Here is a 138015-nt window from a genome sequence, read left to right as displayed (position 1 = left end):
GGTGCACACAACTGATAATTTCTGAGATGCTGCTAACCAGGAAACGATCCAAACCTTCCATGCTATGGGAGGCTGTTCCCTTTGGGCCATGAGCAAGACAGGCTAAGGAATGCCTGCAAAACCAGAGAAAGCAAGAGCAATTCATCAGGCTGCAGTCAAAACCTGTGATGCATTTGTGTTCTTGGGAGATCTCACATCCCGCCTTCCAAGCTGCCAACTGTCTCAAGGCGGCCTACAAATTAATGAGATTAAACCGGAGCTGTGATTAAAATAGAAAAAGATCAATGTTACCATTATTGATTTATAGACATCCTGCCCTCTAAAGACATGATGTTCTACCAAGGATGACAGGACAGATCTCTGCCTTGAGGGGCTTACAATCTAGAAAATGACAAGAGAGAAGCAGCGGGGGTGGGAGATTAAGGGCAGAGGGAGGGTGCATATTTGCCATTTAAGAGGACATGTGTTATCAGTCACTCTTGCAACACCAATCCAGTAAGGAAGGCTAGTGTGATTATCCCCTTATTGTGGGTGTGTATGGGGGGGGAGGCCGACACTGAGCAAGTAACAGCAGGCCTGAGCCCACCCAGTGCGTTTATAGCATGACAAAGCCACTGAAACGTTGCAGCATCGCTGGCCAAGGCCCTTGTGGGAAAACAGCGCCAAGAAGGATGGAGGCGAGATGAGGAGGGCGATCTGTCAATGAAGCATTAAAAACATTAAATTCTAATGATTTTCTTGGTGTTCCTTCTGGATGTTTCCATTTCTGTGGCCTGAGTGATGTAGAATAAAGCAGGTGGGTTCTCTCCCCCCCCCCCCCGAACTCCATGTACTGAAAATAATTTGTGAGTCAACCTTACTCACAGAAGGCAGAAAACTACTTAGCAGTGGCTCTCAAAGAAACGACTGAAGCTTGTCCAAAGACATAAAACTATTAGGTGGGAAATATGAAATGGGGGTATAAATGGCCTCTCTTCGCATTAGGATGCAGCAGGCCTGGCTGTGTGCGCTTCTGCTAAAGTGCGGCCAGTCACGTGAGTCGGCCAATGGTCCGAGGAGACACACCAGGCATCTCGCTCAGCCCTCCCCCGAATGGTGCCAATTTGCAAAGCGCATTAGCTGTGACTCTGTAATGGAGGGGGCAAAACCAGCTTGCTGATTAGGGGTGAGAATTAGACAGGGGCCAAAGATACTGCCTGGCCGAAAAGGGACAGAATATAATTGGCAAAGGGGGGGGGGGAGAAGAGGAGCATCTCAGCCATCAACCACCATGCAGAGAATAAAAGCAATGGAATTAATTGAGGATCACAGACTCAGAACTGGAAGTCGGGGGGGGGGGAGCCATGCATGTTATCAGTGCGCATGACATGCAGTAATGCGACCATTCAGCTGTGTTCCTTATAGAAAGCATCATCTTAGAAGACTCTGGGGAAATGCTGGTGGGCCAAGGAGATGCTCATGCTGGGGGGGGGGAGCGCTTGGCTCCTGGAAATCAAGAGTCTGGCTGCAGCCTTCAGATAGCTTCATCAGATGGATTCAGTAATTCAAAGCCCTTTTAATCAATTAAAAGGCCCCCTTGATTAATCAGCTAATACTTCTTTTAAAAATGTTAATTGTAAAACATAAGACCCTATTAAAGCTGATTTTAGAAATGGGCTATGTCAGAATGCCAGGATGCAGGTCTCTTGTTGTCTGGTGTGCTCCCTGGGCATTTGGTGTGCCACTGTGAGATACAGGAAGCTGGACTAGATAGGCCTATGGCCTGATCCAGTGGAGCTGTTCTTATGACTTCTCCTGCTCATGGAGACTTCATCCATAACTGTCAAGATGACTGCAAGACTCTTCCAGCACAGCTGCTCCTCCAGATGTGATTTATGCCCCTTTCCAAATTAATTGTTTAAAACAGTGGTTCCCAAAATTTTTAGCATGGGACCCACATTTTAAAATATTTAATTGGAACCCACCTAGGTTTACAAGACTTTAAAAAAATCTAGAAAGAAACAATATTTTTATTTATTTACACATAATAACCACCTCCACCCACCCCCCCAAAAAAAAACAAACAGATCCTCCAACATTTATCTCCCTATATTTACACAAGCTTGCAAACCCCAGAAGTTCTTTGCAGGGCAGTTAGCAGATATCTAATTTCTGAAAAACTTCAGGGCTTGAGGCAGTCATCCAATTCATCCATCATCACCTGTGTTTTCATCGGTGGCTCTGCTCAGCTGCTATGTAACCCACCAAAAAGTTGTTGGAGGAAATTAAAAATAGTTTCCTCTTTGGGGGGGAAGCAGTGTAGCTTAAGCAGCAGACCCCCCTTTTGGGTATCACCCCAGGGAACCTCCCTCACCTGGCTGACTGCTATTCAGTGAAAAAAGACAAAGAGGCAATGGCTTGTTAAAGTTGCAAAAAGAAGTTATTTACTTACAGTTCCACTGAACGTATATTTACAGCATCTGATTAGAATCAGAGGTTCAGCTAACACTTAGCGATAGCAAGGCCCTGGAGTTGCCTTGCCCTGCAAGCCTTGTGCTCAAGATGGCCCGGGCATCAGAGCCCTGGTGTGCGCATCTCAGCAGGCTGGTAGTCAGAGGACAAGAGGAAGTGCTCAGAGGAGAAGGGAAGGATAAAGGGTTAGGGCCACACCCCACAAGGATCACAGAGAGAACAGGTAGAAAGGTCAGAGCCACTGGGCCATAGCTTCTGGACAGCATCCTGCCCCCTCTGGACAGCAGACGGAGTTGCACCAACTCCAACAAAAGTGACCCAGCAGTGGGTCCTGGCCCACAATTTGGGAACCACTGGTTTAAAAGTTACACATAAGGCCGCTTAGGAAGCAGAATTTGCACAATTGGTCTCCATCTCAGCTCCTGTTAAAATGTTAATTGTAGGTTGCTGAGAAGAGAGCTGTTCAGGAGTGCCCCTACAGCACCCCAGACCAATGACCTAGCTAGAGGGGGTGCAAAGCGCTGAGTCTTGCAGGGAGCCACACTGCAGCGTGCAAGGGGCCCCTCGCATTCAGAGCCATTCCAGGCAGTATGCCTCTGTATTGCTCCTGCTGCCCGGAATGGCTCCAAGGGGAGGACCATGCACACTGTTGTGTGGCAACCTGTAAGCCTGTAGAAGTGCTGTAAGACTTAGCACTTTGCACCCCTCCCCTCTATCTATGCTACTACCTCAGACATGAACCCCTCACAGTTGACCTATTCCTGCCCTCCCCACAGGCGTACGCATTGAGTCCTTGTTGCGTATACGCAACGCTCGGCAGAAATAGCCTTAGATCCACACGATCAATGCAAGAGCTCTTTGGGACGTAAGTATTCCGCTGCTGCAGACCACCAAGCCACAACCCTACCAACAACTCGTCTGTCTTTTGCAACAAAAAGATCAGTCTCCGTAGAGACTGTCAAAAATTGCCAATGCCGACTATATTTCAAGTCGTCACGGCGGGGTATTGGGAAAAGTTTTCAATTAGCAATAATCGCGCCTCGGATTAACCTCATTGGCTACGATACTGCCACTGCGCAAAGCTGGTGTTCGTCCCTCCCCGCGCTCTGGCTCTCCCGTTGGTGCGCCTTTCAGAATACGGTGAACGAATCCTGGCCCGGAGCAAAGACTACCCACAGTTTTACTGCGCTTTTCCTAAGGCTTCTGCCCTTCTCTCCCCGAGGAGCTCCCCAGAGAGGATCTCCTCTCTCCGTCTCCGTTTTAGGTTGTCGCAAAGGCTTCTGGGTGCGATGTATGCAAATATAACTGGCCTTCTGTAAACCCGGCAGGGCGGGGGGCGGAGCCAAAGCTGCAGGGAATGAATGAATGTATGACGTCACAAAGAGGTGGGCGGGGGACTGAGGAGGAGCGAGAAAAGGACAGGAGGAAAATGAACCAATGAGAAAAGGACAGGAGGAAAATGAACCAATCACGACGAAGGATTCGAAAGGGGAGTTCTAAAGCCGCGCCCCCTTTGGGAACGTGGAAGGCATCAATGGAACGGAATGCCTCCTTGCTGGGACTTATTTTTTGCAATGGGGAGGGGAGCTTTAGTTTAGTTTAGACACCCCAGAAAAGTGTAGAACATCCAAGACAACACTCAAAAAACACTCATGTAAATTGATTTCATGGGGTTGATTAAAACACTATCTTACTTATAATTAAATTAAAACAATATTACATGTAATTTATTGCAACTTATCAATTGCAAGAAGGCTGTGTGCTGCCTGCAGGGGCCGCTCACAGGGAAAGGAGGGCATTTGAGTTCTTTTCCAGGGCTAAAAAAAGAGGACACATCCTGGAAAAAGAGAACACCTGTTCACCTTGAATGTGGCCAGCCTTTCCAGTGGGCAGAAGCGGGGTGGAGACCTTTGTCCAGATGCCCCTTTGGATGAGAAGCAGTTGTGTGTAGGGGGGGGGGAGCTCGGCAACAATTTGCCTGGAGAGGGACTAGCTGCCCCCAAAAGGCTGGCAGCCCTTTGGCCAAGCAAAGCTGCAGGGGTTGGGGGCGCAAAGGACAGTGGGAGGTGAACTGGCAATGTCAGTGTTCCAGTCTGTTTCTTGAGGCAAAATGTGGGGAGGAACCAGGGCTGCCACTCCTGCAGGCAAGATGGGTGACCTTGAAGGGGGCTCCTGGGGGTTGGGTTTTTGCCAGGAGAGGTTTTTGCCTCCCAGTGAGAAATCCACAGCTGCTGGCCCAACCGGTCAAGGTCTTGAGACAGGTGCCAGGTGCAGGGAAAGCTGAGGCACGGATGGGGCTGTTCCCCCCTCCGGGGATTGGAGATGGGGCCGTGCTGTCTCCTATGACCCTTCAGAAGGAGGACACTACCCTGGTTGTGTCTCTAGCCAGGCCAGAGTTGCAAGAGGGGGACCCTGAGACTGCAGCCTTACAGGGCCTGGAAGGTACAAGAACCCACAGGGAGCCTGACTTCCACCTCTCTTACTAGAGGGCTCTGGGGCCTTCTTGGCAGCTAGAACCACCTGTCCTTAGATCCTGTTGTCCAAAGGGCAATGGAGCCTAGCAGTTGGAGAGAGACTGCCTCCAGCTTTGATATCCCGGTAGCGGAACAGTCAGGACACCTGGGGTCCTCACTCCAGCAGCCAGGGGTTGAGAAAGAGCTACCGATTTGAGCAGGAGAGCAAGGGATGCTGGTGAGGAAGAAAGTGCCAGGCCTGTTAAACTCACAATGTGACTCTTGCCATCAATCCAAGAGATCGGTTCTTTGCCTGGGGAAGTTATCAGCCTGCAACGCGTGTGCAGGCGTCTGTGGTGGGAGCACTAATGGATCAGGCAGATTGTGTTTCTCCACACACAGCTTGCCTTTTTCCCACAGTTATCTTTCACCCAGTCCTTGGGAGCTGCCCCATTTCTTCAGCAGTCAGCCTTGGCTGTGGCCCTCCCAACTCTATATAAGGCACACTCCTCTCTAGAGTCCTGAAGCCTCTCCTCCTTCCACTGCAGACAAGATGAAGGCCTCCGCCGGCATCCTCCTCCTCCCTCTGCTCTTTGCCATGGCCTGGGGCCAGTGCCCTGCTGCAGCCGATCTGAAGAACGCTGATGGCACCAAGGTCTGCGCCCAGCTCTACACGGACAACAGCCCCTACTACGACCAGTGCTGCGCAGGGAGCGTCCTGGTGGTGCAGCCGGGCGAGGACCAACCCTACGTCCCTACGGCTTTCAACGACAAGATCTCCTCACTGGTGGTGGCCACGCGCTGTGAGCTCACTGTCTGGTCCAAGAAGGCCAAGGGCGGGAATACCCGCAAGTTCAAGCCCGGGGCCTTCCCGCGGCTCCAGGAGTACGGGAGGGGCCTTTTTGGCAATTGGAATGATGCTATCTCAGCCTACTACTGCAAGTGCACTTGAGGTGCCCACGCTGGGGATGAGGGGCCCTGCCGCCACCCACAGCAGCAGCCCCTGCCACTGTGACCCTCCCCACACCCCCTAGCTTCTCTCTGTGCTCCATTCCACAATGCCTTGCAGCCACCCTGGGGCCACGGAGCACTCTGGGTGGTGCCTGCCCAGACTCCTCTCTTCTGCCCCACTGCCCTGACCACAGCAGACTCAGGTCAGCTGTAGGATGTAGAGCTCAAACCCAGAATGCTGGCATCCATCTTGCAATGGCAAGGAATTTGTCCCAATTTGCCACAGGCCAGAGAGCAACAAGACCACTGAGAAGCAAAAGAGAAGATAAAACACATGAATTTATTCTGCCCCAACAAGGATAGCAAACGAATACACTGAAGCACAAGAAGGCTGTTTCCGTCACTCTGCAGCCCACCCCGTTCTTCACCCCACTGAAGGTTTTCTCCCTTGGCTGCCCTGAGAGCTTCTCTGCCCCTCCTCAGTGTTTTCCAGACAGGCCTTCCATCTTCATGGACTGCCTCCCTTCATGGCTTCCTTGAGATCCGCTGCACAGCGAAGACTCCCTCTGTCTATTTGCCGCCATAAACGTAATTAAAGCGCAAAGTTTTGTGGCTTTCCAAATGTGTCAGGGCTTTGTGGAGGGTGGGGGGGTGGGAGGAGATAGAAGCTCAAGGTCAGCAGATGATGGGTAGCTTTTATTTGTGCCTCTTGTAAACATTAATTGGAAAGAGCTTTCAGGAGCCCAAGAGCAGAATACAATAGTCCCTGCCATGCAGCTAGTTTTCAATTTTCTCCCTTCCTTAGAGGCTTCTCCAAACTTGGCACGGCTTTTTTTTTTTTGGGGGGGGGGGGAGAACAGTTATTGAGGCAGGATTTAGAGTCTCTTCTGAGCACCTGTAATCAGCTGTGAAGGAGCTAGTAGAAAGGGCACCTCTGAGCATCTGCAGAGTTCCCATTCCTGCACTGTTTTATCATCCTTGACCAGCTCCTAGATATTTGGGGTATTGCACATAAAGATCAATCAGGAGGACTGCAGCGTCTCCAGCAGTATAATACTCTCCCTCCCACCAAGCGTCTTCTCTCCCCAGCCCTAAAGGACCAAAAGAAGTGTCCTAAAATAGTTTCCCCAGAAAACCCACCATGAATTAGGACAGCACCACTGCCACTGTGCAGATGTGGGGATGGGGTGGGACTGAAACTGCAATCCTAACCCACTTACTAGGGAGAAAGCCCCTTTGAAGGCAGAGTGATCTCCTTCTGAATGTCCACACAGGCATGTGTGCTGCAAGACCCAGAAAGGGAAGCCCTCCATTTAAGGAGCTTTACTGCTGACCAGGGGTGCTGGATCTGTTGGGAAGACAGACAGAGGAACCCTGAGACTACTGGTGGTGCCCGGCCTGCACAGGGCGTCATGCTAAAGCCAAGAGTGCCTTCAGCATGAACAGAATGTCTTTCCTTGCTAACACGGTTAACTCCTTCATACCCACTTGCAATCAGTCTACAAGGAGCTTGCATGCATGGAGGATTGGACTGCCGCCGCCGCCTCCTCCAGGATCAGGGTGGTTGAAGAGCAGGTGGGTCTGAAGTGAGTCATTGGGTCCTGCCCCCCCAACTCTAGGCGCCCACCCAGACCCAAGCACCATCAGTCCCACAACTGCACAGAGACACTGCTGTCTGTTGCCCTCGTCCGGCGGTATCCGGCAGGTGTCTCAACATCCTTGGTCTTCTGCAGAAAGTGGACAAAGCGCACTCCTGGACCATAGTGCTTGAAGACATGAGAAACCTTGAAAAAGATTCAGAACATAAGAGGGGGCTCAGTCCCTGGGGCAGAACCACAGAGTTGCTGCAGTGGGCACTCCAGAGAACTTCCGACCCGGTCCCCTTTCTAGCCAAGGCACATTAATTTTCTCCCAACAACCTGAGAATGGCTCAGTCAACAACCTTAGATTGGATGTGGGTTCGTTCCACTGCTTTGGTTTCTCCACCAGACACAGCTGGCCTTGGATTTGCTAGTGGTAACTGCTAGAAAAATAATTGGCAGAGCTCATCGTAATGACTGCCATTTGCTTCAGCTCCATTTCAATAAAAAGATGAATCCAAACCCCTTCCTTATAACCAGGGCTCCGTTCCTGGACATAGCCTTTTCCTGATATCAGAACTCACCTGTTTACCACAGAGAGTAACAAAAATAAGTTTAAAGGCAAGAGTTCCTCTGGGCATGCACTGTGTTTTTCATCCTCACTGAGCTGCCACAGCCAGACCCCAGGGTACTGGGAGTTAGAGACGAGGTAGGCAGGCTCCGGGATCAGGGGGTGTGGCTCCCCTGCAGACTTCTTGTTTAAGAACTCTCTGCCTGCACCGACACCCCTTGCTCAGCCCAGTCCTTACTTGGCACCAGTTCCGCTTCTCTCCATCTTCTTCGCTTTCACCTGATACATATTGAAATTCAGCGATGATCAGGGCCCTGTCGGTTCCCAGGAGCTGGACGTGAAGTTCATAAACAGAACTGGCCAGTTTGCTGTTCTCGTACCTGAGGGACAGCAGGACCCCAGTTACCACCACTAAGTGGCCCATCAGGTCTCAGCGGGCATCCCAGAACTTCAGTGCTATCTGGCCCACTAGGGATGCCCGTCTCTGGTTTTCTGCTCTGTAGAATACATAGAGAGCGCACAAGACTCTTGCACTGGACAACTGCTGCCCTCTGGTGGTGCACAAGAGGAGTTCATCTTAATAGTTGCTTCTCTGTCGGAATGTTGGGGGGGGCATCTGTTCACCCAATGCCAGCACATCCAGGGTCCTCCATTTATGGGAAAGGACTATTCAAGTTTCTAAATCTTTGGTGTTTGTTTGCAAACAGAGCTCGTTTCTAAAGCTCGTTTCTAAAGCTTAGCAAACTGTAGGAGGAGGCTGGGTGCACTTCCAGAGGTCATGAGATGAGAATTCCACAGCAGGTTTCCTACACACACACACACACCCCTTAATTTTGGCCCAGCTCAGCCAGAGACAATCCTGCAGGGCTCCAGGGCAAATCACATGCACCGCATGAAGCAGCCTTCAGGCCACTGGGCCTCTGAGACTGGAGGGCTGGGCTTGCAGGCCTGAAGGTGTGCCAGGCTCCCTGCTGTCAGGGAGCTTCAGTGTCTCTTTTATCAGACAGGAAGTGAAAGTGTTGTTTCATTCCCAGCATGTTGCATCCAGTTCAGCCAAGGAAGAACAGGAGCCCACCACCTGGGACTGGCTAATCTCCTCCACCCAGTCCTCCCTTTCACATTTACCAGTCCATGACGGTGATGCGTGGTTGGTAGGAATCCAACAGCTCCTCCCACAGTCCTTCAGCCAGGAGGTCTATGAGCTGTTCCCGGACACACCACCTGGGGAGGGCAAGAGTTTAGCAGGCAAGCTAGCCCAGAAGGGGGGTTGGTCCCCAGCTCGGGTGGTGCTGCCTGTTCAGAAGCCCACCTCTCTGAGATAGGTTATAGGCACTATATAGGCCACTCACCTATAGTGTGGGGAGACCAGGCCCAGGGGAACTTTTTCACCATCCGTAGGGAGGGGCTCAATTCTAGTTTGCCAGTCACTGAAGATACCTGTGAGACAAAGAAAGTTACCCCAAAGGAAGAGGAAAAGCTTAATCAGGAAGACTGCCCATTGTTATGTTTCCAAACCCTGGCATCTTGAGTTGAGTAGCTTCAGGCATGTACGGAGTGCTTCACTTCTAAGGATAATTTTTGAAGCACACCAGGGCAAAGCACTTCTGAGCATGTGCCATTTGCCTTGTTTCTGAAAGAAGCACAGCACATTTTTAAAACCAGGGCCTCAGTTCCCTTTCGGAAAAGAAAACAGCACCAGGCACAGGCTGATAAAATTGCCCTCAGGTTCTTCTTTAAAAGCATGGAAGAAGAGACACTCTGCACATGCTCTGAGACACTCCCCTTGGATATTTTGGGTTTCTTTCCCAGTGTTGCTCCCCACAGAGTTCTTTGGACATGTTCAGAGACAACTCACTGCTGGGAAGGCAGCGTTCTTGGAAAACCGAACCCGCAGGCTCCTGCCAGAGGTTCCCCAGGAGAGCAGCACTTCCTGCCCCCCCGCCCCCCCTCACCTTGGGTGTCCGGAGACATCCGGGGTGCGTCCTGCGGGGCAGGTTCCGAGATGTTCACACCTGCAGAAGGAGGGGAGCAGTTCGTGACCTGTGGGTCCAGCTCAGCCACAGCCCCCCATCTGCCCACACATTCCTGAGACTGCCCCCCCCCCCGCACAGGTCTCCAGGCTGTAGGAGCCGAGGGTGGCAGCTGGTTGACCCCATAACCAGAGGCTGCTCCTGCCACGAGGCGAGGAAGGTGCAGCAGACTTGGGGCAAAGGGAGGTCACAAGACGAGCGCCGCTCCAGGGCAAGACCCCCCCCCCCAGTCCCAGCAGCAGGGCCGAGCCTGGGCACACGGTGGGCAGCCGCGCCAACCCGCGTGGGGAGGCTCGCCCACTCAGCCCGCTGATCGCCCCCCTGCCCGCGCCTCGCGCTGACCCCCTCCCGACGGGTCTTGCTGGGCTCCAGGGTCCGCCCAGCCCCGCAGCCCCCCCAGAGGACGGGGCGCCGGGGGGGCGCCGCGGCGGCACCTTCAGGGTTGGGGCTCCGCAGCAGGTTCCTCTGGAAGGGGAGCGGGAGCCCGCTCCGGGCCGGCCCCCCGGAGGGGCGCGGGGGCTCCTGCCGCGGGCTCTGGGACGTCATGCCGGGCTCCTTCGGGGCGGCAGGGACGGTGCCCGGGGAGCGGACCTGCTGCTGCTCCGAGCCCGGCGGAGGCGGCGCCGCTTTTCAAGGCAGGGCGGGGCCCAGGAGGGAGGAAGCCTTCCGAAGCCCCGAGGGCTCCCTGGCCCGGCGCGGCTCAGCCTCCTGGGACAGAAACGGGCTTCTGATAGCGCTGCCGCCAGAACAGACACAAGGGCACTCTGTGCATGCTCGGGGCACCTAGTCCGTAGTAGTGCTCCAGCTCTGGCTTCAGGCGCTCTCACCCCACCCCAGTTCCGGCTTGATGCGTGTCCTGACACGGGGGCAGCAGAGCACTTGCCAGCCCGCCAGCAACCAGGCTATACTCCATTCATTCCCCTTTCACAGATGGGCAGACTGAGGCTCTGCACAAGAAAACGACTGGAGCTCGCCCACAGAGTGAGACTGTAGAGCCAGAAAAAACCTAGAGGTTAACTAGTCTACCCTCTCCCCCCATCTGAAAAAGATCCAGCACTGCCCTCCAAGAGCCCCTGGACCCGGCGCAGCCAAGACCTTCCCTCTGAGGGGCTGCTTGGGAACTCAGTTGCCCTGACTGCTGCAAACACTCCGTTTGTGTGATGCTGCTTGAAATGTGTTCCTGTAGGTCTGGCTGCGCCTGGCTTTGTTTTTTCTTATTTAAACTGCAAGAGGCTTTGACTGTTTTTTAAAGATAAACATTTCTTCCCTGCTTTAAAATAAATAAGCCCAGCCCACAGCAAGCCACACATTAGACTGCCAGGGGCTCTCAAAGCAAACAGCTTGACATGATTCACACAGGAGGCACACACACTCAGAGCCAGCTTTGCCCTGCATCTGGTGTTGGAGCAGCTGGGTGCAGGGGAAAAAGTTCACCCTCATGGCCGAGAACATGGCCTACAGAACTCACTGCTACAAGGTACAACGACAACCAGTGACTTGGCTTGAACCCATTTCTTCCCAGGCCACAGGTGCATGCGTTTGATCCCTGTTGTGTATATGCAACACTGGGCAGAAAGTTTAAAAAGGGATTAAAGACCAATTCAGGGAGGTGTATGAAGGGATTAGTGGCAAACAACAGCCAGCTGGAACCTCCATTGACAGAGACAATCTATCACTGTATCTTGGGAACAAGTCCTGACAACAGGCCCATGCCCTCATCTTGGTCATGCATTCTGGCAAGAAGTCTGCTGAGCTAGATGGACCTCCTTGGGTTCCAGCCAGCAAGGCTGCTCTTATATTCCCAGGATGGAGAGCAGGCTCTTGCGCCAGTCGTGGGAGAACAGTCAGGAGGTGTAGTAAGGAGCAGAAGGTGCCATATACAGAAGGAGAAAATCCCCCCTTTAGTCAACTCCTAAAGATTCAGACCCCTCAGTGCTCTTAAGGCCCAATTTATTGAAGACCAATTTGGTCTTCAGCCCAATTTCATGCCACAACCCCAATAAATATGGCATGAGCCTGGGGACACACTGCTGATCCCGCCCTGCAGCAACACCCCTCCCTGGACCAAATCCACCCAGTTTGGACAGGTAGTACCATGACTGGACTGGATCCAAGCCTTCTCATGCACAGGCTTTGGGGGCGTGACAGGTTGAAGAGCACTGCTGCAGCCATACTAGGGAAGGGCTGACCACACACCTCTTTTCCTCCCCCCCCCTTAACAGCTCTATTTTTTACATTCCAGGGGAAGCTGCCAGAAGGAGGCCACTGGCAAACAGGTTCTGCAGGCAGCAACAGGATCTGGCCACCTCAGAAGAAAGACAAGCCCACCCAGCTACACAAGGAAGCCACAGCTGGAACAAAGGGAGCCAGAGCAGGGCAGGTGTGCCCACACCCTCTGAACAAAAGGAGAGGTTTCTCCAGGGCTTGCAACCAACCACACCTTGCTCAAGGCTCCATTTTCTCACTCCACACCCTTTCAAGAGTGACAATCTGTCCTTGCAGAGGTGGGAGGGAAAGGTCCTCAACTCCACTTCAGAGACCATGGTCAGGGCAGACACCTCTCTGCCAGACCATGAAGGCAAGAGGAGCCTTGCTTAACATGAAGGCAAGAGGAGCTTTGCTGGATCTGCCCAATCTATTCCAGTATCCTGCAGCACCCACATTAGCCAGCCAGGAAGCTCAAGCAGGGCATGGCATGTTAAACCTTCAGCAAGTGGCAGTCAGGTACACTGCACCTTCTCCTGGAAGTTCCATTATGGTGGCTAACAGCTTCCAATAGACCTCTCCTTCAATGAATTTGCCGAATTCCCCTTTAAAGGTTCGGAGCTACTGACCATTGCCATAACATGGGGAAGTGAGTTTCATAAGTTTATCATACACTGTGTGAAATACTTAGAGGTGGGGAAAGGGAGAAAAATACTATCAAGAGAACCAGCTGTTTAGAAACAGTTTTAATAAGTATATCAGGTGGGTATCCAGCCCCAAACTCACTTTGGAGTCCACTCACTCCTTTTACTTACAGTTACAAATGTTACAAATGTTACAAATGTCTGCCTGTACCTGCATTTTGCTTTGTAGGGAAAAAAAAATCATTTTGTCATTTGAAGAAGGCATCAAATACAGACTTTAACACATTGAAAATTCCAATTAAAAATAACTTTAAAAGGAATTGGGAGAGAGTCCCATTTTCTTTTAAAACAGAAAAGTGAGGTAGTTTAACTATTGCACAGAACAGCACCAGTCATGTGGGGCTTGGCCGTTCCCATTGGTGCATTAATACTCTTACCCCCCTTTCCCACCAATGGTGGTGCAGCATGGTGTCCAAAGTGTGGAGCTTCTGCTCAAGGTGGCACCTGCCCCTACAGTAGTCTTGAGTGCCTCCTGATGGCACCTGAAGCTCTTAAAACCCAATGGATACAGAGAAATCCATCTTTCCAGGAGCCTGGCTCTATAGAAGCAACATCAGGGTCCGTCCTCCAGTTCAGGTAGAGGGAACGAGTCTTGGGCTGTTCCTTGCCTGGGCTGCTGTCCCCCTGGGCGACTCTCTACTGCCATTGCCAAGGCTTCTTGGTACGAAGGGGGTGGGCTGTCTGGAGTCTCCCCAGCAGCAGAGTGGGACTCGGGCTGGGTCAAGACTCTGTCAGAGAAGACCAGGGGCCTTGGACCGCAGACACTAGGCTGTAAGGGGTCTCCCACGTGACTGCAGACTGCCTCTTCGTAGGAGGGGAGGGGGGCCACACTTCTGTCTGACTGGTATGCGGCATCTGACTCCCCCACATGCTCCATCACGTCTGAATTCTCAAAGATCTCGTATTGGCCACTGCCGGATAAAGAAACATCATAGAAACACCAAATCAGAGAGGAAGTTATATCTGAAGTGCAAATCGAGCTGAATAAGCAAGGTGTCTCCCCCTTCCCCCCCCCCCCCCCAAAAAAAAAAATTGCAGTCACTCAGTGAAACTGATAGACTTCCAAGACAGGCAAGAGAAAAGTTTCACAACATACATGATTGGGAAATGTGGTGATGGCCACCAACACAGTTACCTTGCAAGGGAATCAGGAATATCCCTGGAGGAAGTGGCAATTCAATGGCCATTTCTCTGGTTGGCTGTGTAGACTCCATGTTCAGCATCAGTCTACCACTGAACATCAGTTCCCAAGGAGAGTTTTACACCCAAGAGCAGAGACTCTGGTGCAGTGGACTCCAACCCCGGCAGCTTGGTCCAAATGTCTGAGTTCTGGGACCCACAGGCTGCCTTTGTCCCATTTGCCAGCTTTTCCACAGGCCTCTGACCCACAGCATTCAATGGAGGTCACCTGGTGGGCACAAGGGCCATGCCTCTCTGAGGAGCTCCAGGTTGGATTTTTTGGAGCTACCATGATCCACTGACAAGTCCCAGGAACTCACCTGTGGCAACGGCACACCAAAGGCCTTGACTTCAGTCTCAGCAGGGCACACAACTGAACTATCACCAGGAAGGCCAAGAGGGTCAGTGCAGCACCTGCTATGATGGGGATGGAGGCGGCAGTGAGGAGGCCGTCCTGGGGAGGAGCCACGGAGGCTGGGGGGAGGGGTAAAGAAAAGAGATCCGAGAGTCAGAGAGAACAAATGGGGCTGTAGTGTCTGGTCCACAGGGTGCCAAGGCTCCAGACTAGCAGGGTGATGGGGACCAGATAGGAGGTCTTTTGTGTGTGTGTGTGTGGGGGGGGGGGGAAGCCAGGTTGAAGAGTTGCTATGGGATTCTCCACCAGGCAGGAGATCTTGTGGGTTCTACTCCAGCATCCTATCTGACAGTGGCCAACAAGATGCCTACAGAAAGCCCTGAAGCTGGTCCTGGGGGCCGTTCCCTCTGCAGCTGTTTGCTTCCCCAGCAATTGGTGTGCAAAGACTCAGTGCAGGGAGACTCAGACACAGGCAGAATCGAGAAAAATCCACTCCCACCCCTTCCAACATCAACCTGTGTTGGCCCGAGACAGCTCCAACCCCAAGCACACTCACTCTGCAGCAAGTCTGCCCTGAAAACCAGTTGGAATTGCTTGTGAGTAAGTGCAGCTCCAAGGTGTGCCTGCCGGAGGGTTGATTGCTAGTCAAAAACCTTCCCCAAGGGGTTCATTTGCTTCTCTTGTTTGGCATGAAAAGGGCCAACAGCTCAACTGAGATGTCTCCCAAAGGGGCAGCTGCTGTTTCCTCTTCCCTGCTTTGGGAACTGCACAAGGAGGTTCAATTTCCCCCCACTTTTCTCCCAAAGGAACCCAATGGAGCTCACAACAATATTAAAAACAATCAATTAAAATAAAATTATTAAATGCAAAATAAAAATTAACACATAAACATTAAAAACACAAAAACATTAACAGAGCCAGCATTAGACAGAGCACAAAAAGGTTGCCTGCCATCTTCCCCTTAGCACCTCTGCCTACCTCTTGAGGAACAGGAAACTTCGGATTCCCCAAAGTGAAGGTTTAAAGGGAGCCAAGGCATGAGAGGGAGAGTCACATGCCCTCAGGGGAGAGAGATTGTCACAGCAGCACAGCCCCCCCCCTCCCCATGCAGCAGAAATGTATGGATAAATCAGAAGTTAGCAGGCCTCCAGAGATTCCAAGTCAGAGGGCAGGTGCTTCCGGAAACATGGGTACGGCTCCCCCCCATCTCAAACCACTCCACAATCGGTTGAGCACTTGCACTGCTGTTCCACAAGGTGGCACACTCCTCAGTACCAAACTCACTCTGCTCTGCATCAATTCTGCCCAGGGCTTCCCAAGACACCTCCCACCACACTCTGCTGCACAAGCCAGGATGAGGTGGTGGTTCTGGTGTTAGACTTAAGACTTGTTCAGATCCTGGCCATGGAGGTTCCTGGGTGCCATTGGGCCAGTCACTGTGTCTCAGCCTCACCTACCTCACAGGGTAAGCAGACTGAAGGAAGAAGAAGCAGCCATGTACAGCAACCTGAGCTCCTCGGAGGAAGGGCAGAACAGAAGCACCTTTTCCAAGGTGCTCATTATAATTTTCATTATACAAACCACAGGTATGGATCTTTGCTGGTTTTGCACAATTTATTCTGCCGCTGTGGGCACAAGGAAGGGCAAGCATTGGGGAGACCATGGCACTTACTTCCTTGGGGCTTGCAGACAACATCTCGTACCCAGCTCCACTGTCCTCCTTGGCAGATGGAGAGGGCAGGCTGGCTGGCTAGGATGTAACCAGGCTGGCAGAAGAATTCCAAGACTGTGCCGGAACCAAACAGGTCATGATCCAGAGACTCCTGGCACAGAGGAGGCTGGCACTGGTAGATGCTGTGGGCAGGAAGGTCTGGCACACTGCATGCTGCAGAGCAAAGAGGCAAGCAGGGGATTAAAAAGGGAGGTGGACATGCAAGGTACGCAGGGGTCAGCAAGAACACATCCCCCCCCCCAAACGCATAACCAGGGCAGTGGGTGCCCATTGAGGCCAGGACTCTAGTAGCAACCAGCATAGCATGTATCTCCCAGAGGCTCACAAGTAAGGCATGAGGACCCCTCCCCTGTAATCTTGTCCAGAATCTAGTAATCAGAAGCAATGGCTTCAAAGCAGTTCCTTATTTTCTATCTCTATGATAGAACAGAAAGCAAGCAAAATGTGTGCTTAAAGTGCATGGGAGCGGACCAAATGGACCTAAGCACACTTCAATATCAAATTGCCTACACATAAGTAAGCCTACAAGTAAACAAACAAAATGCTTAGATTACCTTTGAAAAGCAAATAGTTACAAAACCACTTGTTTTAGTGACTGGGAAATGATTTAGTAAAAGTATTGATTTTATTTTTACCCTTGTGTGGGGCCCCCCAATTGTGAGCAATTGGCTCTGCCAGCACCTGCCTACCTTTTTTCTTGAGCAAAGGCTTGGCATCACCCAGCAGCACAAGAACCAGAGGCACAAAGACACGGTACACAGATCCATTTTGCCCACGAAAGGGAACCATCTTGTCCACCAGCTCCAGCAAGGCAAGAATAATGTCTTCAGGGGTAGGGGCAAAAGTCACACAGAGGGCCTGTGGCAGAGAAGGAGAATTAATCCAATATTTACACATCTTAACACAGCATTAATGTACGCACATGGGGAAACACCCCCAGTACATATGCTTGACATGTAAATTCTGGGTAGGACGATGCGGTTGATTGGAAGCATGATCATGGAAGCATGATCTTCCATGCTGTAGGCTTCCTCATGAGGAAGCTGCTTGAACCATTCACTAAAGAGGCTATGCCGTGTCTCCAAAACTAGATGTGATAGGGCAAAATGGATGCCATTTTTGGAATTGGCACCCCAAATATACCCAGGAATTGGTGTAACATTTAAGGAAGCAAAATGTGTGTTGGCCTGTGTAATTAGACAGTGGTACCACTAATGCCAGCAAACAGCATTATAAGGCTCCTGCCCAATGTTTGCATAATACTTCCTGAGTGTACAAAGTAGTCAAGTCCCCATATCGCAGATGGAAAGACTGAGGCCGAGTGGGAGTGGCTTACCCCAGGAGTGCCTGGTAAGTTAATGGCGAGATTCAAACTGGGAAAGTCAAGATTCACAGCTCAGTTTCTTAGCAGTTATGCTACACTTGCTCTTGCCTGGCTTATTTATACGAACAGCACACTCAATTATTCAGTTGTGGGTTCAGCCTCAGTCTCCCCACACTGCATTTGGGCATACTCAATTACTGTACTGCAAGGAGTCCAAGTGTCCAGCACCAGTGCCTGGGGTCAAGAGGAGCCACAAGGCCAGTAAGGCTGCCACAATGTTCAGCTGGTTGGTTCATGCAAGCTGGTTAAATATTCCCTGAATAACTGGGAAGATTTCAAAAGCATCATCTTGCCAGAGCTGTTTCTTCCTGTTTCAAGAAATCTTGGCCTTTAAGACAACATTTTCTGCTGCAATAGGTGCATAATCTAAAAATTAAGTGTGTTCCCTTCCAACTACTCTTTAATTCATATTCAGTTTTTTGCAGGTTTACTCTGCTAAAATTCATGTGATTTAATTTTTGTTATTTTTTTTATTTTTAAATATAAGGGACAGCCCTACTCCCAGGACCGAAAGAAGACTTGAGGATCAGCCCTTTAGGGGGTAACCCACCACTTAAGTATTGCGAACTAGAATCTTGACTGGAAGTTGAACAGTTATCATGCAGTCAGCAATCTCGAAGTAAAGCTGCTTGGCACCAGGGAGCAAGCATAGCTACCGTCAACAGTTAATCTGCAATCACTCTGTTAACAGTCTTGATTTTTAAAAGGGTGCATTCTCATCAACCAAGTTTGCAAGCCCATAAAATAGTGACTTTTTAACCACTGCCCAGCTTGTAAATGAATGACAAAGCCCATCACCTGATAAGCTGCAATGATGATTAGATCAGGAGAGGAGCCTGCCTGAGGTCTTTGAGCGACATTCACCCCCCTGGTGCCCAGATAAGGTGAAGGGCCTGCAGAGGCAGACAGTGACTTAAGACAGAATTAGCACCTGGGAGGCTTTGAGGAAGATGTTCGGCAAGTCAGGCAGGGCTGGAGCCCCCAGGTAGCTGAGGAGGTCTCAGTGCCTGCTGGGAAAATCTGAGGCCACCCTAATGGAGAGTCTGGATTCAACTGTTAAAATACCACGTGGGACCAGCACTGGCTGAAGTCACAACCTCTGCCCTGGACACAAACTGTTGCCTGCTCCATTCATGCCCTGCATTTCAGAGCCACACATACAAAAGCCTGCTCCCTGCCCCAGGAAGACTACACTGCAGATGGAGACTAAAGGCAGTGAGACCAGGGCAACCAAGGAAGAGGCACCAATGCTCCAGCTCAAGAGCAGCATTTGGAAGGAGCCAGAACTAGAGGGCCAAGCCAAGAGGCATGTTTCGCTGGTGTGAAATTCCAGATCCAGGTGGTCTTGGCCTTGCATGAGAAATGATCAAGGGGGCCTCTGAGCATGCACAGTGTACTTTCTCCTCTTGACATTCTCCTGGCTTAAAAGCAATCACTGGTTTCACTCCACTTTCCCTGGTTGGAGTCCAAGGTGAAGGTGGGATGTATTCGTCTCATCCATAATGCCTTGCGGTCAAGCGGCAACCCAGCTGCACTGCACACCTCCCCTGTGCACAGTCCGCTGAAAGGGAGCCCTTCAGCCTCTTCCCCCATGCAGGCTGGTCATCTCAAACACCCATTCAAAGACTGAGCACCAGTAGCAGGCCTGCCACCCTCAGCACACGCTGTCTGCTCTTCAGGTGAGCAGCCAGCAGCAGAAGGGGCAGAAGGCTTTGGTGCTGCTGCAGTTTGGTCCAGTTGTAGTTGGCCACAACTCTGGGCAACTCAGCCATGCGCCAGAAAGCAGGATGCTGGCACTCCAAGCAGCACCAGGCTGGAGCCCCAGGAGAGCCTTTGGCCAGGACACTTCTTTCTGTCTGTTGGGCAGCCACAGCCCACTCCCCTGCAGCTGGCATGCTTTGAATTCCTACCCTACTTCTTACCCCAGCAGTTCTCCAGGCGGGCAGCCAGGCAGTGTGCTACGCAAGCTGAAGTCTGCGGGATCCAACAGGCCAAGACGAGGCCCCACTCTGGACCACCACGCTGCCCTTCCCACCTGAAGGTCTCCCAAAGAGAAGCTCCGGATGGGAGGAGCTATTGGGGAGGGGGAGGATCGAGGCCCTATGCTGCTGTTGCTTCCAGGCGTTGGCCCCAGCAGGTTGCCCTCTGCAGATCCGGCTCCTGCAAGCCTGTGGCTACTGGCAAGGGGGGCAAGTACTCTGTGCATGCTCAGAGGCACTGCTGGGGGAAGCGGCCTTTGTGCCCTGAGCAGCCACGCCCGGGCAGGGACGCGCGGTGGGAGGTGAGGCAGAGCCTCCCCGCGGAATCTTGCCAGTAGCGCCGCGCCTCCTTGTGCGACCCCGCGCAAAGCTGGAGAGTGCGCAGCACGCGGGTTGCGGTGCCCGCACACCTCACGAGGAGCGCAGGACTCCGCGGGGAGGCTCTGCCTGGCCTGCCTCCCCCAGCCGCGCGTCCCGCACCCTGAGCCAGAAGCCCGGTCGAGAAAGAGAAGCGCCGGCCGGCGGTGGGAAGCGCCCAGCGGAGCCTCGCGCAAGAGGTCCTTCCAGCCGCCACCAGCCCCAGAAGCCCGTCCCCGTGCACTGACCCGCTCGCAGAGAGGCGCGCAGACCCGGCAGGCAGCAGCCAAGACCGAGGACGGCCGTCGGGGCCCCCTAAACCTCCAGGCCGCTCCTCCCCCGGCGGGCCGCCCCGCCCCGCCCCATCCGTCCCGCCCAGAGGTGGCTTCGCCCCGCGGGGAGTCCGGGGTGGTTACCCCGCGGAGCAGCTCCGTGAGCCTGGAGACCCCCGCCGGCTTCCTCGGGACGGAGCTCGGGCCCTCGACGGCGCTTCCGCGCCTGCCCGGCCGCGCGGCCAGGCGGGGCTTCCCTGCCCGCAGCTTTCGCCGCTCCGGCGGTCGCGATCCGAGCGGGGGGCTAATCGGGACCGGCTGTGGACGGGACGGGGCAGCGGCGGGCCTCCTTCCGAGCAAGCAGGCGGGCGAGCACCAAGAGCGCCCCGGGCAGCGGCGGCAGGAGGGCTCCGAGGAGCGAAGCCGGAGCCTGCGGGGCGGAGGAAGCACCGGGCTCGGTGGGCAAGCGGCGACCGCAGAGCTCCCGGGGCCCGCCGGCCTCCAACCTGCTCAGAGCTCCGGAGAGCGGCCGCTGCGTGAAGGAGGCCGGAGGGGGCAAGGCGAGCGCAGCCCTGCCCTGGGAACCGGGCAGCAGGCGGAGCGCCAGGCGCAGCCCTGCACGCTGGGGGCCTTCTCGCAAGAGCTCCGCTGGATCGGGCAGGCCAGCTCGCTGCAGCTCACAGCCGCCCCCAGAGGCCTCCTGCCGCCACTCGCTGCCTCTGGCAGCAGGAGGTGGCCCCCTTCTAGAAGCAGGAGGTTGCACAGCCCCAGCGTGGCCTGTAACCTGTGGCGGGCTTTTCCACCAGAAATCTGCCCGTTCCCTTTCAAGGCAGCTAGGCCAGGCACCATCACCACATCCCGTGGCAAGGAGTTCCACAGCCTCAAGAGACGCTGGCTAAGGAAATATTTCCCCACACTCAATCTCAGTGGATGGCCCCAGCTGCTGCTGTTGGACAAGAGGGCAAATCACTTCCCTTTATCTACTCTTTCCCCTGCTGTCTTAAATAAAAGCAAGGCTGTGAACTTTGGCTGGTGAGCCAGTTCCACTCATTGCACGAGGCGCCTGATGAACATCGAGGAAGCCAACATGGGCAGAATGGCCCAAGAAGTTTCTGCTAGAGCAGGGGTGTCCAAAGTTTTTGGCAGGAGGGCCACATCATCTCTCTGACATTGTGTCGGGGGCGGGGAAAAAAAGAATTAATTTACATTTAAAATTTGAATAAATTTACATAAATTAATATATTAAAGATGAACTTGTATGAATGAATGAAGGTCTTGCAATAGCTCAAGGCCTATAAAAGGCCTTGCACAAAGCAAGGCTGGCCTTTCCTTTGCTCCGCTACAGCATCACAGACGTGAAACAGCAAGCAGTGGAGGAAGCCCTCATCCCACAGCTCACGCGAGAGGTCAGACAGTCGCCCTCATGCTGAAAGCAGTTGCATCGGGCCAGTGAGGGCTCCAGCAAGTCTCTGGAGGGCCAGAGGCTCATTGGAGACTGGGGGCTCCCTGAGGGCCGCATTGGGAGTCCTCAAGGGCCGCAAGTGGCCCCAGGGCCCGGGTTTGGGCACCCAGTGTGCTTAGGCCTTCACCTGAAAAGGGCCTGTATTCAAGCAGCATAAGCCCTCCTCCCACTCCAGGCAGCTGCACACTCATTCAGAAACTGGCCTGAAAAGCCCCAAACTTCTTGGTGCAAGCAGCTGGGCTAGTCAAGGTGGCCACAAGCAAGCAGGGGGGATTCCAAGACTAGCAGAAAAGGGGGCTTTTTGCTCAGCCAGTTTAGTGCCAATCATAGCAGGTTTCTGTGGCTTTCAAGTTTCAATCAAAAACCAAGAAGGAACACTCAGTGCTGCTGGCTGGGTGCCACATTTCCTAGCAAGAAAGCTGAGGGAGGGGACGTTGGCCCACCCTTGGGGCTGACTTAGATGGCAATCTGCTGCCACAGTCCACTCCCCCTTCCACTGCCTGGAGTGGGAGAGGGAGAAGTGTGGGGATGGAGCACTTCTCCGCAAGCCCATTTCAGGCTTTGGTTTTCGTGTGAAAGAAAAGGCTCTGTTGAGCTTTTTCCCTCCTGAAATAGTTTTTTTATACACAGGGTCCAGATTTTTAGACATATGAGTAGCCTTCAGATATGAAATCAGCAACCTGCAATCCAAAGTGGTTTGAGTCCAGCAAGAGCTGTGCCTTGCAATTCTGCTCTTCACACTCACACAACCTCCAAACACACAAGGAAAGAAAGCACACCTCTGTAATTGGAAAACTAGAACTTTTTGACTATTTTTCAAACTTTCACCCCAGTTATAACACCACATCCAAAGAACACACAAAGAAACCTACAACCAAATCGCATCACATGAAATTCAGGTTATTTTTTTATACAATACAATTCATGGCTGAACTGTCACTAATATTTGTCACAGCAGTCTGTCAGAAACAAAAGATCAAAACAAAAAATCATCCCAACATAAAATACTGTTGTGTTATGAAAAAAATACAATATAAATAACGTCTCCGCTTAAAAAAGTAACAAAATCCCACAAAATGAATCAGTAGTTGTTCTTGTAAGGGCAGGTGGGTGGGAGGGAACCCCCTTCACTCCAAGCCTCCAGTTATACAAAAGTTGTCAAGCTACAAGGAGACCCAGCTGAGCAGGGGCAACTTTGAAACCCTGGTGGTTTTTCCAGTCTTTTCTCAGGGAGTTGGGGGGGGGGAGAGAAGTAGTGTTGGGGTAGTGAGTTTGTGTGGATTCTGGAAAAGAGGAATCAGAATTGGAAATGAACCCTGCCTTTCCCATTACAGACAGCTCAGAAGTCCAAGGGATTGGACAACTGTGGCCCTGCAAACAGCCTCTTAGTGTGTGTGAGTTTGCATTCTTGAGTGTTAGTGTAGCAAAGAGAGCTTGGTTGTGTGTGTGTGAAAAAGCCCTATTCCTGAAGTAAAGGCAGCAGCTGGCTGTCAGCAAGAGGTGGGGAAGGGCAGCCAGCTTTCCAGATGCCAGACCTTGCACCAGCAAGTGGCCGGGAGATGAAACCAACAAGACAATGGCTCAGATTCACAGGTGCAGTACAGTCAGAAACTCTTGCCAGGGGTGGCATAACCTGACTTTGCAGGAAAGGGCTGGTGGGTTGTCCTTGGCTACAGTGCGAAGTCAGGAGTGTTAGCAAGAGTGGGACGCCCAGCGCAGGAGGATCTTGTCGCTAGGGCCCTGAAGGCTATTCTGTGCTGGTTCACCTTCACTGTGAAGCAGGTAGACAGACCTGCTTGAACAGGGTCTGTTCAATTTATGCTCAAGGGTACACCTGCTGCAGACACAGCAGGGGTGTGGGGAGGAAAAAAGTGGGTCAGAGCATGTTTGAGGCTGGCATGAAGCAAGCAACAGGGCATTCAAGTGAAACACAATTCAGTCAGGGAGAGGAAAAGAGCAAGTGGAGAACCAGCATGCAAGAAGACAGTCACTGGTGCACCTCTGCCAGAGGGCAGAATTCTGCCAGTCAGGGTCTCTTGTGGGAAAAGGGCCTGCCCCGCTCTGGAGTGACACAGCAGCAACACTGAAGCCTTTGGAAGAGCATGTGCTGCCGAATTTACTGCTAAGAGCACCAGGGGCAGGGTGGGGCAAGTATGGATCAGACTTGCGCTGCATGGACCAGGTAGCCCCTCCCCCACTTTCAAACACACCAGGCAGCACCTGACTCGAAACCATGAGAGACAAAGGGCCCCTGGGGGCATTCCATAAACCAGAACTGCACCTCTGAAAGGGAAACAAACTATTGCCAAGAAGCTGCAGAAGGAGAATCCTGCAATCCCAGGACAGCTGCAGCAGCGAAATCCTAGTGTTATGTGGGGCAGGACAAGGAGATGCACCTGCAGGAGTGAGAGGGTGAGAGCAATGCGCCCTCACACCCTCAGATATCTAAAACTAGGCAACAAGTTCCTCGAACCTGGCCTGGACAAAAATAATCCCTGCTCCCTGTAACTGAGCATGCAGAAAAGCCACACTGTGCGGCATGCACTGTGTGGCACGCAGGGGACACTGTGGCAAGGACAACACGGCGGCCTGGGGGGGCAACTCTCTCTTTCCAACACCTGCTCCTCCCCCCCAGCTCCTGAGGCCTCTGGTCTCCCAAGGAGCTGCCTCCCAAGGCTCCAAACTCCACCTGTCCCATCCTGAAGCTGCTTTAGGGCCGAGGTCTTCCATGACCCAGAAGCCACCGTCGAGCAGGAGGTCAGCCACATTCCCGAGTCAGGCCAGAGCTGGCGAGCCAAGCACCTTTCTCTCCCTGAAGGCTCCTGGGCCTCCAACTCCAAGGGTGCTCTGGACACATGCTGGAGACGTGGTGATCTCCAGTCTTTGGGAGGCTGCTCTGGCTGCCCCCTCCCTGGGGCACAGCACTGGAGAAGAGCTGTCCAGGCCCTCAAGGAAGATGCCACTTCACAAGCTCCTAACTGCGCCAAAAAGTAGGGCAGAGGAGCCATAACCTCTTCTTCCCCCCCCCCCCCATAAAAAAGCGGCAAGAAGCACAGACAAGAGCCTGCATGCCTTTATTCTGCTCCACTGGCCAGAGCAGACCTGCTTGGTCTTGGTCTTCAGCTCAGGGGAACGGCCAATGGGCTCATCTCTCCCTCCCTTTCCTGACACTCATTTCCCACTGGGACGTCATCACTTGATGCTCAAGGTATAGAGGGGATTGGGCCACCAACTGGGGGGCACCTATACCCTTGCCACTGCCCCAGAGCCAGGCAGCTCCAGTTCTGTTCTAATATTGGAACTAAGGCCAATTCTCTGACCCTCTTGCCAACTACAAGACAAAAAGGGACACTCAGGTGGCCCACAGCAGCACCCCTCCTACTTATGCGGAGGTGGTCACCAGGCCACAATGGGGCAGCCACCAACCAAGCAGGCCTGCACCCTCGAGAGAAAGTCATGAGCCACATTTTGGGGGGGCAGGCAGGGAAGAGCCAAGCAAGCAAGCAGGCCAGATCCCTGCAAGTGAGGGTAGCGAGGGATCCTGGTCACAATGCAGAGTGGAAAGAGACAGAGCAGGAGACAGCGAGTGAGGAGGCGATGGCCCACCCAGCTCATCCTGGGGAGGGCTGAGCAGGGTGCGAGGGGGGGGAGAGAGAGAGAGAGAGGCAGCCAACAAGCCCGCTCAGCTTCCCCCAGAGATGAAGCAAACAGAGAAGAGTTCATGATGCAGAGCAGGCTGGCTGGGCCACAGCTCCTGCCCAAGCAGGCAGGGGAGGCAGGGTGGGTGCCTGTGCCTGCCTCAGGCCCAGCTGCGTGCAGTGCCGCTCGGTCACCGGTTGCCAGGCACGCTGTGTGGGAGCTCGGAAGCAAGAGGCACACTGCAAGGCCCCCTTCCCCACCCCAATATATAAAAAGGCCCCCACTCCCCCACCCTGAGGTTGGCTTCCATTGCAGCAGTGAGGACGCCCCCCCCCCCCAGCAATAGCAGAATGGCTGCTGGTTTGAATCCTCACCCGTCACGGAGCCCCAGGCAGCATACTGAAAGGGGGCAGTTTAAAAAACGAGGGAGACGATTGGCAGGGGACCCCTCCGTCTGCACCCAAACAGCACCCGGCAGTTAAGAAGCAGTGGGGACAGGAAAGGCATTTTGTCAAAGGGAGGGCTCTGCAGAGCTGCCAGTCCCTCCTCTCCAAGATGGGGGCTGCTGAGAAGCCACCTGTTCTGTTCCCTTCCTGTAGTAGGGAAGCATCTCCCCCCCCCCCCCAAAGGCCTGTCAAACTCTGTGCAATCCTGTCCCCAGAACTGAATGCAACTCCGTGAGGGGGCACCTGAAACCGGCTATGGCTCTGCTCCCCCCTACAGAAGGTCTCTACAAATTCAAGCAGCTGTTAGGTGCCCCAGCCTCAGAATCAGGGAGAAGGAAAATGCATTTCTGGCAGGGGAGGACAGCTTCCCAGGAGCCCCGAAACTGGAGATGAGCAGCTTTCTCGCTCCCCCTCCAGAACACCACTCTCCAAGGTTTGTGGTACAAAATGACAAACGGTCGTGGAAAATGTTCCAGTCTCCTTTTAAACCCCTCCCCCAGCCTAGACCCCACTCAGACTCAGTAGTACAGACGGGGCTGCAGAGCGCACTGCCTGCAGGAGGGAACGCCAGTCACAGCCCTGCTGCTCCAGGGTCATCAGTACGCAAAGGGGAGTTTGGGAGAGGCTGGTCCTTGCAGGAGGGGGGGGCAGGTCTGTGAAGCTCTCCTCACTAGGCTGCTCTTGCCTGCACTGTCCAGAGGACACCAGGCCACAAGGTGCTGCAGAGCCCCCCTTGCCAGCAGCCTCGGGAGAACCGGCGAGGGACCACGGAGGCCCCTTTTCTCTTGCTCTCTCTCTTTGGTAAGGTGTCCGGTTTGTTTGCCTCTTTCATCTCATCCGGTTCTGTCTCATCAGGGGCACGATGCAGGAGGGGGGCCCGGCTTTCCCCAGGAACGGGTGCTTCAAGAGTTCATTTGCCGTGGCTCTCTGAGCAGGGTCTCGGACCAGCAAGCGGTCAAGGAAGCCCTTCAGGGAAGGGGAGACCTACAGAGAAAGAGAAAACACAGCCTGAGTCACCAAGGATGGGGTAGGGCAGGAGGGAGAAAAACATTCTTCGGTGTCTCTGAGCCACATCAGGGTGAAGGGGACGAGGTGTATGGAAGCACAGAGCTCCCAAGGACCCCATACAGCTCTGGCTCAGGAGAAAGAACAGCCAAGGGGGGCTTGTCTGGACTCTCTCAATGCCTTCCTCCAGCCCCTCCCCAGACCGCATCTGTCTGTTCCACTCATGTCAAGTGCCATGTACAGGGGGGACAATCTGCAAGCAACATTCCCCCTAGCCTCAGTTGCCTCCCTATAGCCAAGCCCAAGGACCTCCCTCAAAATAAAAGCAGATACTGCCCCTTGCCTTCCCACCTCCACCTCCTGCTTCCTTACTTTGCAACCTCCATGCATCTGGGCAGGAGGTCTGGTCTAGAGGGTAGAGCCTCCATTAGCCCAAAGATAACATCAGAAGGTCGCCAGTTCGAGGACACCAGCTGCTCCCTGAATGGCTAAGAATGGCGAGACCTTGAAGCAGCTGACAAGCCCAGCTGAGTGATTCCACCTGCTCTTGGTGTGAACAAGAAGCGTCTTGGCTGCCCTCCATGCAAGAGATGGAGCTGCTTGCCAGCCTGCGTGGGAGAACTGGAGGCCAGAAGTGAGACCAAAGCAGGAAGATCCATTCTGAAATGTGGTTGGTTCTTGAAAGAGAGAACCTCCATGATTGTAAAAATCCTCTTGAGGGATTTAGAAATGCCTGCCTATGTAAACCGCCTTGAATAAAGTCAGAGGAGTAATCTGATGACCAGAAAGGCAGTATATAAATACTGAGTTGTTGTTGTTGTTGATAATAACAATATCATTATTATCATTATTATTAACAACAACAACATCATCATCCCACTGGAGCAAGGACCCCTCTTCAAATTCTCGGTAAAGCACCAGTGACACTGATGGCCCCAAAGTCTATCTATTCTCCCTTGAGGAGCTCATATTCTCCTTACAGGGAGTTTTTTCACTGTGTCAAAATGGCACTTGCCTGCTTGCAACCTGAAAGCAGGAGGCCCACCTCAGGATTCAACTGTGTGGCATGTGCAAGGCCAGGACTGAGATTTCTTTAGTCAGGGAAGGTTACTCAGGAACAGAAGTACCTAACTGGTCTCAGAGGCCAAGCAGCTTGGAGCTTGTGGAGGGAGCCCTCAACCCAGATCTTTCTGAGAGGAGCTGCCTGCCTGGATGTTCACATCTGTCCTTGGAGCCCAACTGCCGAGTATTCCAGGCACAGATCCAACCCGCCTGGGTAGGGAAGCCAGGCAAGGGCAGCCGAGATGCTGAAGACCCTGTGAGGCCCCCTACCTTGTGCACATTTTTCAGCTTAGGAGGCAAGTTGTCCCGAATCATCTTCATCGCCTTGAGAGGGGGTTCATTGAAATAAGGGGGCTCCCCGTCCACCATCTCTATCACCATCACACCCAGAGACCAGATGTCCACCTGCAACAAAAGGACACCGAGTTGAACCACTGGCAACAAGGGGCTCCCAGCCCTCTCCCTTCCGGATTCCCCTGCACCTGCTCCCTCCCCTCTGCCTGGCGGCTGCTCTTCCTTCTTTGCCATTTTGCCCCACCTGAAGGCTCCAGAGAGGCCACAGTCTTGGTGCCGGGGAGCTCTTCGTTTTTTTCTGCACTGCCTGCTGGTTTCATGTGCTGCTCTCTGCAACTTCTGCATTCTGACATTTCCACTTTTAAGGGCACTGGTGCGCCGAGGATACATATAGATTAAGTGAACACCGCAGCAGAGATGAGCGAGAGCATGAGCTTCACCAAATGTTTCCTGGACCCAGTCAAGGGGGCCCTGCAATGTTGCTGAGTTTGATTGCCTCTCATCGCAATCTGGTTTCAAGCCACAGGTCTGCAGACCCCCCCCCCCCCCCGGTCACACAAACCTTTCAGAACTCTTATGTCCCGCACTCAGGTGTCTTGCTTAGCTACTTGCTGCATCAGGCAGGTGGCGACTGGGGAGAGGGCCTTCTTGGCTGGGGCACCCAGCACCAACTCTGCGGTCTTTCTGGCACCAGGCAGAGACTTTTCCACAGGTAGCTTCTGTCCATTTAATCAGCCTGGCTGCAGACCTAAGAATCTTGTCTAGTGCTGCACTTCTGCACCTGCATCACTGTGCTTATGGCTTGCCTTGTGCTCCACCTCTAGGTGGTGCTAGATCTTGCACTGAAGCGTAGCACAGGAATTTCAACAGGTATCTACACCATTTCTCCAGGATTTCTGACAAAGATTTTTCTGAGTCCTGGCAGGGACTGAATCTAGACCCATCTGTTTGCACATTTGTTTAACCCCAACACATGCTCAAGACACATATGCTCAACTCCAAACTCTGGTTCCTCCTCTGTGTCACAGCCCAGAATGCCCCTGGAAAGGGGACTCAGCAGGCTGGGCATTTCCTACCAAATTGGTCCTCAAGGGGAAACATTAACCCTCTTACTCACAACTACAGTACCTGGTCCCTGTCCAGCAGGGCACATACTGGAGCCCCACACATCTACCTGTCCTCCAGCCTCTTACCTCTGGTCCATACGGTAACCGAGAAATGAGCTCTGGGGCCATCCAGTACGGAGTTCCAACCAGGGATTTGCGCCGTGGCACCTCTTTGTTCACTTGTGCACAGAACCCAAAGTCAGAGAGTTTGACCTGCAAAGCAGAATAGAGATGGAAATGCTGACAGCGGCACACACTGAAAGGGCGCTGCTGCTCTGGAGAGTTTTGCTCTTGGGACCTCGGCTGCAAAACACATCCTTCTGAAGAATGAAGTTGCTGATCTCTTGACTAAAATACGCAACTTGTCCCTCAAAACGGCCACGGTGCCAGAAGATTGGAGGATAGCAAATGTCACGCCTATCTTTAAAAAGGGAAAGAGGGGGGACCCGGGAAACTATAGGCCGGTCAGCCTAACATCCATACCGGGTAAGAAGGTGGAATGCCTCATCAAAGACAGAATCTCAAAACACATAGACGAACAGGCCTTGCTGAGGGAGAATCAGCTTGGCTTCTGTAAGGGTAAGTCTTGCCTCACGAACCTTATAGAATTCTTTGAAAAGGTCAACAGGCATGTGGATGCGGGAGAACCCGTGGACATTATATATCTGGACTTTCAGAAGGCGTTCGACACGGTCCCTCACCAAAGGCTACTGAAAAAACTCCACAGTCAGGGAAATAGAGGACAGGTCCTCTCATGGATTGAGAACTGGTTGAAGGCCAGGAAGCAGAGAGTGGGTGTCAATGGGCAATTTTCACAATGGAGAGAGGTGAAAAGCAGTGTGCCCCAAGGATCCGTCCTGGGACCGGTGCTTTTCAACCTCTTCATAAATGACCTGGAAACAGGGTTGAGCAGTGAAGTGGCTAAGTTTGCAGACGACACCAAACTTTTCCGAGTGGTGAAGACCAGAAGTGATTGTGAGGAGCTCCAGAAGGATCTCTTCAGACTGGCAGAATGGGCTGCAAAATGGCAGATGCGCTTCAATGTCAGTAAGTGTAAAGCGATGCACATTGGGGCAAAAAATCAAAACTTTAGATATAGGCTGATGGGTTCTGAGCTGTCTGTGACAGATCAGGAGAGAGATCTTGGAGTGGTGGTGGACAGGTCGATTAAAGGGTCGACCCAATGTGCGGCGGCAGTGAAGAAGGCCAATTCTATGCTTGGGATCATTAGAAAAGGTATTGAGAACAAAACAGCTAATATAATGCCGTTGTACAAATCGATGGTAAGGCCACACCTGGAGCATTGTGTCCAGTTCTAGTCGCCACATCTCAAAAAGAATATAATGGAAATGGAAAAGGTGCAAAAGAGAGCGACTAAGATGATTACTGGGCTGGGGCACCTTCCTTATGAGGAAAGGCTATGGCGTTTGGGCCTCTTCAGCCTAGAAAAGAGACGCCTGAGGGTGGACATGATTGAGACATACAAAATTATGCGGGGGATGGACAGAGTGGATAGGGAGATGCTCTTTACACTCTCACATAACACCAGAACCAGGGGACATCCACTCAAATTGAGTGTTGGGAGAGTTAGGCAGACAAAAGAAAATATTTCATTACTCAGCGTGTGGTTGGTCTGCGGAACTCCTTGCTGCAAGATGTGGTGACGGCATCTGGCCTGGATGCCTTTAAAAGGGGATTGGACAAGTTTCTGGAGGAAAAATTCATTATGGGTTACAAACCATGATGTGTATGTGCAACCTCCTGATTTTACAAATGGGCTCTGTCAGATGCAAGGGAGGGCACCAGAATGAGGTCTCTTGTTGTCTGGTGTGCTCCCTGGGGCATTTGGTGGGCCGCTGTGAGATACGGGAAGCTGGACTAGATGGGCCTATGGCCTGATCCAGTGGAGCTGTTCTTATGTTCTTAACTACAATTCCCAGGAAGCCTTGCAGGTCTCTTGTTATCTGGTGTGCTCCCTGGGGCATTTGGTGGGCCGCTGTGAGACACAGGAAGCTGGACTAGATGGGCCTCTGGCCTGATCCAGTGGGGCTGTTCTTATGTCCTTAACTACAGTTCCCAGGAAGCCTTGCAGGTCTCTTGTTATCTGGTGTGCTCCCTGGGGCATTTGGTGGGCCGCTGTGAGATACAGGAAGCTGGACTAGATGGGCCTATGGCCTGATACAGTGGGGCTGTTCTTATCTTCTTATGCTCTGGCTTCACTGCCCCAAACCTGCTTTAATCCCAAGAAGTCCAATATCCCCAAGAGCAAGACAAGAGGTGCATCACATTACATGCAAATGCGCAAAGTTGATTCGTATTGACTCAGCCCACTGGTTAATCTGCCTGGGCTCTCTCTCCCTTGCTCGGCAGCCATTCTCCAAGGACTCTACCAGGCACCTTCTCCTGAAACCTTTTCAGCTGGTGAGTTTGGGGACCAAATTGGGACCATGGAGTGTGCAAAGTTTGTGCTCCATGCTCTTGGAATCAGGCCCTTCTCCATGCAGGTGGGCCTCAGCTCCAGCACAGGCCCCAAGCCTGCACTTTCTCTGCCAGCTGCTGTTCAGCTCTGTATAAGCAGTTTTGTTTGATGACTTACTCTGAAAGCTGCCTTGCATCTTTTTTTTTCAAAAGCACAACAAAGACAGGCAGGATAAACATCACTACAATTAAAGCCATAAATGAGCTGCATGTTTATTTTTCGCCCCATCTGTCCCTCCCCCACCTTAGAGGTGTTTTCACATCACTGAAATGCAGATGGGTTAAAAATTATAATAACCCAGGAATCTTTAACAATGCTCAAGAAGCTGAGTGTTTCTTAGTGCAGAGCGAGTGAGCAAGTATGAACTGCAATATGGCTTGGATTTCAAAGATCAGCACACAACTTAATCCATTGTACAATGTAACTGCATTGGGACTTCCAGAGAGAAGGGAAGAACCTGCAGTTCCAAGAATGGCTTCTGATGGAGTCTGGATAGCCTGTGCAACCCTACAGGGGAGCTATGGGATGGCCTGCACCAAAGACACACCTGCAGGTGGTGCTAGAGGCCCACGTGATCATAGAGGGCACATGGCTCCTCCCAGCCAGCGGAGGAGTCCAAAGGGCTAGACAAATCTTGCTTGCTAGAAACCAGCCCCCCCACCCCCACCCCAAGTTCCTGCACCTGGGATGCACGCAACTCACTCGGCCATCGTGTGTGAGCAGGATGGAGTCACTCTTGATATCCCGGTGGATGACGCCCTGGGCATGCAGGACGGATAGTGCCTTCAGGACAGACAGGCAGACGGCTGCAATCTGCTCTTCGTTCATCCTGGAAGTGGAACAAGGAGCAAGCACTCATTGCACACTCTTCTCTAGACCAGACCCAAGCAGGTCCTCCAAGCCCAGCCCTCAAGCAGGTGCTGAAGCCACAGCCCCTCTGTCCGCCTATGGAGTGCCTGCCCCGGACAGGGACATCCTGCAGTATCTGCCAAAACTCCTAACATGCAGCATGAAAATCCTGACACTCAACCCACAAAAGCAGCAAGGGAAGATACTGGTGGTGGGAGAATAAAAAAAGGAGAGCAGGCTGAAACCCAGAAGCTAATTCGCTGCATTCAAAGACAAACTGTGACTCCTGGAATCACTTAAGGGCAGCAATGGAAGGAGAGCCTTTCTTGGCTCCCTAGGAAAGGGGGAGCGGAAGAAAGAGGGACCGTACGTCGCGTGTAGAAAACAACCCCTCATTTCTCTGGAATCTCCCCACGAACAAGTTCATTGGATAATCCTAAGCTCCAGAGTCACAAAAGGGGGAGCCAAACTTTCATTAGGAGCACACCAGTGCAGGGGAATGGAGATGACCCTTCTCTCCTCCAAGACCCCCCTGCTAAACACTCCCTTCTGCCCAAGGCCTTCCTATCACTGCCCCCCCCTACTTCCTTTTGTCCTGCAGGCTTTCCGGGCTCTCTGCCATGCAACGCAACGGCTTGCTTCCCCCCTGCCCTGAGACACTTAGCCTGCAAGCCCCATACTTGGAGGAGCAGCCAGCTCCCAGCCTTCTGGCAGCGCTGCTCCAAGCAAGACAGAGGAGGGAGCTTTGACTGTGTGGCGTACCCATCTTCCTTCACTCTGCATTGTCCACACCAAACTGCCATTGAGAGAAGCCTTCCCACAGTGAGGGCAGGTCAGGTCACAGCAGAGCGCTTCAGAACAAAGGCGTCCCACCATGCTTCAGAAACGCTCTTTCCCCTGCAGGCTGTTCCATCACCAGGAGCCTGCACCCGACACCTTTGCAGCAGCACAGGCACCTCCGACAGCCGCTTAAGACACAGCCTCCCTGCCAGGATCCACAGGCTGCAGGCAGGACCCAGGGAAGCAGTGGCGCAGAGAAGTGCCAGGATTTCCCACACCACATACCTGGTGTGCGTAACGATGTCAGTCAAAGCGCCTCCCTCCAGGAACTCCATGACGACCCAGAGCTCATCCCCCACCAGGTAGCTGTTGTACATCTCAACGACATTCTCATGCTGATAGTCCCGCATGATCACCACCTGGAGGGGCAAACACAGACAGTGCAGGTGCGGCGCAGGCAGGCAGGAGGAGGCAGCAGAGCCCCTGACCTTAGCCCAGAACACCATTGACCTCCGAGGGAACGCAGAAGAGAGCGGCCACTGGAGCTGACATCTGTCTCCAAGAGTCTCTGCTCCGGCCAGTGCCTGCGTCCTGCCATTTCCCTGCCTGGCACAGGCCTGACCCTGGTCCACTTAGTCTACTCCTGTCCACACCGGATGGCAGAGGCCCCTGCAGGATTCAGGCTCAGGATCTGTCCCAGCCCTTCCTGGAGATGCCGCCAGGGACCAAAGAGCCTTCTGCAGGCAGAGCTGCAGCTCAGCTCAGCAGGAGTCACTTCCCCCCACTTGAAAAAGGAGAAGGAAAGGCCTTCACACACATTCCCCATGCCCAGAACAGGGAAGTCCTCCCCACCTCGTTGAAGAGCAGCTCCCGCCTCTGCTGCTTGCGCAGGTCCATCTTCTTGACTGCCACCAGCTTCCCGGAGCTTTTGACGGTGGCGATGCAGACGATGCCCGTGGAGCCCTCCCCGATCTTGATGAAGTTGTCCAAGTATGTCCTGGGGTCACCAGGGTCTACCACCATCTGCAAGGCTGCGCGGAACTGTTCATGGGAGACCCGCTGGGGCTCGCGCTGTGGGGAGCGAGGCTGCTGCGGGGCCGGGGGAGGGGGGACAGGAGGCTGTGGTGGCGGCAGCTGCAGTGGAGCGGGTGGCTGCTGAGAGGCTGGTGATGGGAGGTGTATTAAGTGGGGGTCTGAGGCGTGCTGGGAGAGTCCTGAATGGGGCGGCTCCAGGTTCCGAGATCTTGCTGGGCCTGGCTGGGGGGCCCTGGAAGAGCCACTGCTTCCACTGAGGGGGCCGTTGGATGCTGCTTCTTGGGGTTTCCCAGATCTGTGCTCCGCCTAGAGAGAGAAGAGGGAGGAGAAATGTTATAATGCGAACTGCAAGGGAATCACCTTGCAAGACCCTCAGACCGGGACCAGACGGTTACTCTGAACGTATAGCAGGTGCTCGGATCCCTCGCCTCCTGCATATTTGCAAGGATGGAAACACCACAGGTGCCTGGGGGGCCCAGGACAAATGAGGGTTTGAAACAGGCCCACACCAACATTGTGATGCAGGCACCTGCACAGTTTAGCCCTGCTAAAAGGGGAAATTTACTTCATGTGATCAGGTCTATATGCCAAGACAAGCTTCAGAATGCCACCGATCCAGGAGCAGCCCCTCCACGAAGTCAGGGGCCAACACCACAGAATGCTGGGGCCTCCCCATCTGCCATCCTCCCACCCTTGCATTTAGGGGGCCTAAAGGCTGCTTCAGGTACCCTGAACTCAGGTCTCCTTGAATTGGGCCTGAAGCAGCCTGTGGACTCAGACTGCTGGCAGAAGAGCACCCCCTGAAGTGAGCACATGCCCTCCCCCAGCCACCGACACAATGAGAGAAGGGTGAAAGTAGCACTCCCCTCTTCCTGTTGGAGGGGAACAAGGGGTGGAGACCAGAGTGGAGACATGAGAGATCAGGTGGACACACCAAGAGGATCTGCAGCAAATGGTGGGGAGGCTACTCTTCAAGGAGGAAAGACGAGAGAGGTGGAAAAGGGACCCGGGAGGGAGCCCGGAAAAGGCTTCAGTGGCTCTGTTGCAGCTTCCTTTGTGAGGGAGCCGTGAAGCTGCTGCAAGGTATCCACCAAGAGGGGGAGACAGAGAGAGGAAGATAACCCCGACTGCTGGAGAACACACACACTAACATACAGGAAAGCAGAGAGCGGATCTCCTTCAGAAGGCAGGCGGCACAGGAGAGCTCAGGTTAGTGGAAGCAGGGACCACACTGGGAGAGGAGAGACGAGGCAGGACAGTCCAGAGACCGCAAGAAGACAGTGGGTTGCAAAGCAAGAGAAGCGGCAGAAGAAGGAGTGCCACTCAAGCAGTGAGGCACAGAGAGAACACGGTGATGGGGCCGGAGGTGAGGCAGGGTCAAGCCGCTGCTGCAGAAGTTGCTGGCCGTAGGGCTGCAAGCGAGCAGGCTGCCTGCTGCACCATCTGACACCAGTCCCCGCATAAACTGGCTAGAACAACATTCGCTTCTTCCATCCCTGTGGATGGCAAAATCTCCAGCTGCTGCCACTGGGTGGCTCTCGGCCAGCCAGTTCTAAGCAGACAAGCTAGGGACAGGGAAGTGTTACCTGAGCGCCCCTGACAGGATCCGTGTCCGCTCGAGGATATGTGTTAAAAGGCCGGCCAGTCTGCTGTGCGGTTTTCATGACCCCCTCAGAAACGGGGATGTTGGGGGTCCGGATATTTGGCCCCGAGAGAGGCCGCTTTTCCCGGGGGGACTGTGGGCTGGTCTCCCCTGTGTACGTGGATTTTGGCCTTTTGTCAGGGCCGTCAGCACGCTCCCTCCTGACCACACGGTCTGGGAGCTCCCTCTCGGCTGGAGGGTCCCTCCTCCTGTCCTGCTCACGTGGACGATGCCTGCTGTCCGAGAAGGGAGGGGGTCCCCGCTGGTGACTGGAGTGCTGGCGAGGTTTGCCGGTGGGCTCCTGCCCCCGAGGGGGTTGCCCAGCAGTCCTGTCCTCCCTATTCCGTTCCCTGCCCTGGTCCAGCTCGTTCTTGGGTCCGTGGCGGCTCCGCTCCTTATGCTCCTTGCTCCTGCTGCCCCCGCTGTCCTCATGAGGGGGGTGGTGAGGCCTGGCCAGGGCCTCGCTCAAGCCGTTCTCCTGGTACAGGTGGTCATGCCGGGGTGGGAAGGGAGGGCTGTCCCTGCGCAGGGAGTTGGAACGTGACACCGACATGTTCTCAAACTCATCCAGCAGCCAGGCCAGGGAACCGTCCTTGGAGGCCTTGTTCCCCCGCACGATGCTCTTTATGCGCAAAACACAGAAAATGGAGGGGGAGAATAAAAGACACACACATACAAAAAAAAATAAGTGAGCAACATAAAACAAAAGGAAATTAAAGGTGCCTGATGAACGCTTGACACTGCCCTGCAGAGGGGCCAGCTCTGGCACACACAATGAAGCGCACAGAAGGAGGGCATGCTGGGTGGAGGGGGCAGGAGGTGGGGGAGGGCCAGTGCCCCATGAGGCCCTTTTGGAGATGCTCTGTCCCACAGAAGCTTATTTTGTCCATGCAAGGAACAGTCCTTTTTAAACAAACAAAGACATTGATAGCTACAAAAAATGACAACAGCGGACTTGAAACGCCGTCGTTAAAAAGGAATCCAAAAGGCTTCTCGATTTATTCTTCAAGAGCACACAACTCCCTGCCACCTAAATCACAGTCAGCACTAGGCTGCTATCTACCAAGATGCAGGGTGCTTTTGCCGCTCCTTCACAGCACTGCCTGCCCTGCCAAACTCCCCCCCCCCCCGCCACTCTGTGGTCTTGCTCCAGGGGGAAAAGACTACCCCTTCGCCTCTGGAATCAATGCAACCACCATGTTCCCTTCTACAGCCCTCACACTGAGAGCACCTTTGGCATCTCCATCCCAGGCAGGCCTCCAAACCAGGGCATCTACCACCTCCTGCCACTGTGCCTCTTGGAGGGGGCTGCACTCGTCGCAGAACAACCACAGATCCACAGCCTTTTCTACTCTGCAGCACCCAACAGCCAGACCTGCCAGCCAGTCAGGCATCCCTTGTGAGCAGCTACTGTGTGGCAACCATTCAAGTTTGGATTGAGCATTCAATGGCCCTGGGACACAGCCAGAGCTCTGAAGGGGGAGGCAGAGGCAGGAGGATGACTATTTCCTGGGAACCTCTCCACCCAGCCCCATCTCTGTGCCTTCTGCTCTTTTTACATCAAAGCTGTCTCATTCACAGGCAGTGCCAGCCCCAGGGGAAAAGCTGCTGCCCACATCTCCTGGGCCTGGCTAGAGTCAACTACCTTCCTTCCAGCCCTCACATGACCTGCATGCCTCTGTTTCTAGCAGGCAAGTCATCCCCGGCAGCACAGAGACCTCGTCCAAAGACTTCAGGCTGCCTCTGAGACAAGGCTCCCTTCCTGCCAAAACGGGACACGCCCACCTCCAGCTGGGCACCCGGTGTAAGAAACGTCCTCCGATAATCTGGACATCTGGATGCCGAGCTAACGTCCCACACTCTCCCCATCCCACCAGACACTCGGTCCTGCTGCCTCCTGTCCACAGCGGGAGCACTCAGATCAGCTCCCCAGCCAGCAGCCTGCAAATGACTCCCCACCACCAATCTCGCAGGAGAGAGGCAGCTGCCTGGTAGGACAAGCCCACATTCCCAGGAAAGGCTGCAGGGCAGCTCAGCTGCAAAACAGCTGCTCTGAGTTCCCCCCAGGCTGCGAGTCAGGTGCTCCTTTCAGCAGGGCCGGGAGGAGGAGCCTTTCCAGTTCATCACTTCCTGTTGGGTGACTAAGGCACCTGACCTTCGTGCCAGGGGGACCAAGAGCCATCCAGGGCGCACAGCTCACAGAATCACAGGGCGGGCTTCTTTGGGGCACCAGCGGTGGGGTGGGGGAGTCCAAATGCTCTTCCGTGGGGGACACAACTCCTGTACACCCCACAGGCGCCATTCCAGGGTGCAGTTCAGACCAGCCTGGTGGGTTTCCAAGAAAAATTTGAAGCCAGAATATTTTCTGCAAAGGCCTTCAATGCCCTGCAACTATTAGGGGCAAACTGAACATGTCTGACTTCTGTTTAAACCACAAAACTGAAAAAAGGAGGGCATGTTAGTATTTCAAGACAGGACAATTCAGTAAAATTCTTTACATTGTTTAATGTTTATGAAAAATAAAGAAGTAGTTAGAAAAAACTGACTGTCAATGTGCCCAGAAAGCTCTTCTTTGGCAGAGGCATTTCCAAGGTACAATTTTCTGAAAAAATGACAACTGAGAAACTGCCATTTGCATCCATTGATAATGCTACCGATCAATTCTAGTCAACAATGTTTTCTTAGATAAGGAGGCTTTACCACGGAAAAAAAGAGCAGAGGAAAATTTTCTACCCTTTCTACATACCAAGATTTTGCACCCAGACCGAAGCACCCACACAGGCAAGCCCTCCCACCCAACCCAGCAGCCCAGCACTGCAGTCTAGGAACAGCTTTCGCATGCCACCTGCAATCGCATAAATGGACCCAACAGCATCATGTGCATGTGGGGAGGGAACAGTGAGCCAACCAAAAGAAAAAATGGTCCCATTTACCCCTCAGTGGTCCTGCTTCAGCCCTCCCCTGCCTCGCAGTTTGCTGCACTCAATGTGGGCTGCCCTCTGCGAATGCTTCAGATGCAAGCGCTGCTCTCCAGCCCTCGCCTACACAAAGCATAGCTGCAGCCTCTGAAGCTTCTTTCATTCGAACCACACAAGCTCATAAACATTTCCTTGCTGGACTGCACCGATCTCATTTAAGTGGCAAAGGCTCCTAAGAGCCAGGCTGCAAGAGGAGAGCAGATCCAGAAATGGAAGCCAGGCACCCAAGACAAGAAGGGGTCGGGGAAGGCAGAGAAAAGGGCTCTTTGGCACTCACCAACAAGCCAGCCTCTAAGCCAACAAAGTTCACGTTTTGGGCAAGGAAACTCATAACTGGGGCTGAAAGCAAACTATGCACACCAATAACATGTAGTCAAATGGGGGGGAAGAGCTAGTTTGCATGCAGAACATTGGGGGATCAACACCTTCCTGCAATCTTGGACCTTCTGAGAGAGATTATCAGGTGCTGCACACAGCTGCAACCAATGGGAGTGCAAGAGCAGCAAGCCCAATTTCTGTCTGTTGATCCAGTGTGCCACGAAGCTCTCTGTTGCTTTGGATGGAGTTTTCTGAGGCATCCTCCTTGGCTAACAAGAGGCAAGAAGTGGAAGACAGTTGCAACTGCAGATGCCGGCCAGCAGCCTGGCAGAGAAGGCCAGCCTGTCAAGGAGCGCAGTGGGACCCAAGGAGACCAGCCCTCCCTGGCCACTGCCAGACTGGAACGACAGGTCTGCACTTCCACTCAGACCCAGGAGGCTTTCCCTCACCTCTCCCAAGAAAGAACTCGCTGCTGCTGAGTCACCTGCTGTCAAAATTCCAAGGTGCAGCCACCACCATGACCTGGAAAATCCAAAGCCACTTCCTCTGCAGGCTGGAGTTGGTTGGATTTCTCGCAGTTTTGTTTACAGCCTGACCCAATCCCCAGGGGGAGTTAAAGCAGGCAAGCAGTGGACTGAGAAGAAGAGCCTCCACACTCTCCCACCGATACACACCACACAAAAACATGGTTACTCCTGCACAGAAGCCAAACCACATGACTTGCCTGGCCAAGCACACCCAGGTTCCACCCCAGACTTGCTTTGGTCCCCAGGCATAACCCACCTGGCCAGGCCCAAGAACTTGCTGAAATCTCTGCCTAATGAACCGAAGTGTTTGGGGCCATTCAGTGTCCTGCAACACGGCACATCATGCACCTCTCCTGCCAGCACACAGTTACACAACCAACGTCCACCTGACACCTCTTCCAGCAGAGTCTCCCGCTGACTGCCCTTCTGTTCTTAGCTCCTGAAGTGACAGGGCTCCCACCCCTCCCAGTGAACAGCAGTCGCTTTGGACACAGGTGCCAAGGGGGCATACAGCTCCCATCTGCCCAGCTGCCATTGGCAGCCACCTGCTTATTGCTGAGCTCCAAGTCACTGCTCAGGAGCACATTTTTAGTCATGGAAAAAAATCACACCAGCTGAAGTACTGGCTGCGAGCAGAATGGGTGCTGACTACCTTCTGGGATCCCGGCTGGACCGCTGTGATGCATACGGGATCCACTAGCGGCTTGGGCCGCTTGGCCGACTCCTCGATGATTCCCTGCCATTGCCGCGGCAGTCCTGTGAACTTCTGCTCCTGCTGGTCGTACCCCGTGTGGACCCGGTGCTCAAAGTTGGAGGGGGCCGAGATTTCAATGCGTTTCTTCTTCTTGCTGAACATGGTGACGTTGGTTAGCAGACCTGAAAGGAGACAGAGACCAGGGGGAGCGGGTGAAATCATTGGAAAGAAACAGGCGCACAAAGCCAACAAACAGCTTTCCCAAAGGCTGGGAAGCCTGAAGTGCAAGACGAGCGAATGGCACTTGGCCACAAAACCCCCTCCCTCAGGTGTGCACATTTCACTAACACAGCCAACACTCTGATGTGCCCCACATTCCGCTGCCCAAATGCCACTTCTACACTGGCATGATGGGCACCCCCAGAGATCCTGTCAAGTTTCAGTAGGGCCTGTTAAATAGTTGTGGGATGGTCTCAGTCCAGGCCTGACAGTCCCTGGCTCCAAAGGCCCCCTTGTGTGTCTGGGTCAGGGACAGAAGGGCTTCATGACACATAGTCAGTTGGGTGGAGGACCTTGTTAAGCAGCAGGTCACAGAGAAAAAAATGTGATCTTATGCCCTGCCATTATTTTGGACAGCTGGACCTCCATAGGCCTTGCCACCACCGTCTCCAAGAGGAGGTTCTCCTCCGTTTGTGGCGACCATTAGGATGCAGGTTTCAAAAACAGCAGAGCTGGAGGCAAGAGAAAGGCTTCTGTCCAGGTTACCTGGTTCACAGCATGTGCAACTAGAGCAGCTGGAGCACAGAGTCTCCCTCGAAGGACTGGGGAGCACCTCACTCCTTGCTTCCATTTGCTCAAGGCAGATGGGCGACACCTGTCCTGAATGCTTTTTCAGCAGGCCTCGACTGTTTACACAAGGGAAAGGCGACTGGCCTCCACAGATCGCAGCCACGCCATGGAGGGAGTCACAGCCTTGGCTACTGACAGCCTCCTGAGACTGGTGGAAAGGTACAAGGACACATTCTTGGAGGTAGAGTGGTGTGTCCACAGCTCTTGGACCATTGCAGATGCAGAAAACTGTCACATCTGAGGTAGCCTGCCTCTGAATGCCAGCTGCTGAAGGAGCAGCCGCAGGAGAGGGCAACTGCCCACTTGCCCCTCCTGAGAATTCAGCAGCTTCAGCAAAGCCCACCATGACTTCGGAAGAGGTGGCTGCCTTTGCTGGGGGCCCCCCAGCTCTTTCCCTGCTTCTTCCTGGCTTTAAGCTGCTAGGGGGCATCACACTGGAACTTCCCTGTTTCATACTTCCTTCAGGACACCCACATCCTTCTTCTAAGAAATAGCTTGGCATGGAATCATCTCTCTGCCTCAGGATGGAGGCAGCCTAAGAAATGTCTTAGTCGGCCTTGCAGGCACTTGACCCCCAGCTAATCCCACAGGCTGTTCTTGGACACTCCACAGCTCTCGGGAGCCATCAGCCCTCTGTAGATCAGTCCCTGTCCAAATGGTGGTTTAATCACAACCACCACCACCAGGCTTGTTTACCAAAGTAGGATGCGGCTTCCTTTCCAGGCAAAGGAGGGGTGAGGCAGGAGCTACGAGGCTGAGTAAAGCCCTGTACTGCAGGCTGGTCAAACACCAGGACCTGGCAGTGAAGGGACAGCCTAAGAGCCAAAACAGTCACCACCAGGACGTTACCACCTACAAGCCGCTGGAGAGTGCCCGCCTGGGAGAAGGAAAACTAACTGAGGGAGGCACAGCTTCTGCCACTAACCAGAAAAGACCAGGAGCAAACACCTGCCTCCGTTGCCCAGGACATGGTTCTTATAATACTGAAGAAAGCCTGCCTCATGGATCTGCCAGCCCCAGAAGCAAGATATTCATGTCATTAAACAAGACTGCGTTAAAATGATTCTCTCTCTCTCTTTCTCTCTCTCGGCCAGGTAAGTGTACTGAAACTGTGCAATCCCCTGTTCCTTCCCAACTCCTCCCTCGCTTTGTGAACAACACTTGGTATTTGTGTAGACACTGTTGAGTGACAGGCATTCACAGATATTCTCTTCAGGAAGCAAGTATCATCACTCCCACACTGCAGACAGGAAAGACTGAGGCCCAGAGTCAGTACAAGGTCACAGTTCAAGGCAGGGGAGCCCCAATTCACCAGCTGGTCTCTTAGCTGGCCCACCCAGGAGTTAAACAGCCCTGCAGATAATGGCCTGGTGAGCATGGCCTTGAAGGAATCCAAGTGAGGAACATGCAGGAGAGCCGAGTCCCATTGAAAGGGAAGCCACAGCATGGCTCCTCCACACACAGAGGGGAGAATAGGGGACTCCTCTGGGGGTTGGGTCCTGGTCAATCCCAGGTTGCTGTGGCCAATGCATGGACATAAAGCTCTTCTTGGGAAGGCATAGCAGTGCCAAGCACCACTCTCAGCACAAGCACAAACAGCACCAGAAGCAGCACTGCCGACTCCTATTCACGTGAAGGTGGCCAGAAGAGCGTCTGGGAATCAAACCTCTCCCATCCTGACACACAGCACCCTGCAAACCCCAAATGGATGTTTGCTCCGGCTTATCTTGAAAGTCCAACTGCCGCACCTGCACACACAGAGTTCTGCAAACAGACAGTGGAAAAGTAAGAGAGTTGCATTTGTAAGAACAGCCACGAGAGAGAACATGTCTTACATTGCAAGCCAGGGCTTTGCTCTGCAAAATGGGTCACGATGACATTTTCAAAAAGATCAATATGGAGTTGTGGTCAAGGCAGGCAAGGGCCAGGGACTGCTGGCCCAGTGCCTCACGCCAAGCTGGGAAGGAGGAGCAGCAACCAGGCCCTGCTGCCTCCATGACCCCGGTTGGCTGTGCTGGCACTTGGCCACTAAGAGCAGCGCCAAGCCTGCTGCTCCGTGATTCATACAAGAACTGTCAAGGCAGCTTTACCTGCTGCAGACACATTTGGGATTTGAACTGGTGACCTACAAAAGTTTGCAGGCAGCTTTCATCCCCTCAAATCCCTCAGCCACGACCCGGAATGCACTTCTACACTCAGGGACACAGCACCCCAAAGCCGATTAGCTGGATCTGTGCTGCGACAGAACACACACCTGTGTCATCTCTTCAGTGACATTCCCACAGGCATCGCCCACACTCTGCACCCCACCCTCTGTAATCCTTGCAAAGGTTCTGTGTGAAAGGCATTCTCGGGGGAGTCGCATCTCTCCTGCAAGGGATAACAACATAAGAAGAGTCCTGCTGGATCAGGCCAAAGGCCCATCTAGCCCAGCTTCCTGTATCTCACAGTGGCCCACCAAATGTTTCAGGGAGCACACAAGACAACAGACACAACCTGCATCCTGGTGCCCTCCCCTGCATCTGGCAATCAGAGGTAGTCTACCTCTAAAACCAGAAGCTTGCACATACCTACCATAACTTGTAACCCGTGACGAACTTTTCCTCCGGAAATTTGTCCAATCCTCACTTAAACGCATCTAGACAAGATACCATCACTACTTCCTGTGACAAGGAGTTCCACAGACTAATTACATGCTGAGTAAAGAAATAAATAGCAAGCAAGCATACAGATCCTTCTTGCAGTCAGATAGCTTGTGGTGTAGCTTCTCTCCCCCAACTCACTCTTTTGTTACCAGGTGCTAGCTGAAAGAGGCCATGTGGCTAGCTGTGCCCTTTTGGGCCCTGGGAAGAGGGAGGCCGCAGCTCAAATGGCTGCCTGGGAAAACTGGGTGTTAACAGACACCAAGGAAGGAGTTACGGTCGGTAGCCAGCATTTAACAGGACAGGGAAATCTGGAAATACTAACACACCAGGAGCCTGACCCTGCTAGTCTAGACCAGGGGTGCCCAAACCCTGGCCCTGGGGCCACTTGCGGCCCTCGAGGCCTCTCAATGTGGCCCTCAGGGAGCCCCCAGTCTCCAATGAGCCTCTGGCCCTCCAGAGATTTGTTGGAGCCCGCACTGGCCCAGCACAACTGCTCTCAATGTGAGGGCAACTGTTTGATGTCTCATGTGAGCTGTGGATGAGGGCTCCGTCCACTGCTTGCTGTTTCACGTCTGTGATGCAGTAGCGGCAGCAAAGGAAAGGCCAGCCTTGCTTTGTGCAAGGCCTTTTATAGGCCTTGAGATATTGCAAGACCTTCATTCATTCATATAAGTTCCATCTTTAATATGTTCATTTATGTAAACTTATGTAAATTTATTCAAATTTTAAATGTAAATTAATTCTTTTTTCCCCCTCTGCCCCTGACACAGTGTCAGAGACGATGTGGCCCTCCTGCCGAATACTCTGGACACCCCTGGTCTAGACCAAGAGATAGAGCAGGGATTCTTACTGGATCCCCTAAACTCAGAGAGGTCCATAAGGTTTCAGACCCAGGAGGAGAGGCTACAGACCCTCCTGCATTCAGAAGCAGGCAGTGCCTTCGGTTGCCCTAATGTGTCAAGTTTTCTTTGCCTTTTGCCCTGCAGAGCCACCACTCTCGCCCTAGCAGCCAGAATTACGCTCAAGCTCAGCTGCCAGTATGTCCTCACTGGCAACACCAAGGAAATTGCCAATCAGCACAAGAACAAATCCTCATTACCACACAATGGCCAATTCTAGGAGGCTTGTTTGGGGCTTGCCCATAAGCCAACTGAATGGGCTCCACCCTTTACCTCTGCAGGTCAATCTTCAGAGAGAAATGAGAGAGAGACTCTTCCAGGTCCTGAAGAGTTCTGGGCACCTGCTCTCCTAGCATTCCAGCCTCAGAACATCAGCAGTTCTGCACGGAGCTGGGTGCCAAGCATTTGAGGCTAGAGCCTCGGAACACATCTTGTGTGACAGACCAGCACTGCGGCTCCCTCAGCCATATCCAGCCTATGAGCACCATCACCAGCACAGTGCCCTGCTGTCGACCCGTGTGCTGGAAAACAAGTGGCAGCACAGGCCACTATGTGGGATGGAGGGGAGAGGAAGCCTGGTTAAGCTTCACCCCACTCGTTAAGGGAATTCCCCACAAAGCCAGTTGCTGATCAAAGGTACCGAACAACCTGGGAGAATGAAAATTCACAGGTCTGCCCCAATGGCAGGGTCCACTTCTGGAAGAAATTATGCAAATCAAGCCAACTGACAAATGACACTTGCTCTGCATAATTTTATCTGCTTTAAGGAGTGCCTGGGGCAGGGAAGAGGAATGCACCCTTCCTAATCTGAAGCCCCTCCCAGGTCCTATCTGGGACTCCCAGTATATCACTAACCCACTAATGCCCCTACCAAATCTGATCCCCCAATTTATTCACCTGCCCTCCCTGCCAAATAACCAACATGGAGGACAGAACCACCACCCAGTGAAACCATCAGCTGAACGGGTAACTATATCTTCTCCCACTGAAACCTGAAAAAGTCACCATGGAGCAGGCAAGATGAAATCAGAACCCAAAATAAAGCCAGACTCATTACAGACACCCTGTCTGAGCGCTGGAACCATTTCGTTTCCTGGGTTGCTAAATTAAGGAACACAGATGGGAGAACAGCCTTCCAGTGGAGTCCGTTACCACATCTTCCTCCCACCTCTGGCTGTTCTGCCGACACATCAGTGCAGGAGTTGCCACCAAACAGAAGGAAAAGGAGACTTGCAAAAGCAGCTGCGAAGAGGCATCACGGCAGACAGCACCAACTTGATCTCCAAGGGCTGAGTCTGCACTTTGCACAGCCCTTCTCCACGGTTGCACTCAAATTCTCCACACCCTGAAAAGCACCATGATTATGAAGTGCTTTGCCAGACAGAACTCGACAGCCACCTCCCTCTGACAGGCTCATTCCATGCAGCCAAATCCAAGAGTGAGACCGCTCATTGCCCGGCTGACTTCTGGGCTCTGCCCCAAGTGGTGGCGCAAATAAGAGTTGATGTCTGCCTGGTCCCAAAGGAGAGGACAACCCAGGGACAATCCCAACCCCCAGACTGCAACGCTGGAGGGCCACCTCCTTCTCTAAAGCACTGGTCAATTCAAGCAGCCTGCTGCACAGATCCCAAACCCAGCTGTGGGACTGCAGAGAGACCATGGAGGAGAAGCAGCAGCCACCACCGCCACCAGTTTTCGACTCCGCACAGGCAGAAAGCAACATGCAAACCACAGCCCACACTGGCACAGGGTCCAAAAGACGCCGTTTATGAGGCAAGTTCAGGGACAGGAAATTCACCTGAAAAGGATGCGCCACCTTCATGCAAAAGTTCTTCCCCACCACCACCTCCCAGTCATAGTAATAATTAAGAGCCCAGCTACAGAAGAACCTGCACAGCAGAGAAGAGAGACGCGTCTCCAGAGATAAAGGGGCAGAAGACTCTCTCGGGATTAGGGCCAAGGAAAGAGGTCTTCAGACTCACAGGGCCAAGTCTCTTCCCGGGACCTCATTGCTCCACAGGCTTCAGCATCTACAAGGGTGTGTCCGAACACCTTGGCTCCCATTTATATGGCTCTGTGGGCCATCCTCTGCTCAATTAAGTGGCTGGTGCTGCCTCCCTTCCCCTCAACTCACTGGCCCAGTGGCAGTGTTGCCACATCAAAGTGCAAGCGCCCTGGCAGGCCACCCTGGCAGCAGCTCCCAGGACAGATGCTGGCACCTTGAAGGCCTTCACTGCCACAGCCTTAGACTCCCACTTCCCCCACTGCAAGGCCCACTTTAATTTTGTGTCCTTAGGGCTGCAATATTTAATCAATTAACACTATTTTGGTCAACTTCAAGTATCCGCAACTAACTGGGCAAATGTCTTTTAAGCAGGAGGTCTGGTCTAGAGGGTAGAGCCTCCGTCTGCCTGAAAATAACATCCACAAGGTCGCCAGTTCGAGGCCACCGGCAACGTGCGACCTTGAAGCAGCTGACAAGCTGAAGCCAAGCCATTCCATCTGCTCTGAGCATGGGAGGATGGAGGCCAGAATGTGAAGCCAGATCGGAATGAAACACCTGAATGTAGTGGTTCTTGAAAGAAAGAACCTTTTTTCAAATTGTAAAAATCCCTATTTAATAAGGGATTTAAATAAAGCCTGCCTATGTAAACCGCCTTGAATAAAGTCTTGAATAAAGACCAAGAAAGGCAGTATATAAATACCTGTTATTAATTATTATTATTATTATTATTATTATTAAGCCACGGATAGAAGCATTTCTCAAAGCTGCAGTCTTCCGAGGGCTTTCCCTGCCACGTGGGCATCACCCCACACCAAAGGGGGCTTTTTACTTAGAAGAACTGCCCAACCAAGCAGGCAGACTTGATCAAGCAAGGACAATGCACACAATTGGCTGCTTGAGAGTCTCTGCACCAGGCAATAGCCCAAAGGACTCTGTCCTCCCACCCCAGCTTCCAAAGGACAGTTGTGGCTGGACGTGGACAAGCACCTGCTTGCTGAACTGAAAATCAAAGGGACTGCTCTGTTCATTAAGCTGTAGAGTTGAAGAACCAAGAAAAAGAAAGGAAGCCCCTTTCGATCAATGGGGTTGATCAACTTCAGCAGAAACCAAGGCCAGAAATCACTGACCCCAGCCTCCTGGCCTCACCACTTCCTTTTCCTCACTGAGCGAAAGGAACACAGCTCTCTGCCATCTGGGAAGGTGGTGGGCCAGCCCCACAATCTCCAGCCCTAATCTGGATACCACCTCAAACTGGGCCCCCTCTAATCACCTAAGTGCAGGGGGAGGGGGGCTTACTCTTTCAAGTGAAGAGGAGGCCTTTTTTTCCTTGTTTAAAGGAGGACGGGCAACAGAGCAACTGCTCCTTTGCAGTCTTCCCCTTGGAAGTGGGCCACACAGGAAAGGCAGAGACAAGGCAGGCTAAGTCACAGCTCGGAGTAAGCAGCAAAAGGGCCACCCCTGACCTCCAAAACTCTCATTTCCAACGTTCCTCCTGCAAGCCCCTGGCCAGCAGGCCTCTCAGCACCTCGCAATAAAAATCCATGAGTGTCCCTGATCAAAGGGGTCCGAACAATGGCAGCCCAGTGTGCAGCCAGCTCCTCTCCCCTGGCATGACTAGGACCGGTGCCCACTGATAGCACACACTACCAGGAGGCTCTACATGTGCACACTAAGAAGCTTAGCAGCAACGGTACTCACTCACAACAGTGTCCTCTGTTCCTGGACGTGGGTCGATCGTCACGGCTCCTGGCTATACATAATCAAGACCGTATGGTGTGCAGGAGTCTTCAGGGAGATCTCTCCAGCCTGCCCCTACCAGCAGCACTGTTCTAAAGTCTGTTCACACTTCTGTCCCCCCTCCCCGTCCCCCCATCCCCCGCATTATACACCCAGTACAGTTATTGCCATCACCAGTTCGGCTCACTGAGGCTTGGCAGAATGACTCCCAATTGAACTAATCTGATGGCCAAGGGAAAAGCCTGGGGAGGACACTTGGGAGGGGGGTTTCCATCATTGGTGTGGCAAGAGCGGAAGCAGTTCTCAGTTGCTCCTGCTGCACAACAAGCGACTGGAGCATGCAGGAGGAGGGTAAACAGCCCTCAATGGCATGGGAATGAAAAACCAGAGCAGGCCTAGGAGGGGCCCAGTGTGTGCTTCCCCCCACCCCACTGCCATTTCCACATCTGTGAACTAGCAGGGAATGAAGTGGCATTGGAGGGGACCACCGTACTGAGTCCCTCTGCAAGAGCCCGGACCCCACAGGATTGTGTTAACAGGTGTGTCCGCCATACCCCTCCCCCAGCCAGAGAACTCCTGCCTGGCCTGGAGGTGGCTTGCCAGGAAGATCCAGCTACAGTTGACAGCTGTTCCCTGTGTGGAGTAAGGGGCGCAACCACTCCTGGCCAGAGGTTCCACAATTCAAAGGCAGCAGCCTTCACTGCTGGCAAATCTGGGACAGTCACTCAGAACACAGGCAATGCAAAATATTTTAACCCCACCGCAAACTTCAGAGCGCACTGAAACCCTGAAGAACAAGCAGAAGCAGGCAGCAGACACTCAGGGCAGCAAAGACTCCATGAAACAGCCACTACTGGCACTGCCCTCTGGGATGAGAAGGGGTGATGTGCCCCCTGGAAGGCCTCTGCAATTCCCCTTGCAGCCTGTACAGTCAGAGGTTCCACTCCCCGATCCATGTGCAGCCACAAAAAAAAAGCAGCAGTTTAAGCCTCAACTAAAAAGCCCCTGCAAACAGTGCAGAAGCAAAGCACTTCTGCTTGCAAAACGACTCCAACTGCAATCTGCTGCTGCTGCTGCTGCTGCTACTTCACGGCTGAGCAGTTTAATGGGATGCGCAAAGGCCCAGCACCCAGAGTCAAAAGACACAACCATCGGATTTCAAGAGACTGGCAGCAACCTGAGCCAATTTTCACTGCCACCTCAGCAAAGAGGCCTGTGCACTTGCGGAAGGAGGGGAGAAGGTCAAACTCCCCAAGGGGGAAGGAGGCATCTGTGAGCCAGCGCCCTCGAGCCACCACTGCCAGCCACCTCAACCTGGGTCAAACTCCATTTATTTCCCTGCCTTGTTCAATTAGTCTGCTATGAACTGACACTTGTTCGCAGCCCTGCCTGAGCAGAGGAGCTGGGCACTCCCAATTCCCCCAGCAGGCAGCCTGCAGTCAAGACCTTGCCACTGCCTCGCTGCTGAACCACCACCTTGAGAAAGAGGCAGGCCGAAAGAGCGGCAGACTGACTAAACTTGTTTCTTCTGGATCAGATATAAACTGGTTTGGCTATGTCGCCTAAGAAAAAAACACACACACAGGCATTTGCAGCCCTGTCTCTCGGCCTGGGAAAACAGAGAAGTCAGTCGGGCTTTGCAGGGAGTGGACAGCTCCTACAGGTACCAAGGGGTTGCCCCCCCCCCTGTTCTGCAGAGGACAGAGGCACTGTGAGCTTGCCCCAGTTGCAGAACACTTGCAGACCCCACCCCCAAAGGGCAGCCTGCCTTCGACTCCCAAGAGCCTGCCGGTCAGCAATCAGGAAGGTGCCAGCAGCAGCTTGCGGTCTGCCAACAACTGCTCGCTTTTGCTCTTCTGGTGGACTCTGGCAGGGAAACAGGCATCAGCTGCCCCCACCCACATTTCCCTGGCAGTTCTCTCTTGCCTTTCTCAGACAAGGAACACTGGGGCCTGAACTCTTGAATCTTGGCCAGTTATTGAGGAGTGGGACTCTCGACCTCTGTGCTGCCCTTCAGGAAGGCCTTGGGCAGCCAACTTCCAGAACGCGTGCTCTGTCTTTTGCTGGACCACTTAGACCTGGCCCCACATGACTATGCAGGCACGCACCAGAGACTGGGCCTTTTCGGTGCTGGCTCCAAACCTACACAGAATACCCTCCTGACAAGGATTCAGTTGGCCTCTGCTTTACCCTCTTTGGGTTGCTGTTTAGAGACCTGTCTTTTCTGTTCTGCTTTTGGGGGGGCAAGGATGGTTGGCTATGGGTGGGTGACTGTGGAGTTGTTAAGCCCTCTTTTTGTGATGTTTTAATTCAATTGTTAGCTGTCTTGAACTGCCACGGCAAGAAAGGCAGAGTGGAAACATTTACAAAATATATGCACTCCTATTGTCATACACCATGCACACAGATGGCACTCTCATCACAATGCAGCATGGCAGTCACCCACATTTTTCCATGGATGACCTGGTGGATGAAGCCTGGACCGCTGGCACACGGGGGCAAAACGCGCCAAGTTCCATTTTACAAAGTGAGCACAGACAGAAACAGGAAGCAAAAGCACGCTGCAGGCAACAGAAATGCTACAGGGGGACTAGCAGCCAGTGGAAGGGTACAGACCACTCCCCACCCCATTACACAGCAGGCTTCAACTTCTGGGCTGCTCTTGGTTCAGTCTCTACAGCCAAGTCCACAGCAACAAGCTCCCCTTTGCACCAGGCACTTGCCCCTCCAGTTCCAGCTGAAGACTCTGTCCCAGCCATGCCACTTTTTGCCCTCACTATGCTGTCCCACATGGACAGATCTGCCAGCCCAAAGCAGGTGCCACGTCAAACACGCAAGCCAGTTCAGTGCCGTGGAAGCACTTTGGCTTATGCATGGAGCCCCCTAGAATCTCACAGTTTTTGAAGCACAGGAAAACCCAGCCTGTCACCTTTGCCATTTAAGAACAGCCACAAGAGGCATTCCTCTGTGACAGCCGCCATGGGCCTGTGGTGGCACAAGCATTTGGGTCAATTCCTTGCCTCATTAACCCTCCTCAGCGCATGCAGCTGAATATGTTTAGGAATCCTGAGCCTGGATCAGAAGCATGGGCTGGATGCAGCTCACGCCACACTGAGCCTGCCAGTCCCACAACACATAGCTATCCAAAAGCCAGATGGTTGGTTGCCCCAAAGGGCTTTCTGGCAACTCCGTGCAGCCATTAATGCCGCTCAGCTGGGCACCTTGTCAGCACACAAATTCCACTGGGCAGCTGTTTGGGCGCAGTGGCATTTACACTCCACTGTGCTGTAAGTGGGGGATGGAGGGAGGAAAAGAGTAGTGAGCAGAGACTCCCTCTCAGTGGGCAAGGAAAGACAACAGAGCATGGAACACAAACAGAGCTGTGCAATGATCACTGTCATCTTGAGGGTCTAGAAACAGGCTGGGCCATTGCTGAGCTGCAGGCCAAGGAAGCTTCAAGTGGCAGATTCAATGGGCTCCAGGCTCAGTCTGGCTTCCCAGATCCCTCTTCTCTCTCCCATACACACCTGTCCAAAGCTGAAGGGTAGGTGCTTGGTCTGCAGAAACTTGCCCTCCCCTTACAAGCCCTCCATGGCCTGGCTGCACCCTCCACATCCCATCCTGTGGTTTCCACATGCCCAGCTACCTGAAGGTCTCCTGCTCCCCTTGCTGCATGTTGTTCCTATGGCTCAGGCCTCCAGGATGCCACATCCCTCTCCTTCCCCATAAATCCTTTTAGCAAACCCCCTTCATCCCTAGGCCCTGCAACCAGCCAAAATACATCAGCTTGGAACAGATGCATTTTTCTTCCCTGTTGACTCTCCCGTGCTAGATTTTAAATATAAGTTCCATGGGGCAAGGACCTGTCTCTTATGCTCTGCAAAGTGTCACACATACCAACTGATTTATATTTGAAGAAACCAACACACCAGCACCTCTACTACCTACCACCACAGCCTGCTCTGCTCTCTCCCCACCCAGGAACTCTATCTTGTGTCTGTTAAGAAATGGAAGGTGTGTTCTACATCCTCTAACACAAATGTGAAGGTGGCAACCTGCGAACTTTAAAGCTGCACAGAATTCTCTGCCCTTCAGGTTTGGGTATCCAACATGCAAAGGAAATGAAATCAGAAGGCTGATGTTCCAGGGCTGGCATGGAGCAAAGTCAAGGAAGGCACTGGCTCAGAGACTCACCCCCTATCCCCCACAGGCTGCACTGCTCTCCTTCTATTGTCCAGTACCCATGCTGAAAGTGCCCTCTGGGTGATCCTATGCCTTCATATCTTGGACATTCTCTGTTATTCAGTGTTTTTGGAAGAAGAGACTAAGAACAACCCAAAACATTATGGGAACACCTTCTATCCCTTGACTCTAGAGAAATAATGTGCTATCTGAAAGAGGGCACTGATATAGTAGATTTAGAAGGGACACTGAATTTGTTAATGGCAACAACTTGAATTGGGGGAAAAACAAACACAAGCATTCAGCTTCTCAAGAGCAGGTGCAGAGAATGTGGGACATCTCACTTCATGAGATGAATTCATTTTTCCAGTTATTCCAGGCATCCAGCAGACAAGTTGACAGAAAAATGTACTTTATGGAAGAGTAATTCTCAATATCCCACTCAACCCCATATATTCCTCCCAGTGAACACATTTTTAGAACTACACTTTAGAAAAAAGCAAACCTCTGTCATTTGCTTCACGCAGCTTTACAAAATTTGTTTAGTTTTAACCCAAAAAAGTCAAGAAACCACTCATCTAACCTGTCCTATTTTCACTTCATTTCTTCCCTCCCGCCCCCTCCCCCCCATCTCAGATAAGATACTCCACTCTGGGGAGGCTCCAACACACACAGAATCCTGAGATCTGAGAAACTCAGTTTTTTTGTGAATTATAGAAAGAGGCCACCAGAGGCTTACAGGGTCTGCTATTGCACATGGCCTGCTATTGCACAGGGCCTGCTATTGCACAGGGTCTGCTATTGCACATAGATCAGGAGAGAGATCTTGGGGTGGTGGTGGTGGCTCAGTGTTTTAAAGTCTGGTGTACAAAACCCATGGAATTTCACAGCACAATCTCAGTGGTGGTGGTGGACAGGTCGATGAAAGTGTCGACCCAATGTGCGGCCGCAGTGAAGAAGGCCAATTCTATGCTTGGGATCATTAGGAAGGGTATTGAGAACAAAACGGTTAGTATTATAATGCCGTTGTACAAATCGATGGTAAGGCCACACCTGGAGTATTGTGTCCAGTTCTGGTCGCCGCATCTCAAAAAAGACATAGTGGAAATGGAAAAGGTGCAAAAGAGAGCGACTAAGATGATTACGGGGCTGGGGCACCTTCCTTATGAGGAAAGGCTACGGCGTTTGGGCCTCTTCAGCCTAGAAAAGAGACACTTGAGGGGGGACATGATTGAGACATACAAAATTATGCAGGGGATGGACAGAGTGGATAGGGAGATGCTCTTTACACTCTCACATAATACCAGAACCAGGGGACATCCACTAAAATTGAGTGTTGGGCGGGTTAGGACAGACAAAAGAAAATATTTCTTTACTCAGCGCGTGGTCGGTCTGTGGAACTCCTTGCCACAGGATGTGGTGCTGGCGTCTAGCCTAGACGCCTTTAAAAGGGGATTGGACGAGTTTCTGGAGGAAAAATCCATTATGGGGTACAAGCCATGATGTGTATGCGCAACCTCCTGATTTTAGGAATGGGTTAAGTCAGAATGCCAGATGTAGGGGAGAGCACCAGGATGAGGTCTCTTGTTATCTGGTGTGCTCCTTGGGGCATTTGGTGGGCCGCTGTGAGATACAGGAAGCTGGGCTAGATGGGCCTATGGCCTGATCCAGTGGGGCTGTTCTTATGTTCTTACGGCCTTTCATCCCCTTTTAAGGATGTATCAGTAATTGTTTGGGGACGTGCCTCAAACAGCAGGAGAGGTAGAGCAGAAATACAGTAGCTTTTTCCTTGTTTAAACAGGAGCAGCCTGTGAAAGTTCATGCCACATTCAATCTATTCATCTAAGGCACCACTGCCTTAGATGCACTTCTGGCCTTTGTGCTGCAAATGGGCAAAACTCCTCTTGAGGGAGTTTTCATTACGATTCTAGTCCTCAAGGAAGCACAAGAAAGGTCCATTTCTAACAGCAGATGGAAAAGGAACTGTGACATTTACATGTGTGTCAGTTGCTAAATGCTGCAGCTGCACACAACACCTCCTGTCCCTTCCAACACTCCTCTGATTCCTGTCCCCCTTCTAGACACCCTCCTGCATCAAAATCTTTTTCTGCTCATCTTCCCTCCCTCTTCAAATTAAAAATTAAAAAGTCAGATAAATTAAAAAAGTTATTTAAGTCTCTCACCACAAAGCATTTTGTTCTGCAACAATAATAAAAGAGTGGGGGGGGGGGTTCTACACACAGGGTCACCTACAAGTGTGGGTCATCTATAGGGCCTTTCAACTTCACTTGTACACACAGAGAAGTACAGGGACAGCATTCCAGGTATAACAGCTTGCAGCTAAAAACCTCTCCTACACCCAAATGATCCCCCTCCCACCCCACAGCCTTGCAGGCCACAATCAACAGGGCGGTACAGACTGAAAATCTCACTAAGAAAGTCATAATTACAGAATTGCAGTCCTGAGCTGCTGCCTTCCCTCTCCCTTTCCAGGAATGGTCTCCAGGTTAGGGGAGGGGGAAGATGCAACTCTACTTTTAAATGTGATAAAACCCATTTTTAAAAAGGTACATAAGCAAATTTACACAACACATTTCCAAGTCTTAAGGAGGTCACTTGTCTCCCAGGTGGTTTAGGAAAGGGGGGACGGGCAGGAAGAAGAGAATAAGAAATCACAGGCAGGGCTTTCTCCACAAAATGTAAACGTGTCCAAGATCAAATCTACATGTCCAGCGTGTGCGTGGACACACCCCCACACCATACCCTCAAAAAGCCTCTCTCTCCTTTTCTCAGAGCCTAGGAAAAGCCACGCTGTCCATCACTCCAAGCTGAGCGTGAGGGAGACTTCTGCCACTTGCCAGCAGAATGCCTGCCCTGGCCTCCCCATACACTGAGCAGTGGGGAGAGCCCAGCCTCCAACTGCCACCATAGCAAGCCAGCAGAGAATCCACCCTTCCTGGAAGCGCCTTCTCTGCCACGAAACTGAGTGGAGGAGGGGGCGAGGGAAAGGGAGCTCCTGGGCAGAGCTAGCAACTCACCTCACTCATCAGGGCACTTCCTGGAAAGTAGGTCAGAGGGTGCTGGGGGAGAGGAGTCAATCAGCAGGGGTGGAGGAGAGAAATGCAGAGCCAGGCTCTGCCATCAGCAGGCTGTGTTCTCTTCTCTGCTCAGGGTGGGAGAGTCGCTTGGTTTCCCAGGAAGGAGACACGGCTGGAGGGCCGCACTCCTCAGCTCCGACACAAGTTTCCTGACGTTACAAGCCCAGAAGCACCGCCCTCCCTCCCTCCCTCCTCTGCCCCCCCTTAGTGGTCCGCACTGGGCAGGCAAAGGAAGCAACACTGCTCCCTGTGGCAAAGCAGCTCAGGTGCATGCAAGGAGGAGAGAAAGAGATTGGTGCTTCACAACTATACCTGAACTTACAAACACACATGGGAAGGGCAGTCCTCAAGTTACCGGACAAAATTTCTCCTCTCCAGTATCCATTATTTAGAAGCTAGGCACCCTTTGAGTTGGAAGCCTGCATCTCAGCTCCTAGAGGGAGGCGGGAAAATGAGGAAAAGTCACTCTGTACATGGTCAAAGGTATTTGTCATCCCACACACTCAGCGCTGACTCCCGACATTTGAGTCTGGCTCAGGTTAAGCCCTGTCAGAAGGAGGAAAATGTAGGAAGAGACTCTGGGTACAGGGGCAGGCACATACATGGAGATGTACCTGTAATCCACCCCAGGGGAGGAGAGCATAGAAATGGGCAGAACAGTTACTCAGCTAACCTAGGATAAAGCCCCTAAATGCCTGCAGACAAATAACCTCACTCTCCTCCCTTGCCCCTGACGGGGGTACTTGAAATGGCAAAACGTCACCTGCCAAGCTAAACACTCACACCCCACTGCATGGAACAAGGTAAGTGGAACCCAGCTGCCTACAATACCATCTCTCCACACCCATTACCTTTCCCTCCATAGATTCCAAGGGCAGAATGTACATTATCCCATCAAAAGTCATGCAATTTTTGTACACCTCCATATGGCCCAAAACTGGCATTTTGGAGAGTCATGTCTTTTCTCCCCTCCAGCCACTCCCTGACTGAAGCAGTTGGTACCTTTTTACAGGATCCAAGAGCTCCCTCCGCCCAGGCACACTTCCTCCCCCATGCCAGATTGATATCAGTCCTTACACACACACACACACACACACACACACACACACACACACACACACACACACACACGTACGTTCAAAGGGATACAGATACTGAGCCACTCCCCACATGCTACAAAGAGGGTTACCCGACCCTGATCTGAATCACAGAGCCAGTGAAACCAGGACTTTGGACCCTTCCACAAGCTCCTGGTTTCACTTGGCTGGGTTGCCACCCTACACATTGAACTTAAAGTCATAAGTGAGGAAGGGAGGCTCTCCAAGCTCTTAGAATCAAATAAAGCAAAAAGACCTCAGCCTTAGTAGTTTTAAGCAAGTGTTTCCAACATCAAGCCCGCCACCTCTTCTCACAAATATCAAGAGCCCACCACACCTCTCTGGTTTTAAGTCACTGAGCACATGGAATGAACATGCAGGTAACTGTTCCACTAGGCAAGTTTGGCTGCCTGGTGGAGTCAGGTCTTGGTTCTCCCAGCTCAATCGTGTATGCGCTGGCAGGTAGCAGGTCTCCAAGTCTTGGTGCCAACTCCAACAAATTGTTCCTGTATGAATAAGGTCACATCTAGCACAGAAACGGTATTCTCAGCACTATTTTAGACAGATCATACAGAAAGCAGTTAAAACTGTGGCCGAGTCCAAAGGAACATTGTAGGAGGTGGTGCAAACTGCTCTTGCAATCCTGCTAGACACTGCACTGCTCCCTTGCCCACTTCATAGTCTCCTGCTGAAGGAGAGGAGCGAAGGGTCCAGCCTGTGGGGAACCCAGCGCCAGACTTTTCTGCATCTAGTAGCCAGTAGACATTAGAGCATGGGCATCCACAGGCCTGCCTGCCTGATCATCACACCTTGGTTTTCAGAGGCTCTGTTCTGCAGGTGGTGACCTGAAATTGAGCCCTCCCAGCTGCACCATTCTGTATCTGGAACATCCTTCCACAAAAGGCTTGTTTGGCACCAAACTTGTTATTTTTCCAGTGCCACACAATTATTTGCTCAGGCCTTCCTTTCTGTGACTTGGTCTATTTTAACTGTCAAGACTTTTTGCCCTTCTAATTTTATTTAAGGTGTTTTCATTGTTGCTTTTAAGTAGACCTTTTGAAAAATGATGTCATGCCTGAATTTAATGTTATGTTCTCTGGTAATGACTGTTGGCTGCTATGGGAGTTTTCTAGGTAAAGGGGCACACAATTCTGCAAATGCTTACAAGGAAGAGAATTCTACAGATGCTTATTAACCATTCCAAACAAAATGAGATCTTATGTAACAAGGAGAGTTTATCCCAAGTTACAAAAGTCATAAGTTTCTCTAAGCCCCGGCCTACGCCCTGAAACGTGTCAGGGGTTTAAGGGGTTTCCTACATTGTAGGACCCCCCCCCCCCCGTTAACAACTTGAGGATCATGAGATTTCCCTGCTATTGTTTCCCTTGGCAGTTCAGTGCATTTTGGTTGTGTTCTGGCCTGCTGGCACACAGTGTACATACCACATGATCCTGCAGAAGACAAGAAAGGGGTTAACAGGAATGAGAACTGGAGCCAGAGGGAACCTGAGCCAGAGTGGAGCAAGGAGATTTCAGCTTGCAGCCAATGAGGCAGCAGCGTTTGAAACAAAACCAGCCAATCCAGCATTTTGTGACTCAACATCAAAAGAGAAGGGAGGGCTGGAGGGAAGAGGACACGGTAATGGTGGATTCTGGAACAGGCAGACCCTGGCTGAAGAAGAACTTCAATCCACAAACAGGTGTGCTTCATAAACACAAAAGAATCCCCTGCTCCACACTCTGCAACACAACACTGACACAAGGAGTGCGGGCACAGCAACAAGCTTTGCGGCTTCCTTGACCCCAGGGCAGATCAGATCCTGCCTTTTTGGACTCCACCAAAGCACCCTTTATTGCTTGCCCCAAAGCAGTGGTGTAACTACGGTGAGTAACTGGCCCACCTCACCCCAGCACTGTCTGTTCTAGTGGCTGTCTGCTGGTATTCATTTGCATCTTTTTAGATTGTGAGCCCTTTTGGGACGGGGAGCCATTTAGTTATTTGATTTTTCTCTGTAAACCGCTTTGTGAACTTTTAGTTGAAAAGTGGTATATAAATACTGTTGTTATTATTATTATTATTAAGTACTGCAGGCATCACAATGTACTCTGGAAGCGGCCCCTCCCACTCGCCATTGGAGCCATTCCGGGCAGCAAATGCCGGGCATTCGCTGCCTGGAATGGCTCTGACAGCAAGTGGGGGGGGTCCCTTACAGGGCGCATTGTGGTGCCTGCAGTACTTATAGCCCCCTCCCTGTAGCTACACCACTGCCTGAAAGCTAAGTAGGTAGCGCCTCTTAAGCCCATTGCCTTGATTTTTACCCAGATGCTTAAGTCCTGATGCTCAGTTAAAAGATCCAGATGCAATATCATTGCTTTGCACCTGAAAGGTCGCTACCTCAGCAATCCTCCAACAACCTTGTCATGTAGCAAGTACAACCCTTGCATTGTGGGAAGGCAGAGGGGCAGGAGCAAAACTAAGGTCACTGGCCAAGCTGCATGGAACTGAAGACCTGCTATCCGAGGGGACGTCTGCAAACCTGGAGGAGCTTCAGGCCCGTTCCACTTCCCGGGCATCTCAAGGGAACACTGGGGATCGCAGCTCTGTTTGTTTCAGTCCTGAACTGAACAGAAGGTTGGGCAAGAGAAGGCCCTGGCTAGAAGACAGGCATCTGAGCCAGAACCAGAAGAGATTCATGCACCTGGCTTCCTATTGCACCATCGGACAGCAGCGGAAATGCTCCACCCCGAAAGCACCTGTGAGGACAAGCCATTCAGAGAAATGGCCAATTAATAGCCCTGGAATGTGATGGCTGTTCAGAGCTGACAAGGAGTTCTGCCAGCTAATTTTTAATTACCCCAAATAAAGCACACAGAGCAGAGAGTTTGGAGTGATTCACAAATGTGGCAACAGAGCCACAGTTCAGGAAACTCTCTGGGCACTTCCAACGTTCTCAGTTTCCTGGTCACATCCAGAAATCATCATAATGGAGGTCTCCCCACAAGCCTGACATGCCATACAGCCCACCACACAAACCCTCACCAAGTTGCTGATTCCATGCAGCAAAGGAGAGAACGCCTACAGGTGGAGGGTGGAGCTACTCAACCCCCAGGGAAAGACCGGGCAGGGCTCTTCATCCCCTTCCATCCATGGGCTCAGAGTTCCAACAGGAAAGGCCACTCAAGGGCTTTCACACTGCTTCACAAGGAAACAAGCAGGTTAGTGGTGCAGGAATTTCCTCCTTGCCCCTGACTCAGTGCCTCTGGCCACGCCTCTATTTTTTTCATATTAGCTCTTACATTAAGTGCACAGGTCACGTTTCCAACATTCCAAGCAGACACATGCATAGCAAGAGTCCTGGTTTTCTGTCTGGGCTTTCCCAAATGGTCCATCTCACTTCTGCGGCACATATTGACCAAGCCTGGACTGTTCCTCCAGCGGCTGTTAGACAACCTCATTCTCAATCCAAACGTGTGCCTGCCAAGTCCTTCATAGTCTCTCTCTACAACTACAGTACCGTAGGATAAGATACCTGTAGTTAAGTATAAGATTTCCCTAAGCATACAGTAGCTGTGATGGGGGGGGGGGGTGTATTGGACCAGGAAACCAGAGTGGGGAAGGGTTCAACAAGTCTTTCCCTGCAGCACCACTACCCTGGTCCAATTTCTTACCCTCCCCACTCACTGACCCAAGAAGAAAACACAGAGACCTTATCGCTTGTCTTCCCACATCTCAGCTAGGTTAGCCCACAGGTATCTGTACCATCCTGCTGTTTCTCCACAGGACAATTCTGAGTAAAGGACCAAAGAAGCAAGCACAGCGTCTCTCTTCTTATCCATGAGCCCTGCCCTTTTTCGCCAAGTGGCCAGGAAGAGGCAGTGATAATCAGCCCCAAAAAGGTACATTCACTGATGATTCTCTAACCCTGCTTTAAAAAACAGCAGAAAAAAACCCTCCTTTTCAAAAAAGGAATTTACCGGGCATTTCAGTCTTCCTGTTCAGGTCTCCTAGTCACCAGGCAATGACTCAATAGGCAAACACCATCCTGGCAGGGGGCTGAAACCAGGCACTCCTCTGTCCCTGGCAGAGCCAACACTCAGTTCCTTAGAACCGAGTCGCCTGCTTTCCGCCCAGCCCTTTCTGGTTTCTCTCCCCCTCTCCTTTGGATGGTGCTCAATTTGCCCTGTGCAGCCCCACAGAGAATCCTTGCCTATAAACAGTATGGAGGCTGTGCAGCACAGGAAACATTGTTTGTGTTACACCAGGGCAGTAAAGCCAAATGTGCAGATCAAAGAACAGCCAACTGAACTCTAGAAAATGTCTGCAGTTCTCATCCAGTCTCCAAAGTGCATAACTCCCTATCAGACAAAGGGGGGGGGGTGCTCTGACTAAGGAGGCAGCCAAGGGGAACCAGCTTCAGGTTCCTCTGAGTACAGCCACTTAGTGGAGCTTGGGACTCCTGAGAACCACTGAGGAACGTCCATCTTGAGATTATCTTGGGGCCTATAGGGCTTTCATTCTTGATACCTCCATTGTTTTTGCTTTCCCCACAAACAGAAGCACTCGCCTGGAGGTACGTAAGCACATATAAGAACACCCACAAACCATGCATTATTTACCCTTCCACTCAAAGACATCAATCAAAAGCAGTTAAACAAAAGCACAACCCAAAGAAGAGAAAGCCACAAAAAGTGGGCCATGCCATGCCAAGCCAAAGACTCCATCCCAATCAAGCTTAGCTGTGTGGACAGGACAACATTTCCCACAACCCAAATGACAACCCCACAGGTTGAGGACTTCGAAATGCAAACTCTCAACTCCTACAATCAAGACACCAACCTTTTTATTTCACACCTTGCCTCCATTCGAGAAGTCAAGGTCAGCCTTTGAGGAAAGGACACAGACAACTCGCCACCACGGTCCCCATCTGGTCACACCAACCTGGACAAGACTCACAATAGCAAGAGGAATGTCAAAAGAGTCATAAAGCTCTCGCAAGTGAAACTAAAGTCCCTTTTCACTGATGCATAATCAATCCTCTCCTGGCCTCTGAGGGGAATCTGCTGTAATGAGGATTTTAATGCAGCCTGGCAGCAGGCCGGGTTACTGGCACTGACTGTATCTTTAAAAAATAAATAAATGCCCGATTGTTTTGCTGGACAACACACAGTCGAGTGCAGGTTCTTTCCTCCCCCTCCCAGGCTCTGGGAAAAGTTTCTGCTGGCAGGGCACTGCCTGGCCAGGGCCTCGACCTGCACAATGAAATGCTAACCAAGGCCCACCGCCCTGGCAAGATGAGAGCAAAATGGTGGCCTCTGCATTCCAGCTGCACTCCTTGGTTAGGCAAGAGCACTTCTAGCAGGAGGAACCACAAATAAACCTCACCCTGGTCCGATCATGCTGCGAAAGCATTTCAAGACACAGAAAGAGGCCAGTGGGGGGAAGGAGGCGGAGCGCAGCAGAAAATGATCTTTTCCCCCTGCAGGCTGTTTGCAGACCTGAGCTCCACTGACTCTCTCCAGCTGTTTCCCTACTCGCTTTTCTGCGCACTGGCCTTCTGCACATCGCTGCCTGATCTTGCTGTCTGCACAGAAAAGCCCACTTGAAGCAGCTATGGCAGACACCGCTGTTGATCAAGGCGGACTCCCTGGAGGGGTTTCTGATCCCAGGCTTGAAGGGGTTGCAATGCAAAAGGGGTGTCCCCACCAAGAGTGGTTTTCAGGCACTTGTGCTGAGCATGCAAGACCATCACAAGTCATGCCCTTCAATTCCCAGAGCCACCCAATTGGCTTCCATAATTTTCCAGCGTTCTCCAAACTTTTTGACTAGAGGGCTGCATCAAATACCTGGCATGGTGTTGAGGGCTGGAAAAAAATGTATATATAAAATTTATATAAATAAATTAGAGATAGAACTTAGATGAGTGAATAAATGAATGAAAGGGTTCAATTATTCAACCTCTATGGCCCTCAGAACATCCTCCAGACACAACCAGAGCATAGTTCCTGTCACGTTCCGCCAAGTGGGCCAGAGGCTTTCAAGGGACAAGAGGCTTGCTGTGGACAAGGATAGAGGCTTGCCGTGGGCCTGGGTTTGGAGACCCCTGCTTTAGGCAAAGGGGCATCTGGCACTGCACCACAAGAGCCTTTCAACTCAGACAGCAGGAGGGTCAAGATGAACTCTGAAGGAGCATAAGACAAATTATGCTACTGAAAAATTAGGCTACTGAAAAAAAGAAAATATTTCTTTACTCAGCGTGTGGTCGGTCTATGGAACTCCTTGCCGCAGGATGTGGTGATGGCATCTGGCCTGGATGCCTTTAAAAGGGGATTGGACAAGTTTCTGGAGAAAAAATCCATTATGGGTTACAAGCCATGATGTGTATGTATAACCTCCTGATTGTAGAAATGGGCTATGTCAGAAGGCCAATGCAAGGGAGGGCACCAGGATGCAGGTCTCTTGTTATCTGGTGTGCTCCCTGGGGCATTTGGTGGGCCGCTGTGAGATACAGGAAGCTAGACTAGATGGGCCTATGGCCTGATCCAGTGGGGCTGTTCTTATGTTCTTAAATTCCCTCTACACCCCACAGCTCTAACATATGGCACTCCATCCAGGGAGGGTTTTGCCCAATTGCCACTCCTCTTCTGATGGAATGTGACACATTGAACCCAGCACTCAGAAGAAAGGCAGTAAGTGGCAACTCAGCGCAGAAGGTCTCAAAGGGTTGCAGCAAGCGTCACTCCGCAAGTCTGTTGAGAAATACTCTGTCATTCACCTAAAAACCTTGCAGACTGTCTTGAGCCATTTCTTTGAGAAAATGATTTCATTGCACTTCTCCAACATTCCCCATCTTCCCTTGTTGCAGCCCACACATTGTGCGCCCCTGCTTTTAATCAGAGAAGGAGAAATATCTGCAACGGCAAGGCAGCCCATGGGGGGGGGGGAATATGAGATAAAGGCTTCCCTGTGACATTAATGAGCAGACTGGTGAAGCTTCCCAGGCCTGGCCTGTCCTCGCATTTCTCAGGCAACTTTCTATCCAATACCAAAGAGATACACTTGACACCAAAGGATGAAGAGAGGCTCATTAAGAAGAGTCATGACCATCAGAGCCACCTCCTAGCAAGGGGGGGGGAAGTGGAAGTCTGAAGGGGTTATCCTGACTACCCTCGCTCACCATCTGCCTGTATACATCATTCCACATTTTTGTGTTTTCTGGGGGTAAATCATGGATAGTGCTACAATCATAGCAAGTTACAAGTCTTATCATCAATTAACCTTTGGAGAATACATACAAGAGGCAAAAATCACTACAGGATATCTTTCCACCCACTTCACTGTTCTGGCCAAAAAACACACAGAAGATGGTCCACAAGGTGATTCCAGCCCAGAGGAGGCGTTTAGCCACCACCTGCTTGGCTGGGAACACACAAACGCACACCACTCTCCCATGTAGGGGGATAGGTAGCAGCCACCACTTTATCAGCTCTTCCTTGTGATTAACAAAAGAGAAAAAGGGTACAAGCATCACCAAATGAAATCTCTCAGAGCAAACACAGCAGCTCACCTTGTCACTGGGACAAACGGGACTCGGAAATGGAGAGATGCAAACACACTAACCAATTTAGCAGCAGTTGCACAGCCAGAGTGTCTGAGAGATCTTCAAGAAGAAAGGCATGCAGGACAGGCACGCCAGGAATGCAGAGAGATCTGACCCGGGCACCTCCAGTCATCCCGCCTAAGGAGCACATTAACGGCAGACCTCCAAGCCAGGGGTCGGCTCTCCCAACAGTCACGTGGCCAGCGTGAAGGTCGGCCTAAGGCACAGCTCTGCCTGGAGCAGAAAATGCAAGTGGTCACTGCCCCCCCCCCAACTGCAATCCACAATCCACCAGGACATTTCCCTGTTTTACACATTTAAATATCTCGCCTGCAACGGCACTGCTAGGATGGTTTGAAACACAGAAAAGTACATCACACAACTATTATTACTAGAATTAAAGAGTAGTAAAAACAGGACCTAAAACATACAAATCTTGCAGGGCCTGGGAGAATGTACAAGACAGATATACTTGTGATCAGCAGGCAGGCTGATTCCCCAAGAGGGGTGTCACCACTGAAGAAAGAATCACCTTGCTCAGACATGTGCCTACGCAGCACCCCCTCACACCAATTAAGCTGGCACAGAAGCAGCCAGGGATTGAGGCAGCATCTCTCAAATGGTGGCTAAGATTCCCCTTTGCCTGGTGGAAGAGCCACCTCTGGTGGGCACACCAGACTCGCAGAACCTTTCTTCTTTCAAGGCCACATGAATAGGAGCCATTTCAGTTGTGGGGCTGTGGCTGGAAGCATTGTCCAGCAAAGAGTTGGAGAGCCAGCTCAGAGAAGCCTAGACTTTTTTGAGGGGAGGGGGGGTTCCTCTCTGGACTCACCAGGAAAACATACACATAAATCACCCACCTTTTCTATCACAAGTTTTCACTGGCTTTCTCCTGAATAAATCTGAATACTGTGATCTGAAGGTAGACACTGCTGCAGCCAACCCAGGGCCCTGGCAGATTCCCACCAACTGCAGGAGTCCCAGACTGGGCAAACCTCAAAATGGAACAGTGGTGCACTCCATGTTTTGCACAAATCTCTCCTGTGCAGAACCGACCAACATGTCACAGGGTCTGTGGCAGTGATAGCAGCAGCACTTCAGCAAGCAGTTGCTACTTGGTGGTAATTAAACTGCAAAGTTGATTAGGCAAGACTCTCAATTAGCCCTTTACAGTGCTCACCAAAATTACAGCATGTGCCCTCTGCTAAACACACAGGCGGGATGGGGGGAGAAAACTTTCACAGCACTGCTACTAATTTTCATTAGTAGGGAACACACTCATTACTTAAAATTGCTCCGGTCTCCCACCAAAGAAGATGCTGCCACTGCTGAAGGGTCCCAGATCTTCCTCGTTCATGTCTCATCCCAACTGCTGTGGCACTGGGCCAAATCCAAAAGACCCCTCCCCAGAAAATAAGCTGGGGAGCACCGGCTCTTCTCCAATCTCTCAGATAAAACAGGGAGAGAGACCTTAAGAACCGACCCTTACATCCTGGCAACTCCTCTCACTACCCCCCCCATTCCACCTGATAGCAGATCTCAAAACCAACTCCCAGCAGCAAGGACAAATTTGTGCCTGTTTATATATTTTGTCCTTTGTGTGTTATTACTCCATTCCTTTCCCATGGCATCTCATTCTCTCTCACTGGCTTCAGAAGCATTAAACCAACACACACGCACACACTATTTACAACTAGTCATTTAAAGCAAATTCCTGCTAATTAAGAATGTTCCCGCCAAGCACCTCTTCATTTTAGGATAAATTGGAAGCTCCTCCTGTTCTCTCTCAACCATACACATCCCTGGCTGTCTGGGCACTTTAACAGGAGCTCTCCAGAGAGCTGCACACTCCCAGCTGCCCCTCGACCCAAACCGCTTTTCAAGTTCACCAAACAGAGAGCAGGACACAACTATGCAACTAACAGCACAATCCTATACAGTACAGTTTACTTGGAAGTTCCATTGTGTTCAACTGGGCTTACTCATAGGTAAGTGTGCATGGGATTGCAGTCTAAGGGCCCAATCCTATCCAACTTTCCAGCACTAATGTAGTACTGATGCCAATGGGGTGTGCATTGTTTCCTGCAGTGTGAGAAGTCAGGGAGGCCTCCTTAAAGTAACAGGATGTCTGTACCTTTGGGGCTGTGTTGCAGTTGTATCGATGCTGGAAAGTTGGACAGGATTGGGCCCTAAGCCAGCAGAGGAATCCCCTCAGCGCTGCATTAGATGAAGCTCCAAATTAGGTGCCTCTGGAATGACCAGTCTACCCAGTTACCCAGACTAAGCACAGTGGTACAAAGGGGGAATGCTCTCACACTTTCCCACAGTCCCACCGGTTAGCAGGGCCAGCTTCTCTTAGTTCACAAACTACTGGCTTACATCCTTACACACTGAAAGAGGTGCCTTTTTCAGGCCTAACTGCTTACACATCTGTGAGGAATGCCCCATTTCGCTGAAATGAGCCCTTCCCATCTATAACTGGCTCAAATAATCCGTTTAGCGGGCTGACAGATCACACACTTCTCTCTGTCAGTCTTCATCAGGGTGACGAAGCAAAGCACACATTCCATCATGCGCTTGTACATGCAGCAATTCCACACATGACAGCAAGTGCCCCACTGATGTAGTGAAACAAACTAGAAGCAGATCCCAGATATTCAGGAAAGGCTTTCGGATCTGCCATACGTGGAGGTGAGAGAGAGGGAGATGTCAGTTTTCTCTCTGCAGTTGGACCTCATTTATCCAGAGTTCTTGCTGCAGCCCATTCACTTCACCTGCAGCTTGCAAAGAAGAAGCTTCTGGTGGAACACCAGGCTCCAGAACTGCTATTCCAAGGGGCAGGTTGGCACTTCAAAAGAAAACTGCCTGAGCATCAGCACTGGAAGCCTGGGGCCGTGGGAGCTGGAGATTTGCTCTGCCTCTGACCTACTAGCTTTGAAGCAGACCACTAAAGCCCCATAAAGGCAGCCAGGAGAAAGCAGAGAGGGGGAAGCTTTTCCTCTTGGAGGAAAGCAAGACTTCACCAAGATTTCATCTCCCAGCACTGGTGTATAAAGCCCCTGCTGAGCTGTGCTCAGGGCTTATACAGCAGCCTGCTTCACTGGGACCATACAAGGGAATTAGCCAAATCAGCAGAGTGCGCAGAGAGAGCCTGGAGCTCTGGAATGAATATTCTCCCATTGGGGAGGGGTGGAGGAGAGAAGGACAGTTAACACAGCACAGCCTCCATCTTAATTGCTTCAACCTCAGAGAATGCAACCTGCAAGTCTTGGGGGGATGCCTCACATCGGCCAAGAACATGGTTTGGAACCAGCGGCTGCTCTTGGGCTGCTCACAGTGGTTTTTAAAAGCCTGCTTTGCACATTCTTCCAGGTCTCCACCAAGCATAGGAAGAGGTCAATGTTTGTTTTCTTTTTTAAGAGATGCAGGTGCAAGTGGTGCTGCAGCCAGGAAAATTTTTTAGTGGCAGCAAGGAAAGCCCACTCCCAATAGAAACGGTTTGCTGGTGCCATTCCAGGGCTGCCTATACCCCAAGAGGAGAGGGAGACCCCCACCAGTAAGGAGACCAGGTCTGGGAGACCCACACAAGACTGCCCTGGCCATCAGCATGTCAGGGGCTCAGCCTCAAGGAAGGGGCAATATCATGACTGGACCCCAGCACAGCTCCTAGAAACAACCTGAAAGCCAAAGCTTTAAAAGACCCCTCAGAGAGTGTGCCAGGCAGGAGCTGAGTACGGGCAGCACAACCAGGCACAAAACCAGGAGGTAGCAGCCCAGGCCACCTGAGCAGGCACCCTGGCCCCACCCCAGCTGCCTTGGACTTGCAAGTTCGCCCAGTCCAACTGCCCAGCATAAGCACAGAAGGGGCTTCAAAGAGCTCAGCAGTGGGGGGAGCCTTGGTTCTGATCCCGCACAACCAAGCCACACAAACTGGAAGACATTCCCCACTGGTGAAAGCAGTGTCTGAACAGTACAGGCTCCCAGGTACATTTTTCAGACTAACCCCTACAGAAGCAGGGAAGTCTGCTCAGGATAAGGTGGCACTGGACAAACTTCCACAAGGCCTAGCAAAAAAAATGTGCCTTGTCAGCAAAATAACGTAACACACAAAAGCAAGGTAACAATTGCAGGAGCACATCGTCCCTCCCTTCTCACACACCCTAGCAAGGTTACAGGCTCTTCCTAGACCCTTATAGGTTGAGAAGAAGCCCAGAAGCAAAAGGTTGCGCAGTTCTATTCTGATGTCCTTTTCCATCTCTGCATCACTCCCCAGGACACCCGCCAACCTAATTAAGTTCTCAGCTCGGTCAGCACCTCATACCACTTGCTTTGCTCTTCAGCATGGTGCCTAAGGCACACTATGACACCTAGCCCAACTTCTCTCTTTCATCTAACCCATGAGCAGCTCAGTCAACTTTTAGTGATGGCCTCCTCACAGTAATGAGCTGGATGGAACTCCTTCCAGACAACACAGTGGTGTGGACAGCAGGCCAGCCAAGAGATGGCCTACTGGGAAGGGGGGGCAGTTATCTATTTCAAATGAGGTTAAGAACTCTGAACGGTAGGTCTGTGGCTGAGGAGGCCTATTTGATCCTCAGGAAACCCTTAGGAAGCACCTTCCTCAGATCCCAAGTGGCAGAAGAGGCTCTCCACATCCCTCCTTGGACAAGAATGGGGGGGAGGTGTCTCCTTACTGACATTTCGGCAGGGGATAATCTACCTCTCTGTTTTCAAAGGCATCTCTTCCTGCCTCCCTGCTACATCCTTAAGTGTTGCTGCTTTACGTAGCTGGGGTCGGCTTTTAAGATTGTTAGTTTTATAAAATTTGTTATTTCTGCATTATGCTATTTTATTGCACTCCCCTGAGTGCTGTTTTGGCAGAAAATGTGCTTTCGGAATGCCTGAAATGCAGGCGTACCAGCAGACAGCCCAACCGGCTCTTGTACTTCCATTTCTAATCTTTAATCCATAGATTGCTGCCATAGAACTATACATAAGAACATAAGAGCAGCCCTGCTGGATCAGGCCAAGTCCCATCTAGTCCAGCTTCCTGTATCTCACAATGGCCCACCAAATGCTTCGGGGAACAACAGGCAATAGACACAACCTGCATCCTGGTGCCCTCCCCTGCACCTGGCAATCAGAGACACCCTACCAAGTGCTTCATTTTCTCCTGCAATGCAAGACAACAGATTCCCCCATCCGCCTTGTGGCTGCCACTCCTCCCAATCCAAAATATCACATTTCCATAAGCCAGTTGCAAGTCTGCTTGAGGTCATCAAGAGAATGACATTTAAGATCAACCCCACCCCAAAAGATCACTCCAAATTTCTAGACACCAACAAGACTTTTTAAAGATGAGAATCCTCCCCTGGAATTGCGGATAATACAGGGAGCAGGCATCCTCCCCACCATGTACGACAGATAAAACTGTATGCTGAACAGATGGGAGGCTTTTTTTCTCCTCGAGCCGAGACGTTCAAAGAGACACTCGCCCGTATGTTCTTCAAAGCTCAAAATAAGAACATACGGCTCAGCAGCAAATGAGGCTCCCAACTCAGTTGTAAAAATATGTCCTCCCCCTTCTGTCTCTCTTCCACCCACTCAAAACCTTAAATTTTTCATCTGAGAAGAAATACAGTAAATGGTGTAGCGAGGAATCAGGAAACAGGAAGGCTTGAGAAGTCTTAAATGCTCCTTCCACCCATCCTGTACCCTGTTCTTCTCCCACTTTCATCTTTACAAAATCCAGCCACTGCTGGTTTGATTTCAAGGCACTGAACTCCCCCTTCTTACTCCTGCATTTCTGCAGCAAGTTTAAAGAAAGCTACGGCCCAGCAATGGAGAACATCCTGAGCACCAAGGCGGCGCCAGGCTCAGTCTCCAGCACCACCTGTGATAAAGAACTGCAGGTGACACAGCTGGAAACTGCCTCCTCTGCTCAAACCACAGGGAGACGTGCAATACCTTAAGCACACACTGTCTCATAAGCCATCAGGGACGAGAGTGCATTGCCCATCCTTGCCTGGGTGGACCAACGGCTCCATGCACTGTTTTGGGGGGTTTCTTCTCCTCCACAAATCAGCCTGATATCCTGGGTTAACCCAGCAGCCATTCAGCAGTTAACCCAAGAAAAGGAAGTTGTTTATATTACACATAAAGAAAGATTTCCTTCTGGGAGTGCAGATAAATGTTAACAAAATAATGATCATTCATACACACTGAAACAAAGCATCTATAAAACAGCTAGATGGTGGAACAAATGCCTTCTTATGTTAAAAAAAATGAATTCAGAGGGATCTTGTTAGGAACCTCGCTGCTGTTTTTCAGTCTGTAGTAGGTCATTTGCAAAACTACAAATGCTGCACTCCTCTTTCTAAAGCACTCCTCTTATCTAAAGTCAGATAAGAGGTATTGAGATCATTCCCACTACAAAGTGAGCATTATAAGTGGGGAGAAGGGGACATTCCCCAAGGCCTAGAAGTCTCCAGGCCAACACCAGCCACAAGCACCTCTCAGGCATCCAGGTCTCTCTCTGTTCATGGCCCACAAGCAGGCCAGCTCCTTCTCTGAAACTATGCTTCCCCTTCTCAGGCACATTTCACAGGCCTTTTCATCCACAGCCAGTCACCAGATTCAAAGAACAATATATTTATTCATCCAGCAGGTCTGTTCTGTTACCAGAAGTGGAGCCCTTCCCTTAAAATGCTGCTGGGATTAGTTCATGTTTTCACTGGCATGACTACTATTTCCTTGGCTAGCTTACAGGTCTTGTTTGGGGCGTCAAATTAAGCACATTCTTTTGAGTTGTTGGGGTCAATCACAGCTCTCCCCCCCCTTGCAGTTGGAGTTTTTCAATTCACCCTAGCTTGCAGTTCCCACTAGCCTTTAGGTTGGGTGATTTGCCTGCTGCCCTGGGCTCATTAGAACTTGAGCATTTTTTTAAAAGCAGCCTTATGGCAGCAGAAAGGCACTCCAGTATATACTCGCAGACCTTTTTTCAGTGTTCAATAAATTGTCTTCCGTGAAGAATGTAGCACAACCCAATTTGCAACTGCGCCACGTGCCTTATCAATTCCTGCCAAGTTTAGTAACTGTTTAATCTTCCACTTCCTTGGGTTTTCCTGTGGTGGCTTCCTTAGAGAGGGATCATCTCCTCCTCTGAAGCAGTTCCAGACTGGTAACGATACACAGAAGCGTCATCTTGTCAGAAGGCGCCAAGAGCTCAAGATTCGCTTTTAGCATCAGATGGTTTAAAAATGTTCCACAAGAAACAGCAGACCCCTTTCCACCTGGTCTACATCAGCCTGCTCCCTCGGGATAACAGCCCTCTGGACTCCATCTCCATTATATTTGCAGGTTCACAGGGTGAAGCAGAGGGTGACATGGATCATCTGACTCCTAGCAAGACCAGACTTGGTCTTATTATCACCCTTTATAAACTGAATGCTTGAGTCATCTTTCTCATGACGAGATCATCAGTGCCAGTATCTACAGTGGGCAGAATTCATGGTTTCCTAGAACAACACAGCAACTTCGTGGATGACCCACAAGAGCCAGCAAGGGTGTGTGGCTGAGACATCCTGGAATTCCTAGTTTGGACAGAGAGGGGTGGCTGCCTCAGGCTGAACCTGCTAAGATAACATCTTGCCCAAGACTGAGTGAACAAGCCCACGGAAATGCCTGCTATAAAACAGAGGTCATATCCTTGTTCTGGGCACCCACTGCCTGCGTTGCTTGCCCAGCTCAAGAGAACAGAGAGTGACAGCCAAAGGCTGGCAGTTGCAGGTGCTGCAGAAGGACACAAAGGCAAATAGGACCAGCACAGAAGCAGCACATCATTTCAAAAACAGAGCTGGTGACAAATGGAAGTCAGTGAACACGTTTGGATTTACATATGATAGCCCTAAGCCAGCCCTGAGAAAAACACTGGCATGTTCACCTCAGATGAGAGGCAGTCAATGGCCTCTCAACTCCCCTACTTCAGATCCCTTATCCCTTGGCCACAGCCCTCCCAGGGAGCATTTCTGCAGCCATGATAGTAGAAGTTCTCTCTTAATAATTTCAGGAAACAGATTCTTGAAGAGCCTGTAGAATGCTTCCAGGACTGGAAGTGGCTTGTAGGCTGCCTGGCCATCTGCACCTGCTTTAGGAAATGCACAGCTTAACTGACAGAAAGAGAGAGGCCAGAAATCACAGACTTCTGCACTATCACCTAGGAACACACACACACCCTTCTCCAGGTTCAAAGAAGCCAGTCCCAATCCCAGAGAAGGTCTGCTTGACTTTGTCACTTGTGCTCCAGTCCAGGAAATGAAGACCCTGCAGGCAGCAGGTCTTCTCAGTGACTGCCTCAACTAGGAATGTATGAAGTTTCCTTCTATCAAGTAAGGCCATCTGTCCAACAAACACAGTGAATTGCCTGCTCCACAGTGGCTGGCAGCACCTATCCAGGCAAGAGTTTTTCCAGCCCCACCTCTCAGGAACAGAACTGGGACTTTCTGCATGCAAACCAGGTGCTTTGTCACTGGGCGACTGCCTCTGCCCAGCAACCCATTCTGGAAAGGTCCATCCTGCTGCTCAGTCAGTCAGCAAGCTGTCTCTAGGCCTGCTTGCTTGTGCCTGTACCAGCTATGGAAACACAACCCGCTTGCATGTTGCAGGGCTTGATCGTCACACCAGATGCATTAATCACTCTTTCTAAGTGAATTACAAGCCAGCTCTGTCCATTTGGACAAGCTGAATCAATCGTGGGAAGAGCCCAGAAGCACATCACTCACCAATCAATATGCTTTCAGAGGAAGACAACGCTTTTCAGGGCACGACACCCAGAGGCGACTGGTGGGCCTCTTTTTTCTGTAAATGAAAACATTGCCAGGTGGACAGAGGCCAGACCTCACTTCATTTCTCATTTACACTTCTGAGCAATTAGAGGCATTTCCATTCTAGCCAATGGAAGGAGGTTTCAGAACCTCCTGCTGGTAACATCTCTTCAAGGGAATGTGGTTACTAAGCATGACAGGGAAAAGGGGTCAGTTTGCGCTGACACACTCCACCCAGAGCTGGGGATGCACCACCCTCAGAGGGCACGCAAGAACTGTGGCAGAACTGCCACCCAATTCTGCCTCACTGAATGAAAAAAAACAAGCAAGGGATGGTATTCTGGATCAATGCCTTTGGCCTGATCCAGCAGGACTCTTCTTATGTGCATCCAGGCGGGTGACTGCCTTCTCCGTGGAGAGTAAGAATATAAGAGCCCTGCTGCTTCAGACCAAAAGCCCATCTAGTCCAACTTCAGGGACATGTGGTGGGTGGGAAGGCAGGTGAGGCAGAGCTTCCCCATCAGAGTCCTTTGAAAATTGTGAGGCACCCAAGCACCCACAACCCACACACTCTGCCCATCTAGTCCAGCTCTGAGCATGGGTTGTGAATGCTTGGGTGCTTCACACGGCGGCAGCGCTTTTCAAAGCACTCCGGTGGGCAGGTTCTCCCTCGACTGCCTCCCCACACGTCCCTGTCCAGCTTCCTGTGTCTCTTCAAAGTGACCCACCAGCTGCCTCAGGGAGCATACAAGACCAACAGAGACCTGCAACCTGGCGCCCTGGCCTTCTGAGGTAGCCTGCGCCTAAAATCAGTAGGTTGCATGTACCCACCACAGCCTGTAGTCTGGGAAGGGCTTTTCCTCCATTAAGCTCTCCAACGCCCTTTTAAAGACATCCAGGCTAGATACCATCACCACATCCTGTGGCAAGGAATTCCACAGACTAATGACATGCTGCGTAAAGAGATATTTTCTTCTAACTCTCCCAACACTCCATTTTAGTGGACATCCCCTTGTTCTGTGTGTGAGGGAAAAGAACACCCCCCTAGCCATCACCATCCTGGGGCAAGGAGTTCCACAGACTAATTACACACTGTGTTCCTTTGTGCCCTAACTCTCCCGTCACTCTATTTTAGTTGTTCTGGTGTTGTGTGGGAGGGAAAAGATCCTCACTCTGCCCACCCCGTGCATAATTTTATGTGTCAATCATGCCCCCTCCACAGGTGCCCCCTTTCCAGCCCAAAGAGCCCAAGAGGGTCAGGATGCCTTTCCTCGCCAGGGAGAGCCCCTGAGAGACAAGGGAGGGTGACCTGCACCAGAAAGGCCCTGGGGGGCTGCCCCATTTCAGGTACTCGGGCTCTGTCCCCTCCAGGATGTGGGGGCTCAGAGGCTGCTCTGGGCTGCGGGGCGGGCCCAGGAGGGTGGCGCAGTCCCCAGAGCCCCCCACCTCAGAGTGGTCTAGGGAACGACCCACAGAGCCCTGGGGGCTGCCCCCACTCCAGCTGCGCAGGGGCAAGGCTGCTATGGGCTGGGGGAGGCCCAGAGCCCCCCAGCTCAGGGGGGCCAGCCTGCCCAGAGGACCCCCACCCAGACAGCCCCTCCCCCACGTGACGCTCTCTTCCCCCCGCGGCCACCCCACCTCCACTCGGCTCCCTCGCGCAGGACGCCGCTCACGCAGCCACCATCTTGGGACCCAGCCAGGCAGGACACATCCGGGGACAGCCCTTCGCCGTCCCCCTGGCAACAGCGACGGGCAGGCCGGGAAGAGGCCACCCGCGCCTCTGATTGGCCGCACGACCCTGGCGGCAACGGTCCAATCACCGGCAAGAGGCCTGGGAAGGGGCGGGGGGAGCGCGGCCATTGGCTGCCGCGGGGGCGATTGACGGCGCGGGTAGGGAGGAATGGGATGGGCGGGGCGAGCCGGAGGGGGAGGGGCTGCCACCATCCTCATCAGCAATAGTGACATGGGCTCAATGGGGTTTGAAGGGTTCTTTTAAGTACAGACTTAACATTAATGTGAATAAATTGTAGAAATAATGTCATATAATACATTAATATATTAAATATTATCAACTTTAATATTTTAATAATTAATATTAAATTAATTAAGAATAATTAATTATATTTAATAATTAATAATATAATTAATAATCAATATATTAAAGAATATCAATATTAATCACTAATTAATTATATTTAATAATTACTTCTTATTATACTTAATTAAGTATTAATAATTAATTATATTAATAATATAATTTTGATCTAATTAATTAATAAATTATTTATACCATTGATAATTAATGATACCAATATCAATAAAAATATCAATTAACACATTAATTACATCATTATAATAATTAATTATATTATAATTAAAAATTATAATATAATTATGTGATTTAATGATAAATGAAATTATTTCTAATTAAACAATGTAATCAATGTACTAATTAACTATTTAGTAATATTATTAGTAATATCGTTATTGATATTGATATCACTAATTATAGTATAATAAATAATGCTAATATATTTAATATATGTTTTATGTATTAACTTGTATGAATGTAATGCATATTATATGTATATGTAATATAATACTAAAATTGTGTTCTGTAGTTTATTATAAAGTATACTAAATTCTATTGAATACTACATAGAATATTATATAATATTAATATATAATTATTAATGTTATTAATCTATACTATGCCTTATAAGTATTCATTATTATTATTATTATATTATTTATGTGAACCAGTTCCCCTGGTTTACCAGTTCCCCAGTTCCCCTGGGGGCAGGGGATAAGAATAGGCTCTCAGTTTGGCAGTACTTACCGTAAGAGGCGACTAAACAGCCACCGGGTAGATGGGACTCCTTAGCCTGGGAAGGCAGCTCATCTGAGAGAAGGAAAACTCTGATCCCAAACCTCCACTGCCTTGTGGCTACATCCAGTTATGGAAAAGCCTTCAGGAGTCAACCTCGAGGCAAAATCCGGAGCCGGAGTCCCTGAGGCAGTTCATGGCTGAACACAGTCACGTTCTGGCAACTCCTGCGACGCCGCTGGAACCAACCATATTGGCCTCTGCCTTTCCATTGGACCATTTCAGCGACGTGGAGAGGGGGGATTTGCTGCATGGGTAACAGTCTATCCTCCATATCTACTTTACCCAGGCTTTGCACACTGGAGAGGACACTCTGTTCCAGAACACTATTCAGAACGCGATACCAGTCTTCCAAGACTGAAGGATGCCAACAATATTTATGTAAACTAATTATACTATATTAATTATATATAATTATAAATAAAATTAACATATATTAATTATACTAATAGCAGGAGCATCACTATCAGCATGGGTAACAGAAGAGCAGCGGTCAGGACGGGGTTTCTGTACTTTTTACCATAAAATAATCAGTTGTCCCAACATGGTCCTTGTTTCTGATCCCATCAGGACTCTCAAGGGATGCCAGGAATACTCTACTCGAAAATTCAGCAACAGCCAATCCTAGGAGTGCCTACTCAGATGTAAGTCCCTTTGTGTTCAATGGAGCCTATTCCCAGGAAGGTACAGCTAGGAGGATTGCAGCTTTCCCAAGTCTTGTTAATGTTGCACATGAAAGCATGGTGGTGGTAGTGGTGATGATGATACAGTTGCAGCAGCCATTGTGCATTAAGAGGACAAAGGCCCTGCCCTGAGAGACTTACAATTTGGAAAAAGGCTACAGAGGAAGCAGGGCTGGAAAGTTCCATGAATGGGCAAAATTAGTGGCAATAATGACATGATTACTTTCAACAGTCATTTTAATTGCTTAATAATAATTGCTCCAGGCAAAAACATGCCATATCAGATCTTGTCTCCAGGTCATGGTGTAGCGCAGGGCTGAGGCCCGGCGCAGTCAGTCTGGAGGCACTTCCAGGAACAACTGTGGGAACAAGCCCACCCAGACCCACCACGCACAGTGCAATCCTGCTCGTTTTTGCCTGGGAAGCCAGGCACACCGTTCAGGGGGGCTTCTGTCCTAGCAAAGGTCCTCAGGCCTGCAGGCGAAGCCGAGGTGCAATGCAGGGCTATGAATGTCAATCTCCCAGAGGAAAGAGAGCCTCCCGTTTTCACCCCCTGATGCGGAAAGGTTAGGAAGCACTGAGAGCAAGCACGCCCTCTAATGGGGACATCAGCTGAAGGCAAGGGGGTGATGGCCCTGGACTGCTGTCCCAGCCCCCAACTCCACCCCACCAGTACTCATCCTTGGCATAGAGGTGAGGAATACAAGCAGGGGGCCCGCTACCTGGTCCTTTCACCCACCCTCTACCCCGTTCTTCCATCTACCACTGAAAGGAGGAAAGCTGCATGTTGTGGAATGGAATTGCCAAAAAGGATATTGTGGGCATTGCAGACACACATATGGCTCTACCAAACCTAGACCTGGTGAGGCACCCCAAATGCAAACTGAATGCCTTCTCTGAGAGGAGTGTGCTTTCTTGCAAAGAGGGGGGCAGACTGTGTTTCTCCCTCTCCCAGTCAGCGGGTACCCAGTGAAATGGACACAGACAATTAGGCCAGAAACACAACATGTATGGAGTTCATTAGCAGAAGATCCAGTAGCGGCCTTGAGCGTGGAGGATTTTAAAAGACACATCCATGGGAAAGGTAGTGAGGTTTATTAGTGGGTATGATGGCTAGTTGGAACCTCCAGGTTCAGAGAGTCTATGCCAGCTGCTAGGAGACAACAGGAACCTTCAGCCTCTCCTTGTAGCATTCCTGGAAGCATCTGACCGGCCCCTCTAGGACACAGGCTGGTGGTCAAGAAAGGCTTCAGCCTGAGACAGTAGGGTTTTTCTTACATTTTTGTAGCATACCTTGAAGAAGCTTTGCAAATAAATCCAGAGCCAGCAGGTGTTCCTTACTAGCCTACCCACTTCATTTTTATATGGCACCAAAAGCAAAAACAAAACAAAACACCCATTTCTGAACTCTCTCTCTAGTCAGCCTGGAATAATCTTTACTCACCACAGGCAACTAAGACCCCAATCCTATCCCATTTTCCAGTGCTGGTGCAGTTGAGCCAGTGGGGTGTGCACTGGCTCCTGTGGTAGAGGGGCAGTCAGTGGGGTTTTCTCAAGATATGGGGATGTTTGTTCCCTTACCATGGGGCTTCATTGTGGATACACCTGAGCAGGAAAGTTGGATAGGATTGGGCCCTAAGTGAGTAGCTGCTTTTAAGCCTGCTTTGAAAGATGAAAATCTAGTGTTTCCCAGTCAGGTTTTGGAATACATGAAACGGGTGCAGCTGTTGGACAAGAGTGAGTTTTTCTGTACTTGGCACAGGGTACCCTTTAATCAAAGAATCAGAGAACTGGCTGTGCTTTGGCCCGCTGGGAAGAAATAGCCCTTGGATAGTTGCCCCTTCCTCAGGAGACTGGAGGAGGAGGCTGGGCTGCAGCTGGTGAAGATGCCTGGCATATTCTCTGTCCTCTCCTAGAATAGGGGCTGAGCAGATGACCAAGCCCCCTGGCACTCAGGAGCAGGAGAAGCCTGTGGGATTTCTCCTTTGGAAGCGGTTAGAGTGACTCGAAGCAAAAACCTTTCCCAGTTGTCTGGTCCAGGAAAGGGGTGAGGTTATTGCCAGGGCTCTCCTCCCAGCAGAGTGCTAGGGCTGCCACACTTTGGGACCCCGACGCTCCTTGATCAGCCAAATCCCATCCAGGACCTTCCCATTCTGAAAGGCAAACATAAAGAACTGGGGCTTACATCCATAATCCTCCCCTATGAATGCCGACGGTGGCTATGACAACTTTTGCCAGGGAAGCCACAACAAAACAGAAGGGTGGAAGAAGGTCTGGGACTTATTTAAAATCATTTCTAACTGTGTATCAAAAAATCACCAAGAACCTCCCAAGATGCTGCTTGGAGACGGGTTCTACAGCATATGGTAGGATCTTTTCTTTGGCACAGTACCCAACTGGATGCTTTGAGGAACATGCATGTTGACTGAAAAACAAGTTCTCCATGTTCCAGCGCCTACCTGGTCATCTGACACTTGTTCCAGCCAGATGTGAGTTTTATTGTGGATCTGCATGCGAGCATATCCATAATCCTCGAACCGCACAGCGCTCCAGTCTCGTGGGTCAGGGACAAAGGGATCCAGCCGTTCTTTACAACCCTGGGAGGAGGAGGGACAGGGTTCAAACGCCAGTCAACGGCCACCATCACTGATAACACACGGGCAGAATTTGCCCGCCTCTTCCAGTGGTCAGCCCTTCCCTTCCCACTTTGTGTCTTGGGTGAAGGCAAGACAGCCAGCCTTCTGGGCCCAGGCATGCAGACCCTGCCTTAGATTACTCAGTGGTGAGGGAAGGGAACTCTGCATTAGTATTTCACATGTTCCAGAATGAGTCCGTGCTCCACAGTTTCTACAGAAACTCACCGCTGATCCAGTGATAATATGCACCGGGGCACCAGGGTTTGTATAGGGGGCTTTGGTACTGCCGTTGTAAACCTACATGGGGGAGGGGGAGAAACAGAGAGGGGGAGGAGAGACATGGTGTGTCAAGATGAGCAGTAAACCACCAACAGCAAAATTCCTCCCTGACCGAGCTGCAGCTGCCACACACCTGCCCACTACCAGTTTTGCAGGGCCAGGAAGTCTCTTGCCCAGAGCTTGAGAGAGACTCCATAGGCCATGGCTACCTCCTCAACCGGCCCACCCTTCCCCCAGATCAAAAGGGTTACAGCTTTTAGGACAATCTGCGGAAATGTTTCAGGGGTTTTTGGAAGCCCCACTCAGGACTTCAGAACAGGTACTCATTTCTTTCCCACCTTGTAGTTGTAGACTGGCCAGAGCCTCTCATAGGAGTGTTCATGAGCCCAGAGCTCCAGGTCAACCCCTGGAAGGACAATAGATTGGAGAAGGAGAGTACAGTGAGGCTGGCGGGGGGGGTACCTCCAGTATCAAGGGGCTGAATCTGCCTTTGGCTTTCTCAGCTGCTGAACACCTCCCCACAGCACCCAGAAAACTACTCACACAACCCTGGCCCCAAAGGAGGTGGAATTCCACTACCCAGAGTAGCAGCACTCAGTCCCACAGCCCCCATTTTCTCTGGATGCGTCTTCAGTTGACTGCCACATTGACAGGCTTCTCCTCCAGGAATTCAGACCATCCTTATTCTTAAAGCCAGCTAAGCTGGCAGCCACAAGTGTGTTAAGTGAAGGAGGACATTTCTTATTCAGTCCTGATCCTTAAAGTCCAAATGGAACTGCCCAGGGATGGTGTGAGCTGGAACGCCCTCTGGTGTCATCTTGGGCTTGCTGCCTCTGTGCGCCAAAAACCTGAAATCCTTACGGACTGCTGTGAAACCCAGAGGCAGGGACTTCAGCACATTCACACTGTCCCTGCAAATGAAACTGGAAGTCCTGCACTTCTGGGTTTCACAGCCGGGCACGAGGAGCACAAGAAGGAGAGGAAGGGTCTGCTTAGGTGGGAAGCAAGTGTCAGGGGCCGGTTGGAGGGAGTTCATGATGGCAACAGACCTGGAGTGAAAGGCACCTCAAATCCGCCACCTCCTCAGACAGCTGCTGTTGCAACCCACGTCAGCTGGCTGCAAGGATGAGCCAGCAGTGAAGTTGCCCTACTCTTGCTAGACTGAGACCTTCCCTCAATCTAGCACGTTGACTAACAGCAGCTCTCCGAGCCCCCAGACAAAAAGGCCATTCCAAGCCCTACCATCAAGACTGTTTTAACTGGTGGGACTGGACCTGGGACCCTCCGCATGCAAAACATGTGCCCTGCCAGCAAGCCAGAACCCTTCCTAGGGGTTCACCAGCCTCATTCCTGGGGCTCCTATACGCCAACTGGGTTTACTGTGCTTACTCCAGTATACATCCCCACCCTCTGATAAGCAGCAGAACTGGAATGTGGCAGAAGCCTGCCGGAACCACAGAGACACGAGACGTACCATATCGGTAGAACAGGTCTTCTAAGCCATACCGGTGTGGCTGGAGCCCTTCACGTACCTGAGGAAAGACCAATCAGGGACAACTCATACCCAGCCCTCAAAAACTCCCCTTCCTTCCACCCCCCCCCCCACTTTCTCCCAGCCGAGCAGGTGCCATTGTCTCACAAACATGCACAGTATCATGTGGCAAAAAACCTAGCTTGCCAAAAATATCCACTTCTTTTAAAAAAATCAAGGTTCTAGATTCCACAGTGACTAAGAGATGTTGGATAGTTTGTGAGCATCACCTGGTGAGTCTCAGGCACCTGGAGCCAGAGGAGTTGTTGAATTGCCCAGGAAGCAGAGCAATGGGCCATAAGTGCCCCCCACCATGACTGGGGAAAGGAGAATAAGTGACGCAAGACATTGAAATAGCTGCTCTGCCACCATTTGTGGGGCAGAGTCTTCAGCAGCCAACTTCTCTTGGCCCAGGGTGCACACAGAGCCCCGCCACCCACTCACCCGGCTTGCATAATTCGTGCAGTCATCCAGGTCATTGTTGGAGCAGTACATGGGGCGGTGGCCCATGGTGATGATCCAGGGGCGCTCCTTGCGCCTTTCAGGCCGGGTCGCCTCCTGCCACAAAGCCAAACGGAGTCAGTGACTGGGTGAGGTTGCCCCTTTGCCCCCCTAAACACCACGACTGGCTTGTCACCTGCAGGTCCCTCTCCAGCCACTGGAACTGCTTTGGGACCAGCTGCGGTCCGTATTCCAGGAAGAAGTACACCTCCGTGGAGAAGGCGATGATGTGCGCAGGGCCAATGTCCCAGCTGGAAGGAAAGACCATCAGTCAGTGGCAGTCCAGAGGACGGCGCAGGTTGTGCCCGTCTGGGGAGGCAACACATCCGGGCAAGAGCCCAGCAGTCCTCTGCTGGACCCTTGGAGCGGGCAACCTGCTTCAGAAGCACTGGCGGCTGGCTCTGCTCCAGGTTGGTGCAACCAGCTGCAAGACCCTGGACAACCTGGGCACAGAATGCTTGAAGGCCTCCTCCTCCTCCTCCATTGGAGGTCAGCTGGAAAAGCTCTCTTGTGCGCTCCACTTTCAACATGACACACAGTTTGGCCCACAGTGCCACTTGGGAGCACAGGGTGACTTGGGCATTGCCTGAGGGGCCTCCAAGGTTATGAACCTTTGCTATGGCTATTTTACAGAAGGACCTCTTTACATAAATGACCATCTAGAGAGGTCCAAACACAATTATTTTTGCATTCCAACTGTAAAGAGCACTTTGCAAATCAGCCACAGGCAGTTCAAAGGACCAAACAGAGAGTTTCCCCACAATATCCACTTGTGGCTCAGAAAGACTGCCACCTGCTGGAAAGGACACTCACCTGTACCACAGGCCCTCTGTGTCACCTGGCATGCTGAAGCGGGCTCGGTAGTTGGAGAAGTTACTGAAAGCGGGAGGGAAGGGGAAGGTTAGGCAGAGGAGGCCGTGGATGATGAAGGCCCACAAAAGAAAATATTTCTTTACTCACCGTGTGGTCGGTCTGTGGAACTCCTTGCCACAGGATGTGGTGCTGGCGTCTAGCCTAGACGCCTTTAAAAGGGGATTGGACAAGTTTCTGGAGGAAAAATCCATTATGGGGTACAAGCCATGATGTGTATGCGCAACCTCCTGATTTTAGAAATGGGCTATGTCAGAATGCCAATGCAAGGGAGGGCACCAGGATGAGGTCTGGTGTGCTCCCTGGGGCATTTGGTGGGCCGCTGTGAGATACAGGAAGCTGGACTACATGGGCCTATGGCCTGCTCCAGTGGAGCTGTTCTTATGTTCTTAAACTACAATTCCCAGGAGGCCTTGCAGGTCTTGTTATCTGGTGTGCTCCCTGGGCATTTGGTGGGCCGCTGTGAGATACAGGAAGCTGGACTAGATGGGCCTATGGCCTGCTCCAGAGGGGCTGTTCTTATGTTCTTAAACTACAATTCCCAGGAGGCCTTGCAGGTCTTGTTATCTGGTGTGCTCCCTGGGCATTTGGTGGGCCGCTGTGAGATACAGGAAGCTGGACTAGATGGGCCTGTGGCCTGATCCAGTGGGGCTGTTCTTATGCCCTTTTCAGGCTCTTCTCTTATCAGACATAGTGTGGATCTCAGTTCACATCTGAGACGGCCTTCCCCCAGACAAACATTTGAGCAAGGCACCCTGGAAGGAGGACCAAAGAGGGTGAGGGAAGTATCAGGAACAGGTACCAGAAACAAGGGCATCTCCGGCCTATTTCTCACAGGCTGGCACATCCCAACTCACTATTTCTCTTCATGATTTCCTGGGCACGTCATGTAAGGCAACAAGGCAGCCACGGGTTCAATGGCTCTCATGAAGGCGTCTCCAACTTGGGCATCATCCTACACGACAGAGAAGGGAGAGCCTGAGAAGAAGGGCTGTTTGAAAGCATGCAGGCATCTCAGAAGCCAAAGGGACTGGTGAACTGGGCCTTTGGTGAGGCTGGGCCTACCCCCAAGCCCTTCCCAGAGAAAGCAGCAAAGCTGATGCATCTCAAAAACTGCAGCAATGTGAGGCAGGCAGATGGAGAGAAAGAGGCGCATTTGTCTGGCTGCAGGTTTGCTAAAAGGTCCTCTTCCTTTGCGCTGCAAAGACAGAGATGGCAGCTGCCACTGAAGGTGTTGTGCTTGCAGGCACTGGAATGCAAGGCTTAGAAGGGCTCACACTGAAAACATGCCCTTAAGGACACAAGGAAACCTCTCCTGGTTTGGACTAAATCACCCTCTTGTTCGGAATTCACTTTATAAATAGTGGACCACTAGATGACTGCAGGGCGCTCAGAAGCAGGATGTGTAGGCTCAGAAGCAGGATGTGCAGACCTTCTCCTGCAGCTCCTCCCCAGCAACTGGTATTCAGAGCGGTACTGCCTCTGAACACAGGGGTTTCACTTCCCAATAACCACTGATAGACCTCCTCCTCCCCTTCCTCCATGAAATCTACTGCCCACAAGGCCGGCCCACCCATGAGACCAACTGAGGCAATCTCCCAAGGCAGGATCTTTCCAGATCTCCACTGTGGGCCCTGGACTGGACAAAGGAAGGGGGAGGGAGCACCCTTCTAAGCTGGGGAGGCCAGAACTGCACGTGCAGAATTCTAGCATTTCTTGCACAGCCACATGCACACTGTCAGCCAGAGGCAAGAGGATGTTACAGGTGCTTTCAGGCGGTGTTGTTAACAGCACATCACTCTGACCCCAAATGTAGGAGGCTGAAAACTCTCTTACCGAGTGCAGGTCGTAGGCAAAGTCCCCTGTCAGGAAAGAAAGGCTGAGAGTTAAAACAGGGCAAGTGCCCTTTTTGCAGGAGGAAGGAGGACTGGGGGCTGCAGCCTGCCACTGCCTGCTGCATTGTTGTACTTCACGGATGCCTTCACTGTAACCGAAAGACATTTAGTTGCAAGCTGCCTTGAGGGTTTTCAAGTCACAGGCCCAGTTGAAACCTTTTCAATAAATACAGACAGATCTGGTGCTTCCTCCAAATCATGAAGGATCCCAAAGGGAGAGCGGGCAGAGCTGGCTTGGCCTCCCCTGAGATCAAACCCCAGGTCCCAAGAGCCCAGCCCCAATCGTACCTACGTGCAGCAGCACATCGTACATGCCGTTTTCAGTGTCGTTGATCAGCCGAGGCAGGGACTGGGGGTTCACCAGGCCCATGTCCCCATAGATGACAAAGCGGGGGCTCCAGTCACTGCCATTCCGTAGAGTCTGGAAACTGAAGGTGTCACTCCAGCCCTGCTGGCTCCCACAGCGATAGGCTGCAAAGGAACAGACACCGGGGCGTGGGCCGAGCCCGGCTGCTGGATTCTTGCCCCCTCCAGGCCAACCTCCTGCCTCCCACCTGTGGCTGGCCAGGGGCCCCACAAGGCATGCCACAGGGTCACGTTAAACGTCTACTGGAACTCCAACATACCGGGGAGCGAGATAAAAGCAGGCCAGGAGGGCTTAAGAACAAGCCCTCCTAAAACCCAGCAGAGAGATTTCTCAAACCCTGGCTGTAAGTGCGGACATTCACAGAACATCCCAGTTCCCAGGCACGACCATCACACTGCTGAAAGCTGTCCTCCTCCACCTGTGCAGAACTCTGCTCTGCGATTAACTGTCCTGAACTGATTTTAAAGCTAAGAGCAGGCTGGAACTTTGGGCGCAAGAGATATGAGAAAGAACAGCCTTCAAAACAGCCACTGGCATACTGGTGGGGTAAAGTGAGGCACATGCCCCGGGGTACCATACCTGCAGTCGGCCCGCCCACCATCTACACCCCCTCCTATTTTTCAAAGTGAAAGCATTTCACGCGGCCCTGGGCCGTCCCTCCTTCCCCCTTTTTTGAAAGAGGAAGAGGGCGTGGCCCTCAGATTGGTGCGGTCACGCAGAATTGGCAGAAGTCAGTGCCGCACCAATCTGAGCACCACCTTCTTCTCCTTTAAAAAGGGGGGAAGGAGGAGTGGTTGGCGCAGCATCATGGCAATTGTCAGTGCAATTCCAGAATTATGGCTACGTCATGATGTCACAACACTGGAGGGGGGCAGACAGGACTGCCAGTGCCCCCTGAACGGCTGGGTGCCTTGCATGGCACACGTGCCTGCACTGCTGTGTGTGCACCCCAGAGACAAGAGCATCCTCCCCACACACACAGCCCTGCAGCAAGCCCTGCTGAGGGGACAGGGAGCCTGAACCCTGAGGGCTGACAGCCCCAGCAACCACCTGACAGGGAACACAGTAGATGGAAAGGTAAAACCGGCCCAAAGAGGAGCAGCCTTTCTCAAGGGGGAGGGTCAACAGAGGCTCTCTCTCTGACCAGAGTCCGGTCCTGCTGCCCTTTGAATGCTCTGCTGCCTGTCCGCAGGTCGCAAAGTGCCCAGGCTCTGAGGGTCTTTTGCAGCCTCACTCCAGAGTGCTGAGATTCCCACCCCTTACCGTAACGCTGTCCTGGCGAGAGGTCACGCAAGGTGACTCGGTGGATGAACATGCTGCGCCTCAGTACCCCGCCATCCACAAACTTCTTGGCCCTTCCTCTGGCCCACTGAGTCAGAGCCTTTCCCTTACTCAAGCCAAAATTCACAACAGACTCTGCAGGGTCAAAGGTCGTCCAGGTGACCGTCATGGAGGTGGCAACTCCTGCAGAAAGCATCAGCAGCCCGGTGAGAACACAGGAACATTCAGAGTTGCCCAATTCCGAAACCGACCATCAGGACATCCAGCCCCAGTGCCAGGACGCCTCAGCCAAGTACGTGGCAGGCCAAATGCTGCCGCTTCTGACCTCGTGATGTGCCAGCCTCTGCTTCTCCCTCTCACACTGTTCTTGTGTGAATGAAATCTTGCCCTCACCCCACAAAGAGCCCCAGGCAGAGCATTCGGTCTTCACAAGCAAGTCTGGGAAGCAGCTTCTATAGTGGGTGCTTGGCCCAGGGACTCTCAGTGAGGTGATGCTTGAACAGGGGTGTGGAGTCCCAGCTGGGCAGTTGAATCTCTACACCCCACTAGCTGTCCAGGGCAGGATCATCTGAAGAGGCTGTGGAGACCAGGGAGTCCAAACCCCTCTCCATTAACCTTTTCAATGTCCCCCTCCAGGCCAATTCTCACCCTTCCGTCCTTCCGGTCTTGGCAGAACTGCACCCTTCAGGCTCCAACTTACCTGGATAAGAAAGGTGCACCTGCTGAGGTTGGGTGTCACCAAACCCTTCACATCGCAGCTGTGGGAGCCACAGAAAGAGGAGGCAAGTTGCTTTTGCCAGTCCGCTCATGGTCCTGGCCGAGATGCCCTCTCTCCCCTTGCTGCGGAAGTTCTTCGGAGATTTGCTCAGAGCCAGCCAGGATTCCAAATGGAGTCACTTGGGGCTTCTTCACTAAGTCACAGGTGAGGGTGATGCAATTGACCAGGTCTGCTTTGGACTCTAGTATTCACGGCTGGGGAGCAAAAGAGGGCAGAGCTAGGAGATCCTCCCCAATCCAGCTTCTTCTGTTTACTAGTCCAACAGGCACCACAAGCCTCTCTCGGGCACTGTCTGTGCTCCGTTGCAGCTCCCGTCCAAATTAGTGCTCTGCTTTCTGTTGGCCCAAAATATTCCCTAACATGGTAGGCGTCACCACTGTCTCTCTGCAGGATTCACTGCTCTGGCCTGGCCTCCTTCCAATCAGTATGATAAGCGAGAAGCCAGTCTGCCACACCACACCTAAGGCTGCTGGAAAGTAGATGGGACATTCAGATAATGTTTGTTAGCAACTGGGAGGAACCTCATCTCCCAGCTTCCTGTTAATCACACCATCATCACAGACTGTTCCTTCTTTTGTTGACCCATCTCTTCCTTCCCATCTCTTCTTTCTTTCTGTATCACAATGCTTATTGGAAACTCCTCAAGGCAGGGAGTTTCTAAAGTCCTTTAAAACCTTAGAACAGTGGTTCTCAAAATTTTTAGCACTGGAATGGACTTTTCAGAATGACAGTCTGTCAGGACCTACTGGAAGTGATGTCATGGCCAGAAGTGACATCATCAAACAGGAAATTTTTTTAACACCCCATGTAACAAAATCAAATCAATTAATCAAATAAGCAAATTTAAAGTTTACAATAGGTATAAGTTTAAAAAATTATTTAAAATAAAGAAGAACCCTCCCAAGCAGCTGCTGATCTGTTTTTTAAAAATTCCCCAAGCATCCCAAAGGCTGCAATCCTGTCCACATTTATCGGGGAGCAAGGCCCACTGACTAACGTTGTTAAAAGCATATACATAATAGCCTGTTAAAAGTACAGATCTGTAACATTTCCTCAAATACAGTCACATACCACGGCAGCATCAAGTCTAAGATATTAAAAATAAAATACACACTGAAATGAATGGGGACGAACCTGAAATTGGCCTGCAACCTACAGTTTGAGAAACACTGCCTTAGAGCAGTGTTTCCCAAACTGTGGGTCAGGACCCACAATAGGTTGCAAGTCAATTTCTGGTGAGTTGTAAAATGTTTTTGACACATTATAAACAACTGTGCAAGCACTCTTGCCAAGTTTGCAGAAGAAAATGGTTAGCTGGAATGCTAACCTGTGGTATGAGGTAATCTTCATACCCCCAAATCAAAATGTCACATTTTCCAATTTGCTTTAATAGCAGGTGAGCTGCAGATCACAGGTGAACCCAGTTTCAGCCTTTGCCTGGCCTGTAAGTCCCTAAATGCACATCTTGCTGTTCAGTTCAGACCTTCTGGGTACCCTAGAATGACTGTAAAGGTTTGGGGGAACAGTCCTTTAACTCCATTTCTAGGGGGAGTCTAGCAAAAGTCTACACACACACACAATATGCAAGGTCTCCAGCAGCCTCAGGAGCACAGGACCCCAATTATTATTGTTTAATAATATTATTAATAAATAGAGCTCTTTTTTGTCTAGTGGGTCATGACAGATTGTTAACTTAAAAAGTGGGTCCCACTGCTACTAAGTTTGAGAAGCACTGCCTTAGAAGAACACAGGCAGCTGCCATCTAGCAAGTTGGTTTTGTCCACGGTCCAGCACTGTCTATTGAATCAGCTGCTCCATTAAGGTCAGTATCGACAACAACAACTGGCAACAGCTTTCTCAGGTTCTCAGGAATTTTTTTCTCTGTCCTACCTGGAGTGGCTATCAGTCAGTGTTGATATCACTGACCTCAATCGAGCAACTGAGTGCAAGGAGTTCAGCTCAGAAGCTTCTGTATGCAAAGCAGGTGCTCCTTTGCTGAAAAACAGCCCTTCCCTGGAGACTGCTATAGCAGAAATGCTTGTGGGTGGGGACCCACAATGGCCAGGCCTTTATTTCTGCCTGAGATGTTATGGTGCAGAGAGCAAAACAGGTGCAGCACCTAGTCCTTTCCCCCCTCTCCATATCTACTGGTCAGACTGGGGTACCTGGGAAATAGTAGTCTTCCCATGGCTCCCACCCAAGACTAGAAAGCCTAGGCAGAAAGAGGCCAACCTGGGAAAACCGCTCTCTTAGGTTATCTAGGGGTCCTTAAGTCCTCCTTGAAGCCAGACAGTAGCAGAACTTAAGCAACTTGGGAGGCAGGGCTGCCTGCTTCATCCCTGGTGAAGTTGGACCAGGAATACATCAGGAGAGCATATAAGGAGCTTATTTAAAGGATGAGAAACAAAGCAATGGGGGAGCTGCAAAGCATCAAAACAAGACACACAGCAAAAAAACAGATATGATGAAAAGGAGGAAGTGTTTGGTAGGCAAGGACATCACAGGCAAGCCGCAAATGAAACAGGTTCTATGGTGCAATTAACTGGATGCTGTACCAGGAGTCTGGCACCTCACCCACACAATGGGGTTAGTCTCCTCTGCTGGGATAACACAATGGGATAACAATAGTCTCAGTCCCAGTTATCTGCACAACCAAAATGAGCAGAGAGGTGGAGTGCCTCCTTACTGGGAAAGCTACCACATTTGGGGCTCTTTAGCTTGGAAAAGGCAACCAAGAGAGGGGAAGATTGAGGCAGAAAATGATGCAGGGTAGGACGAGAGGGAGTGAAGCTTCTCAAAACACAAGGACCAGTTTCCCCACAAAGCTGATTGACGGGAGACCTGGGATGAACACCAAGATCCTGCTTCACACAGCACACGCTGCTCCGTCTGTGGAATGCAGTGCCACAAGATGTGGTGAAGGCCACATGCCCAGACGGCTTCAGAGGGAGATTAGAGGGCAGGTCTACTAGTCAAGGTAGCCATGCACCACCTCTGGGTTCAGTGACAAAGCTTCCCACATCCCACACGCAGAGAACGGTGCTGGTCGTTGTCTCCTGCTTGTGGGTTCCCCAGAGGCAGTGAGGAAGGGGCACCATGGGAAACAGGATGCAGGCCCCTTAGGTCTGTCCAGAGGTCTTTTCTTAGGTTCCTGTGTACACTTTCCCTTATCCAGAGATGTCCAGAACAGTGTGCAACAGAGTCAAAATGACACGTTTACTAGAGGAACAGCTTCAGTACATCTTGGCTCAGCAAACAGTGGCAGCACACACGCACACAAACCAGGGCAGGGAAGGGGAAGCCCCCACCGGACCAGGAGTCCAAAGCTCAGGTCAGGTTCCCCCCAGGGCAAGAAACAGCAGCCCCTGTGGGTTTCTTGCAAGGACAGGTGGTGGGTGGGGAGGCAGGTGAGGCAGAGCCTCCCCTTCGAAAAGCACCGCTGCTGACATGGGAGGCACGCAAACTGGGTCGCACTGCTTTTGCAGGACACTGCAGGGAGCCTCTGCCTCCCCAGCCACCGCAAGGCCCTGGGTCCTTGCCGCGCTCGATTCACCCTGGAAAGTCCCCCCCACCCCACAAGAGATTCGGGCGCCCCTTCCAGTCCAGCGGGCTTGCTGCGCCTGCAGAGCTGCGGCGGGTCGCCCAGAAGCCGTGACCTGCGGCGGGGCCAGGCGGCCAGCAGAGGGCCGGAGCGGGCTCTGCTGGGGAGACCCGCGCCCCCCGCGCAGCGCCTCGCCTCGCGGCGACACGGGGCTTCCAGCTCCGACTCCTGCCGTGGTGTCCACAGCAGAACTCCCGTCCCTCGACCAGAGCAGCGAGCAAGACGCCCCCTGAGCATGCACAGAGTGCTTCCCAGAAGGGACCGCAGAGAAATACCCGGGAGGACGCCGCGCCCCGCGCTCTGGCTGGCTGAGCTCCGCGGGGCTTCCAGCCGCGCGCCCTGCAGAGGATGCCCGGCCCTCCGGGGGGGGCGCACGGCCCGCGCCCTGACCTGGCTCGGCGTCCAGCCTGCGCGCGGCGGAGGAGCCCCGGGATCCGCACTGCGGGATCCCGGGAAGGGCGGCTCCGTGCAGGAGCGGGCAGCGCCTTCGCCCGCGGACGCCTCTTCTGGGCCCCTCCGAGGCAGCCGCAGCTCCTCCTCGTCCCGGCAGGCGCCCTGATTGGCCGCCTCCGCGCCCCGCTTCCGGCCTGCTTGTTGATCTCGCTGCGCTGCGCCGCGCCGCGCCGGGCGGCTCCCCCTGCTGCGGAGAGGAGTCCCGCCCGGGACGGGCTGCCGCGCGCCAGGTCTGCTCCCCCCGACCGCAGCGCTCGCTCGCTCGCTCGCTCCCCCAGGGCGGGCGGGGACGCCTCCCCTCCGAGGGCTTCCCACCCGGGGGAAGGAGGAGGCAGCCTTTCCCCGGGAAGCTGCTCTCCGCCTGCGGGCGATGCTGGGCCAGACCCTCCGGAGTGCGGGAGGAAAGGGTGGGGGGTTAAAGGGGGCCATTTGCACCCGGGCCCGAAGGGGGCTCTGGAGCCAGAGGGGGGGCTCAGAAAGCGACCTTGTCCTGGTCTGGCCTGGTGCTGGCTGGGGGCACAGCCGCAGGCACGCGTGGCAACTGCTGGTCCCCGCCGGGCTCAGGGACGCACCCGCGACCCTCCTGAACACAGTGTCAAAGCTGGGAGGAAACTGGCCTGCTGCAGTAGCTCTGGGGCTTGCAGATGCTCTTGCCATGAAGGAGTGTGCAGGAGCCCAGGGCACAGCTGCTGCGGAAGTGCATTTGGGGGCACACCGCGCACTGTGACAGCTGAGAGCTGGGGGGCCAGATGAAAGCGGCCCCATCCAGCCCCCAGGCCTTGTGTTTGACGAATCCCACTTCGAAATGCTTCCCTGCATTTGCTGGGTCCTGGAAGGGAGGGCGGGTTAGTAGCCCCCTGGTGGGGAAGGCAGAAAGCCCTCCTTGGTGGCTTCCCAGAAGGAGAGGCCCACAAAAAAGGGGCTCAGAAGATGTGCCATTATCAACCCCCTTTGGTAGAGGTCTTCATTATGGGCCCCTCCTGGAGGGCAGACCAGTAAACAAACATCATCAGCAAAGGAGGCAAAATGTTCAGAAAGCCAGTGACTGACAACTTCGTATAAAGAAAACCTGGTGCTGCATCCTGGTGAAAGTGTTTTCTCTGGTCTGTTTTTAGCAGTCTGCACCCCCGAAGTGACAGCTGAAACAGGACCTTCCCAGCTCGCTTGATCCTTGTCTTGCCCTCATCCAGGGCCTGGAGAGCCAAGGCCAGCTGGGCTCCAGTGTGCTCCAAGCAGCGGAGGAGGAGGAGGGCAGCAGTGCTGGCACTTCCCAGAGAATGGAAGTGGCCGTTTGAACCACAGCAACATAAGTGGTGAGGCGGATCTGAGAAAGTGCTCCCTCCTGTGACATATTTCAAATTAAGTTTTGGGACAGCTGACCTCCGACAGTCCAAGCATGGGTTTAGTGAACAGCAGAGCAGAACTCCCTCGCAAAAAAGAGATCCAGTGCTTGGTGGATTTGAACCCGCTGCCCGACGAACTGCTGGTGCTGATCCTGAGCTGGGTGCCAGGCCGGACACTCGTGACCCACTGTCGCCTGGTGTGTCGGAGGTGGAGGGACCTGATCGACAGACCCACCCTCTGGAAGCTGAAGTGGAAGAGGGACCCTGCTAAATGGGGCATTCTCAAGGCAGCCCTGAAGGTGGCTGGGCGCCTCCCCCAAATGGAGTGGGGCCGATTGGGCATCCTGGAGCCATTTGGGAGGAACCTTATCAAGAATCCCTGTGGGACAGGTGAGGCAGTGTGATGGGGGGGGGCAGGGACCCAAATTGAGAGGCGGCCAATGGGACTTGGCAGGCCTGGCTGCGATCCACACCCTTTAGCTGGAAAGAGTGTTTAGTCGAAGACTTGGAGGGGCTTATCATGGTCACTCAGAGGATATGAGTGCAGGACTATCTGCATATCCAGGACACTCTGTCATTCCTGGGCACAGACAGTGATAATTGTGTATTTGGAGGGGCAAATGGATGGAGATTGTGGGGAAACATTTCCATGTCCAAGACTCTTGCTGCTGAAGTCAGCAGCACTTTTTTGCCAGTGAGGTCAGCAATGGTGGAGTGTCTCTCTCAGGCGTTGTTTCACTTCTGTTTCTGTGTTGCAAAGTCACTGAGCTGCTCCCACCATCTGGACTTGCTTTTGCTTTAAGCTGAGCTGCTGCACATCTGCCCAGGTTCACTTAGATGCAGCCGAAGCAGCTGCTTGGCTCCTGCACTCATCTCCTTTCAGTGGGACCTGAGATCTTGTGCCAGGAGGTCCCTGCATGAGGTCTCTCTCTCTCAGGCCTTGTGACCTTTCTCTAAAGGGAAAAGATAAACTAGCCCAGTGATGCAGCAGCCCTTGAATGAGATGGTGTGGGTTGGAGGCATGCAGGCCTGTCTCCTGCAGAGGCTGCCTCTTGCCCTGACACTCTGCGCCACATCCACAGAACGGCTGCTACATTGGGAGGTTCGGCATGGTGGGGAAGGCTGGACCGTGGAAGAGAACAGGGACTTCGTGGAAGGCGCTGAGGCCCAGACCTGCTTCGTCTCGTCATACCAGTGAGTTGGTGAAGAAGGCTTTGCTGGGAGGGGGGGTGATCTTGGTTACTGCAGGGTCCTCTGTTCCTGGAAAGCTAAGGAGGACTTCTGGCCCCTTGAGCCCCTGTATGCTGGAGGTGCAGCCACAGGTTCATCTCTCTCCTGTCACTCTTCTTTCTGGCCCAGTAGCTCTTTTTTCTTTTGGATCAATGCCAGTCCTTCCCTGACACGGAGGATGTGATTGTGGCCCACCTATTGCCAGTGCTTAGTCCTCTAGAGGACGTGAAGGACTCTCCCCTCTGGAGGATGCCTGCAGACTGTGACCTGGAGTGAGGCCACGGCTGTCTCAGCAGGAATGCTTGTGTTCCATGTGGAGGTTACCAGGTTCAGTCCCTCGCCACATCTCCAACTAGGGCTGGGAGAGACCCTGCTGGGCCTCTGGGCCTGGAGGGCCACTGCTGGTCAGTGTGGACAATACTGCGCTAGGTGGGCCAGGAGTCCGCATGTGGGGCAAGGCAGGACTCTCAGTTCTGTGTGACTACTCTCATGCCCTACCCTCAGGTGCTGTACAAAATGGCAGGTGGTTGACTTGCTGAAGGAAGGCTTGTGGGAAGACCTTCTGGATACCTACCAACCCAATATTGTCATCACTGACTGGTAAGTCCTGCTCCTCTTTGGCCCCTGTGCCGGAGCCAGATCGTGCAGCTTGTTTGAGGAAGAGGAGGAGAGAGATCTTGCCCCGATAAGAACCACACCCTCTCCGTTTGCTGAGCTCTCTGTCCAGGAGCAACTGTGCTGAGGTCCCTGCTCCTTTGCTCATTCCCAAGAGTCCCTTGAGCTGCAGCAGGAAAACCCCCCTCCTAATCCCAAAGCCTCAGAGGGTGGACCTTGCAAATAGGCCCCCCAGCCCCACAACAAGCCTCCACCCTGCCAGGTAGCCAGCTTCCCATGAGAGAGAGTGAGGTTCATTCTGCAGAGATTTATTGGCAAGGCTAGAGAATTCATTAGAGATCTTAAGGAGGCTTAGAGCCCAATCCTATGCATGTCTACTTAGAAGGAAGTCCCATTAGAGTCAATGGGGCTTACTCCCAGGAAAGCGAGCTGAGGAAATGTGCATGCTGCAGCATCCTGTGGTCCTTTGCTTGCCTGAGTCCCAACGCTGTCTCCCTTTCCCACAGGTGGGGGGCCCGAGAGGACTGTGGCTGCTCCTACGCGATCTCTGTCAGCCTCCTGGCAGCCAACAAGAATGTGGTCATTGCAGAGTTCAGTTTGCAGCCGGAGCCCATCCCACAGTGGAACAGCGCCAAGTACCAACAGGTGTGCTTTCCCACCCTGCCATAAAGCCCCGTTGGACTCTAGCTGGGTTTGGGGGTTTGGCTGAACACCGTCTTGGAACCATCTTGATCCAAATTTGGGGTGGGGAGGGGCTGAGGGAGCAACAAGGAGGCCACCCCCCCATGCTCTGCTTTGGGAGCCCACAAAAGTCTTCATGAGCAGGAGGCAGGTCAGGTGACAGGAAACACTTGAGTGAATGATTGAACTTGAGGAGGATGTGGGGATGCAGCCACACACGCTCTCCAGCTTGACTCCTGCCTGGTTGGCTTTTCAGGCTCACCTGCAGCTGGTTTTTTTCTCGAGACTGTGGGGGCCCCCTGGAGTTTTGACTGCTCTCCTGTGGAAATATTTGACTATTAAGCACTGGTTGGGTTTGGTCTGTTTTCATTAAGTGACTTGCTTGGTGTGTCTTGTTTTTTCATTGTTACATTTTAATCTCTCCAAATATATACGGAAATAATACCAAAAAAGCTAATTTTAAAAGATCACAATTGCCTTGTCAAGTCAGCACATTCCTCTCTCACTAACACTGTTATCATTAACCAGTCGCTGATGGGCTCAGACACTCACTCTAAATGGGCTGAGTTTGTTTCAGTCACGGAAAAGTTGATCAGTTCCTTCTGGCTTTCCAAAATGCTTCTTTTTGCCCTGCCAAACGTGCATAAATGAACTTCAGGGATTTTATTAAGCTGCAAGCCTTCCACTCCCACTGAACTCTGCCAGGCCTCTCTGCAGCGCTGAGCCACCAGGATGCCTCCGGGGCACCCCCCGCTCTCCATCCCTCATCAGTCTCTCCCCTTTCTCCTTGTGTGACAATATGGACAGATGTTGCCATGTCCAGAGTGCTGCTCATGTTGTCTCTTGCATCTGCCATTCCCTTTGCAGGTATTGCACGTCTTCCAAAATTACGGCCCTGGAGTTCGCTATGTCCGTTTTGTGCACAAAGGACAAGACACACAGTTTTGGGCTGGGCATTACGGAGCTCGCGTTACCAACTCCACAGTCCTGGTGAAGATCTCCTAGGATCCAGTTGATCTGCTCTTTCTACCTGCTTCTGGGGGCAAACCACTCCAGAAGTTTTGGAAGCCAGTTTTGTCTTGGATGTAATACTTCTGGAAGGGCCAAGGGGGCCGCAAGAGAGAACCCCAGTTGTGCCTCTGTTTGGGGGACAGAGAACCTCATAAGGACAAAACTACTTCTGTTTGTTTCAAAATAAAGAACTTCTTGGCTGTAATTGTGGATTTCCGACCCTCCTGGGAAGAGGTGAGTTCATGTCCTGGTGGGGGCAAGTAGAGGTGGGGTCAGGAGCAGCAAGTCCTTTTGTCTTGCTGAAGCGAGGAGGTGAGTGGTGCCATTTCTGTGGTGGTGGGGATGACCACCACAGAGCTCTTGCTCTTGTGAGAAGGTGATGGGGAGACACAAAGGCACATGTGGCTTGCAGTGCTGCCTTTGGGAGGCAGTGGGGGGGGGAGCAGAGCTACAAAGGGTGCTGGAGGTTTGCTGTCTCAGAGCCAGTGCAGCCACTGCTGAGAGAGTACCTCTGGAACCCTTCCCTCTTTTTACCCCAGTTCTGAGGGCAGAGGTAAATCCTGTGACTGGAATGGATGATACTGGAAGGTGCCCTCCCCTAAAATGGTTGGTTGGCAACCTTCAGTCTCGAAAGACTGTGGTAGAAGCCTACAGCACCCGGTGTTCCCAGGCGGTCTCCCATCCAAGTACTAACCAGGCCTGACCCTGCTTAGATCAGACAAGATCAGGGATGTGCAGGGTAACAGATGCCCTCCCATACAGCTGGCATTTGGAGGCAGGCTGCTGCTGAACCAGGAGGTGGCACATGGCCATCAGGGTGAGTCGTTGCAGCTAGTTTCCAGCTGTCCAAACTAGCAACAGTCACTACAGCTATGGAGAGGATTTGCTGGTACCCCCCAGACTGCCATTTTTTCTCTCTGCTGTGTGAGTTTCCCTCTCCTGCAGTTTTGTTTTGGGCTGAGATTTCCCAGTGTGAATGTGAGTTTTTTCTTGGGAGGGGGGGTAGTGCACCCTCTCTCCATGGAGGCATTGCTGTAGATCAGGCATGTCCAACAGGTAGATCGCGGAGGGGTCAGAGGTAGATCGCCAGCCCCACTTGGCTCCATCTCTCCAGCGGCTCGCCCCGTTTCTAGGAGAGAGCTCGTGCCAGCAGGTTGTCTGCCGAGGGCTTGCCGCCGCTGCTGATCCTTTGCCTGTCTTTTTTCTCTGTCTGCGGGAATCTTGCCTGCAGGTGTATTGGGGGCGCTTGTTTTCGTGCCAGTAGTTTGTGTGTACCCCAGGGGGCCACTACCCGCGCCCAGCGTCATACCTGGTCTCCTGCCTCTCAGAATCGCCCATTCCTGCCCCTGCCCCCCCTTAGAAGTGTGTCATATACCGGGCGATATCCATTCGCCTGGGCTTTAACTGAATACACTCACCGTATTAGTTTTGTCGTGTGCCGGTCGTTGGTCGCTTTATAGTTCGCTTTCGTTAAACGCTTTCCGGCAGACACAACAAAGTGTCAAGAATTTGGTGATTTTGGCGGGCTTTTCCAATTTTGTTCTAACTTGCCTATGCCTTGCCTTCGAATTGGTTCAAACCACTGTGACTTTGCTTGCCTCTGCAATTTTATTTTGCCTAGCCTTTGCATTGATTCTACACTGCTATTGTATTTCGCCTTGCCTTTGCGTTGATTCTACACTTTGTGCAGAATTTATTAAATCGCATGTGGTAGTATTTGAACTTGTTTGGCGGTGTTTGATTTTATCTGGTTTGCTGGACAGGTGTTTGAGTTTTTTTGATGATTGTTTGGTGGTATTTGATTATTGGTGCCAGTATGATGAATTCTTATTTTTACTTTTAGAACTGCATGTGTGGTTTTGGCATCACCAGTCCTTGTATTGCACATCATCCAGAGATCTTCAGTTCTTGTTGATCTTTAATATTTTGGGACAGTGACAGGTTTGGACCGGATTCAGCCAGTGTTTATACTAGCTTAGCAGATTTGACCTTCTAACATCCAGCCACCCCAGTATAACGAAGATGAGTATTCCAAAGAAGAGTAAAACCTATCACTTTCATGATGAATGGGAAATGGACTACTTCATCATCATGGTGAAAGACAAGTGTTGTTGTCTAATTTGTAACGCCCCAGTATCCTTGCCCAAAAAGGGTAATCTGGAACGTCATTATAAGGCCCTGCATAGCAATAAGTTTGATGCTGATTTTCCACCCAAAAGTGAAATTCGTAAACTGAAGCTCAAAGAACTTAAATCGAAATTGGCTACTCAGCCACAGTTGATGGCAAAGCCAAGGTCACATTCGGTCAATGCAACCATAGCATCCTTCAAGGTCAGCAACCTGATTGCAAAGAAATGCAAACCTTTCACTGAAGGGGAATTTGTAAAAGATTGTTTTCTTGAAGCAGCTGACAATCTTTTTGAAGGATTTAAAAATAAGAAAGAGATCATAGCTGCTATTCAAGATGTACAATTGTCAAGAAACACCGTCGTGCGGTGAATAGAAAAGATGTGTGGAGACACAACTGAACAATTGTTGGAGGATGTTTCAAATTGTGTTGCTTTCTCACTCCAACTGGATGAATCTACAGACATAAGAGACACAGCCCAGTTACTAGTCTTTATCTGGATGGTTTTTGAAGACTCCAGTGTTAAAGAAGAACTACTTGGAATGTTCTCTTTAAAAGGGAGAACTACCGGTCAGGAAATATTCAGTTCTTTCAATTCTTTTGTGACAAAGTGTAATCTTCCATTGCATAGACTTGTTTCTATCACTATTGATGGAGCAAGAGCAATGACAGGTGAGGTTAACGGTTTCATAGCCCTCTGTAGACAGCATGACAACTTCCCAGATTTCCTTTCTTACCACTGCATCATTCACCAGCAAGTTTTGGCAAGCAAGAGACTCAATACAAAGACTGTCGTGGACATCACTTTCAAAATTGTAAATTCAGTTCTTGGAAGATCACTTCAAAGAGGGTTTTCAATCTTACTCTTGATGAAGGGGCAGCAGAAATCATTTTGCACACAGATGTAAGGTGGCTAAGTAGGCACAAATTTCTGCAAAGATTTCGTGATTTGCTGAATGAAATAAGTTTTTTGAAGGACAGGGGAGATGACCAAGCAGAGTTGGAAGATGAGGAGTGGTTATGTGATCTGGCATTTCTCGCTGACTTTACATGCGAACTAAGTGATATGAACCTTGAACTACAAGGTAAAAACAAATGCATTGGTGAAATGATGAGTACAGTTTCATCCTACAAGAGCAAATTTGAGCTAATGATGACTGACGTTGCAAACAACACTTTTGATCATTTTCCTAATATGCAGGACCATCTGGGACAATATCCAAAGTTTGTTTTTTAGAATGAGAAGTATGTGACAGAAATCTGTTCTGTTATCCAGGAATTCGAAAATAGATTCTGTGACTTCCAAAAAATTGGAACAGTTGTGGAGTACTTGTCATACCCATTCAAAGTAGATGTGGACATTAAAGAAACTGCAGCTGCTACCAGTAAAAATTACTCATTGAACAAGCCATCTCTTGAAAACGAAATATTAACCCTTAAAAATGACATTTTTCTCAAGACCCGTGCTGAGCAAGAATCGTTTTGGAAGCTAGTGCCTAGAGACAAATTTCCCAACTTGAGAAGATGCAGTGAAGCTGTACACTCCTGTTTTGGTTCAACTTATTTGTGTGAATCTGCGTTTTCCCATCTGAAAATGACAGAGTACACAGCGTTCCAACATGACAGATGAACATCTCCAGGATTCCCTGAGACTGGCCCTCACGCAAAAGTCACCCAACTTCAAAAAGCTGGTGGATGAAATGCAGGCTCAGATGTCTAACTAATGAGGAAGAGCGAAATATTAAAGATTGTGCAAGATCAGCCTGGATCAATACTCGACCTAAATTTAACACAAATTACTCAATAGAGGTTAAAGTTATTACTCAATAAAACTTTAAGAAAAAATGTACTTTCCATTTCCCCTCGCAGTTCTTACAGGATCTTCGTCTCTGTTTTGTTTCTGCTTAATTTGCTTAACAGCGGATCACATCCAAGTAAATGACAGAAGGTTCATTAAAAATGGGGGGAGGCAGTCCTCCAACTTTATTGGGTTAAAATTTAATTTGAAACTAATTTGAAACTTAAAATTTCATGGTGGTAGATCACCGGCACTTTTGGCCGGAAAAAGTAGATCACGACCCGTTCGAAGTCGGACATGCCTGCTATAAAACAGAGGTCATATCCTTGTTCTGGGCACCCACTGCCTGCGTTGCTTGCCCAGCTCAAGAGAACAGAGAGTGACAGCCAAAGGCAGGCAGTTGCAGGTGCTGCAGAAGGACACAAAGGCAAATAGGACCAGCACAGAAGCAGCACATCATTTCAAAAACAGAGCTGGTGACAAATGGAAGTCAGTGAACACGTTTGGATTTACATATGATAGCCCTAAGCCAGCCCTGAGAAAAACACTGGCATGTTCACCTCAGATGAGAGGCAGTCAATGGCCTCTCAACTCCCCTACTTCAGATCCCTTATCCCTTGGCCACAGCCCTCCCAGGGAGCATTTCTGCAGCCATGATAGTAGAAGTTCTCTCTTAATAATTTCAGGAAACAGATTCTTGAAGAGCCTGTAGAATGCTTCCAGGACTGGAAGTGGCTTGTAGGCTGCCTGGCCATCTGCACCTGCTTTAGGAAATGCACAGCTTAACTGACAGAAAGAGAGAGGCCAGAAATCACAGACTTCTGCACTATCACCTAGGAACACACACACACCCTTCTCCAGGTTCAAAGAAGCCAGTCCCAATCCCAGAGAAGGTCTGCTTGACTTTGTCACTTGTGTTCCAGTCCAGGAAATGAAGACCCTGCAGGCAGCAGGTCTTCTCAGTGACTGCCTCAACTAGGAATGTATGAAGTTTCCTTCTATCAAGTAAGGCCATCTGTCCAACAAACACAGTGAATTGCCTGCTCCACAGTGGCTGGCAGCACCTATCCAGGCAAGAGTTTTTCCAGCCCCACCTCTCAGGAACAGAACTGGGACTTTCTGCATGCAAACCAGGTGCTTTGTCACTGGGCGACTGCCTCTGCCCAGCAACCCATTCTGGATGTAAGCCCCTTTGTGTTCAGTGGAGCCTATTCCAAGGAAAGTACAGCTAGGAGGACTGCAGCTCTCCCAAGTCTTGTTAATGTTGCACATGTAATCGTGGTGGTGGTGATGATGATGATACAGTTGCAGCAGCCATTGTGCATTTAGAGGGCAAGGGCCCTGCCCTGAGAGAGTGGTGAAGACCAGACGTGATTGTGAGGAGCTCCAGAAGGATCTCTCCAGACTGGCAGAATGGGCAGCAAAATGGCAGATGCGCTTCAATGTCAGTAAGTGTAAAGTCATGCACATTGGGGCAAAAAATCAAAACTTTAGATATAGGCTGATGGGTTCTGAGCTGTCTGTGACATCTCATCTGTCTTGGGGTGGTGGTGGACAGATCGATGAAAGTGTCGACTCAGTGTGCGGTGGCAGTGAAGAAGGCCAATTCTATGCTTGGGATCATTAGGAAGGGTATTGAGAACAAAACGGATAATATTATAATACTGTTGTACAAATCGATGGTAAGGCCACACCTGGAGTACTGTGTCCAGTTCTGGTCACCACATCTCAAAAAAGACATAGTGGAAATGGAAAAGGTGCAAAAGAGAGCGACTAAGATGATTACTGGGCTGGGCACCTTCCTTATGAGGAAAGGCTACGGCGTTTGGGCCTCTTCAGCCTAGAAAAGAGGCGCCTGAGGGGGGACATGATTGAGACATACAAAATTATGCATGGGAAGGACAGAGTGGATAGCGAGATGCTCTTTACACTCTCCCATAACACCAGAACCAGGGGACATCCACTAAAATTGAGTGTTGGGAGAGTTAGGACAGACAAAATAAAATATTTATTTACTTAGCACGTGGTTGGTCTGTGGAACTCAATGCCGCAAGATGTGGTGACGGCATCTGGCCTGGATGCCTTTAAAAGGGGATTGGACAAGTTTCCGGAGAAAAAATCCATTACGGGGTACAAGCCATGATGTGTATGCGCAACCTCCTGATTTTAGAAATGGGCTCTGTCAAATGCAAGGGAGGGCACCAGGATGAGGTCTCTTGTTATCTGGTGTGCTCCCTGGTGCATTTGATGGGCTGCTGTGAGATGCAGGAAGCTGGACTAGATGGGCCTATGGCCTGATCCAGTGGGGCTGTTCTTATGTTCTTAACTACAATTCCCAGGATGCCTTGCAGGTCTCTTGTTATCTGGTGTGCTCCCTGGGGCATTTGGTGGGCCGCTGTGAGATACAGGAAGCTGGACTAGATGGGCCTATGGCCTGATCCAGTGGGGCTGTCCATCTAGGGCAGGAGGTCTGGTCTAGAGGGTTGAGCCTCCGTTTGCCTGAAGATAACATCCGAAGGGCGCCAGTTCAAGGCCACCGGCACCCTGAATGGCGAGACCTTGAAGCAGCTGACAAGCCCAGTCAAGTTATTCCACCTGCTCTTGGAAAGATGAAGGAGCTGCTTGTCAGACTGTGTGGGAGGAATCTGGAGGCCAGTAAGTGATAACAGACCATAAAAGATCCAACCGAAATGTTGTGGTTCTTGAAAGATAGAACCTTTCTTCAATTGTAAAAATTCCTACAGGGATTTAGAACAGCCTGCCTATGTAAACCACCTAGAATTAAAGTCAGGAGAAATCTGACAACCAAGAAAGGCGGTGTATAAATGCCTGTATTATTATTATTATTATTATTATTATTATTATTATTATTATTATGTTCTTATGAAAAAGGCCACAGAGGAAGCAGGGCTGGAAAGTTCCATGAATGGGCAAAATTAGTGGCAATAATGACATGATTACTTTCAACAGTCATTTTAATTGCTTAATAATAATTGCTCCAGGCAAAAACATGCCATATCAGATCTTGTCTCCAGGTCATGGTGTAGCGCAGGGCTGAGGCCCGGCGCAGTCAGTCTGGAGGCACTTCCAGGAACAACTGTGGGAACAAGCCCACCCAGACCCACCACGCACAGTGCAATCCTGCTCGTTTTTGCCTGGGAAGCCAGGCACACCGTTCAGGGGGGCTTCTGTCCTAGCAAAGGTCCTCAGGCCTGCAGGCGAAGCCGAGGTGCAATGCAGGGCTATGAATGTCAATCTCCCAGAGGAAAGAGAGCCTCCCGTTTTCACCCCCTGATGCGGAAAGGTTAGGAAGCACTGAGAGCAAGCACGCCCTCTAATGGGGACATCAGCTGAAGGCAAGGGGGTGATGGCCCTGGACTGCTGTCCCAGCCCCCAACTCCACCCCACCAGTACTCATCCTTGGCACAGAGGTGAGGAATACAAGCATGGGACCCGATACCTGGTCCTTTCACCCACCCTCTACCCCCTGTTCTTCCATCAACTACTGAAAAGAGGAAAGCTATATGTTGTGGAATAGAACAGAATTCTGTTCCCCACATTGCCAAAAAGGATATTATGGGCATTGCAGACACACATATGGCTCTACCAAACGTGGAGCTAGTGAGGCAACCCCAATGCAAACTGAATGCCTTCTCTGAGAGGAGTGTGCTTCCTTGCAAAGAGGGGGGCAGACTCTGTTTCTCCCTCTCCCAGTCAGCGGGTACCCAGTGAAATGGACACAGACAATCAGGCCAGAAACACAACATGTATGGAGTTCATTAGCAGAAGATCCAGTAGCGGCCTTGAGCGTGGAGGATTTTAAAAGACACATCCATGGGAAAGGTAGTGAGGTTTATTAGTGGGTATGATGGCTAGTTGGAACCTCCAGGTACAGAGAGTCTATGCCAGCTGCTAGGAGACAACAGGAACCTTCAGCCTCTCCTTGTAGCATTCCTGGAAGCATCTGACCGGCCCCTCTAGGACACAGGCTGGTGGTCAAGAAAGGCTCCATCCTGAGACAGTAGGGTTTTTCTTACATTTTTGTGGCATACCTTGAAGAAGCTTTGCAAATAAACCCAGAGCCAGCAGGTGTTCCTTACTAGCCTACCCACTGCATTGTTACATGGCACCAAAAGCAAAAACAAAAAACCCATTTCTGAACTCTATCTCTAGTGAGCCTGGAATAATCTTTACTCACCACAGGCAACTAAGACCCCAATCCTATCCCATTTTCCAGTGCTGGTGCAGTTGAGCCAGTGGGGTGTGCACTGGCTCCTGTGGTAGAGGGGCAGTCAGTGGGGTTTTCTCAAGATATGGGAACATTTGTTCCCTTACCAAGGGGCTTCATTGTGGATACACCTGGGCAGGAAAGTTGGATAGGATTGGGCCCTAAGTGAGTAGCTGCTTTTAAGCCTGCTTTGAAAGATGAAAATCTAGTGTTTCCCAGTCAGGTTTTGGAATACATGAAACGGGTCCAGCTGTTGGACAAGAGTGAGTTTTTTTTGTACCTGGCACAGGGTACCGTTTTATCAGAGAACTGGCTGTGCTTTGGCCCACTGGGAAGAAATAGCCCTTGGATAGTTGCCCCTTCCTCAGGAGACTGGAGGAGGAGGCTGGGCTGCAGCTGGTGAAGATGCCTGGCATATTCTCTGTCCTCTCCTAGAATAGGGGCTGAGCAGATGACCAAGCCCCCTGGCACTCAGGAGCAGGAGAAGCCTGTGGGATTTCTCCTTTGGAAGCGGTTAGAGTGAAAGCAAAAACCTTTCCCAGTTGTCTGGTCCAGGAAAGGGGCGAGGTTATTGCCAGGGCTCTCCTCCCAGCAGAGTGCTAGGGCTGCCACACTTTGGGACCCCGACGCTCCTTGATCAGCCAAATCCCATCCAGGACCTTCCCATTCTGAAAGGCAAACATAAAGAACTGGGGCTTACATCCATAATAATAATAATAATAATAATAATACAGGTATTTCTATACCGCCTTTCTTGGTCCTCAGATTTCTCCTTAGACTTTTTTCAAGGTGGTTTACATAGGCAAGCATCTTAAATCCCCATAGGGATTTTTACAATTTGAAAGAACGTTCTATCTTTCAAGGAACCACAACATACAGATGTTTCTTTCTTGAACTGGTTTCACATTCTGGCCTCCATCGTCCCAGGCTCAGAGCAGATGGAATAGCTTGGCTCAGCTTGTCAGCTGCTTCAAGGTAGCACGGTGCCGGTGGCCTCGAACTGGTGTTATGTTCAGGCAAATGGAGGCTCAACCCTCTAGACCAGATCTCCTGCCCATAATCCTCCCCTATGAACGCCGACGGTGGCTATGACAACTTTTACCAGGGAGGCCACAACAAAACAGAAGGGTGGAAGAAGGTCTGGGACTTATTTAAAATCATTTCTGAACTGTGTATCAAAAAATCACCATGAACCACCCAAGATGCTGCTTGGAGACGGGTTCTAAAGCATATGGCAGGATCTTTTCTTTGGCACAATACCTGACTGGATGCTTTGAGGAACATGCAGCCCAATCATATGCATGTTGACTGAAAAACAAGTTCTCCATGTTCCAGTGCCTACCTGGTCATCTGACACTTGTTCCAGCCAGATGTGAGTTTTATTGTGGATCTGCATGCGAGCATATCCATAATCCTCGAACCGCACAGCGCTCCATTTTCGCGGGTCAGGGACAAAGGGAGTCAGTCGTTCTTTACAACCCTGGGAGGAGGAGGGACAGGGTTCAAACACCAGTCAACTGCCACCATCATTGATAACCCATGGGCAGAATTTGCCAGTCCTTCCCTTCCCACTTTATTTCTTGAGTGAGGGCAAGACAGCCAGCCTTCTGGGCCCAGGCATGCAGACCCTGCCTTAGATTACTCAGTGGTGAGGGAAGGGAACTCTGCATTAGTATTTCACGTGTCCCAGAATGAGTCCTTCCTCCACAGCTTCTACAAAAACTCACAGCTGATCCAGTGATAATATGCACCGGGGCACGAGGGTTTGTATAGGGGGCTTTGGTACTGCCGTTGTAAACCTACATGGGGGAGGAGGAGAGACATGGTGTGTCATGATGAGCAGTAAACCACCAACAGCAAAATTCCTCCCTGACCGAGCTGCAGCTGCCACACACCTGCCCACTACCAGTTTTGCAGGGCCAGGAAGTCTCTTGCCCAGAGCTTGAGAGAGACTCCACAGGCCATGGCTACCTCCTCAACCGGCCCACCCTTCCCCCAGATCAAAAGGGTTACAGCTTTTAGGACAAACTGCGGAAATGTTTCAGGGATCTTTGGAAGCCCCACTCAAGACTTCAGAACAGGTACTCATTTCTTTCCCACCTTGTAGTTGTAGACTGGCCAGAGCCTCTCATAGGAGTGTTCATGGGCCCAGAGCTCCAGGTCAACCCCTGGAAGGACGAGAGATTGGAGAAGGAGAGTACAGTGAGGCTGGCGGGGGGTACCTCCAAGATCAAGGGGCTGAATCTGCCTTTGGCTTTCTCAGCTGCTGAACCCCTCCCCACAGCACCCAGAAAACTACTCACGCAACCCTGTCCCCAAAGGAGGTGGAATTCCACTACCCAGAGTAGCAGCACTCAGTCCCACAGCCCCCATTTTCTCTGGATGCGTCTTCAGTTGACTGCCACATCGACAGGCTTCTCCTCCAGGAATTCAGACCATCCTTATTCTTAAAGCAATGTAAGCTGGCAGCCACCAGTGTGTTAAGTGGAGGAGGACATTTCTTAGTCAGTCCTGATCCTTAAATGTCCAAATGGAACTGCCCAGGGATGGTGTGAGCTGGAACGCCCCCTGGTGTCATCTTGGGCTTGCTGCCTCTGTGCGCCAAAAACCTGAAATCCTTACGGACTGCTGTGAAACCCAGAGGCAGGGACTTCAGCACATTCACACTGTCCCTGCAAATGAAACTGGAAGTCCTGAACTTCTGGGTTTCACAGCCGGGCACGAGGAGCACAAGAAGGAGAGGAAGGGTCTGCTTAGGTGGGAAGCAAGTGTCAGTGGCAGGTTGGAGGGAGTTCATGATGGCAACAGACCTGGAGTGAGAGGCACCCCAAATCCGCCACCTCCTCAGACAGCTGCTGTTGCAACCCACATCAGGCGGCTGCAAGGATGAGCCAGCAGTGCCCTACTCTTGCTAGACTGAGACCCTCCCTCATTGGACCTGGGATGCTCTGCATGCAAAACATGTGCCCTGCCAGCAAGCCAGAACCCTTCCTAGGGGTTCACCAGCCTCATTCCTGGGGCTCCTATAGGCCAACTGTGTTTACTGTGCTTACTCCAGTATACATCCCCACCCTCTGATAAGCAGCAGAACTGGAATGTGGCAGAAGCCTGCCGGAACCACAGAGGCACGAGACGTACCATATCGGTAGAACAGGTCTTCTAAGCCATACCGGTGTGGGCAGAGCCCTTCACGTACCTGAGGAAAGAACAATCAGGGACAACTCATACCCAGCCCTCAAAAACTCAAAAATAAGTGATGCAAGACACGCAAACAGCTGCTCTGCCACCATTTGTGGGGCAGAGTCTTCAGCAGCCAACTTCTCTTGGCCCAGGGTGCACACAGAGCCCCGCCACCCACTCACCCGGCTTGCATAATTCGTGCAGTCATCCAGGTCATTGTTGGAGCAGTACATGGGGCGGTGGCCCATGGTGATGATCCAGGGGCGCTCCTTGCGCCTTTCAGGCCGGGTTGCCTCCTGCCACAAAGCCAAACGGAGTCAGTGACTGGGTGAGGTTGCCCCTTTGCCTCCCTAAACAACACGACTGGCTTGTCACCTGCAGGTCCCTCTCCAGCCACTGGAACTGCTTTGGGACCAGCTGCGGTCCGTATTCCAGGAAGAAGTACACCTCCGTGGAGAAGGCGATGATGTGCGCAGGGCCAATGTCCCAGCTGGAAGGAAAGACCATCAGTCAGTGGCAGTCCAGAGGACGGCGCAGGTTGTGCCCGTCTGGGGAGGCAACACATCCGGGCAAGAGCCCAGCAGTCCTCTGCTGGACCCTTGGAGCGGGCAACCTGCTTCAGAAGCACTGGCGGCTGGCTCTGTTCCAGGCTGGTGCCACCAGCTGCAAGACCCTGGACAACCTGGGCACAGAATGCTTGAAGGCCTCCTCCTCCTCCTCCATTGGAGGTCAGCTGGAAAAGCTCTCTTGTGCGCTCCACTTTCAACATGACACACAGTTTGGCCCACAGTGCCACTTGGGAGCACAGGGTGACTTGGGCATTGCCTGAGGGGCCTCCAAGGTTATGAACCTTTGCTATGGCTATTTTACAGAAGGACCTCTTTACATAAATGACCATCTAGAGAGGTCCAAACACAATTATTTTTGCATTCCAACTGTAAAGAGCACTTTGCAAATCAGCCACAGGCAGTTCAAAGGACCAAACAGAGAGTTTCCCCACAATATCCACTTGTGGCTCAGAAAGACTGCCACCTGCTGGAAAGGACACTCACCTGTACCACAGGCCCTCTGTGTCACCTGGCATGCTGAAGCGGGCTCGGTAGTTGGAGAAGTTACTGAAAGAGGGAGGGAAGGGGAAGGTTAGGCAGAGGAGGCCGTGGATGATGAAGGCCCACAAAAGAAAATATTTCTTTACTCAGCGTGTGGTCGGTCTGTGGAACTCCTTGCCACAGGATGTGGTGCTGGCGTCTAGCCTAGACGCCTTTAAAAGGGGATTGGACAAGTTTCTGGAGGAAAAATCCATTATGGGGTACAAGCCATGATGTGTATGCGCAACCTCCTGATTTTAGAAATGGGCTATGTCAGAATGCCAATGCAAGGGAGAGCACCAGGATGAGGTCTGGTGTGCTCCCTGGGGCATTTGGTGGGCCGCTGTGAGATACAGGAAGCTGGACTACATGGGCCTATGGCCTGCTCCAGTGGGGCTGTTCTTATGTTCTTAAACTACAATTCCCAGGAGGCCTTGCAGGTCTTGTTATCTGGTGTGCTCCCTGGGCATTTGGTGGGCCGCTGTGAGATACAGGAAGCTGGACTAGATGGGCCTGTGGCCTGATCCAGTGGGGCTGTTCTTATGCCCTTTTCAGGCTCTTCTCTTATCAGACATAGTGTGGATCTCAGTTCACATCTGAGACGGCCTTCCCCCAGACAAACATTTGAGCAAGGCACCCTGGAAGGAGGACCAAAGAGGGTGAGGGAAGTATCAGGAACAGGTACCAGAAACAAGGGCATCTCCGGCCTATTTCTCACAGGCTGGCACATCCCAACTCACTATTTCTCTTCATGATTTCCTGGGCACGTCATGTAAGGCAACAAGGCAGCCACGGGTTCAATGGCTCTCATGAAGGCGTCTCCAACTTGGGCATCATCCTACACGACAGAGAAGGGAGAGCCTGAGAAGAAGGGCTGTTTGAAAGCATGCAGGCATCTCAGAAGCCAAAGGGACTGGTGAACTGGGCCTTTGGTGAGGCTGGGCCTACCCCCAAGCCCTTCCCAGAGAAAGCAGCAAAGCTGATGCATCTCAAAAACTGCAGCAATGTGAGGCAGGCAGATGGAGAGAAAGAGGCGCATTTGTCTGGCTGCAGGTTTGCTAAAAGGTCCTCTTCCTTTGCGCTGCAAAGACAGAGATGGCAGCTGCCACTGAAGGTGTTGTGCTTGCAGGCACTGGAATGCAAGGCTTAGAAGGGCTCACACTGAAAACATGCCCTTAAGGACACAAGGAAACCTCTCCTGGTTTGGACTAAATCACCCTCTTGTTCGGAATTCACTTTATAAATAGTGGACCACTAGATGACTGCAGGGCGCTCAGAAGCAGGATGTGTAGGCTCAGAAGCAGGATGTGCAGACCTTCTCCTGCAGCTCCTCCCCAGCAACTGGTATTCAGAGCGGTACTGCCTCTGAACACAGGGGTTTCACTTCCCAATAACCACTGATAGACCTCCTCCTCCTCCTCCCCTTCCTCCATGAAATCTACTGCCCACAAGGCCGGCCCATCCATGAGACCAACTGAGGCAGTCTCCCAAGGCAGGATCTTCCCAGATCTCCACTGTGGGCCTCCTACTCCCTGGACTGGACAAAGGAAGGGGGAGGGAGCACCCTTCTAAGCTGGGGAGGCCAGAACTGCACGTGCAGAATTCTAGCATTTCTTGCACAGCCACATGCACACTGTCAGCCAGAGGCAAGAGGATGATACAGGTGCTTTCAGGCGGTGTTGTTAACAGCACATCACTCTGACCCCAAATGTAGGAGGCTGAAAACTCTCTTACCGAGTGCAGGTCGTAGGCAAAGTCCCCTGTCAGGAAAGAAAGGCTGAGAGTTAAAACAGGGCAAGTGCCCTTTTTGCAGGAGGAAGGAGGACTGGGGGCTGCAGCCTGCCACTGCCTGCTGCATTGTTGTACTTCACGGATGCCTTCACTGTAACCGAAAGACATTTAGTTGCAAGCTGCCTTGAGGGTTTTCAAGTCACAGGCCCAGTTGAAACCTTTTCAATAAATACAGACAGATCTGGTGCTTCCTCCAAATCATGAAGGATCCCAAAGGGAGAGCGGGCAGAGCTGGCTTGGCCTCCCCTGAGATCAAACCCCAGGTCCCAAGAGCCCAGCCCCAATCGTACCTACGTGCAGCAGCACATCGTACATGCCGTTTTCAGTGTCGTTGATCAGCCGAGGCAGGGACTGGGGGTTCACCAGGCCCATGTCCCCATAGATGACAAAGCGGGGGCTCCAGTCACTGCCATTCCGTAGAGTCTGGAAACTGAAGGTGTCACTCCAGCCCTGCTGGCTCCCACAGCGATAGGCTGCAAAGGAACAGACACCGGGGCGTGGGCCGAGCCCGGCTGCTGGATTCTTGCCCCCTCCAGGCCAACCTCCTGCCTCCCACCTGTGGCTGGCCAGGGGCCCCACAAGGCATGCCACAGGGTCACGTTAAACGTCTACTGGAACTCCAACATACCGGGGAGCGAGATAAAAGCAGGCCAGGAGGGCTTAAGAACAAGCCCTCCTAAAACCCAGCAGAGAGATTTCTCAAACCCTGGCTGTAAGTGCGGACATTCACAGAACATCCCAGTTCCCAGGCACGACCATCACACTGCTGAAAGCTGTCCTCCTCCACCTGTGCAGAACTCTGCTCTGCGATTAACTGTCCTGAACTGATTTTAAAGCTAAGAGCAGGCTGGAACTTTGGGCGCAAGAGATATGAGAAAGAACAGCCTTCAAAACAGCCACTGGCATACTGGTGGGGTAAAGTGAGGCACATGCCCCGGGGTACCATACCTGCAGTCGGCCCGCCCACCATCTACACCCCCTCCTATTTTTCAAAGTGAAAGTATTTCACGCCGCCCTGGGCCGTCCCTCCTTCCCCCTTTTTTGAAAGAGGAAGAGGGCGTGGCCCTCAGATTGGTGCGGTCACGCAGAATTGGCAGAAGTCGGTGCCGCACCAATCTGAGCACCACCTTCTTCTCCTTTAAAAAGGGGGGCAGGAGGAGTGGTTGGCGCAGCATCATGGCAATTGTCAGTGCAATTCCAGAATTATGGCTACGTCATGATGTCACAACACTGGAGGGGGGCAGACAGGACTGCCAGTGCCCCCTGAACGGCTGGGTGCCTTGCATGGCACACGTGCCTGCACTGCTGTGTGTGCACCCCAGAGACAAGAGCATCCTCCCCACACACACAGCCCTGCAGCAAGCCCTGCTGAGGGGACAGGGAGCCTGAACCCTGAGGGCTGACAGCCCCAGCAACCACCTGACAGGGAACACAGTAGATGGAAAGGTAAAACCGGCCCAAAGAGGAGCAGCCTTTCTCAAGGGGGAGGGTCAACAGAGGCTCTCTCTCTGACCAGAGTCCGGTCCTGCTGCCCTTTGAATGCTCTGCTGCCTGTCCGCAGGTCGCAAAGTGCCCAGGCTCTGAGGGTCTTTTGCAGCCTCACTCCAGAGTGCTGAGATTCCCACCCCTTACCGTAACGCTGTCCTGGCGAGAGGTCACGCAAGGTGACTCGGTGGATGAACATGCTGCGCCTCAGTACCCCGCCATCCACAAACTTCTTGGCCCTTCCTCTGGCCCACTGAGTCAGAGCCTTTCCCTTACTCAAGCCAAAATTCACAACAGACTCTGCAGGGTCAAAGGTCGTCCAGGTGACCGTCATGGAGGTGGCATCTCCTGCAGAAAGCATCAGCAGCCCGGTGAGAACACAGGAACATTCAGAGTTGCCCAATTCAGAATCCGACCATCAGGACATCCAGCCCCAGTGCCAGGACGTCTCAGCCAAGGTCGTGGCAGGCCAAATGCTGCCGCTTCTGACCTCGTGATGTGCCAGCCTCTGCTTCTCCCTCTCACACTGTTCTTGTGTGAATGAAATCTTGCCCTCACCCCACAAAGAGCCCCAGGCAGAGCCTACGGCCTTCACAAGCAAGTCTGGGAAGCAGCTTCTACAGGGGGTGCTTGGCCCAGGGACTCTCAGTGAGGTGATGCTTGAACAGGGGTGTGGAGTCCCAGCTGGGCAGTTGAATCTCTACACCCCACTAGCTGTCCAGGGCAGGATCATCTGAAGAGGCTGTGGAGGCCAGGGAGTCCAAACCCCTCTCCATTAACCTTTTCAATGTCCCCCTCCAGGCCAATTCTTACCCTTCCGTCCTACCGGTCTTGGCAGAACTGCACCCTTCAGGCTCCAACTTACCTGGATAAGAAAGGTGCACCTGCTGAGGTTGGGTGTCACCAAACCCTTCACATCGCAGCTGTGGGAGCCACAGAAAGAGGAGGCAAGTCGCTTTTGCCAGTCTGCTCATGGTCCTGGCCGAGATGCCCTCTCTCCCCTTGCTGCGGAAGTTCTTTGGAGACAAGCTGCAGGATTCACTGCTCTGTCCTGACCTCCTTCCAATCAGTATAATGAGGGAGAGGCGTGGGCCAGCCTGCCACACCTGTGACTGAGCTGGAAACTGCAGGGGATCCTTATCAATCCCTGACAATCTCAGGGCCTTCCAAGAACTTCCAACATTGCATCAGGCTGGAAAAATAAGGGCTCAACCCTAACCAACTTGCCAGCACTGGTACAGCAGTGCCAGTGGGACCTGTGCTGCATCCTGCAGTTGGGCGTCACTCACAGAGGCCATCTCAAAGTAAGGGAATGTTTGTTCCCTTACCTGGGAGCTGCATTGCCCTTACGCCAGTGCTGGAAAGGCAGTTAGGATTGCGCCCTGAATCTCCAAGATAGTTTTGGGCAGAATTGGCAACCCTCACCACACCTTCACGTCAGGTGTAAGATGATCGAACATACCTAATGCAGAAACATGTAGAGTCAGCCCCCTCATGGTACGCTGAATGAGTCATCATATGCAGAACAGAGACTCACACAGAAGCTCAACAGAGGGCTTGTGATCCTTATTCTTACAAACTCCAAACCCTTTGGGGTATTAAGGGGCCTCCAGATTTAATTCAGGGAAGAATCGCACACCTTGGCTGTGAGATTTGTGGAAACGTGGAACTGGGCTCAGGTTGCCAGGAAGTAGATGGGACATTCAGATAATGTTTGTTAGCACCTGGGAGGAACCCCATCTCCCAGCTTCCTGTTACTCACACCATCATCACCAAATGTTCCTTCTTTTGTTGACCCATCTCTTCTTTCTTTCTGTATCACAATGCTTATTGGAAACTCCTCAAGGCACGGAGTTTCTAAAGTCCTTTAACACCTTAGAACAGTGGTTCTCAAAATTTTTAGCACTGGAATGCACTTTTCAGAATGACAGTCTGTCAGGACCCACTGGAAGAGATGTCATTCACCTGGAAGTGATGTCATGGTCAGAAGTGACATCATGAAACAGGAAATTTTTTAACACCTCCATGTAACAAAATCAAATCAATTAATCAAATAAGCAAATTTAAAGTTTACAATAGGTATAAGTTTAAAAAATTATTTAAAATAAAGAAGAACCCTCCCAAGCAGCTGCTATTCTGTTTTTTAAAAATTCCCCAAGCATCCCAAAGGCTGCAATCCTATCCACATTTACCCAGGAGTAAGGCCCACTGACTATCATTGTTAAAAGCATATACATAGTAGCCTGTTAAAAGTACAGATCTGTTTCCTCAAATACAGTCACATACCACGGCAGCATCAAGTCTAAGATATTAAAAAAAAACAACACATTGAAATGAATGGGGACGAACCTGAAATTGGCCTGCAACCTACAGTTTGAGAAACACTGCCTTAGAGCAGTGTTTCCCAAACTGTAGGTCAGGACCCACAATAGGTTGCAAGTCAATTTCTGGTGAGTTGTAAAAAGTTTTTGACACATTATAAACAACTGTGCAAGCACTCTTGCCAAGTTTGCAGAAGAAAATGGTTAGCTGGAATGCTAACCTGTGGTATGAGGTAATCTTCATACCCCCAAATCAAAATGTCACATTTTCCAATTTGCTTTAATAGCAGGTGAGCTGCAGATCACAGGTGAACCCAGTTTCAGCCTTTGCCTGGCCTGTAAGTCCCTAAATGCACATCTTGCTGTTCAGAAAAGCCTTCTGGGTACCCTAGAATGACTGTAAAGGTTTGGGGGAACATTTCTAAGGGGAATCTAGCAAATGTCTACACACACACACACAATATGCAAGGTCTCCAGCAGCCTCAGGAGCACAGGACCCCAATTATTATTATTTAATAATGTTATTAATAAATAGAGCTCTTTTTTGTCTAGCGGGTCATGACAGATTGTTAACTTAAAAAGTGGGTCCCACTGCTACTAAGTTTGAGAAGCACTGCCTTAGAAGAACACAGGCAGCTGCCATCTAGCAAGTTGGTTTTGTCCACGGTCCAGCACTGTCTATTGAATCAGCTGCTCCATTAAGGTCAGTATCGACAACAACAACTGGCAACAGCTTTCTCAGGTTCTCAGGAATTTTTTTCTCTGTCCTACCTGGAGTGGCTATCAGTCAGTGTTGATATCACTGACCTCAATGGAGCAACTGAGTACAAGGAGTTCAGCTCAGAAGCTTCTGTATGCAAAGCAGGTGCTCCTTTGCTGAAAAACAGCCCTTCCCTGGAGACTGCTGTAGCAGAAATGCTTGTGGGTGGGGACCCACAATGGCCAGGCCTTTATTTCTGCCTGAGATGTTATGGTGCAGAGAGCAAAACAGGTGCAGCACCTAGTCCTTTCCCCCCTCCCCATATCTACTGGTCAGACTGGGGTATCTGGGAAATAGTAGTCTTCCCATGGCTCCCACCCCAAGACTAGAAAGCCTAGGCAGAAAGAGGCCAACCTAGGAAAACCTCTCTCTTAGGTTATCTAGGGGTCCTTAAGTCCGTAAGTAGCAGAACATAAGCAACTTGGGAGGCAGGGCAGCCTGCTTCATCCCTGGTGAAGTTGGACCAGGAATACATCAGGAGAGCATATAAGGAGCTTATTTAAAGGATGAGAAACAAAGCAATGGGGGGGGCTGCAAAGCATCAAAGTAAGACACACAGCAAAAAAAACAGATATGATGAAAAGGAGGAAGTGTTTGGTAGGCAAGGACACCACAGGCAAGCCGCAAATGAAACAGGTTCTATGGTGCAATTAACTGGATGCTGTCCCAGGAGTCTGGCACCTCACCCACACAATGGGGTTAGTCTCCTCTGCTGGGATAACACAATGGGATAACAATAGTCTCAGTCCCAGTTATCTGCACAACCAAAATGAGCAGAGAGGTGGAGTGCCTCCTTACTGGGAAAGCTACCACATTTGGGGCTCTTTAGCTTGGAAAAGGCAACCAAGAGAGGGGAAGATTGAGGCAGAAAATGATGCAGGGTAGGACGAGAGGGAGTGAAGCTTCTCAAAACACAAGGACCAGTTTCCCCACAAAGCTGATTGACGGGAGACCTGGGATGAACACCAAGATCCTGCTTCACACAGCACACGCTGCTCCGTCTGTGGAATGCAGTGCCACAAGATGTGGTGAAGGCCACATGCCCAGACGGCTTCAGAGGGAGATTAGAGGGCAGGTCTACTAGTCAAGGTAGCCATGCACCACCTCTGGGTTCAGTGACAAAGCTTCCCACATCCCACACGCAGAGAACGGTGCTGGTCGTTGTCTCCTGCTTGTGGGTTCCCCAGAGGCAGTGAGGAAGGGGCACCATGGGAAACAGGATGCAGGCCCCTTAGGTCTGTCCAGAGGTCTTTTCTTAGGTTCCTGTGTACACTTTCTCTTATCCAGAGATGTCCAGAACAGTGTGCAACAGAGTCAAAATGACACGTTTACTAGAGGAACAGCTTCAGTACATCTTGGTTTGGCAAACAGTGGCAGCACGCGCACGCGCGCACACACACACACACACACCGGGGCAGGAGTCCAAAGCTCAGGTCAGGTTCCCCCCAGGGCAAGAAACAGCAGCCCCTGTGGGTTTCTTGCAAGGACAGGTGGTGGGTGGGGAGGCAGGTGAGGCAGAGCCTCCCCTTCGAAAAGCACCGCTGCTGACATGGGTAAAAGGTGAGCCGTTATGGAGGCATTGCTGTAGATAATCCTTTGGAAAGGAGGAACAGACACCCCCCAAGTTTAGCCTCCAACTTATCTGAGGGTCATGGAATTTTCCATCATTTTTGGCTCAAAATCTGCCCTCAGCTTATCTGTGAGGTCGACTCCTAGGCAGGTATGTGCAGTGGTTATGGTCGGGGAAGAGGGCTCAGGCATTGTGCTGCAGGCTTCACAAGAAGATGAGGAATAACCCATCAAGAAGCCATTGTGCACAGTGGATTCTGGGAGGATATTCCAGTTGGGAAGGAGAGTAAGCAGAATGGGTTTCCACTTACTAATAAATTCCACACAGTAATTTTTCCATGTACACTTTATTCCCCAGAATCATGTACATATCCTTGAAAAAGAATGTTATGGAACAGAAAAGGGATGACATGATATTCACAACCTGAATATTCACAACCCGAATATATGTGAACCTGATATTCACAACCTGACTCAAACTGGATGTCCTTCAGGCAAGGACATCCTGTGTCACCTCTGGGTCCCCAGCACCTGCTGGCTTTGTCAAAAGTCATGCAGAAGGTGCCTGGTTTTGATACAAGATAATGGAAGCCATTTATGCTATGCTATAGAACAAATTATTAGTTTAAAACAAATCATTAGAACATAGTTTAAAAAGCCTAAGTGCTTAGCAGCTCACAAAACTTAAAATAAATCCTTTTTTGTCTCTGTCTGAAGCAGGGCTGAAACTGCTGAGGCAGACAGCTTTTGCTGAAAATTTTGCTGAAAATAGCAAAGGAAGCTTTTGGCAGCACACCAAGGTATCTAGATAACAGCTCAGAACAATACATACATTGAGGATGCTGGAAAGCATCCAAGCCATCTTAAGCTGGAAATTCCCTAACCAAATCATTATAGAGGTGCAAAAAGATTGCTTGCTTGCCAATAATTCTTCAATACTTAATAGTTATAGTCTCTAAAGTGTAACCAATATATATATTAGCTATTAGAGTAAAATTTAATTGCCTGATGTTGTTGAAAGTTTAATAAAAGCATAGAAATATACAGAATAGTAAAAAGCTATTAGAGTCTATTATTAGAAATGCTCAAGTCTCAAGGCTGAAATGTAACTCAGATGCAACCGAGGCAGAGGCAGATGTCTTGATAAAAGCATTCGCTAAGTCTGTATCTCTGTAAGACCTTGAGGACTCAAAGTCTTGCATTGATACTTTTAGAATGTGAACAAGGGAGTAGCATCTCAGAGAGACTTGGCAGCAGCATACCGGCAAAGCAAGAGGGAACATACACGCACTTGCAACATTTGATGGAGATGCCTTAGCAAGGACAACTTTTATCTGTTGGCAGGTGGAAATAGGATTTTCTAACAAACACCTGCAGAAACAGCTAGACAGAAGATAACAGAAACATCTATGAGAAAAGCCTCTGTCTGGGCTGCAGTGGAGCTGTAATTTGGTTGAAAAAGTAAATAAGAAAAGATTTCTCAGAAATCCTTTTCTTACAATAAGAGTTTAGCTGTCTTGTATTAAATATATTAAAGTATACCACTATACATCCAAAGGTAACAGATCACATATAGGATCACAACATGGAATAGAGGCAAGTCAGAGGGCTCAGCTTAAACAAAGGTTGGCAGAGTGCCCCAAAGAATGTAAAGAGATAAACAGGTGGCTCTTGCCAAGGCCATCCTAGTTAAGGATGCCAAGAAATAAGTACAAGAACATGCCAAAAAGGCCAGTTCTGAATAAAATTGAGGTTACAGTGCTCTCTACTGGTACTTGAAAACAAAGTTTTCTATATGTTTAAATGTATGGTCTTGCCTTATTTGAAACCTGTAACTTGAAGCTAACCAATCAAATGTCTGTAAGGCTATCTCTGGCCAATCCAAAGTAAGCCCCATCCATGATGTCAAACTCCAGCCAATGAAAACTCCTCAAACAAAGGAACCAAAATGAAATATAAGGGACAAGTTCAGATTGGAAAATTGCTCTCACTGCCTTGGACTGGAGTCCCTTTGATAGAAGCTAGTGAAAGCCACAAGTCACTATGTCATGTATGTATGTGTAGCCAGTTTATGCTGAAACTAATCATTTATGCAAATGCTTGTTAACATTTCAAATGTTAAAAGCCTGAGTGTTTAAGCATTTCACAAACAAGACTTACGAGCAGGCAATAAATCAGAAAGGACAAGCCTGCTAGAGAAGTACCTCTGAAGCCACCCTTTGTAAAAGGGAGTGAAAAAGCTGCAATTTCATCTCAGCTCAATTAATTGAACAAATGGAAACTAAAACACAGAACCATGAAATTATGGCAAGAAAAGGCTTTTTAGACACTAAGAGCATCACAGAAACGCCAATAGTTCCTTAATGCTTTAATAATTATAAAGATTGTTTTTGTAAAGAGTAACTGATGCTAGAATGGTAGTTTAAAGTGAATTTCTAATAGTTTGATTATAGAAATACACATAAATAATTATTAAAAGATACTCAAGCCTTGTAGTTCAAAATTGCAGCTCTAAGCAAAAGCAATTAAATGCTCCCAACCATAAATTAGGAAAGTCTAACAAGGAAGAATGTGGTACAGATACAAGTTACAAGTTACAGATAAGAACTCTGTATATTTCTGTAAAGTCCAGTTTGTTAATTTAATTGGAATACAACTCATAGGGAGATTTGGAAATAATGAAAAGTCAAAGGATGCACCTGCAACAATATTTCAGGGAGACAGTTTGGCAACATGAATCAAAAGATACAGAAGGACTAGAGAGTGCCAGGAAACAGAATAATTAGGACAAACATCTCTTGGCACCAAGAAGCGTAAAAGAAAGTCTGAGCTAAGCAGCCATTAATCTTGTCTAACAAGAGAGATAACAGAAAACCTGCGTCATTAATTGGGAAGAGTTATAGCAGACAACTAAGTTCATACACCGGTCAAAGACCTCTAATGAGAAATACAGACACTTGCAAATCAAATGGACAGAAACAAGGTAATAAATTGTCTATGAAAGTTCCCCTAATTAAGCTAAACACCAAGAAAACCTGTGTTTGAACTCTAGGCTGACACAAAAAGAAAAGAGATTTGTTTTAAGCAAAGAAATAGTTCTAAAAGAGAATTCATTGTACAATGAAAGTTAATTTTCCAGTATTATATGTTAAACATATATGTTAAGGTACACATTTATAAGATTATAAATGTGAAAACTGAGTTAAAAATAAACAAATAGCTCTTGTTAAAGTAAGAATCAGTTTTAAATAATAAATGAGTAAACAGTGCCACCTAGTGGGTTTTTAAAATATGTATGTATATATGGCATATATGGCACTGACCAATCAGATGTCTGAAACCTGTAGCCAATCATAAGAAAAGCTCCATTTCTGATGTCACCCCACTCTTAGCCAATGACAGTGAGATTTTTCAAACAAAGGAGCCAGAATCCTATATAAACCAAGGATTCACATTGAAACATTGCTATTCTCTGGAGGCACTGAGAGTTAACACAGCTGTCTGTGCTCCCCATTTTGAACAGATGTCCTTGAGAGGCCCGTTGCTAGCAACGAATAAAGCTTGCAGACAATCGCCATTCTTGACTACCAAGTTCATTTTGAGTTTGTTTTCAGCTTTGAGTTTGTTTTCAACTTTACTTTTTAAGTTTGCTTTTTGACCTTTGCTGCGACCTTGAGACGCCCGTTGCTGGCAACGAAATAAAGCTTGCAGATGATCACCACTCTTGCCTCCTGAGTTTGCTTTTGGACCTTGCAATACCTTGCAACAGTTTGACCCAATGTGCGGCAGCAGTGAAGAAGTGAACGCAGTGAACGCAGTGAAGAAGGCCAATTCTATGCTTGGGATCATTAGGAAGGGTATTGAGAACAAAATGGTTAGTATTATAATGCCGTTGTACAAATCTATGGTAAGGCCACACCTGGAGTATTGTGTCCAGTTCTGGTCGCCGCATCTCAAAAAAGACATAGTGGAAATGGAAAAGGTGCAAAAGAGAGCAACTAAGATGATTACGGGGCTGGGGCACCTTCCTTATGAGGAAAGGCTACGGCGTTTGGGCCTCTTCAGCCTAGAAAAGAGACGCTTGAGGGGGGACATGATTGAGACATACAAAATTATGCAGGGGATGGACAGAGTGGATAGGGAGATGCTCTTTACACTCTCACATAATACCAGAACCAGGGGACATCCACTAAAATTGAGTGTTGGGCGGGTTAGGACAGACAAAAGAAAATATTTCTTTACTCAGCGCGTGGTTGGTCTGTGGAACTCCTTGCCACAGGATGTGGTGCTGGCGTCTAGCCTAGACGCCTTTAAAAGGGGATTGGACGAGTTTCTGGAGGAAAAATCCATTATGGGGTACAAGCCATGATGTGTATGCGCAACCTCCTGATTTTAGGAATGGGTTAAGTCAGAATGCCAGATGTAGGGGAGAGCACCAGGATGAGGTCTCTTGTTATCTGGTGTGCTCCCTGGGGCATTTGGTGGGCCGCTGTGAGATACAGGAAGCTGGACTAGATGGGCCTATGGCCTGATCCAGTGGGGCTGTTCTTATGTTCTTATGTTCTTATGACTGGTTCTCATGGCCGGAGCTTCCAGTTCAGATAGCTGTGACCATACGCAGACACCCACACACCCGTCCAGTTTTGGTACCGCAGTGCAAAGCCAGCCTGGGGAGAATGTGTGGACACACACTTGTTACCTGAAAATCTCCTTTTCCCTCCCAAGTTTTGATTTTATATGTATTATGAACTAAAACTCATGCAGGCCAAACCTCAAAACGCAAGACACACTTCCCCCAGCACACTTTTCCAAAAACCCTGGTCAAAACCACAAGCACATGGATTAAACAACCCCCATTTCCCTGCAGGTCAATGTATGCATTGTAAGTGTGTCCTGATTCAATCATTGTGTATGCAAAACATGTTGGCATGTACCTCTGGAGGAAGAAGTCTAGCATCTTAAATCATTGTTTAAGTCTTAACTAATCACACTACTTAATCACTGTATGCAGATTTGAACAGCCAGCAAACCCCCCCCCCTCCCCCATGGAAGGCCAGCCTTTGCTGATAGCTGACTCCTTGATCATCCTGATTTTTCTTGCATGCTCCATGTGTCCCAGTGTGTGTAGTGAGCATGCGCATCCAGGAGGCCACATCCGGGTCGTTCAGGTCAGCAAAAACCCTTAAAAGAGAAAGGCTGCCATGTGTGCTCTCTCTCTCTCTGGCTGCCCTCCAAGGCAGAGGTCCTCCATAGGACTCTTCCCCCCCCCATCCAACTGCTCCTCAGGACAGGTAACTATATCTTGCATCTGGATCTTTTCCCTTCTTCCCCCCCCCCTTTTCTCCCCTTCTCTTCCCATCTTAGTTAGCAACTGGGTTAGGCAGATTAGGGACCCCTAAAATCCTTCCCTACAACCTATCCTTTTCTAATTTCTTCAGATGCACCAAATACACGGCACATGCAACCACCATAAAGCTAGGTACACAGGATCCAAGTACTAGGAACCAAGAAACATATACTTACCATCTTCCATGTGCATTATGTATACCTGCGTGTTTTTGCAATAAAAATATAATCCTATTGAAAGTTATCTTTCTCCCAGTCTCTTTTCAAGCTAAAAAGGAATTTCTTTGCATTATGCTGTCTTGTTATCTAGCCTGCGATCCTGAAGTTTCCAAAAGGGTAATATAATAATTCCCCTTAAAAACATAACAGCCCTTTTTGGTAACACACTCACATCCATCTTGTGCCCTGTGTGGTCACGGCATCCTCCTTCACAGATATCAGATCCTGCAGAACTGCCACCCTTTGGTTCTCTCTGTGACTGGGGGAGGGGAGGGATCAATAAAAATGTGGGGCAAGAGATTGTTGTGAGATTATTTCACTGCATTCCATTAAACGAATGGTTTGTAAGCCATTGAATGACTTGGAAGCAGGAAGGTTTCCCCGAGCCTGGGAGGAGCCTGCAACTGCCTCCTGCCACACCCCTGGGACTCCTGCCCAGACAGCAAGCACGGCCACAGGGTGCCAAGAGGAGCCACAGTGGGTGCCAGTGTGGCAACTTGGCAACAAACGCCCATCCCTGACCAACCACCTCTCTGCTGCAGAGGCCTGCATGACTCTGCAAACGGGGAGGGCAGGGCAGGGCAGCCCTTCACTGTGTCCTTCACTGGCCCAGCAGGCCTCTGGAGGAGGAGGCTGGGGGTGCCATGGCAACCATTGTGTGGGTGAGTGAGGCCAGGGGACCCTGGGCCCTCTGCTGCTGGCCCCTTTGGAGAGAGACCTCAAGGGGACCCCAACTGCAGGTGGACAGGAACGTCCTCTGGGACTGCAACCCCAAGAGAGATCCGCAGCAGGCCCTGGGGACTGGATGGGGGCTCATGGAGGACCCACCTGCCTCTGAAGAAGAACCCAGCGGGAAGGAGGATGAGCCGGAGGCAGCCGTGTCCCTGAAATCGTGCTTTAGCCAGGGTGAGTCTGTGGCTGCTGTCCTCGGCCTCCAGGATAGGAAGGGCCTGCTCAAGCCATCAGCTGCAGCCCAGGGTTCTCCGCAGGGCTGCCTGTACAGGTGCAGTGTTGCTATGGGGAGCCACCGTGGCCTCTCGATGCTGTTTTGTTCTTAAGTCCAACACCACAACTATTGGTTGTGAACACATTGTGAAAGAGGCGGGGGGAAAAGTGTGTTTACAGAACACTGATGTCCAGCGCTCCACACTGTGTGGTCATACCTTAGAACAGGGGTGCCCAAACCCCGGCCCTGCAGCCACTTGTGGCCCTCAAGGACTCCCAATGCAACCCTCAGGGACACCCCAGTCTCCAACGAGCCTCTAACCCTCTGGAAACTTGCTGCAGCCCGCACTGGCCCGATGCAACGGCTCTCAGCGTGAGGGTGACTGTTTGACCTCTTGTGTTCACTGAGGGATGAGGGCTCCCTCCACTGCTTGCTGTCCCATGTCTGTGATGCAGTAGCGGCAGCAAAGAAAAGGCCAGCCTTGCTTTGTGCAAGGCCTTTTATAGGCCTTGAGCTATTGCAAGACCTTCATTCATCCATTCATATAAGTTCCACCTCTAGTATATTAATTTATGTAAACTCATGTAAATTTATTCACATTTTAAATGTGAATTAATTCTTTGTTTCCCCGGCCCCCGACACAGTGTCAGAGTGATGATGTGGCCCTCTTGCCGAAAACTTTGGACACCCCTGCCTTAGAAGGAGGGCTTAGTGCTGGCCGAATTAGAGGGCGGTGTGTGGGGATGCCGGGGCTGGTGTTAGTGCCCCTGCGGACAACTGGCCACTAGGCAGGTTGGCATCTGAAGAGTTCTGGAGCTGCAAGGCCTTTCATCGGGGAGCAGCCTTGAGGCTGAAGCATCAAAGCCTTTCCAGGGGCAGCCTGGAGCTGAGCTGAGCAACGTGGGCCCTGCTGTGGGAGGCTTCAGGATTGGCTGCGCCTGGCGTGACTATGCCATGCATGACCTTGCGTGGTCAGGACAGCCGCTTTCTTCCAGATGCTGCGCTTCAAGCTGCAGCTTCCCCACACCCAGGCCGGGGTCCGGCTGCCCGTGTCTGTGGCCGGATCATCACAGCAGCAACTCCCATCTCCAAATATGGGAGAAGAGCTGAAGGCCTGTCTTTCAGTGCTCGGTCCAGAATGACTAACAAATAATAGTTGCAGTTCTACCCCCCCTTCCTCCATGCTGAGAACCAAGGTTTCACAAGTGGGGTCCCCCATAGTTCCCCATCCGGACCTCAGCCGGATCTAACCCCTTCTTAGCTGCAATGGCTGCCTCACCCCCGGCGGTGGGGCTGTCTCTGGTGTGTAGCTGGAGGAACCCTGGGCAGCTTCTGGATGGCTTGAAGCCTGGAGTCTCTGTAGGGGAGTGCTTGCTGGCAAGAAAGGGCACCCTGCGTTTGAGCCAGTCATTCTCCACCAGCACCCACAGAGTGTTGCCCTTCCCCAGAGGGGACCACACCACACAGGCTGGCACAGCCCTCCCTTCTCTTCCAGGTCTGAAGGAGCTACACGAGACTCACGAGCTCTGCAATGCCACCCTGCTGGCTGGAGGGAGGAGGTTTCCGTGCAACAGGTGAGTCCCGCAGACAGAAGGGAGCCCAGAGCCACCTCTGAGCCACATGGCCTGCCAGCATTCACTTGGAAGAGCAGGTCAGAACCTCCCTGGAAATGGTCAGGGAAACGTGGGCAATGTGGACGACCGGGCAAGAGTGTGGCCAGCCCACAGCTGCTCAGTGGCTCAAGGGACAGTCTTGATGGCCTCACTCTTCCTGCAGGGCACTCCTGGCGTCTGTCAGCCCTTACTTCGAGGCAGTGTTCACGGGTGGCTTCAAGGAGTCCAGGGATGGGGAAGTTCTCCTGAAGGACATGGACCCTGCCCTCCTCCAGAACCTGCTTGCCTACCTGTACTCTGGGGAGCTGGAGCTCAGCATGGAGACAGCGGAGGAGATGTTCACAACCGCCAGCCGGCTCCAGTTCATGCCTGCGCTGGCGCTCATCAGCAGGTAGGTCTGGAGGGCCGGCCCCTTCATGGTCCTCTCCAACTCCTGCCTGGAGGCTTGCAACGCACAACCATGGCTTCTCCTTGTGAGTCCCACTCAGTGACCTTTATCCTTTCCATTTCCGAACCCCCCCCCCCCCGGCAGATACCTGATAGAGAGGATCTCCATGGAGAATTGTCTCCGCCTGCACATGCTGGCTCGTGACCACAACGATCCCGCCTTGCTGCGCGCCACGTTGCGTTACCTGGGCCTCCATTTTGGACCCCTCTCGGACCACGAGGACTTCCGCCTCCTTGATCTCGGCACCCTCATCAGCATCATCTCCTCAGACCACCTGGCCGTGACCTCAGAAATGGCCATCTACCAGGCTGTGCAGCGCTGGGTGACAGCCCTGCCCAGCGAGCGCCTGCCAATGTTCAAGACTCTGCTTCGACACCTGCGCTTCCCACTCCTGACGCCCCAGGAGACTGCCCAAGTCCAGGCAGACGCCAAGGCACTTGGCCAGCCAGTGGAGCTGCGGTGGGAAGAGCTGGATGGGGCCGGGAGGCTGCGTGTGAGTGGGGGGCTCCGGCAGGGCATGTACCACGAGAAGATCATCTGCATCAAGGTGCCCCGCTTGCGGGACATCCTCTCGGTCACCGAAGACATGGACAGCTACATTGAGTGCCTCAATCCGGCCACGGGCTCACGGACCAAGCTGCCGCCCTTGGAGCTGGTGGCGCTGCCAGGCTGCTCTGTCCTGGAGTGCAGGCTCTACATCTCGGGGGGGAAGCACCCCAATGGCTCCTACTCCCGGGCCCTGCATGAGTACAACGCCCTGACCAATCTCTGGACGCAGCTGCCACCCATGTCCACAGCCCGCTCGGTCCACATTTTTCTGACCTGCAAGCAGAGGCTCTTTGCCCTGAGCGGCTGGAATGATGCGGGACCCCTGGCCTCTGGGGAGAGCTTTGATGTGTCCCAGCAGACGTGGTCGCCCGTAGCCAGCCTGCCCGTCATCCTGCGCTTCTCTGCCTCAGTCTCCTTCAAGCACAAGCTCTACCTAATTGGAGGGGATGCCGACTCTGATGAGGTGGTGTACCGGGGCATCCTCATCTTTGATACCCTGGCGGACAGCTGGGCCCAGGTGCCCCTGCAGTTCAGCCTGCACGGCGCAGCTGCTGTCACCATGGAGACTGGGATCTGCATCCTTGGGGGCTTCTTCTCTAGGAAGATCGTCTACCCAAACCGGAGGTTCAGCCAGCTCCTCCCCTGCACCTCCAAGTGCTTCTTCATGCACGAGTCTGGTGCAGTCAGCAAAGAGATCACCATTCCCCCACTGCCACTGCCTCTCGCCTTCGCTGGTGCCACCCGCTGGCGGGGAAGAGTGTATGTGATGGGCGGCGTCTGCACCTCCAGGACCCATGATGCCATCTACCACTGGGAGCCCGGGGAAGCTGCCTGGACTCAGTACCCAGAGTACCTCACAGGTCAGGGGACCATTGTGCGAAGGGTGCTGAAGTGCGTAACCCTGAATATGGCCAGGCCACAGATGAGGGTCCTTGTGCAAGACACATCGGCCAGCCGGGTGGCTGTTGGGCTGGCAGGTGCTGAGCAGGGAAAGGAGAACCCTGCTGGTATTCCCCCAGACGCACAGCCCTTGGCACCCCTGGGAGTTGGAGACACCACAAGAGCTGAAGGAACTACCTGCTGGGAAGAGATATTTTCATCTGGAGTCCTCTAGACCGTCACCCATTAAACACACGTGGCTTCCCTCCTGCTTGTTCTGGCTTTCCTGCAGTAGGGGGAACTTGGTGGCATCACAGCTCGGTGGCAGAGCCCCTGCCTCACACAGAAGGTCCCAGGTTCAATCCCTGGCAGTGACTCCAGCTGGGACTGGGAAAGCCCCCCCCCCCCGGACTGAACAGCTGCTGTCGGTCCCGTCCTGTCCCCGACTCAGGAAAGGGAAGGGCAGGTACCAGGTATTCAAGATCAGGATGGGGCGGGGTAAGGGTCACATGCAAGCATATTGTGCAAGTTCAGGTCCTGGCCTCCAACCAGCATCTCCCCTGCCTTAACAGAGGCCCAAGTCTGCCAAAGGGGACCAAGCACTGGATGCTTTATTGTTGCTTTCTTTACAGATGCACCAGCTGAGCAAGGGCTGTGATGACACAGACACAAACACGGGGGCGGGGGGAGGGGGCGGGCAGGAGAACCACAGCAGCCTCAATACCCCCAAATACAAAAAGAAGAGAGCGAAACCCCACCCTCCTAAATTGTACAGAACAACAGGGGAGCAACACCCCTGGGTTTGGACAAGGCCACAGGTGGCCCCAGCAGATCTAGGGGATAGGCACTAAAAAAGCCGGCTTGGAGTCTGCTGATTTAAAGCTTGAGTGACAGGCAAACGCTAGATGGCTGTGTGGAGCAGGCATCAGCTCAGCCTCCCTTGCTAAACCAGAAAGCAGATGGCCTTGAATCGTTCGTGGCCATGCAATATTTCTCCCTTGGGGGGGGGGATGCAGCTCCAGCAGCCGGGGCTGCCTCCTGCAAGCTGACTAGCCACACCGTCACCACACCTAGAGTGCTGGAGAGGCCAAGTGCAGGTTTTCCATCCTGCGCAAGTCCTCCACCCTAAATTGCCCGATGGTCCTTCGTGCTCTGCCTGATCATTCCCACTCTTTGCTCCGGCCAAAAATCAAGTCACAGCACTGAGGAGGACACTGAAGTCTCAGGATTTTCTGCCAGACTTTACCCAGCCTGGGAAAAGCTGCAGATTTCTAGATCCTCAGAAGACACACCCTGCTGTGCTGGAAACATTAGGACACCAACTCTCTCCTGCCATATGTTGAACCAGGTGTCTGTAAAAACCAGGGGGAAGATAAAAAGAGTCCAATCTCACCAGAGTGCATGGAGGCTGCTTAAAACAACAGTAATAGAGGCCCAGCAGAGGTGTATACCACAAAGGAAGAAGGGCTCCACTAAGTCCAGGAGGGTGCCCGCATGGCTAACCAGCCAAGTTAGAGAGGCTGTAAAGGGCAAGGAAGCTTCCTTCTGTAAATGGAAGTCTTGCCCTAATGAGGAGAATAAAAAGGAACATAAACCTTTAAAGCCCTATACTGCTCTGGACCAGGGTATCTTAGAGATCGCCTGCTCCCGTACAATCCGGCTCGCCCTCTCAGGTCATCAGAGAAGGCCTTTTTACAAGTGCCGCCGCCTAGGGAGGTACGTGGGGCGGCTGCAAGAAATAGGGCCTTCTCAGTAGTGGCACCAACGCTATGGAACTCCCTTCCCCTTGACTTAAGAATGGCTCCCTCTCTTGAGACCTTTCGGCAAGGCCTGAAGACCCTTCTGTTTAAACAGGCCTTCTGAGTTCTTGGCCTTTTAACATTTTTTAACATCTTTTAATATTTTTTTTACAGGCCTGATTCTTTTATGACTTGCTGCTGCTCTATGCTCTTTTTACCTATTTTTACTCTGACTGCTGTTTTTAGTATGTGTTAATATGTTTTTATTTGCTTTTAAATTGTTTTTAATATGTTGTAAGCCGCCTTGAGTCCCTTCGGGGAGAAAGGCGGGGTAGAAATAAAGTTATTATTATTATTATTATTATTAAACTGTGGCAAAAGAAATGTAAGAAGGTGATACGGGAGGCCAAGCAAGACTATGAGAAACGCATGGCCAGCAACATTAAGGGGAATAATAAAAGCTTCTTCAAATATGTTAGAAGCAGGAAACCCGCCAGAGAAGCGGTTGGCCCTCTGGATGGTGAGGGAGGGAAAGGGGAGGTAAAAGGAGACTTAGAGATGGCAGAGAAATTGAATGAGTTCTTTGCATCTGTCTTCACGGCAGAAGACCTCGGGCAGATACCGCTGCCCGAACGGCCCCTCCTGACCAAGGAATTAAGTCAGATAGACGTTAAAAGAGAAGATGTTTCAGACCTCATTGATAAGTTAAAGATCAATAAGTCACCAGGCCCTGATGGCATCCACCCTAGAGTTATTAAGGAATTGAAGAATGAAGTTGCTGAACTCTTGACTAAAATATGCAACTTGTCCCTCAAAAAGGCCATGGTGCCAGAAGATTGGAGGATAGCAAATGTCACGCCGATCTTTAAAAAGGGAAAGAGGGGGGATCCAAGAAACTATAGGCCGATCAGCCTAACATCTATACCGGGTAAGAAGGTGGAATGCCTCATCAAAGATAGAATCTCAAAACGATTCTCACATAGAACAACAGGCCTTGCTGAGGGAACATAACAACATAAGAACATAAGAACAGCCCCACTGGATCAGGCCATAGGCCCATCTAGTCCAGCTTCCTGTATCTCACAGCGGCCCACCAAATGCCCCAAATCAGGGAGAATCAGCATGGCTTCTGTAAGGGTAAGTCTTGCCCCACAAACCTTTTAGAATTCTTTGAAAAGGTCAACAGGCCTGTGGATGCAGGAGAACCCATGGACATTATATATCTGGACTTTCAGAAGGCGTTCAACACAGTCCCTCACCAAAGGCTATTGAAAAAACTCCACAGTCAGGGAATTAGAGGACAGGTCCTCTCATGGATTGAGAACTGGTTGAAGACCAGGAAACAGAGAGTGGGTGTCAGTGGGCAATTTTCACAATGGAGAAAAGTGAAAAGCGGTGTGCCCCAAGAATCTGTCCTGGGACCGGTGCTTTTCAACCTCTTTATAAATGACCTGGAGACAGGGCTGAGCAGTGAGGTGGCTAAGTTTGCAGACGACACCAAACTTTTCCGAGTGGTGAAGACCAGAAGTGATTGTGAGGAGCTCCAGAAGGATCTCTCCAGACTGGCAGAATGGGCAGCAAAATGGCAGATGCGCTTCAATGTCAGTAAGTGTAAAGTCATGCACATTGGGGCAAAAAATCAAAACTTCACATATAGGCTGATGGGTTCTGAGCTGTCTGTGACAGATTAGGAGAGAGATCTTGGGGTGGTGGTGGACAAGTCGACGAAAGTGCCGACGCAATGTGCGGCGGCAGAAAAAAAGGCAAATTCTATGCTTGGGATCATTAGAAAAGGTATTGAGAACAAAACGGCTAATATTATAATGCCATTGTACAAATCGATGGTAAGACCACACCTGGAGTATTGTGTCCAGTTCTGGTCACCACATCTCAAAAAAGACATAGTAGAAATAGAAAAGGTGCAAAAGAGAGAGACTAAGATGATTACTGGGCTGGGGCACCTTCCTTATGAGGAAAGGCTACGGCGTTTGGGCCTCTTCAGCCTAGAAAAGAAATGCCTGAGGGGGGACACGATTGAGACATATAAAATTATGCAGGGGATGGACAGAGTAGATAGGGAGATGCTCTTTACACTCTCACATAACACCAGAACCAGGGGACATCCACTCAAATTGAGTGTTGGGGGAGTTAGAACAGACAAAAGAAAATATTTCTTTACTCAGCGTGTGGTTGGTCTGTGGAACTCCTTGCCACAGGATGTGGTGATGGCGTCTGGCCTGGACGTCTTTAAAAGGGGATTGGACAAGTTTCTGGAGGAAAAATCCATCATGGGTTACAAGCCATGATGTGTATGTGCAACCTCCTGATTTTAGAAATGGGCTATGTCAGAATGCCAGATGCAAGGGAGGGCATCAGGATGCAGGTCTCTTGTTATCTGGTGTGCTCCCTGGGGCATTTGGTGGGCCGCTGTAAGATATGGGAAGCTGGACTAGATGGGCCTATGGCCTGATCCAGTGGGGCTGTTCTTATGTTCTTATGTCTGGTGGGCCTCTGTGAGATACAGGAAGCTGGACTAGGTGGGCCCTGGGCCTGATCCAGCAGGGCTCTTCTGACGTTCTTATGTTCTTATCTCACATTTAGCATAAGAGGACTTTTATCACGGGCACACTAAGGGTGTGTGTGTGTAAAAGTCCTGAAAGGAAGGAATCTCATGGGCAAAGAGTTGGGTATATGAGGGGCTGAGTTCTTTAAAGTGGGCTGGGATGGGGTGGACGGAGACGTTCCCTGACTTTGCCACTAGATGTCACAAGAGCCCCATGGCGATTCACGCGCAAGACCAAAAAGAAGAATTTCCTCAGCCAAGAATACATAATGGGTCTGTGGAATTCATGGCCACTGGAGACTGATGGCAGTTTGCTAAGTGGCTTTTATAGGATTAGGCAAGTTCAGGCAGGGCAATCAATGGAAATGAATCAGGGCAGACTGGAATAGAGCCTCCATCTTTGGGAACCAGAAAGACTCTCCGGGCATCTTACAGGCCAACAGGGCAGAGAACTGCTGCGGGGTGTGGCACCGCCATGTTCAGAGGCACTCATATCTACTGGAGGGGCGAGTCCTTCCTCCAAGAAGCTCACAGTGACAGACACGGGGGGGGGGGGCTTGGCTCCACTTGTGGTATCCCACTCACACAGCAAGCAGCAGTGGCCACTGTGGGACCAGCCACGGAGAGTTTTTCTGGAATCCAGCTAGAAGTACGTCATGTGGCGGTGAGTTCCAATGCCCAGCCAGGGCCAGAAGTTGAGAGGGGAGATCTGCGGCTTCGAAACTAAGCCACTGTTCTAAGAGGGCAGTTGCCAGGAAGGCGGAGGTTGGTGTGGAGACAGGGAAGCCCCGGCGGATGCTTGAGTGTCTCGCACAGCAGTGTTTGGGGGGCTGCAACCCGGGAAGAAGGGCTGGAGGTGGGTGCGGGGGGGCCAGGAGGTAGCAAGAAGTTCGGGGGGGGTGGCGGAATCTCCCCGGTCCAGGGTGGAGGCTGCGACTCCAAGCGGCTGCCCGCACGGAGCCCGCTGGCACGCGCGAAGATGCTGGGGGGCTTCGGGGGCCTGCGGAGAAGGCAGCGAGTGGCTTCGCGCGGAGGAGCGGGGCCGGCGGGCTGTGAGGTGCGCGGGGGGCTCGTGTGGCCGCACGGGAAAGCCCGGCGGGGGGGCTGATGGCGGCGGAGGCTGCGGGAGGGGTGGGTTGCCATGGCGACGGGAGGGGCAGGCGGGGAGGGGGAGGGGCGGGTGGGCGGAGAGCGGAGGCGGCCGAGGTGTGGGCGGGGGGCGCGGCGGGCATGGCCGAGGGGCTGCCCGGCTGCGGGCTCCTCTACGACACCTCCCTGCTCCTGCAGTTCTGCAACGGTGAGTGCGCCGCCCGCGCCCCGAGAGCGGGCATCGCGGGGGGGTCACTTGGCAGGGGCACCCCTGCCCGGCCAGGGCTCGCCTCGCCCAGCCCCGCGCGGAGGCGCCCTGGCACTGCCGGGAGTCCGCGGGGGGCGCGGCAGCGGGGGCTGCTCCGCAGGGCCGGGGGGCTGGCGGCGGGCAGAGCCGCTCCGCGCTACCCGGCCAGCCGGCCGCCGCGCGCCCTCCGCGGGCACCTCCGCCAGCCTCTCTGCCCGGGAATCCGTCGGGGCGTCACCGGGAGGAAGAAGCCGTTCCGCCCCCACCCCGCCCGGGAGCGCCTGCAGACGGAGGGCTCAGCCCCGGCGAGAGGACCCCGCCTCCGGCCCCACTGCCGCGCCCACACGCGCGCTGAGAGCGGGGGCCGCGGGGGAGCCGCAGCGCTCCCAGGGCAGCGGGCGGGAGGCGGGCTCCTCCGCGGGTGTCCAGCTCCAGGGTCGGGTCGCAGCCCGGTGAGCGCCGGGCGGGGCTGCGGCGCTCGAGGGGCGCAGAGCTCGGCCCCCAGCAGGCCCCAGCGCGCACTCTGCACGCGCTCAGAGACCCGCTCGCTCTCAGAGCCACGGCCTCCCGCTCGATCTGCCGGGCGCGATCGGTGCGTCCAAGCCCCGGGCTCGAGAGGTGCCGGCGCGGCGCGGGGTCTTCCTCGAGCGCACGTCCAGGCCTCCGAGGCAGGGGGTCCCCCGCCTGCGGGAGGCCGATGGGTCTGGCGCCCTCGCGGCTGGGCTGGGCCTGTCTGCAGCCCGCGCCCACCCTCTCCGTCCCTCCGGGGGCTGCCCGCCTCTTCCCCGAGCACGGTGGCTGGGCAGGGGGCCCTCCCCGCCAGCGCCGCTTCTCTGCCTGGCTGCAGCGCCGCCGCCTGTGATTGGACCGCGCGGAGATGCTGCAGAGAGCGCGCCCGCCCGGCAGCCGGCCGGGGAGGGCCGCGGCAGCCTGAGCGCGGGCGCGGGGCCGGGGGGGCGGCCGGACTGCGGGGAGGCAGCATGGCAGGTGGGTGGCCGGCGGCGCAGCGGCGGCCCCTCCGCAGGGACTGGCGAGCGCCGGGAGGGCGGGCGGGAATGGCGGCGGGGTTCTTGCGGGCGGACTGGGGGGCGCGGGCCGAGGCTTCTCGGGCGCCCTTCGCGGACGGCGCGCCGCCAGGCCAGGCCCTGCGCAGGCCACGGGGGCATCTCCGGGTGGCACCTGCGCCCAGGACACGCGGGCCCTCCCGGGGGGTGACCCGGGCCTCCCTGTGCCTGCCCAGACAGCACGGCTGGCTCCCGGTGCCCCACGCAGCATCCACGCCCGGGCATCCCTGAGAGCCCAGGGGGTCCAGCTCACCCGAAGCCCGCCACGTGGGCTCACCAGCAGCAGGCTGGCTTCAGCTGGACTGCTTTGAAGGGCTCTGGCGGGGCGTTCAGGTGGTTGGAAGGGATGGTTTTGTTTTAGGACACAATCCTATGCGTGTCTACTCAGAAGTCAGTCCTGTTGTGTTCAGAGGGGATATAGTCATGTCAGGCAGCAGGAGAGGCACCCACCTGCCCACTTGCTGCCATCGCTTCTCCTCCCATTCTTTGGATTAGAAAAGGAAGAGGGGACTGGATGGGAAGAGGAAGTGCGGAGGAGAAGAGAGGGGTGGGCCAGAACCTCTCTGCTGCTTGAGCCCACCCCTCTCCTCTGCACTTTCTTTTCCACTCTGTTCCATCTTCCTTCTCCAATCCAAAGAGCAGGAGCAGCAGAGGCTGGGCCCATTGCTAGGCTAGGGGGCAGCATTCAGGATGTCCCAGATGGGTCCTGGGTCCTTCCACCACCACATTGATTACTGGGCTGGGGCACCTTCCTTATGAGGAAAGGGGGCATGATTGAGACATACAAAATTATGCAGGGGATGGACAGAGTGGATAGAGAGATGCTCCTTTCCCTCTCACAGGGCACCAGAACCAGGGGACATCCACTGAAATTGAGTGTTGGGAGAGTTGGGACAGACAAAAGAAAATATTTTTAACTCAGCATGTGGTTGGTCTGTGGAACTCCTTGCCACAGGAAGTGGTGATGGCATCTGGCCTAGATGTCTTCAAAAGAAATTGGACATATTTCTGGAGGAAAAATCCATTACGGGGTACAAGCCACAATGTGTATGTTCATTCATTCCACCTTTATTGGCAAAAACAATCCAATAAGAAAACAAAATTAAAACGTTCAGGGTAGCCACCAATCATTGATCAGGCAAAGAAATACAGAGGAATTTATACCTCGACAGTGCCTTAAATATATATTTTGCTACATTTGATGAGCGGCACTCATTTCTCCCATCTAACAAGTACTGGACCAAGTCTGTATCTGAACCATGAAAGCTTTACAGGAATTGATATAGAAATCAATGGCGTAAATCAATATAGTGGGTACAATACAAAAGTACATGGGTCAAGGACTCTTTTGAGGTGAGGCTGCAAGAACATGACTGGGGACCTTCCAATGGTCTATTAAATCTTGCTGTTAGTACATTTGTAGGTAAGATATTAAACCTACCCAGTGTAAACGGTCTACAAATCTGAGGTGAACACATGAACGAGCTTGAACCCAAATCAGAGGGCCATGAAAGACCAATATATAGAGGTGAACAAGACCTACAGGCTGCAGCTTGCAAATCCTGTTTCTCTATATCAAATAGTCAGGTCCGAATAAGATTGTAAGCCTTATTGAATACATGGGTAATCCTCCTATCAGATCAGTTAATGTGTATGTGCAACCTCCTGATTTTAGAAATGGGCTATGTCAGAATGCCAGATGCAAGGGAGGGCGTCAAGATACAGGTCTCTTGCTGTCTTGTGTGCTCCCTGGGGCATTTGATGGGCTGCCGTGAGATACAGGAAGCTGGACTAGATGGGCCTATTGATCAGGATCCAGTGGGGCTGTTCTTATGTTCTTATGTTCACATACAATGAAAACATTAACATTGCAGAAATCAGGAGGCAGTGTCTCCCTTTGGCACTAGTGGGCAGTGTCCGTAAAATGCATTTAGTGAGTAACCTCAGGTGAATGAGGGCCCAATCCTATCCAACTTTCCAGCACCGGTGCAGCAGCAATGTAGCCCAGAGGTAAGGGAACAAACATTCCCTAACATGAGGAGGCCTCTGTGACTGCCTCCGCAGCACATGCCCCATTGGCATGGCTACACCAGCCCTGGAAAACTGGACAGGACTGGGCCCTGACTCTCTCTTGCTTCTTAGCCCAACTGACTTTGCGGGATTGTGGGGGCAATCATGAGACCCAGCTGTCTGAGCAACTGCCTTGGGATAGCTGGCTCACCCCTTTTTGACCTTCTTCCCCTGACTACCTCTTCTTTTCCAGATGATAACTTGTCAGGCACGAGTGGGATGGAGGTGGACGATCGCATCTCCTACCTGGAGCAGCGCCTGCAGTTGCAAGAAGACGAGATCCAGGTGCTGAAGGCTGCACTGGCTGATGTCCTCCGGCGTCTGAGCACCTGTGAGGAAAATGGATTCAGCTTGCAGAAGAGAGGGCCTGGCAAAGGTATGGGGGGAGGACACCATGTGCCCCTGCAGACTTTGGCCTCTGCGGCTAGTGGGACTCATTCTGGTCTGTCTCAGTGTGAGTCCTCTGCTTCAGAGGAGTCCTCGGTCAGCAGAATTCAGATATACACAAAGCCCTGATTGCAACCCTGCAACTTCCCACCCACAGCACCTGCACCCCTGAAAAGCTCCTCCCCACATGCCGGTGTGCTTGCTTTTGTCCTGGTACATCACATGCCATTGAACCTTCAGGGCTTCAAATTCAGTCATCACTTTGATGGATGGCTTGTATAACTAGGAAACTTGTTGTGGGGGAAGATTTGTTCCTTTCTCCTTGTACGTCTGCCCAAGCTCTCCGAGCGTCGCTTGTTGTTTCCAAATATATATATATATATATATATATATATATATATATATATATATATATATATATATATATATATATATATATATATATATAAAGGCCAATCCGGGAGTGACAATCCCTTCCACACCAGCAGTCTGTCCCTGGTCTGTCTCCCTGGCTATGGGCCTTCCTTCTTTGCCTCTTTGCCTCAGACTGTTGGCCAAGTGTCTCTTCAAACTGGGAAAGGCCATGCTGCACAGCCTGCCTCCAAGCGGGCCGCTCAGAGGCCAGGGTTTCCCACTTGTTGAGGTCCATTCCTAAGGCCTTCAGATCCCTCTTGCAGATGTATTCTGCAAGAATATTCCAGAAAAGAGCGTATTCCAAAAATACGCTCTTGGCAAAACAGACGCCTCTGTGCCAGATCATAGGGAGCAGTGATGCTCCTCCGCTGGCAAAATGGGCAGCAAAATGGCAGATGCGCTTCAATGTCAGTGAGTTTAAAGTCGTGCACATTGGGGCAAAAAATCTAAACTTCACATATAGGCTGATGGGTTCTGAGCTGTCTGTGACAGATCAGGAGAGAGATCTTGGGGTGGTGGTGGACAGGTCGATGAAAGTGTCGATGAAAGCGATGGACAGAGTGGATAGAGAGATGCTCTTTACACTGTCACATAACCACAGAACCAGGGGACATCCACTCAAATTGAGGGTTGGGAGAGTTAGAACAGACAAAAGAAAATATTTCTTTACTCAGCGTGTTGTTGGTCTGTGGAACTCCTTGCCGCAGGATGTGGTGGTGGCATCCGGCCTGGATGCCTTTAAAAGGGGATTAGACAAGTTTCTGGAGGAAAAATCCATTACGGAGTACAAGCCATGATGTGTATGTGCCACCTCCTGATTTTAGAAATGGGCTATGTCAGAAGGCCAGATGCAAGGGAGGGCACCAGGATGAGGTTTCTTGTTATCTGGTGTGCTCCCTGGGGCATTTGGTGGGCCGCTGTGAGATACAGGAAGCTAGACTAGATGGGCCTATGGCCTGATCCAGTCGGGCTGTTCTTATGTTCTTATATTCCTATGTTCTCAGGCTTACAGCCTTTAAAGTAAATGATCTTATCTTAATCATGAATTTAATTAATAAGTAATTGTGCTCTTTGTGCTTATCATGCATCTTTTTAAACTTGTTACAGCTCAACCTTGTTTCATTTCCATTTGCTAATTTAGGACCCAATCCTATCCAGTTTTCCAGTGTCAGTAGGGCATGCACTGCATCCTGTGGTGGGGAGGCAGTCACAGAGGCCTCCTTAAGGTATGGGAACATTTGTTCCCTTACCTTGGGGTGGCATTGTGGCTACACCAGTGCTGGAAAATTGGATAGGATTGGGCCCTTACTCTGCTGTTTTTAAAAATACAAATTCTTCTGTAGTCACACATACACACACCTCATACATCTGATGAAGTTCCATAAAAGTGTTTGCTGAAACCAGGTTGTTAGTCTTTCAGGCACTGGAAAGACAGGAGATACAATATGTTTAAAAGTCAATTAATTAATTGCAACCTTCCCTCCAAATACACTTTTGAAAAGTTTACAAGAATGACTGCCTGGAAAGCTGTCAAAATCAGACTATGTGCTGAGGACTCCCTTCCTTCCTCAGCATGCCCCTTAAGCGTGAGGCTTAGCTTCAGGGTTCCCTGCACCATCCCAACCCACTCTATCTTTCACAGGAGTCCTGTGAAGTGTGATAGTTCGAAACAAAGAGCTCTCTGGCTGGGAAGAATCGAATCAGGTCTCCCCACGCCTAGTCCAAATCTCTAACCACTACACCGCACTGCCTTGTGTACTTGTGGGACCCCCTCCTATAGAGTTCCGCTGTTCTCACTACAGTCTGCAACTCTACGCCCTTACAGAGAAGTGAAGGGTCTTTTACCCACTTGCTGTGGTTTACCTGCGCTCAGTGACTCTGCAGTAAATCTCTTCTGTGCTATCCTCTGAAGCAAGGCATGTTTACTAAAGAACCAGAACAGTTTCTTTTGAAACCACCACCACCACCATAACTTAAGAATACTTCATCTTGCAGTTGGTCT

The 138015-nt window shown here is 51.5% G+C and overlaps 8 protein-coding genes and 1 non-coding gene across 25 annotated transcripts in view; 4 read left to right on the top strand and 5 right to left on the bottom strand.

Moving 5' to 3' along the window:
- Positions 1-3394: 3394 nt before the first annotated feature.
- LOC136661847 (U4 spliceosomal RNA) lies at positions 3395-3535 on the bottom strand. Its single transcript, XR_010794949.1, has one exon. It is a non-coding gene; the product is annotated as a U4 spliceosomal RNA (small nuclear RNA).
- A 1207-nt stretch (positions 3536-4742) lies between these two features.
- Positions 4743-5856, top strand: SYCN (syncollin). The gene is made up of 2 exons (XM_066638152.1): positions 4743-4893; positions 5453-5856. The coding sequence occupies exons 1-2, from the start codon at positions 4743-4745 to the stop codon at positions 5854-5856; spliced, it is 555 nt and encodes a 184-aa protein (XP_066494249.1).
- Positions 5857-6189: 333 nt separating this feature from the next.
- On the bottom strand, positions 6190-10600 carry NCCRP1 (NCCRP1, F-box associated domain containing). The gene is made up of 6 exons (XM_066638992.1): positions 10471-10600; positions 9959-10018; positions 9356-9443; positions 9132-9227; positions 8245-8386; positions 6190-7639 (listed from the first exon to the last, which is right to left on the bottom strand). The coding sequence occupies exons 1-6, from the start codon at positions 10580-10582 to the stop codon at positions 7499-7501; spliced, it is 639 nt and encodes a 212-aa protein (XP_066495089.1). The 5' UTR covers positions 10583-10600; the 3' UTR covers positions 6190-7498.
- Positions 10601-25636: 15036 nt separating this feature from the next.
- Positions 25637-75161, bottom strand: PAK4 (p21 (RAC1) activated kinase 4). 9 transcript variants are annotated; one of them, XM_066639003.1, is made up of 11 exons: positions 75089-75146; positions 61868-61969; positions 56257-56367; positions 40478-40701; positions 35947-36624; positions 34178-34666; positions 33611-33744; positions 32399-32525; positions 29305-29430; positions 28088-28222; positions 25637-26734 (listed from the first exon to the last, which is right to left on the bottom strand). In XM_066639003.1, exons 3-11 carry the CDS (start codon positions 56264-56266, stop codon positions 26579-26581), a joined length of 2079 nt encoding a protein of 692 aa, XP_066495100.1. In that variant the 5' UTR covers positions 56267-56367; positions 61868-61969; positions 75089-75146; the 3' UTR covers positions 25637-26578. The 9 variants fall into 9 exon arrangements, with proteins under 9 accessions (XP_066495100.1, XP_066495105.1, XP_066495109.1 ...); XM_066639008.1 differs by lacking the exons at positions 56257-56367; positions 61868-61969 and adding an exon at positions 73409-73484 and having other exon boundaries at positions 75089-75161; XM_066639012.1 differs by lacking the exon at positions 35947-36624.
- Positions 75162-78094: 2933 nt separating this feature from the next.
- LOC136661655 (acid phosphatase type 7-like) lies at positions 78095-91325 on the bottom strand. Of its 5 annotated transcripts, none has more exons than XM_066639014.1 (14): positions 91035-91325; positions 87081-87627; positions 86363-86563; positions 85021-85203; positions 84674-84699; positions 83695-83792; positions 82781-82843; positions 82104-82218; positions 81911-82024; positions 81410-81467; positions 80274-80341; positions 79882-79953; positions 79480-79617; positions 78095-79173 (listed from the first exon to the last, which is right to left on the bottom strand). In XM_066639014.1, the coding sequence occupies exons 2-14, from the start codon at positions 87187-87189 to the stop codon at positions 79105-79107; spliced, it is 1314 nt and encodes a 437-aa protein (XP_066495111.1). In that variant the 5' UTR covers positions 87190-87627; positions 91035-91325; the 3' UTR covers positions 78095-79104. The 5 variants fall into 5 exon arrangements, with proteins under 5 accessions (XP_066495111.1, XP_066495112.1, XP_066495113.1 ...); XM_066639015.1 differs by having other exon boundaries at positions 87081-87624; XM_066639016.1 differs by having other exon boundaries at positions 87081-87352.
- Positions 91204-100005, top strand: FBXO27 (F-box protein 27). Of its 5 annotated transcripts, XR_010794943.1 has the most exons (8): positions 91209-91442; positions 92328-92945; positions 93638-93749; positions 94290-94385; positions 94907-95045; positions 95338-95439; positions 95949-96326; positions 97936-100005. XR_010794943.1 is itself a non-coding variant. In XM_066639019.1 (7 exons), exons 2-7 carry the CDS (start codon positions 92609-92611, stop codon positions 96084-96086), a joined length of 924 nt encoding a protein of 307 aa, XP_066495116.1. In that variant the 5' UTR covers positions 91209-91442; positions 92331-92608; the 3' UTR covers positions 96087-96470. The 5 variants fall into 5 exon arrangements, 4 of the variants coding, with proteins under 4 accessions (XP_066495118.1, XP_066495116.1, XP_066495115.1 ...); XM_066639019.1 differs by lacking the exon at positions 97936-100005 and having other exon boundaries at positions 92331-92945; positions 95949-96470; XM_066639018.1 differs by lacking the exon at positions 97936-100005 and having other exon boundaries at positions 95949-96470.
- A 4573-nt stretch (positions 100006-104578) lies between these two features.
- On the bottom strand, positions 104579-112124 carry LOC136661382 (acid phosphatase type 7-like). The gene is made up of 12 exons (XM_066638597.1): positions 111938-112124; positions 110596-110778; positions 110249-110274; positions 109255-109352; positions 108479-108541; positions 107802-107916; positions 107609-107722; positions 107385-107442; positions 106347-106414; positions 105974-106045; positions 105589-105726; positions 104579-104914 (listed from the first exon to the last, which is right to left on the bottom strand). The coding sequence occupies exons 1-12, from the start codon at positions 112122-112124 to the stop codon at positions 104846-104848; spliced, it is 1191 nt and encodes a 396-aa protein (XP_066494694.1). The 3' UTR covers positions 104579-104845.
- A 10696-nt stretch (positions 112125-122820) lies between these two features.
- Positions 122821-126675, top strand: LOC136661132 (kelch-like protein 24). The gene is made up of 4 exons (XM_066638150.1): positions 122821-122911; positions 124447-124525; positions 124728-124955; positions 125097-126675. Exons 1-4 carry the CDS (start codon positions 122821-122823, stop codon positions 126673-126675), a joined length of 1977 nt encoding a protein of 658 aa, XP_066494247.1.
- An 8086-nt stretch (positions 126676-134761) lies between these two features.
- The window catches only part of EML2 (EMAP like 2), a 23652-nt gene continuing 20398 nt past the window's right edge, over positions 134762-138015 (top strand). The window contains exons 1-2 of the mRNA XM_066638149.1: positions 134762-134765; positions 135406-135639. Of these exons, the coding sequence (XP_066494246.1) occupies positions 134762-134765; positions 135406-135639 (238 nt within the window). The remainder of the gene's footprint in view (positions 134766-135405; positions 135640-138015) is intronic.

This window comes from Tiliqua scincoides, chromosome 10 (assembly GCF_035046505.1).
Source record: "Tiliqua scincoides isolate rTilSci1 chromosome 10, rTilSci1.hap2, whole genome shotgun sequence".
NCBI lineage: Eukaryota > Metazoa > Chordata > Lepidosauria > Squamata > Scincidae > Tiliqua > Tiliqua scincoides.
Note: the sequence above shows the minus strand (reverse complement) of the source record. Positions and strands in the feature narration are given on the sequence as shown.

What these genes read in the sequence shown, in the direction of transcription:
- PAK4 (XM_066639003.1), bottom strand. An exon ending in TGCTCACACACGATGGCCGA is followed by an intron (nt 29,431 to 32,398) that starts GTGAGTTGCGTG and finishes TCTGCTTTGCAG; the next exon opens with GTCAAACTCTCTGACTTTGG. An exon ending in AGCTGAAAAATGTGCACAAG is followed by an intron (nt 26,735 to 28,087) that starts GTAGGGGGCCTC and finishes CTTTCTCTGTAG; the next exon opens with GTCTCCCCTTCCCTGAAGGG.
- LOC136661655 (XM_066639014.1), bottom strand. Translation starts at nt 87,189, where the DNA reads ATGAGCGGACTGGCAAAAGCAACTTGCCTCCTCTTTCTGTGGCTCCCA. An exon ending in CTCGCCAGGACAGCGTTACG is followed by an intron (nt 85,204 to 86,362) that starts GTAAGGGGTGGG and finishes GTTCCTTTGCAG; the next exon opens with CCTATCGCTGTGGGAGCCAG. An exon ending in TTGCCTACGACCTGCACTCG is followed by an intron (nt 83,793 to 84,673) that starts GTAAGAGAGTTT and finishes TCTGTCGTGTAG; the next exon opens with GATGATGCCCAAGTTGGAGA.
- LOC136661132 (XM_066638150.1), top strand. Translation starts at nt 122,821, where the DNA reads ATGGAGGACCCACCTGCCTCTGAAGAAGAACCCAGCGGGAAGGAGGAT. An exon ending in AGGAGGTTTCCGTGCAACAG is followed by an intron (nt 124,526 to 124,727) that starts GTGAGTCCCGCA and finishes CTCTTCCTGCAG; the next exon opens with GGCACTCCTGGCGTCTGTCA. An exon ending in GCGCTGGCGCTCATCAGCAG is followed by an intron (nt 124,956 to 125,096) that starts GTAGGTCTGGAG and finishes CCCCCCCGGCAG; the next exon opens with ATACCTGATAGAGAGGATCT.
- FBXO27 (XM_066639019.1), top strand. Translation starts at nt 92,609, where the DNA reads ATGGGTTTAGTGAACAGCAGAGCAGAACTCCCTCGCAAAAAAGAGATC. An exon ending in CAAGAATCCCTGTGGGACAG is followed by an intron (nt 92,946 to 93,637) that starts GTGAGGCAGTGT and finishes CCACATCCACAG; the next exon opens with AACGGCTGCTACATTGGGAG. An exon ending in TTAAGCACTGGTTGGGTTTG is followed by an intron (nt 95,440 to 95,948) that starts GTCTGTTTTCAT and finishes TTCCCTTTGCAG; the next exon opens with GTATTGCACGTCTTCCAAAA.
- LOC136661382 (XM_066638597.1), bottom strand. Translation starts at nt 112,124, where the DNA reads ATGACGGTCACCTGGACGACCTTTGACCCTGCAGAGTCTGTTGTGAAT. An exon ending in TTGCCTACGACCTGCACTCG is followed by an intron (nt 109,353 to 110,248) that starts GTAAGAGAGTTT and finishes TCTGTCGTGTAG; the next exon opens with GATGATGCCCAAGTTGGAGA. An exon ending in GCACGAATTATGCAAGCCGG is followed by an intron (nt 107,443 to 107,608) that starts GTGAGTGGGTGG and finishes TTCTTTCCTCAG; the next exon opens with GTACGTGAAGGGCTCTGCCC.
- SYCN (XM_066638152.1), top strand. Translation starts at nt 4,743, where the DNA reads ATGGGGCTGTTCCCCCCTCCGGGGATTGGAGATGGGGCCGTGCTGTCT. An exon ending in AGCCTTACAGGGCCTGGAAG is followed by an intron (nt 4,894 to 5,452) that starts GTACAAGAACCC and finishes CTTCCACTGCAG; the next exon opens with ACAAGATGAAGGCCTCCGCC.
- NCCRP1 (XM_066638992.1), bottom strand. Translation starts at nt 10,582, where the DNA reads ATGACGTCCCAGAGCCCGCGGCAGGAGCCCCCGCGCCCCTCCGGGGGG. An exon ending in CGCATCACCGTCATGGACTG is followed by an intron (nt 8,387 to 9,131) that starts GTAAATGTGAAA and finishes GCTGTCCCTCAG; the next exon opens with GTACGAGAACAGCAAACTGG. An exon ending in AGAAGCGGAACTGGTGCCAA is followed by an intron (nt 7,640 to 8,244) that starts GTAAGGACTGGG and finishes ATCTTTTTCAAG; the next exon opens with GTTTCTCATGTCTTCAAGCA.